Below are 128,328 nucleotides of genomic sequence, written 5' to 3'. Positions count from 1 at the left end.
CAAAACAAAGAGATTGTAAAGCAAATACTAAAAGCTAAAATTGAATAAAAGCTTATTAAAATAATAAAAAAAAATATACTATATAAAATTGACATACTATAAATGTTATGCCACAACCATGAAATGAACATAGCATATTTCAAAAGTAAATATATATGTATATACATATATATAAAATTACTTACTTACATATTTTGTTATTTATTCAGTTCTGCATAAATAAGTTCACAAACAGTTTTCAACTAAAATGCGAACAAAGCTGCGATTGTTTGCTCTGGCTGGGCTGAGGTCTTACCTGGCACACCGGTCGGTAAACAGTTATATAAAGTTATATAAAGAGAACAACGGCATTTCTTTTGTTGAGCGAAAATACCAAAACATATTTAAAGTTTAAATGGGGTAAAACAAAGTGAAGGTAAAATAGAAAATTAAAATTAAAAAAATAATTAAAAAAGAAGAAAAACACATGTGATCAAAAATTTAATTATATGAATATTGTAATAACTATTATTATTTAATAGATAAAAAAGGTTTACAGAATAAAACACACACACACACACTCATACACATGCAGCATTACTACAGAAAAGAGGAAAACTACTTATAAACACTGTTTAAAACATTTCTACTGACCAGCAGCAGAGGCTGAAGCCAGTTAGTAAGATTTGCCAAGGCGGCAAATTAAATTTATTGATTTAATTATACAACTAAAGATAAACGATAATATTAATATACCTAAATGTACTCCTATAGTAAATTCCATTGGAAACAAATTATATATATATATATATATATACATAATATGTGTATGGCTAAGCTCAACTAAAGTCAGAGTAAACAGCTTACTACTCTTGTAAATATTTGTATGATTATCTGTAAGACATGAAATAATAATAATAATTATCATAAAATGTTGTGGATAATAACCAAATTACAAATTCGTAAGTGTATTATGGATAAATGTCATAAATGGCCAGAAAAATAAAAAGAGTATACAAAATAAACTTAACTTAATTGAAAATCTTGAATTTACGATGATTGTATAAATGTATGTAAATATATTTTTAAAAATCAGATTTTAGTCTGGACAGCTCTAGGATGTGCTGGCATCGAGCTGAGTTGGGTACACTATATTTCTTATCTCTTGCAGCCTTAACCTACTCTTAAAATCTAACATTAAGTTCATATGAATTTTTCCCTCTACGTCAAAAGCTCAATTAAAATTAAGAGAGGGCTATTTCGAATACCAAGATGTCATTTCTAGCTAGTACAAATACGAGCTGCTGACGGAAATTGAATTTATAGTCGCATCGTAGCCAATACAATTTCATTAATTGACGGCGCTCCATTTTCAAAATAGCTTGACTAATTTTTGGCAGTGCAAAAATCGTTCTCTCAGACAGCTCCTGATGAACGTCAGTTTATTTGCATACTCTGACTGCCACGAATAATTTTGCTTACATGGCTTTCGCTTTTCGAAGTGCCCTTGTCGTTGTCTGCGTGCCGGAGGAAGACTTCTCAACAGCCATCAATGCTGAAACACTTCCTGGAACTTCAAATCCTTGTTGTTATTGTTGTTGGCGCCGTCGTTGTTGTTGTTGTTGCTGTTGCTGTTGGTATTGTTGTTATTGTGCTGATTGCACTCGAAACACACACTCAACAAACACTTCAGCCACACATCCACATCCACATCCTGCAGCTGGCGCTTTTACTTTCCGTCTGTCAGCTGGATTGTCCCATCCTGTTAGCTGAGATATGTGCACAGAGTTCGTCTGTCAATTTGTTAAAAACAAAGCAAAGTACCAGATTGTCACTTCCCGGCCCTGCTGTGCCAACAGATACCCCTTAGAGTAAGTTTGCTCCATCAATTTGGCTTTTCAGTTTCTTTTCAGTTCGGCTCAATGGGCATACCCGGTCGAGTGCTACCCTCCAAGGGTATCTACATTTATCGATCCAGCAACAGCGCTGTGCTTATCTGCGTGCATTTTGGTAAAAAGCAAGCATTTTATTTCATTTCATTTCATTTCATTTTATTCGCCCAGCACAGCTAAAGATAAAAGTCCGGTCGAGTTCAGTTGCAATAAAAAAGAGTCTGCTATCGCCCGTGGTCCCCTCGCCGGGTAATTTATGTGTGTGCACTGTGTGGCCAAAAGTTCAAACATTGAAAAATCATGAAATTTATCTCATTTTGGCAAAGGTCAAGCTGTGCTGCGTTCAGTTAACCCCCAGTTCCATCAGATCTCGCATGCCCCATATAATTCAAATGCTCATAAAAATGTACAAATATATTTCGCATTTTACATTTTTGTGTGCTGCCGCGAGCTATGTATATATGTATATACAAAATAATATATATAAAAAACGCTATGCATCAAATCCAATGCATGTTTTACATAAAATTTCAATTAAATGGAATAAAGTTTCAACAACGGCAATGTCCTTGGCAACAGCAGCAGAAGCAGCAGTTGGCTCTCTGGAACGTGCGACTTTCCTAAATCATTTTGCTGGCAGTCGAAATTAAACTGGCTTTGGGCTTTGGCAACAAATGTTTAACAAAAGTTGTTGCCAGCACTCGGCTAGGGCCATCAGTTAGCCCAGAAAGCAATAAAAAGCACAACAAAATCGAAGCAGAACTAACGCCAAATGCGTCGCGAAACAAGCGGCGTAAAACTAACCAGAAATAAGGAACATTATGCAGCCTTCAGCTCCAAAGGGAACTAAACGAGCCAAAAGTTTCCGAGGCAGAAACTTTAAAGTAAAAGGAGATCTATATGATGCAACATAAACTTATCAATATATATTAATGAGTTACTTACTATCAAGAGAGCTAGACGGATGAGTAGTGCTCGCTGTATTAACTGTTTTTTGTCTCTCATTTAATGGCTTTTGGTTTCATGTACAGAATTGTATTATTATTATTTTTTTTTTTTTTAATTTGCTTCACTTATTTCAATATAGTTTATTAAAAATGTAATGAATGTATATTTTATTTTAAACAAGTTAAAAATTCATTCATATTAAAAAAAAGGAAAAAAATAGTTTTCCATTTCAATTTTAAAAACGCATTTTTTATGCGAATAATTAAATTTTTTTTTTTAGTATTTTATTAGTTTTATTTGCAAATTATTTGTTCTTTTCTATCTATTTCTTTTTTATGATGAATTTAAATTTAATAATAGCTGATGTTTTAATTTATTGCTCAACGATATCAATTTTGGATAGCGCAATATGGGCTAATCTCTATGGGCTAATCTAATGCGGCACATTTATCATTTTAATATTTAATAAAAAGAGCTCCTCGTGCATTGTTTAGTTTTAATTTAATATCGTTAGAGAAATCGCTTTCCAACGCTGACAAACACATAAATAAATAGAGCGTACCAAGGGCAGCCAAAACTCGGCTATAATAAATAAATATAAAAAACAACAACAATAACACACACACAAATAATAAAAAAAATAATACAAAAGAGAAAAGAAAAAGTAAAATAAATAAATAAAAACACAAATACAACTAAACATTTTCGTTTAGTTTCCAATGACGATTTGCTGGCTAGGCTGTCACGCCCACTTGCCACAAAAAATGCGACCGCCCTATCCGGCATGTCCACTGCCCCTCCCTCCTCTCTTCGTTCTCTACGATTCTCTCAACTTTTCTTCGTTTGCGACTTTTGGTGACCAAGTGCGTCCTTTGCCCCTTTGACTGTTACAAGTCCGCCGTAAAGTGCCACCAAAAAGGATTGCTGTACGCCATAAATTGTTGTATTTTATTGTCCAATTTCTTTTTATTATATTTTTGGGTTATTTTTCGCGTTGCGTTCTGTTGCTTATGCTTCATCTACTGTTTCCCTTTTTCTTTCCTTCTGATTTCTTTTTTCTGGGCACTTTGCGGCACATGCTGAGCTCGTGTTCTAGCCATGGGTGGAGGGCAGCTCTGGACTGGACCAACTTGGCCGTCATTCGCATTGTCGTTTGTTGGAAAATTGTTTTTTAAAAATACACACACACATACATATATACCCACGCTGCTGACAAACGCTTTCTTACAAGAACAACAGCAACCAAGTTGAATTATTAAATGACGGCCCGCAAGAATGGCAACAGTAGTAAGAGCTCCAACAACAATAATAACTGACCCTGGATACGTGCGTGCGTGTGTGTGTGTGTGTGGCCTTGTTGTAACAATTAACAAATTCTTGAAATATTCACCATGTCACTAGAATACAACAGCTCAACTCTTTTACCAAGTCCCAGCGAATCTTAAAGCTGCTCTTGGCCCTGACTGCAAACTGCTCACGGCTTCTAATGTTATAGAATTACAAATGTCTAGGCGAAGCAATTAAAGTCTTCTATTAGAAATTAGATTTCTAGTGAAAATATATGAATTTCTATGGGCAACTCCAACTTCTTTTAAAGCATAGAGTCTACATAACAAATAGCTCATTATAACTGAAATAAAATTTAAACATAAAAATAAAAAAATAAAGCCATACATAAAACTACAAGATGGATTGAATGTTATGTAAAACTGGTAAAAAGATGATATGGAGGGAGCCAATGCGACTCACAGTGCCAGGTGAATATGCACTCATAGCTCTGCTTCAGTGAGAGAAAACTATTAAGGCGATTGGGCCAATAGAGATGAAGCTGATGTATATATATATATCTATTCACATGCTGAACTGAAAATAAAATAATGATTTCCCAATCTCAATGGGCTTGGAAGCATCTAAACTAAACTCTGTGTGCTGTTGTATAGAAAACGTTTAGATGCATTTCCATACATGTGAAACAAGCATCTGTGACACAACATAAGCCGATTTGAGCGTTAGCGTGATCGACTCAATTACCGAACATTTGCAACTTTGACACGGACCAAACGCGTTTTCCTTGCCGAATAGCATTCAAAAAGGGTTTTCATAAATCTGCCATGATATCGTGAACAATGTGATATGGCCAGGCCAAATGTGGGCCATTCAATGGCATCGTGCACTTGGAGACGATGAAAGAAAATTCCATAGCTGATTGCGGGGCGTGATGCGTCCAACTATGCGTATGCGTAACGTGGAAATCATTTTAATGAGCGTTTGCATAACAAACGCGGTTTTTTGCACAACACTTCGTTGCCTGCGTTACTCATCTCTCGTCCCTCATCCTACGTCCCTCGTCCATCCAACCAATCCTCGTTGCTCCAAACGCTCAAACGCCCCGTTTAACCGCACGCCACGCAAACTGGCAGCAGCTTTTAACGCACTGTGTAACTGTAACATGCAATTATATTTAATGATGATGTTTATTGTATAATGTACTCACAAACAAAAATATATATGCACACACATACACACTCATACACATTCACACTCACACATACACATACACTCATAAAGCAATCCAAGTTTATTATCATGATTTTTTATCTCTGGCATATGGAGCAGCGAGCGAGCACATTTGAATTTACAGAAATTGATTTTGTATTAACTAAATTGAATTATTTATGATGCATTCAGAAAGCATTATAAAATAAGTCAGGCCACTCGCATTTATTATGGCTGATTATACGCAGAGGCAGCTGCTCAGCGACGCTTCATATATCACCCAATCAGGAATTTACTTAAGCCCAACAAATCCTCACAGCTGTCACAGGACATTAGCGACTCACCCGCCTAAAAATGAGGCATGGCATATGTGCCGAGCACCATTGTGTGCCAGCCGCCTGGCTGTCCACGCCCATGGAACTCATAATAGAGATTGAAGTGGAGGAGTGCAAAATGTAGTGAATCCTTAGTGCTATATGCCTGTAAGTCACTTGTGATAACCCAACTAAGATTCACTTATTTGCTTTACTAAATAGCTCCGTTTTATTTGGCCGAGGAGGCCAGCTCTAGTTTATGTTAATAATTCTATATGGAACATTTTTTATTAATAATTTTATACTACAAATTTTAATTAAAAAATAATTTAAGTATGCAGAATAACTAATTTGTAATCTTAATTTATAGATTTTCTGGAATTTCTTATCAATTAAAGAAATTATTAGCAAGTCGACTTGATTTATATACGCTTAAGGAGCAGAGATTTAAGAGGACAGCAAAATCAAGTTATACTCTGGCTTTGGGTCCATGGGTGTTGTACCTTTCAATATCATAATCTGTTTGGGTCGTTCAGCTGTTGACAACCGCAAGGCAATTAACGCTAAGCACCACAAATCCTTGCGGCAGCATCTTAAAATATTCTCAAATAGCAAACTTTGCTAGCTGCGCAGAACCTCTACATGTGTTGATGTTGCTTGTAAGCGGCTCTCCGCTGGAATGAATCCAATTATGTGCTTAATCACCAGTAGCGAGAGCGATAGAGAGGACGTTAGGCTCAAGAAAGGACTCGTTGACAATGCTGCCCACACACACACACACACACACACACACACACACACACACACACACACACACTCACACACAGACATACTCAAACTGAGAGCCGCTCAACCACTTCACGTATGTCTCTGAGTCACATGTGCGTAACGCTCTCGCTCTCGCTCTCGCCAAGCAAGTGGCATGTGGCATGTGGCATGTGGCAGGGCTTAAGCCACACGGCTGGTCGCTCAGCTGAGCCTTTGAGCATTAAATACTTTAACACACAAGCGCTGTTAAAATTTATTCATGGTCGTTTTTAATGCGCGCGGGCGACGGGCATGGCCACCGTCTGTCGACTTGACATGCAAATGTCTGAGTGTGTCATGTATGTGTGTCAGTGTTTGTGTGTGTATGGGTGTTTGGGTGTGTTGCCTGCTCGAGCCTTTTTTTTCGCCGCCTTCTCTCTCCCTTTGCTGCTATTGCCCTTGCTGCTCTTGTTTTTGTTGCTGTTTGTTAAGCACGCTTTTGAAAAGCTATTGAATATGTTACCCCAGCCATCCCAGCCGAGAGGTCTCGATTTTTAATGGCGATTTTTCACACTCATTTACCAATGTATTGCCCTCACTGAACAGTGCATAACGCATTTATCAAACGGTTTGCATGCCGGGCTCGTGTCAAGTTTTAGCTGTTGGTCAGTTCATTGATCTTAGATGAGAGTCTGAAAATATATTTGATAGAAATTATATATGATATAATTTAAGCTTGTTTTGAATCAAACTTAATAGGCATTTTATATATTAGTATATTATTATTGGATATTCGTATAATTGACTCGAAGAACATATCAACATCTCAACACTTGTTCTATTATTTGTAGGTTTGTTTTCAACTGGTTATTAACTATTTTGAGTAGTAGAGCAATGGCGCTTCGCTGTGTATATTTTCAAGCTTCATTTAGATTTTTTCTGCCCTTTCGCTGCCCATCGGGTGCTCCATATTCCGGCACTGGGGGGCGCCTCGATGTTCCGAGTTCCCGCTGTTATCCAATCATCGGTTAAATGGCGAGTAAAGTGGATGAAATGCTGCTGCTCGGGCTGCTGCTGCTGCTGCTACTGCTACTGTTGTTGCTTCTGCTATTACAGCTGCTGCCGCAACCTTTGCCCTGCCCCCGGCTTTCATTAGTCGCGACCCTGGCTGGCGTTTGTAGCAATTGATGTTTTCGCTGAAAGCGGCAATTTAACACTTTGACTCCGTCGTCGATAAGGTGCTGTGACTGAAATGCGATGGCCAGATATTAAAGCTCTTGGCTATGAATTTAAAGCTTTTCAATGTCAGATCATTTCGCATGGACGTTTTCTGGAAACTGAGGCAGAGTCGTGGCAATTTATGAGTCAACAGCATGTAGGTATGTCTAAGCGTGTTTCATTCATGGCTGGCTGCTTTCAGCAACAGTTTCAAGTAAATTACGTTGTTTGTCATCTGGTTTGCACAAAGGTTAAGCTCCAGTGACACAAGGAAGGCAGAGCAAGCGAAAGATAAAGGGAGAGCACAGCTCACAGTTTCGAGTGAACAACTCTGCGTATACGTAATGTCAATTGGGCTCAAGCTGCGTGCTTTAAAGTGTTTGCCCTTTATGTATTTGGTAAATAATTAGTCAGCTCATAGTTTGCATTCCATTAAAACATTCCTTTTCTGCCTTTTTCTCGTCCTTGCCTTGTGTGTTTGCGTTTGTCAAACAGCAAAATTTGTGGCGTAATTTTTGATGGAAATTTGTGTAAATGTAAATGTTGGGCTGACTTTTGGCATTTGCAATTAGCAAATTACATTTGGCATGGGACAACTGGCAATTAGGTGACTTTCTGGAATTTCACTTGCACTCTTTATTGAATCAGCTGCAATGAAAACGGCAGCCAATTGAAGTTCTTCACGCAGCAGTTGGCATTTCCGAGTTCCGGTTTGCTTTGTTAGCCCATTTCCGTTTGCAGTTGTGCATGTCTGTGTCTGTGTCTGTGTGTGTGTGAGAGTCAGTCTGATTTTAGTTTCATTGCGCCCATTTACAGCATTCCAGCTCCAGCCATTGTCGTCTTCGCCATTCACCAACTGCACTTCAGATGCTTAGGAACTTCTTCTTCTATTTTTTGCTTACTCTATTTGTTCTCGGCCCGACTTAAATTCAATTTTTACCAGCATCTCGGTGGCTGCAATTGTTATTGTTGCTCTGCGCTCTGCTCCCTGACTTGTTACAAACTGCGTAACGGCGTTTCAGTGTTGCTGCTGCATTGGCCATTGTTGCGACGACTTATAGCGCCATTGCATTGTTTGCAGCGGCTCTTTGCGCTTTCAGCTCGTCTTTTAATTTCGTTCAAATTTGCGTTTCCGGCTTGGCGTGTAACCAAGTAACCGCTTGGTAAATATTGTGAGGGGGCGTGGCGCTGGGATTGCGAAATAAAAAAGCATGGCATCCTTTAGGGAAAATTAAATACGCCAGCTGCACAGCGAGCCTGAAAATAAAGCTGATTTTACGCTTGACGCATATTTGCTAAAAATAATGGTTTAATGCTGCGGCTTCATATCAAATATAATTTTGCATTAAAACGCTCTTCTGCACACATTATTGAAATATTTTAAAATGGCTGAATGCTAGAGTCTGTGTAAAATTATGAATGTTTATTATTGCTGAGTGATAGCACAATATATAATGTATTTTAAGCAAATATTACGACAAATAATAGTCAAGTGACAATTTAGCGCGTGATAGGCTTAAATAAAGATTGCAGATTGCAACTAATATTTGCAATTCATGAAAGATAATAGACTTAGGCAATATTCAATACATTCTTGAAGTATTATAATATTCACAAATTTCGTTAGCCTTTCCCCTGCGCTTGAATTATGAAGCATTTAGGAGACTTTGACGTCCATTGGTAATTGTGCAACTTTTGCATTATTTGGGCTTAGCTTTAGGGTTTTGGTCACATTAGAAACATGTCCTTTCTGTTCGCTTGAAATGAGCAGAGAAGAAAGTTTTAATTAATTCCATAAAAACATGCAAAAGCCGCAGGCAAACAAGGCAACAGCAAACAATCAAATGAGAGAGTTGGAGTCAGCTGAGGAGGGCCAGCAGGAGACTAAGGGGAGTGGGAGAGAGAGAGAGAGAGAGAGAGCAAACAACAAAATGTGGACTCAAAAAACATAAAAACCAACTGAATTATTGGCAGTTACGGCAGAGTCCTTTGAACTGTGCAAGCCAGCGATTGTGTGGCATCTACATGGACGAAGCTCCTCTACAACGTTGTCGTTCTCGTTGTCGTTGTCATGCTAAATACTGCGGCATATTAAAACAGCAAAAAAACAACAACAACAAGAATAACGGGCAGCCAGCAATGTAAACAAAAAGTTCCCAAAACATACTCGTATGCCAAGCATGGCAAAGGCGAAGGCAAAGGCAATGGGACAGGCGACGGCAAAGGAAGCGAGAATAAGGCAAATGAATTGGCAAAGAACAAAAGGAGTTCCGACCTGCCCTCGAGGACCCTTCAGCCTGCGGTGGGCGGCATTAAAATGTAAATGCCAGCAAATGCCAATAACAAGCAGATACTTAGTGCAACATTTTTCGGGCATCCACATTCTAAATAAGGACTTGGATGGCAAGGCGGGGGGTGGGGCGGTGCCTGGCATTGCCAACAGCCAGCAGCAAGTGCAAACTGTATCGAGTCTCGCACTAGCCCTCAAAATGAATCACTTGAAAGCAAATTGTAAAGTCCTTGTTAATTATTTCCGAGTAGATCAAGTGCTTGCTTTCAGGCACTCATTAATTAAAATGAATACATCGATTTCAATTACGGGCTACACTTTGTAAGGACCTACGTGTATATATACATCTATAAATATACATATATATTAATGTGTATTTGTATCAAGTTGAAATATATATATTCGATGTATTACTTCTCTTTTGAAACACACATATATATATATTACATATATTACACAGTGCATATACAAATTACTTCCATGTGTCTATTTTGATGATGTGCCTCATGCCAGCTGCATTATGAAAAATGCAAATTTAGCCACTATAAAATATATCATGTATACGCCGCTGCTGCCGTATCACTGTATGCCATAATGAGCACACTTCCTGCACATTTTGCTATGCTTATCATTTCCTGTTTCTATCAACGCGCTGTCCAATTTGTTGCATACCTATCTAGGCGTAGTCGTATATGTTTTACAGCAATTTCTGCCAGCTTACATCCGTTTAATGACAAATTCCGGACGAACTGGAAAGCTTTGTCGCCAGCCAACAAAATAAAAAAATTGACGGGGAAAAAAGTGAGAGAGCGTAAAGAGTACAACAGCAACTTCAACTTGAGCCAAACAACAATATGGAAAAAGTTGTTCGCTCCGCGTACTCCCCCTCCCTCCAGCACCCGACCGTTTCATGTGTCTGGGTTCGTGTTTAGGCCATCGAGCGATGCCGTCGCTGCCGTCAGTACTCTGATTTTATGCATTTTATTATCTGCCTTAGTCACGTTTCAATTTACGGCCCATTGGCGGTTACAATTTGCAATCACGTTTCGCCCTCGCGCAGACCGAACCGGGCAGCCCCCCCCCGCACAGCTTGTTGTTGCAACTTTCTCCGGCATGACACCTTTATTAGGACCGAGGAGCACCCTCCTGCCCTGGCAGCACTGGCACTTTACTCCAATTCCACAATTCCAGCTACGACTGTGTTTATCATATGCCCGTTGCCTGCGCCACTTATACGCTTGACTGGGCCTGCGAACCACTTGGCTGTGGCTCTCGACTCCGACTCCGACTCCGTCTCTGTTTCTGTCTCCCTCTCTTTCCGTCTTTTTCTCTGTATTTGTGTCCTCGCCTGCTGGTTTGAGGCTTGTTTTAGTTTTGAATTTATTGCCATTTTGTAATTTTTTCCATTCTTTTTCTACTTCTAATGCTTTGCTTTGCTTTCTTTCTCTTTGCCTTTACATTTGCCTTTGTCTCAGTTTTATAACTTATTTGGTCGGGCAGGTGCAAATGTTCATGGCGTCCTGTCTATGCCAAGCTGCCGAGCAGCCAACCAACCTGGCTCGCACGTCTGCTTTGGCTTCATTGTTATGTCTTTTATCTATGACGGTTCATTGTACGTTGCCACCCAGCAAATCCTCGCGCTGCCTTGCCTCCGTGGCTTGCACCTGTAGCTACTCTGTGGCTCTCTGTGTCTCACACTCTCCGCTCGTGCGGGTCACGTGGCTGGCCACCTACTACAGCTGCAGGAGCGATCGTAAATTGTAACTTTTTATTACATAATTTCTGTCATTACCCTGCTGGCTGCTTGGTTGGCCATAAGGACTGGCCTGGTGACTGGTGGCTGGTGGCTGGTGGCTGCCGTTGTTAACCCTCGTCCCGTGGCCATATTCGCAATGACTTCAATACATTTCGACTGTCGCCGCCTGACAGACATCCATTCGAGGCTGCCATTGCCGTTGCCGTTGCCACTGCCATTGCCTGCTGCGTGTCCTGCATACATACGACATAGCGCCGGCTCCCCCAACCGAACCCCATTTACTTTATACTACCCACCCAGCCCGGGCGCCGTGCTGCGTCTTGATGTGGCTTTTTACTACCTTTGCCGCTGTCTAACTGCCCAGGCCGGGTAATGTTAATTTAAAATGTAATTAGTTTAAGTAATGAACACAGTTTTGGGACGTCACTGCACTTAGCGCACCTTTTCCTTTACCTATTTGCAGCGTGCCCCAGCCCCTTGGCAACTGTGTTCCCGAACTCTTTATCGCCGGCAATTCAACCAGTTTTGATGGCTCTGCAAAGTTTTCACTTTCTGCGTCGGATCGTAAAGCATTGAGGCAGTTTCCTATGTATGCGACACTATATGTTTCTGAATATAGAAATACTCGACCTAACTTTTTCCACTGCAATGATTAGCTCTTAAATCTTTGATATATGCGTTTAATGATCAGTTAAGCATATTTAATTAAGGGACTTTTATCTTGTGATATTTTCATCAGTCAAGTTTTAATTATGTTTGTGTCCAATGCACCTCGACGTTGAGCAGGAAACGCTTTTCGACACTAGCTCCGGTTGATATAATCTTTTGACTGCATTTTAAATGAGTTTCTTTAGTTTCTCATGCTTTGCATAATTTTCACATTTACGTAAAAGTTTTTCTGCTCTCCTTGGCGTTCATCCTTGCCCGCTCCGCGCACCACTTGTCGGCTAATTTTTATGCTTGCCATCATAAATCAAACAGCCTTTTGATCATCGCTGTCCAGAGCCGGATAGAGCGTGGTTGAGTGGACGACGAGGGGAGTTGGGCAGCGAGGAATTGGTGCCGTCGACTGGGGTCAGTATCGATGGCGGACGTTGGCTTCAATCTGGACAAGACTCTAATTAGCTGGTGGGCATCCTTTGGCCGGGCCATCGTTTGGCTTGTTAGCTTTGTCAGCCCGGTTTATATATTTTTGCTTCATTAAACCAATTTCCGTGTCGCTGTCAAAACAACAATTGATTTCCGCGCCAATCGCCGGCATTGCCTTTTCAGCGTTGGCTTCCAGCTCCTCTTCTTCTTATTTTGCTATAGTACTTAACGCCCTCCCTCTCTCTCTCTCTCTCTTCTCTGCTTCGTTTCGCTTTCGGTTTTTCACTGCTGGACTTTTTTATATCTCTTGTTCCATCATTTTCTTTCACAACTATTTACAGGGCTGGCTTCCCTTTGCGGCTGGCCACTCGTGTTTACATTGGCAGCTGCTGACAGTAACGAGTTGTTCTACACACGTCCGCAGATCCTCATTCCCCTACCCGCTCACGTCTCGGCCCATGTCGCTGACCATGTTCGTGTCGATATCAGTGTCCGTGTCCAGAGCGAACATCCTTTGTCAGCACATCGCCTGTTTGTCTATCATTCTGAGCGACAGAAATGCTGCTCCTACATACTTGCAAATATTACAAAAATCTCACATGGCGAGCTCAGCGAGCAGCCAATGCAACATTGTTGCAGCTCCTGCCGAATTCGGGCCAAGTAATAGATGCTGTTATCGCTGATGTTTGCCAAGAACTTTCGTTTCAATCGCATCACGGGCATCACAACACTATCTGAAACTTTGCAATTAACTGCACAGAGAGTTGGCCAGCTTGAGAGGCAGACAGCCCTTTTCACAGAGAGAAAATAGCTTCTTGAGTTGTCCATCTTTTCATATTTAGTTGTTTAAATAAACATCTTGAAGTCTTCGTTAAATATTTGCGCTTTAACTCTGGCCAAATGGTAATTTCTTATTCATTCATTAAAGGATTCTTATTTGCTAGAAAAGGGTTTTTTAGGTCGACTTTCCGACATGTATCGAAGGTTATTTGCATTCTGCTTGGCTGCGATAGTCATTTTATTTTTGCTTTCCTTCGATATTATATTTGATTATATTTTGCTTTTCCTCCAGCTGCAAGTGTCTGCTTTGGTGGCACGTTGCCCGGGCAATATGATTGAGCATTCGGGCATAGACGTGCTGCCGACGTGTGCCTGCCTGGGCATGTGGAAATTGCAGGGCATTTGCTTAACGTGCCGAGTGCAGCTGTGTGTGAGAGTGAGAGTGAGAGTGCTCGGAGCTGGATGCTTGGCGCTATTTAAATAAATGCATTCCTGCAGCGTTTGTGTGTTTACGCAGATGCAAAGAAAATATCGACACACGCTGAAGGCAGCGAGACAAACAAATATCGAAGTGGCAGCCATGCCAGCAGCCAAAAGGCTACGCATAATTCACAAATGAACACGTTGATGCAAATATGGCAAACACACATGCACAGACACACACACACACACACACACACACACACACACACACACACACACACACACACACACACTACGTATATATAGATATTTGCAGTTGAGTCGTAGTCACATTCTATGCGCAAAAATTACTCTTCCGCCCTTGCAGTGCGATTTATTTTACGGATTGCAATGAGATAGTAGACGACATTGCGTATACGATCCATGGCCGCTGCCAATTCAGTGAAGCGCATGCGAGTATACGAATGTAATTCGATACATTTACAGCTGCACAAAAATGTATATCTATATACAAATATATATATCTATATATACACATATACATTTTTTTTTTTTTTTTTGTGTGCGTCTATGCGTCCAATTGGATCCGTTAGTTGCACATTTTGGTGCGTCATATTGCAGCGCTCGCCTGAATATGCCTGTACGCGATGTTAGTAGCTAGCTTTGACACCCATTGAGCTGCCTGATAGCAGTTGGCAGCCATAGCATGTGGAACTGATGCCATCGAGATGCGATCACATTCGGATTCGCACTGGCACTCGCATTCGCATTCGCACTCGCACTCGCCTGACTGCTGATGCAATGACATGACATTTTCATGTTAAACACAACTGAATTGGATTTGTCAAGCGTATCAAAATGCGCACTGAACTGCTGTAACAATGCGAAAATCGTGCATTTGCATATGTTGCAAGTCGCTTTGAATGATTCTTAAAGAAAAACAAGTGTTGTCAAACGAAAAATCTTTTGACAACTCTTTTAATAGCGAAGAAAGAAAATGCAATTACTCCAACTGAACGAGATATGCACACATGAGCCGGGATATAAATAGTGTTTATATATAAAATGATATATAATTACGGTGGCTGTCTTTAAGATGTCTTACATTCGCCTGTTTGCTAACAGAGGTGAAATATTTCGACTAGAGCCTGTGCTATAATTCCATTTCAGTGTCGAACCAGCGCATCGCATAGCTGCATTGGCTCATTCGCCAGCCAGTTGGCAGCTTAATGAGCAAAATTATGCATATTAATGATATCAAAATGCGCAAATAAACAAATGAATTATGGCCAGTCACACGGCCCAAAGCTAATTGCGTATATGCGCAGGTGTGAAGTTCATTTTATTAATTCATTAAAATTCATAGCTCACACATACACACACACACTCAAATTCGACATTCCACATGCACATGCATCAGCAAAACTAATAATAACTTAAGCTACATAATTAGATGGCAGTCCCTGGACTGCATAGACCCGTCCGAATTGGTTCGCCCCCAATTTGGAAGTGGCCAGGGCATGCCTCTCATTTGCCATACATATCTAATTTATTTTACTAATTTAACACATTCGCACCTCTTCAGGTTGATTGCGCATGACACGAGGCTATGCAAAGTGGACAGCCAGCCACCGAGGTCAAGCTATCAACTCGCTGCCCAGAGCCATCAGCACCACTCACACTCACACACACGCACACTCACACGCACACACACATATACATGCGTTCATAGAGCACACCCGAGGGAGCTGCACATTAACGGACATCCAAATAATCAAAAACTACATTTTTCGTTAGCAGCAACGGGCGAGTCCCTCGGGCGAATGCGAACCCCCTAACTGTGCTTTCACGTACATAATGTTATATAAACTGACTTGCCACGGCATGAGCTTCGTGTAAGACAATCAAAAGGGAGCTAATCAGAGATTGAATGGCCAGGGTGTCGGGTAGCTGGTCGGAATCAGCTTCGACATTCATGAATTCATTCATAAATTATTGCTCCCAGTGCAGTCATAAAGTGACCGACGCAGCCACCAAATATCACACGATTGCATATAGCCAGGAGCAACAGCAGCAGGAGGAGTAGCAGCAGGAGCAGCAGCAGCAGTCAACGACGCACAAGGATAACACTTCGATGGGTGGTTGGGTTTCACTACGGCCATTGCAGGCAGGTGATTATTTTATATATATTTATAGCTGCTTAAAATAATTGCTTTGATTTCTCATTGCTTTCATTGCAGTATAAATTGTCACAGTTCAAATCAGATAAATAGCACTAAGCTACAAAATTTACAAAATAAATCGCTTTGATACAAAAGGAACAAAAATGCTTTAATCGGCAGGAGCTCGACTAGAAGATACTTGTAAGGCGCTTCGGAAAGAAGCTAAAGTTAATTTTGAGTTGTACTTTTTTCGTACTCAGTAAATAGCTAGACTGTCATAGCAAATGCTCTATATATGAAAATCATTTGTCTTCGTCTGCAATCGAACCAACGCCCTTTTGACCACGTTAACACACTGCTAGCATGCTACCTGGCCAATCCAGTATCAGCTGACAATTCCAGCTCGATTCAACCGCAACTGCGATTCATCAAATATAATTTCAACAAAAATTATAGGTGCGTGTACGCATGGGAAAAATATGTGTTACGCAGTTAGGCCAATTGGCCAAATTATAGTTCTGGGCCACGAAACGATTCCAATGAAATGCTCACCCCATGATCTACATATTCTATTGCATATATGGCAATTTACTAAAATATGAAAACTCTTTGCGACTGAAATACAACTGCAATCATTTTGTTGGGGTTAGAAATCCAAGTTATAAATAAAATCTGATGGTTAAAATATAAGGTATATGATTTATATAGTAATTGATACAAAATTAGATATACAAAAAATTCTTGAGTATAGCCTTTCATATTTTTAGCGTCAATTCGTTAGTGTAGAGTCAATTTCGACTCAGCTCTTTATTTTGATCAAGAACATATATATGTTATGGAGTATACCTGCCTCAAATTGATGTTTTTAATCGTTTCGTGTATAAATAATTATATCATTAATTTTGTTGGTGAATATTTTTAATTTAACGACAGTCCAATATAATTCATGATTTCATACATATTTTATTGAATACATATTTTTGGGATGCAAAATTGCCATTTTTTGAAAGCAACAACTAATTTATGTTTTTCATGCATCTGCACGCTTATGTTGGTTAGTGTAAATTATGCATGGCATAACAGCAAAAACTCTTATGAGTCGCATACCATAAATGAATCGACAAACAAAATACACTAGTCTCTGGTTGGCCTTTGCAGTATTTAGGCTGAAAGCAGTAGAAGCTGCAACTTAACCACGGCGAGCGGAGATGGACAATTGTATGCATTGGTTATGTGCCTGCGTGGGCCAGAACAATGAATACTGGCATTGTGTGAGTTCTGGCCTAATATGCATCTAACCAGCATGGGGCAACAATACGAGAAACAGAAATTGGGCACTGTCACGTGTTTTGTGTGTGCTAGACCGTATGTGTGTGTGTGTGTGTGTGTGTGTGTGTGTGTGTGTGTGTGTGAGGCTGTGTATTTTTCGCTTGCAATTTTTGATCCAAATACAAAGGTGTAAGTGTACCATGGTGAATGCATTTTGATTGCATGGACAGTGGGAAGAATTATGTTTAATATGAATATAAAAATATTAGAGATGTGCTATAATTTACTTATATCAAATTTACTAATATTTTGAAAAGTATAATATATAGATAAATTATCTATAAATTTCTTGTATATTTCATTTGTTAAAAACATATTGTGTACCACTGTGCGTCGAACTTGATTGCATCGCCTCTGTTGTGTGCAGCTTTAACGCAGACGGCAACTGCTAAAAAAAGAAGAAGAAGAATCATTGCATAAATTATGAGACAAACAGTAGCAAAAACCTCGACATGCAACAAATATGCATAAGTTCAACTGCATTGTTGTTCCCCTATATACCTACCTCTTACTCTCTCTCACTCTCTCTCGCTCTATCTCCTTCTCTCTCTGTGTGCGTCTCGCATTGTATGCCATCGATTCGTCGAAGGACAGTATAGGTGCAGCACTGAAACGACGTGGAATGCAATTGCCTCATCGAAAACGTTGTTGTTATTGATGCAGTAGTAGTAGTTGTTGTTGTTGTTGTTGTTGCAGTTGTTGTTGACTGTGGAGCCATCGCTCATCTGGCTTCTTGACTGCCAATTAAAGTGACACGCTGTCCGTTTGCCCTGTCGTTGCCTGTCAACAGACCTGCTGAACCAAATCGAACCACTGTCGATGACTCACGCCCCATTGGCTTAAAGTCCCCTTAATATACCCTGAATCACACACCCCGCTGCTTCGCCTCCGCCCTCCGTCCACCGTCCCTACGACGGCATTCCCCAATGAATTTGACACTTGCTCATTTATTGTCATTTCTAATTTATTTCGCTTGACATTCATTGTCCGCTTAGGATTTATATGCAGCACAGAGCTCACATACAAATGGAGAACATAACAGAGCTCATTCCACAACATCCTGTTTATGCTGTGGATGTGAGTGTGTGTGTGTTATGCCTTGCGGTTATTTGACCAGCATCCCAATTGCCCACTCTCTCTAAGCCTCCCGCCCGTATGCCCCTCTGCCCTTGGGTCCAACCGTCTGTCTGTCTGTCTGGCTGTCCCTGTGTTGTCTGTGTTGTGGTTTATTGGCTAACTGCTGTAAAATTGATAAAGTTGACTTTCAACATAATCAAAAGTAATAAATATTGTAGCTGGTGTGCTTGAGTGCAGTCTGCCAGCATGGCGTCACATGCTGCTTCTCTAGTCTTTCCTATCCTTACCCCACTCTCTCTCTCTCTCTCTCTCTCTCTCTCTCTCTCTCTCTCTCTCTCTCTCTCTCTCTCTCTATCCATATCTCCCTTTATCTTTCTATCTGTCCTACTTACTCTTTGGCTGTCAGTAAGCGAATTTATTTATTTGATTCGATTCGATCTGATTTTGCCAACTTAAACACAGCGTTGTATTAGCTCTGACTTCGACTTCGACTTCGACTTTTACGTGCCAAACGCATCGCCAATTGAGTCAGAGTAGTAGAGTTGATCTTTCTCCAAACAAACTCTTCACCATTTCACATCACATCCGCATGCTTGCCTTTTGATTTCCTGTCCCGCTGTCTGCCTGACGCTGACCTCTTGCAATAATGTTCATTAGCTCAAACCCGACAAATTTTTGTATTGTCGCATCGTTCAATATATTGATTAATAATTAGTTGACACCGAACAATGATAGTTAATTAATGAAAATTGATATATGTATATGCATATGATTTTCAAAACTAATTACTTATGCAGCAAATTGATGGGTGCGGAATGCCATCAGATGGCAATACCAAATTTACTCATATACATATATAATATTTATTTGTGTATCTATTTTTTTTATTTTTATTTTTTTTTATAAAATTCTGAACATTTCTACTAACATTCAAACTAAATATTCAATAGTAAATATTATTTCAAGCAACTTCTTTACTCTATGTATAGATTTTATATTATTTATTTTTTATTTATTTATTTACTTTCTTTTTTTGCAGCAGTGCAACAATAATACTATGGTAATATTTCTATGTCGCCTGCTCCACAAGTTCTTGCCAGACAAAAGGCAATTGGTGAATGTGTGTCAAGCGGGTGCCCCTTTAGCCAACTACATTGTCTTTACTTACTGTCACTGCCACTGCCACCTCCTCCGCCTTCCCTCTAGTCCCATCTAGTCATTGTTGATTGTTGCAGTGTCTGTCCCGGCTCAGTTGTCTTGGCTCAGCTCATGTTTGCTTGATTTGCAGTGCTCGTATCACGGAAAATATCAAATTTCAATAAATCAAATTCAATTTGGTTACACACACACACACACACATATAGAGAGAAAGACTTGTGATAGTAATATGTCTTTGTTTCTGTCGGTGGCAAAATATTTGCACAGTCTTGTTCTGGCTCTCGGGCACACTATTTGCTATGCTTATTTGTTTGACTTGCTGGGTGTGTGTGTGTGTGCGTATGTCCACATTTGTAATTGTGTTTGTGTATTTGATTGTCATCTGTTTGATACACACACTCTCTCACACTCACACTTTCACAGAATCAAAGACACTTTGCGCCGGGCCTGTCGAAGCGGAACCGCTTCTCAAGGGCAACATTTGGGTGCCTGAATTTTATTGTTTATTTTGCTTGATATCATGAGGGGCCAAATATGTCGATGTACATACATACATACACACATACGTACGTACATATGCGTATGTGTTATGCTTTCAAAGTATACAGACAGCTTGCCAGCATTTACCACATAAGCCACATGAGGCCAGCCCTCGTATATTATGATAATTATTATAAGTATGATTTGAATGGTTTCCCCTTAAGACGCGCTTCATTTCAATAATTTACTAGTTATGGCCTCTTTTTCTCTTGCCACGCGTGTATTCTCTCTATTCGCATTTCTCGGAATCTTCAAATATGCCACAAATTGATAGGCTGCATACCCAATTAAAGGAAAGGCGCTTACCTGGCGTAGGAAAAGCTACTTTCATTTGGCTGTTGGCTGTTGGCTGTTGCAGTTGTTTATTTAATATGAGGGCGCCAGTCCAGCCGGAGGGCGTGGCATTGCCATGAGCCCATTGACAATTATGTGGGCAAGTTATTTTCGTTCAATTTTTCTTCTCTGCTGAGAGCATTTGGCATGCGTTGATGTTGATGCCAACGTCAACGCTTGATAAATTCAATTTATTTTTCGGAACATTTTTCCACATACGTGTGTGTGTGCTCATGTGTGTGTGTGTGCGGTGTATGTGTTCCGCTGTGCGGAGGCAACGTTCGTTGCCGTCGTGTATTTTCTTTTCATTTATATGGAAAAATTAGCTAACCGTTTGTGTGGGTTAAGCGCACGGTCGCGCACTCGCACATGCACATAAAGGACTGTATTCAAATTAAATGTAGCATACATTTATGGGCCACCGATAAAGAATTTCCAAATTTGCTTCTGCCCGGCATTAGTTTTGTGTGTTTTCGCCAAATTGGCTCAGAAATTCGATTGTGTCTGCATTGAGGGCTTACGGCAAAAGGGAGGAGCAAAATATAATGGGGAAAAGGATTATGATAATTGTATGCAATATGGAATGTTTTCCTCTCTGTCATTTCTTATACAAATATTGAAGTGCTGAGCGCCGAAAGAAGATTCAATAATGCAATTTTGCGGGAAGGACTTGGAAGCTCGTTGTAAATGGAGTATGCTATGTGAAATTCATATTTTATAGATGTAGTTCTATAAATACACACTTTGTGATTCACAGCTCAGGAATTAAAACTAGACACTAAAAAAAAAAAAAAAAAAAAATAAATAAAAATAAAAATAAATAAATAAATAAACTGAGGTCTCAAGGTTGTTTTTTCTATTATTTAATAAATTTATTATTTACTATTTTTATTTTACTATATATATCACTTTTCACTTTTTGGTCTCAATCTCACTCTGAATTTCATGCAGATGATTCATTCTCACACACACTAAAAGCTCAATAACTCTCAATAAAATCTCACATGGTCTTACCTTCTTATGGTTTATTTATATTTGTTCAATTTTGGAATATATATGGGGAATTTGTGTTTTGGTCTGACTGTTGGCTGAGCGAATCATAAATATGCCAGACGGCAAATCAAGTGCAGTCGGGCGTGTCTATTTCCGTTTGTGTCTCAGAGCTAAATACATTTCCGCTGCGGCATATTTACGATGCGAGAGACATTGCTGGGGTAAGCTGGGGAATTTTGTGGTATTGTCTGCGGACTGGTGTGTTGGAAGCATGCGTGGATCCCTGTTTGTACTCATGCATAAATCGAAGAACGAAAATTTTATTTAGTGCATTGTTTATCATGTGGCTTGCAATCACAAAGCAAAGCCCTTGAGCTATGCCTCTTACTCTGGCTACATTTTATGTTGAGTGTTTAGTTATTTGCATTTTATTTTTGAAATATTTTTGAATGACAATATGACAATATTTATTTATCTTCAATCGGTAAACATAAAATTTTAATGAAAATCAATTCAAATATCAACTCAATGGCCCCCATTTTCCCTTTCAAAAATATACCATTATAATTTGTATTTTTGAATCGTAAAAGAGCCAAAGCTATTCGGCTGCATCCTATTGCAATGCTCTTGCTCTTATGCAACAGCGGCAAAAGGCAGCTAAATAAAATGGTATTTGTTGGCCGCCTTGTCTTCGTCCTTGTCGCTTGATGTGTCATTTTTCAAGCTCTTTAGATGTCGCCGTGTAGTTGTTGGCCATTTATAAACGCAGCGCGGCAAGGCACAGGCTAAAATGATTGCATTTAGACGCTGTGAAACGGCAACAGCAGCAACAACAACGGCAGCAACAAGAGCAACTGAAAAATGCCAACACAAAAGCGTAGCAAAGCGGAAGGCAGCGTGAGGAGGAGGCGCCATGTGACTATTTTAGTTAAATTAATGACACTCTATTTGCCGTGTGCGAGTGGCAACCCAAGGCTCCGATAAGTGCAGTCAGTGTGAGTAATAAACGGGGCTGGGCACAGGTGTCACATGTGCAGCCATATGCCATACAGAAGAGCTATCTCTTAATAAATAGCTTTACTGATCATAAGAATAATAATAATAATAATAATATTAATAATATTTATAAGAGGAAGAGGCTGCACTTATTCAGCTTTTGGTGTGCAATTCCTTTATTTATTTATTTTTAATTAATTTATTTTTTTTTATAATTATTTAATTTTTAAATTAATTTTTTATTTATTTATTTATTTAATTTTTTATTTTTATTTTTATTTTATTTTTTATTTTTATTTTTTTAATAGCAGCTTTCATACTTCTTTGTTTATTTTATGTTCCATTGTTCTTAATATTAATTTGACTGTATGTATAGATAAATTCTATATTTTATTTTTGCTTATTTATTTTTCGAGATTTTTGTCTCACTGCTTAATATTATTTAAAGTACTTTTCGATAATATTGCGTATTTTTTATTTTATTTTTATTTTTTTAATATCAAAAGTCTTGAATTGAGATGTGGTTGTATATGACAAACTCCAGTCAACGCTGTTCAAACAACGTATTGAATCGTCAGCGTTGTACAATAATCTTTCATTATCTGCAGCACGTTAAATCGAAAAGCCATCGAAATAGTGTAATGACAGCGCTTTTCCCTGGCGACTGGCAATATTTAAGGCCGACATCAACGCGCGATTATTGGCTTTAATTATGAGCGTGCCGCGAGTATTTCGCTCAGCGATTGCGATTGCGGCGCGTATTGTTCAAATAGCCAGAATATTTATTGAATCGGCAACCGCATTCAATTGTGGTTAATGAATGCAGCAGCACGCACATGAACTAATGTGAGTTTGCAACAAATCAATAATAATACAAGTCGGTCATTAAATAATGAATCGGCCTTTAAAGCATTTATTTGAAAAAAAAAAACAAACATAATTAATAAACCAAGAGGAACTCTTTAAGCGATTTTTAAAGCTGCACATCGTTTGTATTTTCCAAATCAAATATAGAATAACCTGTTTTCTCACTCAGTCATATATGTACATATATGTAATCCATTCAATTTTTAATCATTTTACTTTCCTTAAATATTTGTTCATTTGACTAACTTCAGTTTACATATTTAAAAGTTTGCTTTAAGCCACCAATTCTCTAGAATTTCGGAGCATTGACCCACTTACGTATTCACGGCTGGCTATAAGCTCACTGTACCAGTAGAAACTTTGCTCAAACTTTACATTTTTTGGCAGGAAAACAAATCAAATTGGGCTCTGCTGCACTCCCTGGAGGCTCTACCAGAAATATAATTTAAAATTTGTAAAATGCAAAACACAATTTTGACAACAGATTTGCTGCAGTCCGTAAAATGCATATTAGCCGAAGAATTGGTCATATTTTAAATTCAAGCTCATGCATAGCACATGCATGCGAAATATGCTTTTTCGAATACTTTGCGAGCGAACTGTTTGGCATAAAAGTATAGGCAAGGCAGAGTTTGGCTGCTGCGAGCTGCTCAGCTTGGCATAAAATTGGAAAACAAATTGTATTATTGAAATTGAAAATCAGGAAAAGTTCAGCAGCAGAAGCAGCAGCTCTTAAATATGGCCGAGTAGGAGTGGGAGGGGGAGTGCGAATGGAATGTGAGGGTAGCGTTTAGTCGACTAAGATAATAGTTTTTGAGCAAGTTGAGCAAATATCCTACTCTTGAATTATTTTTATACATTCTAGTGGGCCCAACAATGATGGAGAATTCGAGAGGTAGCTCAACTTAACGTGCACAACTTGCCTGTGGCTTGGGCAGTATTTACATGCTTAGAGAGTTTCAATTATTTTATTAGCTGCATGGCACAGGGCTTCGTCTTGCACAAAAGGGATGAAGCCCAGGTGAAAGTGTGTCAGGCATGGTTTGCGGGTCTGTTTTATAACCGGTAGCGATTAGTATAAAATATGCAGCATAGCTCTAGGCCAAGTGCGGCAAGGAGATGCTGAGGTGGCCAACAGGCTGCCCTGCGTCGGGGCATAAATCTTTCATGTATGTATATGAAAGCATATTTGCTAATAACCCAATATCCCTTTCGAGCTACAAAGGAGCTTACAACAAAGGACAAGCGCAGAGCAGCCAAAAAAGGACATATTAAGATGAATCGCTCGAAGTGCACTACTGAGTACTCTGTATACCCTGCACACGTTAAAACGATGTATAAAGGGGTATATGATGCTGATTCGGGTTATATAGCTTATACGATTCAGATAGGCGTAAGAAGATATCCTTAATAATATGAGAATAATAGATAAATCTAAAATATATATGAGAGTCAAGCAACTACAAGAGTTTAAGACTCCCGCTTAGATTATTGTCAGCTGTTTCGAATTTAGCTGAGTGCTTTGGGCCAAGCTTGAGCTGAAAGGGATGCTAGAACAATGAGACTCTGTCCTTGCCTATACATATTTTTAATTAAAGCACAAAAGCTGAACAGTAAAGAATTCTCTATGGCCATAGACAGCGCGAGCTGCCACTGCTGGATATGAGCCTGTAAAATACATGAAATATTTATTAACAAGCCGTCGACATTCTTGGCAGTTTTCTGCGCGTAAGTGAATGGCCGCAAGAATGAAAAAAAAAGTGTAATTTATATATATAACACATACATATATAAAGAAGCTACAAACAAAACCATAAATGAATTCAATTACATTAAGTTTTCTTTTGTTTTTGCTTTTGCTTGTGGTGCCGAGTCTCTTCACATATTCTCCGTTTGACTCTAAGGTCAGAGGACGCGAAAAAGAGGTGGATGCGATATGGTTTATGCGACACCGACCTCCCACTCGCCCACTTGGGGCAATAAAAAGCAAAATGCCAAAAAAGAAAAGAAAATAGAGAGAAACACGCCAAAACAGTGCGAAGCAAACGGCCAAAATAAAGCGGAAAATAAATAAGAGAAGAAAATTCAACGTATGCGGACCACAGCAATTTAAACAATGTCCAATGCAGTCCAAGTGGTTTTTACGCGCCGCAGTTGACTGGACTGGCCACCAAAAAGCAATGGGTGGTGCTGCCACTGGATGTGGATGTGGCTGTGGATGTGGATGCGGTGTCTGAATAGTAAAAGAAACGCTTTTCGCCCCAGAGGCCATCATGAAATGCTGATGGATGTTGCGGCTTTGTACATAGTTAAGCAAGAGCTGCTTTAAGGTAAACGCGCAATTATTATGGCTCGCAGTGGGGCAAAAATCTTGCCCCGGCGTCTCGTTCAACTTTCATAATCCTTTGGCTGCACTTAGTCACGAATCGGTTTTATGACTTGAGTCGTTCATTTTCAGCTGAATGAAAGTTGAAAGATTGCAAAATACAAAGTAACAGGAAGGGAGGCAGACAATGTTAAGCGGCAGCCAGTGTTGGAAAGCGCTTACACATACCATTCCATCCGTCTCTTCAGGCAATTGGGCTCAAAGTATAATCAATTCGAGTATCTCAGAAAATATCGATTATTTTTTTGACTGCTAGTTCATTATACAACACTGCTGGGAACTAGTTTTATCTGCAGGCAGTTCGCTTATAGTTTATATACATTTTGAAGGTCAGCCTGAACCGCATTTAAAATGAGCCTACGCTGAACTATAAATTTTGCATACTGCGTGCTGCGGCACGGATAGGCAGAGGCTGTCAGCTGTATTAGTGGCGTTAAGGTGTGCCACCGCTTAACCACGGCTCTGTGTCAGTATGGTGTCCTTAAATGGCCGTTTCGTTGTGTGCGCTGTCTTGCGGTTGCTGGCTCCATCGCCTGATCCATCTCCCAGGGCGCGCTGGGCGTTAACCGAAAATCGATGGCTGTGCAAATGGAATGGCTGGTGTACGCGGTTAGCCAAGCCTGCCAAGTGGAAAAGTTGTGTACTGTATCGCACTTGACTTGGTCGGGCTGGGAGCGAAGGGTACGGAGGGGGAGGGCCTCGCTGCTGTAGTTGTAATTGGAAGCTGCGGTCTGGGCGCCTTCACAGATCGTGGTCAACGATTGTTTACACACTCTCGCTATCATCCACAATGATTAACTGCGCCACGCTGACCGGCGGCACCTGTACACAAGATGCACACATAGCGACAGGCAACCGGGTCGTCGTCCACTTAACTAGCTCCGGCCGTAATGCGAGTCGTCAATCAGCTCCGGTTGCGTCAGCGATGCGCCACCACTCACTAGTTGCGTGAGGATGCGGGCGGAGGCCAAATGCTAATGGCGCCCCATTAAGCACCCACTGACAAAGTGCCCCAAGACTGACTGCAGGCTGCAGGCTGGCTGACTCTCCTGGCTGTTGACGCACAGGTAAATGCTGCAATTGAGTGTGGCATGCCACCTCAGCAGGCTATGCAATGCAATCCACGATAACGAGAACTACATTGACTGCCATCCCGAGTCGAGTTGGCTTGCCTGAAAATAAAAATAAATTGTTTTGATTCCTTTTCTTTGGAATAGACGTGGAATGTGTGCGCTGGGATCACAGAAGTGACATCAATGTGTTTTACTCTTCTGTATTATTTATTTAAAATATTTTAACATGTTTTTATACAAGTCTCAGACATTCACTCCGTGCAAGCTAGCACATCTTACAGTGCATAGTTGCACCAACAAAGTCGTGAGAGTTTCACGAAACATCATTTGGCAGTATATTACATTTTACGAACTGGAACTCGGAATCTTACGTTCGTTTTACGATCTGCCTAAGTGGCGCACCCAGCAGGTGTCAACTGTGGTGTTTTATTATTTGCAATAGTTATTGAGTAACTGGTTTATACATATATTTAAACTTTAAAAAATCTTGTATTTTTATATTATATTGGCATCCTCTTTATATAAACATCTTAGTCATGTGCAACTCTCAAGCTGAAGTTCCTCTCAAAATTCAGCTACTACTTTTGTATACATTGTCATAAACACACTTAAGTTGGAGTTGCCGGAGTCGATTGAAAACTTATTCTTGTGCTTGGCATATCCAAATACCATTTTATGACACACTCACACATACGCGCACTCGCACACATGCACGTATGACACACACGCACAACTTGGACCATAAACTCACTGGGATTGGCAGACCTCAACAATTTTGCAGTTGCTGTCAAGTGCAACAAATTCCAATGACATTTTATTAGCCGCATGTGCATTGTGTCATAAAATGATTTACAATCGCGGCGTGAAGCGTTTGATGTGAACGACTCGTGGTGCTCGAGTGATGCCGTAAAGACGCTCCGCCGTGCCGGGCATCGGATATGAGTGATTGCAATCTGAATAAATATAAACTCTGCACTCTTAAAACTTTTGAATGAAGTAGGACTCAAATATACTCATGTACCCAATAAGCCAATTGAAGAAGGAAATCTCAGGAATCGCTCATCGTAGAGCATAAATTATATTAATCAGAATTTACAGCTGAGAAGATCTGGCCAAGTATTTATATATATATAATATTTTATTTAAAAATATTTAATTTATATTTAAAGGATTCTCGAGATAGAGATAAATGTTAGCTTAACCGATATTCAAGTAAACCTTAAATTGCTTTACTTGGGGCATTTCATGACAGTCAATTTGCACAATGAGCCTATTCTTTGATCTGTCAGGCGTGTTGGCTGCGCCATCGTCCTTAGACTTCATTTAACATTGCCTGGCCTAGTATGCTTGGCAGCCGTCCATAGCCATAGCCGAGCCACGCCCACTTGCCACTAATATCGTTGGGCCCGGCTGGCGAGCAAACAGTCTCATCGACATAGAATAAACATGCATAATGGAGCATCTTAAATGCAACTTATTTTGCATAGTTAAGCATTTGAGTGGCAACGGCATCGTCGGGGCTGCTACTTCACTAACTTTGATACTTCCACTCGACTCGGCGCGACTCGACTCGAGTCGACTTGACTGGCTTCGAGTCGGGCTCGAAGGTACACAGGAAACTCAATGAAAATATCTATGGTAAAGTTGGCAGCACGCAGCAATAGCAGCAGCAACAGCAGCAAGAACAGCAGCCACAGTGCCTATAAAAAGTATACTTCGACGAGCCGTTGTCTGGACCGGGCTCTTAACGGTGCTCAGGCACAGCACCCAGCCTCTATTTTTGCCAGCCACTTGCCATATTTACACCAATTCCCTTGTCTGGGTGCCAGCCTTTTTGCCTTTGCTTTGGCCAACTCTTCCTTCGCTCTGCTGCCTCTTCTTTTTTCCTTTTTTTTTTTTGTTGTGGTCTGGCACACGCCCACAATAGCAACAAGCCGCCTCTATGCCGCCCGACGAGCTGGCAGCTGACTAAAAGCTTTGCAAAGTTCGTCAAGCTTCTCATCCTCAGCCTTGAAGTGGGTATTTATAACTTTTAAGTAAGTTGGCAATGATGAGAAGGATCAAGAACAATTGCTGGCGATTAGTTTAAAGTTTGCAATAATTTATAAAAAAAATTTTTTTTTAAATATATATATATATATATATATATATATTTATATATAGTAAAAAAAGTAACTCTGCTTTTATGACTTTCGAGAAATTAAATTATATCAGTAATTCATAAATCTTTAAAAGATCTACTATCTGCCTCTCCAGGGTATCATCGGCTGGTGTCATCTTTAACTCTGCCATTGTCTGTTTGCATTAAGCTGAAATCTTAATCGTAAGCCAGCAAGTGATGGAGTCTAGTGTCTACATATTCGTAAAGTTCATATAGCGCACGGTGCGTATGCTTAATGTGTCTTGTCTTAATGACTTTGGCGGTTTGCGCATTCAGCTAATTATTATGGCGTCAAATAGATAAAAAGCGACACCTGCTTGCCTAATTATTTTGTTCAGTGAATATGCGAGGCCGCCAAAAGTGAGCATATGTACATAAAAACACCTGTTCTGCCATATTTTTTTTGCACCGTGCCGCTTCCACAATTATTTCCAAGTGCTTCAGATCCACTTCGACTGCCAAGCTCATTATTTTGGGCAGTATTTCTCAGCAGGCCGCTGTCCGTGTCCACGTTCCACGTTAAACTGTGTTTGCTAAGCCCTGCTAAGCATTTGATGTAAACTTAATCAAGCCCAAAATGGATTTTAAGCTGGCCATCATGAAAGTGACCCTCACCTCAGCCGCCGCTGATGAAGATGCTTTTAACGGCATTACAAATGGCAGATATGCTCCAGCGCAAAAAGTTTAATCCCCATTCACTTCCCAGGTTTTTGCAGCTAATAATTTGATTGTAAAAGGAAAACAGAAATATTATGTTGATAGATGCAGCGTGTGTACTATTCATCCTATACTTTATTGGAAAAAGACCGAAGAGTTGATTTTTAGTTTTCACTAGAATTTATATTTTTCTAATAATTAAATATTTATATATATTATGAAAAAGACTGAAATTTTTAAGAAATTTATAAGCTTCTTAAGCGTAAAAATTGGTTATGCAATGAGTAAAGCTTAAATTTAATATATATATATATATTTTTTTTATAATAAATTTATATATTTATGTTTTGTATAATCAGTAAGTAATATAATACAAGTATTGCCATTATTAGCATTTTAATTTTTAAAGAGACTGATTAGTGCTTGACTGTATAATATTTGTACTATCTAGCAATTTAGCACTTTTATGTTAAGTACTCAGCATTTAATTTTTTGCGTCTAAATTCTTCTTCTAAATACCTAATGAATTTTTTCTGCATAGCAAACTTGTTGAGATACCAAGAAGCATCGAATATTAATTAAAAATCCGTAAAGTTTTTCTACGCACCTTTCACATTATTTGCATCGTTCGCTACTGAAATCGAAGGTAAACAGAATAATAAACAGTTTTTCCATTAATGATTTTTTCCCGCTTTAGCTATGCAGACATCATTATGCCTCCTATCGTTGGCTCATCCAATATTTATAGAATATGCTCCACCTGTTTAACTGTGTACTCTTTCGCCTTTAATGACCAAGGTAAGAGCTCAGTTTAATTAGAGACGAATATAGCAATACATAGATAGACCCACACCATCCACCGAGCTGGGACTTGGAATGACAACTGGACTTCCGCTTCAACTGCGCTCAGGGTCGCTTCTATGCGATGTCAAGCCCAAAGCTAAACTTGTTCTTGTTGTTGTTGTTGTTGCTATTGCATTAGTTGGCCAACCCATGATAGTTAAAGTTTATATGGACCGAAAACAGAGAAGAGAAATATATACCATTTTTTCTTTCATTTTATTTTTCTCTGTCTGCCCATTTCGTGTCGTTTGTTTTTCACTTCTTTAGTTATTGTTGTTGTGATGGCATTTTAGTGGTTTTGACCACACATGCAACAAAAACAAGAAGCTAAAATACAGGCGAATGGGCTATGCGCTATGTGAATCGTTTTTACCCTGTAGTAAATGCAATTTATAAATTATGCAAATGATATTCGATTAACTTTTGAAGATTAGGCAAAATACAATATTAAATACAATATTTCACAGAAAAAATATTAAATATTTAATATTTATTTGTCTTATATTCCCTAGTTTACTTAATACCTAATAGGTATTTTATATATATAACAAAATAAAATAAAAAGAACTGGCACAAGGACTGGCAAAGGATGCTGGCTGCACCCATTTTGTGTGCTATTGCGAGTATTTCTCCAACCATTTTATTTAAGCGGATTATTTTGGCACATTTGCGCTCGGCTCTTTTTTCTTGCGACTATCTCGCTATGTGTGTGAGTGTGAGTGTGGGTCTGTCTGTGCATTCGTATGCTGGCAGAGGAATGTCTAGCGAAAGCATTTGCTAGCTGGAGCAAAGCCTGCTGTACGTAAATTCGAGCAAATGACGTGCAGACACACACCCATCGGCTGGGCTTGTTTGGCATTGTGACAGAAGTTATTTAATTATGATTATGCTGATGCTATTTGCTGTTAACTGCAAGCATTACAGCTCATCTGTGTGCCGAGCGGGAGAGCTACGGACATGCTGCTCATTTGTGCCAAAATTTACTTTGTTTCGCACTAAAGCGCCACAGGCTCTAGCTTAGGCCCAGACCCAGACCCAGGCTCCGATGTAGGCATTCAACTTAAGGACACACACACACACGCAAACCGAGACATCAGATTCTGACCGAAGCAGTGACCGAGGGTTGTGCCTGGAGTAGAGGCACTTGTCAGCCCACACGCAGCGAGGACTGTCTGAACTTGGCTTTGCATTTCAGATTTGGCCAGATGCATGTTAACTTTGGCGCTAATGTCAAAGCCCAGGCAGGATATGTCGTACGCACAGCAAGAAGCTGTTACTGCCCCGCCCGCACAGCCCGACAGCTGGACAGCCAACGGCAGTTGCAAAGTTGAGCAACAAGCAATTTAGGCCGAATCCTTAAAGTTGTGCAGAAAAGCTGCTAAGTAGTTTTCGTTTCACATACACGCATATATTTAATTAAAGATTGATTCAATAATGAACTGATACTGAGCTCTTATGGAGAAATGGAAGGAAAATGTTTGGAAAATTAATTTTCAATTACTAACAGCATTTGCACCAACGGACACTAAGACTCGGCGATGCAACTCCATAATTATAATTAGGAAATCATACATATTCCATGCCATTTGGCAGTGAGCGAACTGACTGAGGCAAACGTTTGATCAACTCATATTTGAATATGAATATGAATAAATATAATTGCAGTCATTCATATTTCGTTTGTCTGTGTATTATACTGCAGGCCGAGAATCCTACTTTCAATAACACAAATATTTCGGAACCGATAAGGTCTACGTGCTGTGTGTGTGTATGTGTGTGGGTGCATTTGCTTCGATGTCTCCTGCATATTTCATTAATATCAGTGCTAATGAAAATTAATGTTTGATTTTAAAGCCTCTTCCTCTCTATCATTAAATGATGTGCACTGACATGAGCCTTGTCTAGCTCTCAAATGACACCAAGTATTTTGCATATACATGCAGTTTGGATATATACATATAATTATAAATATATATATATGGAGCAGTTAATTAAACTGCTGCAAATATGTATTTATACACGCATATATAAATATTTAGTTGTGAGCTGTACGGGAGATGCTCTGAATGGGATGTGAGTGCTAAGCTGCTCAAAGTACTCAATTAATACATATTACTTAAGGAGCTTGTCTGGCACGGCACGGTACGGTACGGTACGGTACGGTAGGTGGTAGGTGGTACGGTAGGTGGCAAATAATAATATTTAAATATGAGTAGGGCAAACTTAATTGAAGTCAAGTTGATGATGTTGTTACAGGAATTCAATCTGCATTCATAAAATTGAAGCCATTTGACACTTACTTCGGCACAGCTCTATGAAACAATTATGTATTTATAGACTGAATTGATTGTCTATATTATGCATTAAGATAAGTGCTCCTGGAAGTGCATGGAAGGTGGAGCAACAATAGAGATCATTACACGTCATTTCACTTCTGTCATTTGTAAGGCAGCGATTCACAAGCAAAACTGACAGCCTGAAGTGCTGATAAATTTTAAATGGTATATCATAGCAACTGCTTGTCATTCAATTCGGACTACTTAGTTTGCATCTGCAGCAGAGAGCAAAGGGCAGAGGGTAAAATTGAGAGTGCACAAGACTGAAGACTGAAGGCCGAGAGCAGAGAGCAGAGAGCAGAGAGCAGAAAGCAAATGGTGGATGGCAAACAACAAACGGCAAAACGAGTAAACAAATTAAACTCGGGCAATACAGCCGGGCAGAAACATAGCTGAACAAATTGCACTTTGACTGCATGGCAACTTTAGTGGCTCGACCTCGACTTTCGGGATCCATCTCAGCAGTTGCACAGAAGTCTATGTCTCTCTCTGCCCCGACTTCCTTCTCCCATTGTATTCGGCGGTTGTCCCTGGTGACCAGAGAGAAACAGAAAAAGCGGAATGCGAACAGTGGAGACTAAGAATACATACAGAGCAGCATAAGGATGCGTCAAGTTGGGCTGAGATGGATGAGTGGCAGCCGCATTGGTGGTGGTCAGGATAGCTCTCTATCTCGTCTCTGTCTCTGCTTGTCTCTCTCTTTCTTGTTCAGCCTTGGTCTGTGTAGCGGCAGCTAAGAAAGTGCATGCAAGGGGCGCGCCTTGTGAGCAGAGAAGCTACATAAAGCAGCAAAACAGTTGAAATGAATTTCAAGTAAACGAAATGAAATGAAACAAGGGAAATTACAAAGTTTTAATTCAAACATTCGCATTCGTTGGCAAATACTTAAGCTGCAGCCTTACTAGCACCGACTGGCGGAGCACTAGCTAAACGGGGTGTAAGGGGGAGCGGGAGATGAGGAATGGATGGAGTGTGGCGTACGCTGCACAGAGACTCTACGAAATGTTTTTCTTTTAGCTGCTTGGCTTCAGCCTGCTGCAGCTGTAGCTATTGCTCTTTAGCGGGCGCCATACACCTGACTTGCTCTTGCCAAGGAAAACACACATACACACATACACACACACACACACATACACACTTGAGCTTAGAGCTGCCCCATTTCTGGTTCAGCTACACGCTCGTGTATTGCCGGGAGCGCAGCTCTTGCGCCCCGTCTCGCATTTTGATGCAAAGCCGGTGCTGCTTGTGGGTTGCATTTAATTGCAAATTAAAATTCTGCGCTCAAGACTTTGTATGCAAAGAGCTGACAGACAGACAGACATACATACATGCATACAGACTGACTGACAGACTGACAAACGGACGGACCGACAGAGAGACTCACAGATACAGCCAGGCGGCAGGCAGGTCCCCAAGCCCTTTAGGATGGCTGTAGCAAAATAAATAAATGTTGCCTCTTTTGAGTCGCAGGACGCGCTGCCACAGCCCCTGTTGGAAATGTCTATATCTGTGTATGTGTGTGTTAGTGTGCACTTTCTGCTTTTGTTTTTCTTTTGCAGCGCGCGCTTTCGCGAAAACTTAACACAACTTTACTCTTAACTCGTTTGCCCGAATTAAATGTTGGCCAAAAATTTGACGAAAAAACATGTCAGCTGCGCCAACAGCAGCTCCAGAGCCTTGCCACAGGATATGGAATGCACAGGGCCCCTGGCCTCCGCCCGGTGCCTCCACCTCCCCTGTCGCCCCAGTCTCCCCTGGATCGTGGCGCAGTTGCACATGAGCAAATTAAATGGTTTCCGACTTCCGGCAGACAACAAAAACGGCTGTTTCCACATTACGTACACACTATATGCAAGTTTCATGCTCTTCTGGCTCGCTCACTGCCTTTCCCCCCCCTCCGATTGTCCCACAGCCCTATTACATTTTTTGTTCTGCTTTCGGCGGAAATTTCAGCGAATATGGATTTATAGCTGGGCGCTGGCATGTGAGGCCCCCGCCCCCAAATAGAAGCTGTCGGCAAGTTATAAATTAGCATAGGCTCTGCCAGCAGAGCTGCGGTCTGAATAAGACAAACGGCAACAAATTTTTGACAAGTTAATGTTAGCCGAAAGCAAATTAGTTTTAAAGCCAGCAAAAGCTTAAACAAAGCACTTAAAGGCTTCATTTTCAGTTGTGGCTGTGATAATCCTTCAGTTGTTTTCCGATAACGAACGAATTGGTATTATATCAGCTATAAATCTATTCCGCAGCTGCCCTGAATAACAAATATAGTTTTTTAATACACATCCCTTTTTAAGAGTTCGCATATTTATGTTTTCTATATCTCTTTAATGATTGTGTTAAAAAAAAAATACTTCTAATGCGTTTACCATGCCCGCAGTGTGAATGCGAGGCCAGGCTGAAAACTTCGGCTGACCACAAATATTGAAACGAAAGACTAATAAAAATACTTGCGGAATAGTCTCGAACGTAATCGAACTTTAAATACCCTACTCGATAAATGAATAAATTGAAATTCAGCTTCAATTCTCGATCAGACAGATGTTTCAGAGCGAAAGCACAAATATAAATATATAAAGTTATTCACCTGATTAATCAACTAACGAAAGGACCATAACCAAAATAATTCATACAAATATGTAATCAAAACGAATATTTGTAAAATTTGAATTTCAATTGCCACACAGAGAGGAAATCTTTTTACGAAAAATCAACATAAGAGACATTTCATGTAAAGCGTATAGCAGGGCGTGAGAACCACGTTTTGATGAACAAAAATTGAATTAAATACTTTTGCTCTATTGTATATTTTCCATTAAAATGCAGCTGCAAATTGTTGATGCACGGATGAAAAAAAGGTGAAAAATCTTGGTAAAACAAACTGCTGCAAGTGCAAAAAAAAAAAAAAAATGTGCTGGTTCCAACGGTTCGTGCAAAGCGGTTGCTGCCTCTTTTTGCATATTCTAAAATAACAAAAACAAGAGAAAAAATTAAATTCAGCTTAGAGCTGCAGTTATGTGATGACAGTGACCAAAAGTGCAATTGCAACAGCAACTGCAACAGCAACAGCAGCAACAAATGCAACAGCAACAGCAACGGCAACGGCATGATGGAAAAATTGCTGTCACAACATAAAATGGACGCACCACATGTTGCCAAAATCACCTGAACATGTGGTGCGATGGATGGATGGGCGGGGTATCCCTGTATGTATGTGTGTGTGGGTGTGTGGGTGTGTGCGTCGTATGGCTGCTTCAACCACAATGCATAAAACCGCTTAAGTTTTTATGCAACGAACTGTAAAACTGCATTTGAAAGTGGCGCGCGTTTTGAAAAGGAGCAAAAAGAGTGCCGAAGCCCTGAACTTGTGCAGCAGTGGGTGTGACTGACAGTAAGCGTGTCTGTGTGTGTGCAGGTGTGTAGCGGTGTAAGTGTGTATTGCTGTCAATGTTTATAATAAGCGTGCGCGACTTGTCACACGTTTAGCAAGCGAATGTGGTGCGCGGTTTTTTGCTCGTTTAGATTTTCAAATTATGTTTTGATGAAAAAAAGTATGACGAGGCTGCTGCTGTTGCTGCCGTTGGCTGATGATGATTTTCCTGCCTGCCAGCTGCTACTGCCGTGCGAAAAAAGAGAGAAGAAGTTAAGCGAAAAACACTCTGATTCAGCGGGCCAAATCGTCAACCTGAAACTGCTGACTGCTGGAAACGAAAGAAGTGCCTCGGCATAAAAACCGCAAGAGCCAAATAAAAGTGCTGCAACTGACGTGATGGACGGCGCGGAATAAGCCAGAGTCTGAGTTTCCGGCTAACAGCACATTGGCTGGAATAGGCAGTCGAATTTGATGGGTTAGTTTGAAGGCTCCAGCAGCAGCAGCAGCAGCAGCAACACGACACAACCGCGACCAAAAAGTGGAGGAAAAATAAAAATAAAAGTAGGTAGCGCACTTTATGATGCGAGCAACTAAAAACCTGAAATCCTGACTACTGGCTGGTGCCGCAGTTGGTTAGTCGACGAAATGTAAATCAGAATTTCAACCAGGCAGCTGCCAGAGTTCGGGTCTAAAGCCGGAGCTGGGTCGGTCTGCGTCTGGATGCAGGCTCCGGTTACGGATCTACCCCGGCGTTGGCAGTCCGTTAACGTGGCCATGGATAAACCGCGCGCGGGTATAAATAAATATTTACAACTCGTTTGCCGCAACCAAAAGCAAGCTAAGCTGCCAAGGCTACTGCTTCTGTTTCTGCTGTTGTTGTTGTTGCTGCTGTTGCTGCAGCTGAAACTGTGGCAGAAGCTGTGGGCAGCAGCGGTGGGCCAGCCGGTATTCAAGCATTCAAGGATCTGCCCGACAGCTACCTGACTGCCAGCTGCCAGCTGCGAGCTGAGGTGTGAGTCGCGACGACGCTTCAACACCTTGGCGACTTTCGCGTTAACAATGCAAATTCATTGTCACCTTCGCAGGCAGCTGCTGGGCTACGGGTCGAAGAGGCAAGCTCAGCTGAGGTGTCATTATTTAAGAGCGGTTATCAGACTTAATTTCTAAGGAAATTGACTGCTTTATCAAAAATAAAACAACATTTAATCGGCAGCTGCTTACTAAAGAAACTTAAGCTAAGGCGATTGCCACAAAGATAAAAGAAGAAACAAGGATAAAATGGAATTTTCAGAGAATTTAACGTTCAAGTTTCCATTATTAGATATAAAAAATATGCGAATATGAGTACAATTTAAAGTATTGTGGCTTTACTCTAAATAAATATGAGAAATTAAATGGTTTTTGCTTGCCGCAATTCATTTAGTTCTTGCAGCTTTCTGGGGCTGTAAAAAAGAAAATTAATTCAGACTTTTAGTCTGTGCTCCATGAATTAAAGATGAATACGTGGCACCAGCGGTTGCCCTGGCAATGGGCGTGGCCGAGTCCGCAACAATAAGAGGCGCACGCCCCTACGAACCAAAAAAAAAAAAAAAAAAAAATAGTATTGGGAAAACATTTCACAGCGATTCAGGTGGCAAGTTGGCCTAAGAGCTGAGGCGCCAGCTGCTCAATGGAGGGAAAATCGTTATCACAATGCGACACTTTTTCAAGCATTTGAGTTTGTGCATTCGTTCGTTTGCTCTTTAAACTGCATTGCATAAATATTTATTTTTTGTCTGCATAAAATAATCCCCGAGTAAACTAATTATGGCGCTGCCGCCACGCATCCTGGCTAAATGAAAGTCTCAAGTAGAAAAAGAGAAAAAGAAGCAAACTCTAGCTGAATAGAATGCTATAAATAAACAAACTTAATGAAAAACAAAGCAAATCTCATTACAAATGTAAGCTGGATTTGCGTGATATTTATTTTGATAAGATCTTTGTCCAGCTGATGGATGCGTCATTAAAATTGAAAAGTTAAAGCTTTTCAGTCTTGGCGATAGAAAGTAAATTAAGTAATTTTTAGATGAAAAGCTGCTTAAGTACTTAGTTAATGCGCCTTATTTCCGTTCTTATATTAGGTGACTTGCATGAATTTAATTTCCCATTGCATACTTTGCAGGGCTCCAGCCATACGAAACAGGAAGAAAACATAAGTCGCGGCACACATGTAAATGCGACAGCCCGCATGCAGGTCATAAATATGTGTGAATGGACGTTGGAGTGTGAGAGTATGTGTGTGTGTGTGAGTATGAGTGTGAGTGTGTATGTGTGTGTGTGAGTGAGTGTGAAATCGGTGCGTGTCGAGGGCGGCTTTGAATCGAGAACGACAGTGAGTTAGAGGCCAAAGTAGGCGTGCTATTTTACGAGCGCATAAATAAAATAGAGCCGGGAGGGCTACAACTTGCTGTTATGATACCACTAAAGTGCTTCTGCAAAGCAGTTCCAGTAAATGAAATCTCACTGAAAAATACGAAGGAAATGTTGTAGACAAAATTGATACACAGATGTTTATATTTCTTAATTAATGATATGTATATACTGAAGTACCCACTATTATAATAATTATTCTTTCAGAATATTAAAAATTTCAAAATAATAAATTAAAATAATTTTCATATTAATTTTATATAACTACTAGCAGTCCCAGCAAGCGTTGCATTGCCCTACCCTTATTTCTAGGTAAAAAATGATTAAAAGGTATGTTGTTCAGGTTGGGATACACTCTAATTAATTTATTAATCAGATTTTCATTCAAGCACCTTGTGGTAAACGACATTCTTCGTTTTTTGGTCAGGTGCAAGAACAAATAATGCGGATGGTTTGCCAACACGTGAGCATGCCACGTACAATTGACCATGAGAAAAACACGCATTTTCTAGATTGAGGCCACAAATAGTCAAAGATTGGCCCTGTGATTTGTTGATCGTCATGGCGAAGGCAAGACGAATCGGGAATTGAATTCGCAACAAATAATTGTCAGAATTTTCACGAATCATCAAACGATATGCGTAATAATTCATAGAACTAACCTTCTTGCCAGTTTCCTCACCTGAAACAAATGCAGTAAAAATTGTATTTTAGAGCCCCTAATAGGTTTACGACTCTTACAGCTACTCTCTACTAAATTAAGAGTGATAACTTTTTTTGTGTACCAAAAGCAAACAGAATAAAATGTATATATAAAGTTAAAATGAAAACAATGATTGATCTTACCATTCAATGGATTTATCATTTTGATATTAAAGTGATATCCATCGTCTCCTTGCCAAAACATCAGCGGGTATTGTAAAGCGTCATATGAACGGTGCGTTTCAGATATTCTTTGTAGTTGCGCAGCACTGCGTCGTGTAAGCACAATATCGCGTGCTTCCAAGCTTTCACCAACAATCAGGATTGCCACTTCATCGATTGTTGGAGCATTAAATGTGCGTTCATGTGTTCCAGCTGGTCTTTTATCTGCTCTGATTACTATTTTATAGTCATCTCTTGGCATGCGCTCTAAAGCGGTCTTGAACAACTTGACCAATGCATGATGTTCATGAAGCATTTGCTGCAAATCTTGGAGAATTGCTCTTTTCATCGCAGTGTTGATTTCTTGGCGCCGATCAAGTTGCTCTTCCATATTGCCCATGAAGTATATTTGCAAGAATTTGTGCTGTTCATCTTCAATAGGTTGCAATGATCCAATGCGATGGCAAATCTGGCCTTGAATCTTTACATTCAAAGCCATAGTTATAGTTAGATTTACAAACACTTTTTACAGAAATCTAACCAACTACATTATCCCAAATAAGAAAATAAAATTTTTAACGTAAATTACCTTAAATGTCGGATTATATCCGTGTTCTTCAATAATTTCCGCCCCAAATGAAGTCATTTGGAAACAGGCATTGTATTTTTGAGTGCTCGCTAGAAAATGTCGTGATTCTAGTGTTTCGCCATAAAGCAGGGAACGCAATGGCTCTGGTGGCGAGACCACTAATGGCAATGTCACTTTACCACTAAGGCAGCACAAACCGGGCGTTTCACCAGCAAACTTCAATGCGCCACAATGCTGGCAAACAACGTCCATTGGACCAATGCAAACTAAACGATTCAAGCTGTAGTCAATGGTACAATCATATCGAAACGCTGCTCGATTCAAATCAATCCTTGAACCATTTCTTATTGCCGTTTCACGGGCTGCCTCTCTTTGAGAAGCACGAATTAAGGCCCTTCTTTGCTGGGTACTAACGCGGCGCCTTTCTCGTTCTTCGTCAGATAATTGACTCGCGGTATTCCGTAGCCTAATTGCATTATGGGTCCGCTGGGAAAGATTAGATCTTCTAGGACGCGGCATTTTCATTAATAGTAATACTGAATATGCACAATCGCACAAAACCACATAAAATATCGAGAAATCGAGAAATATAAATAAAAATTATTTACAAAAATAATGTCGAGAAATACAAATATAAATTATTTACAAAAATAATGTCTGAGAAAACAAATTCAACAATACCTACCTGAACTTTCGAGATATTTTGCTTTTGTCCGTATGCGTATTGTTTTTCAAAATTTTTTTTTTTAACAAATGTGCTTTTTTATGAATAGTCAGGTTCGCCTGAGGCTGTGCCGTAGACTGACTGACTACATTTGTTTATTTACTTCTACACTATTGTCAAAACTGTCACTGTTACCAAGCCTACTGGGTATAAAAAAAATTTGAACATTTGGGGAAAAAACCGCGTTTTTCAAGTATTCGGCAAATTTTTTCAGTATTTTTAAGACCCTATACTAAACTCGTTGCGGAGACAAATCCAACAAATCAAAAACCATGAAAATTGGTTCAGCCCAAATCAAGTTATAACCAGTCTTCACTTTTACACAACTTTCTTTTATATATATAGATAAAAGACTCAAACATGGGCTAAAACTTGCTTCAACAATCTTTAGAAGCTATATAAAAAGAATAAGCTAATATATATGTGTAAATCATAAAAACTGATTATATAAGATTAATAATAATAATAATGTAATATTATAAAAGGTAAAGTAAAAGAATGCAGCAAAGAATATTATACTAGTTATATTAATATTTATATCAATAAAGTATAATACATTGCAATACTAACACTGACCACTGGTCAGTGATACTAATCTACATTTCACAATCCAAAATGTGAGTTAGACCAGCATTCGCTTGTTACGGTTTCTGTAGCTTGGAACTGCTGAGATGGTCGCCCCTGACACTATGTTAAGTTTATTAAAGTCAGCGCGAATGAAAGTCAAAGCTGAAATGCATACATAAGTCAGAGGCTGCACTAATCAAAAACATAAATTCACATAAAAATATCTAGGCAGAGGGAGACGACGCCGACATGGACGTAGACGTTGACGTCGACGTCGGAGTTGGCATAAACGTAGCCATAGACACCTGCATATGTCCTTGCTGTTCTCTTGCTAAAGTTGAAGGTTTATGAGCTGCACACAAAAATGGAAATTGTCCCAGCTGGCGTTGATGTTGTGTTGTGCTCTGTATCTCTCCCTGCCTGTGTGTGTGTGTGTGTGTGTGTGTGTATGTGCGTGTTTATTTCTATGTATGTGTTGGCGTAGACAACCTGGCACTTAAGTAGACTGTTCAAAATGGGCCTAACGATAGCAACGGCAGTTGACAGTCGCCGTCTGGGCCGTTATTCGTTCTCGGCTGTGTGTTTGTATATAATAAGTATAACAACACTAAATGGCTGCTTATGCATGCAGAGACAACACACACTCATGCACACCCGCACATACACACTCACACACACCCGCACTCAATGCAATTGAGTGCATACTCGGGTTAAAGTGCAGTTGGCTGAGCCAATTTCGAGCAGCGAGACTGCAAACGGCCCAGCTCCACTTTATAGCTCATTTCCTAAATGGTATGCAGCTGACATCAACGATTCAAGTTGCGAAAGCCTAGCACAGCCCATAAAAAGCAACGTTCATTGCCTTGCACTGATAACAATAATAAAATAGGCGAATTGCTACTGCATAATGGCAGAGGGTGTAGAGGCAAAACATTTGTGCAATCCTATGAATGGAAGGTGAGACTTTAATTAGGAGATTGGTTTGATAAAAGGAAAACTAAATAGAATAAAATTCAACTTGAATTTCGAGTTCTTAAAAATATATCAGCCAACACTGAAAAAAATATATGTATATGTATAAAATGAATAATAATAGTGCAGAAATAATAAAAAAAAATGTAATAAATAATAATAAACAAAAAATATTTAACTCTGATTTCCCATTTCCAATTTCTGCAGGGTATGCAAAAATATTGGTTCACACTCATTGCCAGAAGAAACTGCTATAAATCGCCTTTAGAAAACGTTCTTTCACAAATGTGTCAAAGCTATTGCAGCTGTTGAGCCAAGAGCTAAGGATCGGCCCTAGAGTTTGGTAATGTCCTGTCCAGCGCAGTCCGTTTAGCTCGCTCATTGCGTGTAATTTTGGCCATTTTGATGCGGTTTTCTTTCTCCTCAGTCGCTCTACCTCTCTCTATCTCTATCTCTATCGCTGTCTCGCTTTTGCTGTCTCTTGTCTAGCCACAGCATGGCGCGTGTCATTTGAAATCATTGCGCAATTGACAGTCGGACATTGGAACGGTTAATAGTACGGCGGGCAATGCCAATTGCAGCCGCAACATGATATCCACATTCCATCGGGCTGCTGGCCGAAAAGAGCGCCCAGTGGGAGCACGACAATTGCTTTTAGCTCCAAACATTTACTCTCCAATTGGGATTCTTGTTTTCAATTTGATTTGCTCTGGAGCTGATTGATTGTTTTTGTCAAAGCAGCTGCACTGCTGCTGTTCAATCGATTGAATTGCCTCTGAGAAAGATATTACAACGGGGCTAAGTAATTTAATTTGTATAATTAAGCTGCTAATTAATATATAATCGATCCAAGTGGAGAGTGTGGGTGGATAGCAGCCATTTACTGAAGAATGAATACATATTCAATATTGTTTTTGTCGGCTTGCTTACAATATAATTTGGCTGTTCATTAAAAGTTTTGTTATTAAAAGGATTTTTGGTATTCCGTACGCTGCAGCCATAGTACTCAAACAATATGGCATTAATTTTCCAAGCAATTTGTGTAATTCTTTTGTATTATTCGCATTTGGCTAATTTTCTTTGTTGGTTTTTTGTTAGAGAGTGAAAGACCAAACAACGAACAACAAAGGCAGCAACAAATGCATTAGCCATGGCAAAGCAGTCAAGTTAACGACTTAATAAATGATAATCATATTTTTCATTACGCTACACTCATACACTCTTATATATATATATGTATATATACACACCATCTGTATAGGAGGCAAGAATCACAACAATAGATGGCCTGATCCAGGACTTATATGCGTTAAGCACGCAAATCGGTTATTATATTGCCTTGCCATACACATACACACACACACACACACACACACACACACACACACACACACTCATATATCGCCTATTGTACGAAGTGCATTAGCTGGCTGTCTGTTGGGTCTATGATAAAGTCAATTTCAGGCCGTAACCACGGCTGTCCTTGGCAGAGATAAGAGTCAAAACCATTTGTACTAAATAACTTTACAGCAACAACAACAACAACAACAACAACAACATCAGCAACAATCAACAACAGCAACAGCAATGGCAAAGAACAATAAATGCCCCACAAAATTACAAACAAACATCTATTAGTTATTTTTGTTTGATTTGCAAAGTGTTTGTCATTTGTTAAATAAATTGATGGCCATTGCGGTTATTGGCAAATAAAGAGGCCCAAAAATTATAACTGTAAATGCCATTTGAATAAAATTCTAAAATACCCAACGAAATTTTAATACACTAACTAATTCCTGCATAAGTGATATAGATTTATTGACAATTGAATTAGTACAAACAACCAAATATTTTTGAATACATTTTATTTACATTAGTATATTCTTAATACATCAGTCGGTGCAGATATCACTAATAAATTATATTTCAAACAATATATATATTTTTTTATGAGCCAAACGTGTGAGTTGAAATTGTATTTATTTATTAATTTTTATTGTTCTTATTTATTTATTTATTTATTTATTTTTTTTTTAACAGAAGACTGTTTTTATTTTGAGTATTGTTTTAGTCTGTGTTTAATATAAGTTTAAATAATAATACTCATATTAATTAATAACATACTAAGTATCATTAACAACTCTAAAACGGAAATGTTAATCAAACAAACTGATTCTCATGTCATTTATTATCTTCAAGAAATCAACGTGCTCAAATCAACTCTCAAAGCTAGAGTACCTGCTGGAGTAGCAGCAATACTCATAAAAGCCAAGATGCTTTGTTTATTTATGTTATTTGTTTGTGCGAGGTGTCTTTAATATTTGACATGTACATATTTAAAATTTGAGCTTAAGTTTGCAGCATAAATGCGACGACAGTTTGTCAATGTGAGTAAGTGGGGTGCCCAAATCTGTCAGAAAATCCTAGAGAGACTGGGGGCGTGAGACTGCGAGATGGTTCAACTAGGCGGGCGAACAACAATCAGCAGCTGTCAGAGCTGGGAGTTGAGATCTCAGCGACAAAAACGAGACCCCAAAAAAGAAAACCGAAACGAAATGACATTGACATTTTGAATAATGACGCAGCGGCAACTGAAATTTCATACCAATAGCAAAGAGAAATACCAGTATAGCAGGGCCAGATATCCAGCCGAGCACAGCGGGATGCATAGACGAAAGCCCACGCCAAGGGCCGAGCTCTTATCAAGCTTGATGACAGAGATTAGGCAGCAGCAGCAGGAGATGGAGCAACAGCAGCTCTCGAGCGACTGGTCAGGGGAGGATGGAGGTACAATAGTTGGCAATAGTTCCGTCCAAGTGCGTGTCGCTGGCCATCAATTGAAATCCTAATGAATAATGTCAAGGTGTTGTCAAGTGCATCTCAGGCTAACATCATTAGAGCAATGCCAAGCCCAGCCATCAGAGCCAACGAGCGTTCCCAGAGCGCTGCTGCACATTAAATGGTTGCAAGGACAACGACAACGACAACGACTACGACAACGACAACGGCAACGACAAGGATCACGCTGCCAAGTGGCCATAATCACAGAGGTGCAATTTGAACAAAGAGCAAAACACTTACACAGACAGCAGACGGGAGCGACGAAGCGGAGCCGCAGAGAGACTAAAGCAGCTTGAGTAAGATGAAGAGGCTGCAAAAAGAGTGGAGCGCGTCCAGGGTAGTTGCAAATGCAGCTGCAGTGCCATCAACAATAATAAATTTGCGCACAAAGTGCCAACTGCAAAATGAAGACAAAAAACAACAACAACAACAACAACAGCAACAAGCATGCTATGCGGCTGAGAAAATAGTTGGGAAACTAAAATTAAACTTGCTCGCAGACTGCGCTGCTGCGCTCTCTTTTTTTTTTTTAATATAATTTTGCCACGCCCACTGCGCGCACTTTGAGTTCAAGGTAGTAGAGCTGGCGCAGGGGGCTGTCTGCCAGCTTTGAGTGTTGAAAAAACAACTTGAGATTGTAATTAGTTTTTGTTGCTAGCGGGTTTTCACTGCAGCGCGCGGTGGCTAAAAAAGGAAACTTTTTAAATTGAACCGGCGAAACGTAGAGCCCGACCGAACGAAATCACTTCCCGGGCCTCGCCCACGCTAGAGGATTGCTTGTCTTGCCCCTGAGCCTGTTCCTGCGCCTGCTCCTGCTCGTGGGCAATGCGTAACGTGACTGCCCAAGCAATACAAAATATCTTGCGGTTTCAACTTTTATGCGCCGCCTGCCACCGAATGGCAAATATGTCTGCAAGAAATCTCATTAAGTATACGCGATGTGGTCCGGTGACAGAAGCAGAGCAAGGAAACGCGGGAGATTAAGTAGAGCAAGCGAAAAGCCACCGCAAAAACGAGAATAAATAAAAATTATGAATGTGATTTGGAAACAAAAAGCGAAAAACAACGCCTGCAACTGTGTGCCACGCCCCAGAGCAACTGCTCGGCTGCTTTTGGTACTCGCAACAGGTAAAGCCTAGACCAGGTAACAGTTGCTGGAGTAGGTCAAGTTTGAGTGGTGTACCTCGCTCTGTCTCACTGTTGCCTCTGCAGCGCCACGCCCCTGCAAAGTTCATCGAGGTCAGCCCATGCGGGTCAAATGTGTGCCCAACGAGTCGTTTGGCCCACTTGCCAGACTGCGGCCACGAAAATGAGGCTTATATTCAGCGTAATTTGGCCGCGACGCGACTCAGGCTCGCATCTACAGTGAACACGGCTTTAATGCCACATTTGCCGCCCTTCTTATTAACACTGCTGATGGCTCCCTAGAAAAATGCCAATAAAATGTAATCACCAAGTTTACAGCCCAAATGGCTGGCCATCTACGACTCTCAATTATTCTGGTATATTTATTTTCATATTTCTGGCCGAGTTTATAATCGCAGTATTATTACGGTGCTATACATGTAAAAATGTTTATGTACTCTTATTCTTAATGTAAGCTCTGCTGACTTCTTGCATGCCGCAGTGCTTCAAGACCTTTTCACTGTTTAACTCTTTACTGTCTACTTCATTTCGCAAAAGCTTGATCGACCATTACATTCAATTCACAAAGGCCTTTAAAATCATTTTAGTTAACTTGACTTAAAATGCACCTTCACCGTTAATTACCTCATTAAATTCACTTCAATGATATGAAGGCAATAGTTTATACAATGGTGTGCAGGCAGTTCTTTCAACTCATTATACCCTGATTTTCAATTTTCAGTATTCCCTCTGAAAAGTTTCCTGTAAGTAAAGTAATTCTTCTTAGTATTTCTTTCCAGACTTAATATTATAAATACTTAATATTTCTTTTCAGTATTTACTTAGAATATTTGCTCCAAATATTTCCTCTTAATATTTATTTTATGTATTTCTTCTTAGAGTTTCTTCTAAGTATTTACTCAGAATACTGTCTCGAAGTTATTCCTCTTAGTATTTCTGCTTAGTATTTCTTCCAAGTATTTCCTCTGCTTATAATGTTCAGCAGAACGATCACACACTGCACTTCACTTCACTGTACTGCACTGCATGACTGACGCCCTCCAGAGTTGGGCGACTGAAGAAGTGCTTCAGCTGCTGCTCTTTATATAGGCCGACTTTCACTCAATTTTAAGTCGCTCTCAAATGTAGGGAACGTTGCAGTCGATCTTTGAGTGACCAATGGGAGCACTCTCTGCTGCTGCAAGCATTCCAGCTGCGCTCTACTTAAATATAAAGACCAAATGAGGACTGCTGCATACATATAGAACACTTACATGATCTTCTGTAGTTCATCTTTGTCCTTTGCTTTTGTTAGGCAGATTGGCAGAGTGACAGACAGAACGACATATATACCTACATACATAAATATAATATATAATATATATATTATATACACTAATATTTGTAATTATTAAATGACGTAGACATCAGTTTTTGTTTTTTTTTTTTTTTTTTTTTTTTTTTGTTCAATAGTTTTCTTACGCGTTCACAATGTGACGCTTGGGATGCTTTGTCTTTGAGCCATTTGACTCAAGTATTGCAATGAATGGCGTCTTCACACAGCTTTTCATTGCGGTCTGGCTTTCACAGACACACACACACACATTTGCCGACTGACCCGCGTAACTGACAATTGGAATCTGGCGTATCTGCGCCACATATTCATGCCATATCTGAGACATATCTGTGGTGGTAGACCAGCGCAGTAACTAGATTCCTTCATGAGTTGCACACACACAAAGAACTCATATCTTAGCGTGTACATTTTCAATTGTCTATCTGGCTGTCTCTCTGTCTGTCTGTTAAATGTCGGTCTGTGCGACTGTCTGCCAGCCTGACTGTTTGCCTGTCTGTGCAGCTTCTCTCGGTTCGTGTAACCTCAATGTGTTGCCAACACATCAGCATCAGCAGCAGCAGTGGAAGCAGCATCAGATTCAGGACTCGCAGCTGCCACAGTAGCGCGTGTCCTTGGCAGCACGCGAGCCCCGACCAGAAGCTGTGGAGCAGCGCCTGCCCTCAGTCAGCACACACCACTTCAGCGCATTCAGTGTGCGAAGCTTTAGTCGCATTACAGTTGCGCTTAAAAGGTTAAAACATTTTGACTTTGAGAGCCAGCGACTGCGACAGCCACCAGTAAATCGCCCAATGAAAGCAACTTTTCCAAATTAAGTAATTCGCTCATCATTATGTTTGAATTCATTTCACTTGCAGCTTAAATTTGGTTTGTATTATACACATATCGCAGTATGAGCCCTAATTGAAACAGTTTAGTTAATTAATTACTTAAATATACAAATTAGAAACACAAACAATTTCAATAATTGCGACGCGACTCGAGACAGCCATCAAAATGTCACTCGACTAAAAATACTTATATTAAAATGAATTAATTAGAATAAATTATAAATACAAAATTTAATACAACATTAAGTGAATTATGGTTTGTCTGTGTGTGAATTTCATGGTCTATTTTTACATTAAGCATTGTTCTATAATAAGAGATATTAAATTTGATATGGATAGAATATTTTGTATAGAATTATTTACGTTCGATATATTCTTTACATGTATTAACGTCAATCGTCCTTTGGAAACATTCATTTACATTAGTGTCAATGTGTGCCCTTCATACCTCGTTTCGTTTCTTTTCCTTTTCATGCTTAAGCCTGGGTCCTATTTCAAGCATATCCTCGTGGAAGTGCCATATATCGCGTATACGCAGTCGTGGCTCGCATATAGAAATGCCGTCTATTGGCCCGGGTCGAGTGTTGGCCTATTTCTAGGCCTGATTAGCCCGCCTTTTGTTATCCCGGTCCCGAGCTGGCCGCGTGCTCTGCCTGTGCTATTGCCGTTCCCTTGCCTGCCAGTCAAGCTGAGCATGGCGCGTCTACGTGATGCTATGATAATCATGCTTATTTACAATAAATCTCAACTGAGAACTTCGAGTGTTGTGAAGTGTTAGCCGAGCACATCTCGTGAAGCGCCTCTGATGATTTATTTAATGTGTAATCTCTGCCAACGCCTGTCTGACAACAATATCATTATAATAATCATAATCATTATGTTGCCAGCACCTCAGCTGATCATTATTATTCTACTTATTCTTAATATTATTATTATTAATAATATTATTATTCACAGTCAAGTGCTTTGTTTGCCATGTGCTGCAAAAACAAAAATAATCAATTAATTGCGGATCCAGGCAGCGAGCTGTAAACTTTTTCAAGTCCTTGTCCAAAGTTGGCCGCTTTTTGAGTCACGTAATTAACTTAGCCAAGACATCAATCAACAGCGACTGACTGAGACATGACTACAAATACAGTCGCATCCACAGCGACAGCGACTATGAAGCGGCTATGAAGCGTGTGCACTTGAGCGGATAAACATAAATCTGTAAAGTTCGCACTACCTCCACGGGGTAGTACCTCGCGCTGGGCGTGAGTTGGTGGTGGGGCGCTTGCCACTTGGGAGGCGGCTAGAGCCACTAGTCGGTGGTTGGAGGTCGGGGGCTGGCTGTGAGTATTATTGCGCTTGTCATTATCATTAGGGCACTGTCAAAGCTCTCTGGCAACAATAACAAGAACAAAGCACAGCTGCGACAAGACACACACACATATGCACACACGATTTACATAAGTAGGGAGACACCCACGAAAACATAAGCATAGAGAGAAAGAGAGAGAGAGAGTGAATGAGAGGGAGAATGAATAAGAGGGACAACCACACACGTGCAGCCACACACCCACACACACAAGTAAGACGGCTAGCTGCTAAACGCCTGAGGACATAAATATTGATTGATTGTTGTCAGACAAAGTTGTTGTCGTTGTCGTTGTCACTGTGTTATGTACTTGTGGGGCTTGAGCAGGTAGTTGTCTGAGGTGTCAACTTTGTGGCAGCTGCCCAACCAATGAGCACAATAACAAGCCGACGTCACGAATGAAGCACGAATACTCTGCCGAGTAAATGAATGAAAATTGTAGGCAAATTCAAATAATACATTATATCAGCTCTGAGCGGAGTCTATAGTCAATATACCTTGATTTGCCCTACAAAATTATCATGCGACAAAGCTGTTTCCATGCTGCCTTGTTATTATTCATATGCATGTACAGATACAGTCATACATAATATATATAGTATTATATATATATATATATATGTATACATATTGATAAGCGCACAAATTGTGTTTGTGGCACTCCGTTGATGTTGCCACAAAGGCGCTGCACTCATAAATCATCGTCATAAATTGTCTATAGAAATCGACCGAAAATAGACGAGAGTCCGGACAGGCATAATAAATTCTTTACTCGACACGCGCAGCTTATGCCGGGGCTCGACTTAAATGCAATCGAATTGAAAATCAAAGCAATGAAGACATTTCGGCCACAATTGCAGCCAAAGCGAGGCGAACTGCGGTCAGGCCAAGCACATGCCGCAACCACAGCCACGCCTTTGTAGCATTAGCAGCAAAATGGAGAGAAAAGAAACAGAAAAAGCGAAGTAAGAAAAAGCGTGAAATAAAAGCGAGCGAACTCAATGGGATTTACATTTTCCAGCTATTGAGCATAGCGCTCGATTTTAATGCGAGAAATAGCAAAAAGAAACGAATCAGTTAAGTCAGCATATCCTGCCAGCTCCTGCCAGCTCCTGCGCGCTCGCCTTCCTCCAGTCACGGTTCTCGTTCTGGACAAAGACCAAAGAGCGCTGCAAAAAATGTAAAAACTATTAAGCGGCATTAGCCGCGCATTGCGCTTGGTATTTGTGTGTCGTGGTCCTGCTGTTAAAACCGCTTCTCATCCTGTTTCCTACTCGAGCGCTGCCAAATGCGCTACAAATCATTGCAGCCGGCGGGCATTGGCGACAAACCGAACTCTGGACTCAAGTTTAATGCTTTGTATAACACATGCTGCATTTCTGATGAAATTACGATGAATGGCAAGGAGATAAAAGATAAAATTAAATTATTGATTAATAATAATTTTTAAAATAGAACTGTATACAAATAATTATTGTAAGCAAGCAGCCTTTATCTATTTATATATACAAACCAACATCTCTCCTCATAAACCTCGTTGATATTCGATCTCTCATCTCGCCTTGTGTTCTCATAAATTTGTACTACATCTCACCAAGTGCGTGAGTACATTTCGAGAAGTTTGTAATGTATTAAAAGAATGTATTTATTCATATGCATCCATGCACTCATTCATACATTTACGAATATGTCTACTCAGACACTTCCTTGGAATTCGTTCTCTCATCTACATTGTTCTCCTATAACCATCCTACTCTCGTCTTACTTCTCGCGAAGCGCTTAAAATTAATTCTAATGATATGAATTATTATTTATCTTTTTTTTTTTTTAACATTTTCCATGTGTTTTACAGTACTGCATTATTTTAAGACAATACTAATTAATGCATTACTGACATGCTTGGCCCACTCATTAGTTAAGGTTTAGAGCTAACTGTGTAAGTCTCTAGTCTTTGATAAAAATCTGCAACAATCAAGCTGAAAAAAAAAATATATATATATTGCATATCCATTTGAGATCCGCAAAAGCGTATATTCTCGCCCTTCTGGCCTAAGCAGCTGGCTTAACCTGCTTTTAGCTGCTGTTTCCGTCCAACTTTTGATCGAATGTCAAGCCATTTGAGTCAACGTTGGTCGCTTCGCTGCCTCGCTGGCATGACCTTTTGACTCCGCTCACTCTCTGACGATTGGTTTTCTATTTCCCTTTTTGCTGTGTTTCATCTCGATTCAGTTCTTTCTTTTTTTGTTAATCCTGCAACAAGCTATATGTATGCACATCCTTTTTACCACTGGCTCGTTGTCCTGCTGCTGCACTTGCAAATCTAATTTCATATTTTATGAAGTGGCGCAGTGTTTGGTCCGCGACGCCTTCCCAGCCAGCCAACCAGTCAGGCAGTCAGGCAGTCAGGCAGCCAAGCAGTCAGGCGGTGAGGCATTCACCCAGGCAGTCGTTCGACGTCTCTTCATTTTTCCGGGCATTATTTTTACAGTTTGCACCTTGCGGTTCGTTTGCGTTCGGTCCGGAGCTGTATTCGTTGCAGCAGTCGAAATTGAACTGGAAAATCAATTGTTGAGCACATAAATTTGTTAGCACGAAAATTGCACCGTTGGGTAAAATTTATTTCTGAAAATTGCACTCAAAAGTGGACACAAGATAAATGCACCAAAAATATATCTAAGCGTCGGCTCTTAAAGACCAGCAGCAGCTGCAGCGGAGTAAAGCTCAGAGAACAATACCCAATTGCCAATAGGCGATGCAAAGGGTTTGAGGCTTGTTGTCATATCATTTGATCAAGGCATTCTCAATGCATGCCTCGTACTTCATTAGCGGCAACTCGGGAATCTCGGCCTGCGAACAATGCCAGCTATGAGAGCGAGCGAGTGGGAGGCGGAAGGCTTCTGGCCTGGATTATGTTGCTTGCGCTTATCTAGATTAAAGCGATGCACAAATATTTTGTAGACACTTAAGCAGCTCAAGTTCTGCGTGTTTGTGTGTGTGTGTGTGTGAAATTTATCTGCAACATTGCGATTGCCGAGGAGACATGCAACAAAAGCATTGCCGAGAGCTGCAAGCCCAATGTTTTGCATGGTCTATCCAAAGGACGTCAAACGGAAACGGAAACTGAAATGGCGACATTGTTGAAAACATGCACGTGTAACTTGTTACACAAGCGCTCGCTCTGCCAAGGTGCTAGCTGCAACATGGGGCAGCAGCAGCAATGCAGCAATCCAGCCAGAAGAAGCAGCTGCAAGAAATCTTTACAAAAGCGGCAATTCATTTTAGCATTTCTCGCATCCAAAGCGAAAGACGTGCACATGTCAGACGATTGTGACCCGGCCAGGCCAGCTTGCCAGCGGGGGCGGGGGAGACGAGCCAGGCATGTGAGCTGTAGATACATGGGGCAAGTAGGTGCCAAGATAGCGTAGCCAAGCTATTACTGAATACCTGGGAACCTGAAAAGGCTGCCAACTCTTGACAATGACAAAAGCGACATTGAGTGTGGAGCAGGGGAGTGCGGGGAGTGCGTGGGCAGCGATGCTCGCAGTGCTGGCAGTGAAAGGTTGCCTGGCTGTGACACGGTGCCGTCTCGCCAAGGACTCGAAACAGAGCTGACCAAAGCTGCCTTACAAATGGCGCAGAGTGTTGTCGGTGCTACTTACTGCTGCTACAATAGATAAGTTAAGCTGATGCCCCGGTTGTCTAATGCCTCAACTATACTGAATACATAAAGTAGAGTGCAAGCAACAATATCTTCTTTGTATGGGATAAGCTGCTTTGTATAACGCACAAAGACGCTCCGTAAAGGGCAGAAGGAAAATACCTTGAGAAATTATTGAATATCCTTGAAGATATAAAACAGTGGTGCAATTAAGTAAGCTAAGCTTAAGAATTTTGCCAATTAAGAGAGGAATCTATTATTGAAATGACAATGAGATGCCGCCTGAGAGGATAATAGTAATAATGAAAAATGGATAATTATAAAATGAGCTCAAATTACAATTTACTACTGATAATTAATTTCAGCTTAGATTACGTTACACAATTATTACTTAATGAAAAATAAAAACCAATTTACAAATTTATTTATACGTTATTCTTCACATGTAATTATTTAGCGAAGACAACAACCACACTCAACGCTAAGATGAGCTGTAAGCTTGCTTAAGTGATCAAAGCTACACGAGCTTTGCTCTCACTATCTTTCTCGTTCTTTCTCTCTCCCTCTAACTCACCGAAAGCACTCCAACAGCTGGTTTAGTCACGACGCACACCCGGACAATCAAGTGTTTGGCAAGAGCAAGTGAGCAAGTGCTCAGTTGCTGCAGAAGGCAGACCACTTACAATTTGATCTTTTGAACGGAGCGCTTAGACAGCTTTGTTAACTCAACGACGCTGACGCTGACGCTGACGCCGACGCCGACGCCGACGGCAACGTCGCTCTGCTGCTCTAGCCAGACTGTCGGATCTGTCAGCGCAAATCAGCGTTCGCTTTGATATTCAGTTTTAACTCGTCGCTGGCTCTGGCAACATCACGCGGAAACGTTTCTGGCATCGGGCTACACAGAACTCGCAGTGAATAGGCGGCTTATGCAAAATCAAATCAATTCGAATCGGATCGACGATCGACATCGATTAGCGGCAGGTGCAAATTCAAAGTAATAAGAACGCGTTAACTGGTCAGTAAATGAATGAGTCAGCTAAGTAAACTAAGTGCTCGCCTATATTAGTTGTTGCTTTGTTCCATTGTGGCTCAATCTTTGGCTTGAGTTGTTGGCTAATTACGCGAGTAAAAGATAAAAAAATCAGCAACAGCAGCAGCAACAACAACAACAACAATAACAATAACATAAGCAACGCTCACATTTCGCATGCGCAAAGTTTGTCTAGTTTGTGTGCGTGTATTAGTGTCGCTCCACCGCGCTGTGTGTGCCAGTGTCTATGTGTGTGCGTGTGCCTGTCTCAATCTTTTGCTCAATCGCAATCTTTGGCCATTGCCAAAACTGGTTAACTAAAAGCAAACGTGTTCTTTGCGTTTGTTGACTTTGCAAACACAAAACGCGCCAAAGTTACTCAGCAACAGCAACAGCAACAAAAGTATTTTGTTTACATATTGTGTGCAACATTTCAGCGTGCAGCAACAAAAGCTATAAGACCTGCAACAATAACTGGCGCCAGGCAGCTGCATATTTAAGAACAGGTAAGAGAGCGTAGAGCCCAAACCACAATATAATTCAGTGGTTGTAAAAGGGCGGCAGGCCTTGCGAAATCTCATCGCCAACTCAAGGATGATATCAACCGCAAAAATGTAAATGCACAGCATTACAACAACAACAATAAAGACAACAACAAAGACAACAACAAGAACCTGCGCTTCGTCAACGACCTGCTCCAATTCGATTTATGCAGCTCAAGGTCAACAGCAACCGCTTTAAAATGCAAACTCAGCTGAAGCTGAAGCTAATTTCGAAGCCGCAGTCGCCGTCGCCGTCGCAGTCGCCGTCGCCGTTGAAGTCGAAGTCGAAGTCAAACTCGAATTCGAAGACAATGCATAGTTGGCCGCTTCTTAAGTTAACTGGCATTTGCTGTTCATGTTTTCTATACCCTCTAATCTATAAGTAGTTCGCCAAGGCTATATTTTTGCTTTAGTTGCTCATCTTAAAAGATAGATAAAAGAATATTATTTGCAAATGTCTAACTTATTTCCAGATACTAACTTCTAAGTAATTTCTTATTCTGCTTACTGTGCTTAGGGTATGTTATAGCACATGCACTGCAAGCCCAATAACTTGTTTCTCTTTGCTTCTTGTCTGTTGATGCCACGTTTTGTTGTTGTTTATAATAAGCCTGTTACTGCTATATAGATAAATAGATATATAGATACTATGTATGTATGTAGTAGCTCTGTGTGTGCACGACGATTAGTTGTTCTGCGAAGGGTATTGTGAGTGGGTCACAATATCTTAATCGAACGCTGTAGAGGGACTTCCCAGTTATAATTGAAACAATGCGTACTTTTGTCTTATTGAAATATATACATATATATACATATATATTTTTTTTTTTGCATGTATATTAAACGCTCTTCGTAGGTCGTTGTCAGTCCTTGAACTCCACGCAAAGGCCGAGGCCTGGTCATGCGTTTGTATCTGTGTCTTCGCTTGTCTCCGAGTGATTTATAATGATTTAATTCGTTGCTTTAAGCACGCCACTTAACCTTTTCGGCTTATACACAAACCGCAACAATGAGAGCAACTACTATGCCAACAGCGACAACAACAGCAACAACAACAAGCATAGCATTAATAATAACAACAACAGCAATGCAAACAACAGTTGCGGCAACCACATTACTTGGCGCAATTGAAACCGCAAACCGCAAGTTGGCCCAATGCTGGCAGCTCTTTTGGCCCGTTTGCATTATGCTCGCTTATGGCATTTCGAAAAGGCAAAAACGTGAAACATTTTTACGCACCCAAAAAATAAAACCAAAAAGGGTCAAATTAAAGAACGAGCACAAATTTCAGCACCGTTAGAGTCGCGTTACTTCATACTAATTTAATTAATAGATTACGTAACGATTATGCGGCATTTGTGCAGTTCAATGTGCGCTAAGCACATTCCGCACATATTGAGGCGTGAAGAAGCCAAACAGCATTATAATATTTCATTGAGGGAGCTCACTCAATAATATTCAAGTAATAGAATTTTGCAAATCAAGAACTGAAATTAAGTGCTATTGCTATACTCTACAAAACTTGTTTTCTCACACATAAATATAAATATGATTTTTTTATTGAGTCTCAGCTCATAAACAGCAATTGTTGTGTTAAAAAAATAAATAAATAAAAAATAAAATTATTATAGCAGCTACAGTTTATTGCAATTATCAAAATCATTTATTATGTCTAATATATTCCACCTCAGCTACGTTCAATTCAATAGAACATTCGTTTGTCGCCTAATGCTCTGGTTCTTTTCTCATTTGTTTGGCTTTTTGCCTTCTTTTTGGCCAAGGCCTGGGACCAGTGTGCCGTGGTTCGCCTCATTTAATTATTTCACATGAATTGCAAAAAAATGTTCACAGCTTTGACTGAGTCACTTAATAAAACGTTAAGCATTATTGGCCGATAAGAATGTTAAAAAAAAAATGTGTATATAATAATAATAACAATAATAATAATGAAAGCAAAACTTTTGCCCATTGTTGGCTATGAATTTCGATTTTAATTTATCGCCACAATATTTTGTCATTGCGGGACTCAAGTATAACGAACCGACTTTGCATCTTACAAGTCACTCTGATGTGAAATTTCTGTTGATTATACGATGTATCGATACTTTTTAATTTGCATTATTTACATAGTAATTCGTACATCCGTTGCTAGAAAAAAAAAATCAACTCAAAAGCAACATTACGTCAATGCACTTTTTTTTTTAAATGTTAACTGTTGGAGTTTTGTGTGACCTATATATATGCAGGGCATATCAAATTAGAAGTGGAAAAATAAAGTCCAATATAATATATATGAATTGTTACAAAATAAAGTCCACTTTCCACTTTTCCAGTCATGGACCTCTCGATTAGCTGAAATTATATATAATCTTTAGCATGAGTATAAACATCACCGTTTAAATGCAGTTTGGTTGCCATGCATTTCACATTTGGGCTTAAATTATATTGCACAGAAGCACTAAGAGGACATTAAATGCCGAAATTATATTCAAGCCGTGTAATGAATATTAAAAAATTTGCGCACAATTTATTTTCAATTATTAAACTAAATTTGAGTGTCAAATTGAAATAATTTGGATAATTGTCAGCAGCTAATTGAAGCACCAAAATTTTTAATTAGCTCGTGACTATTCGCGCGTGCACTCATTCGTTCTAACTGTTTGAGTGTATTCACAGTATTCCGAGTGAGCCAATGGAAATAAAATTCATTTGACATTTGGTACTTATTCAGGCTTTTGAGCTGAAATTAATGCAATGCAACTAAAATGTATTTAAATGTTCTTTATATTATATGTCTATATACATATGTATCTATATATATTGCTATCAATTTATTTATTTACTTTCTTTTGTAATTGCATTGCATTCCGAAATTCGAAATTTTATTTTTGTATCCACGCTGACAGCAATTGGCATGGACTACTGTCAACACATTTGCCGGTAAATGATTTTTATTGAGTTTTGTGAAGGCGATTCAGCATTTGGATCATTCGTTTTATTTATTGCCATACGGATGTCCCTGCAAAGGCAATTGATTTACAAGCTATGCAAGCAGAGTTAACCCACAAAAGGAAATAAAACACACATATGTATATGTGTTTAAAAAAACAGAGCACGGAATGATTTTAACGAATTCATGCGTATCTCTGCATGTATATATATATATTTGTAATTATTCAATTAAAAAGACCACACATAAAATGTATAAAAATGACAGCGTCCAAAGGTAACCGCCAATAAAAATAGTCAACCAAATATAAAATAAAACAAAATTAATTGGTAAAAAAAAAAGAACAAGTAAAAGCCCTTTTTTTTAACCTGGCCCACACGACCAAATTGCACTTTACGCAATTTCTGCAATGATATATATTAAATTTATTTATTTGATTTAACTCTTAAATGTTTTAATGCCATGCAATGTAGCCTGGTAAATTATATTACCATAGTAATTGCATTGTAATTATGATATAATTTTTAATTATTTATATTCAAAGTATGAATAACGAATTCTCAATTCCAACTTTTCATGCATTCAGTAACTTAAATCCAATTTAAGATACTCTAAAAAGTATATTTGTTAAAATTGTTGAGTACAATTTATTGTGCCTCGATTTCATATCTAATAAGCATTAATAAAAATCATTTTCATTCATATTAAAGTTTTATAATTCTAAATAATGCAGAATATATACAAAACGCCAGCTTCCGAAATTATGCAAATGTTTATTACAGTCTAAGGACTGTGGGTGAATGTGTGAAGTGGGAAGAAAGGACGATTCACCCTCAAATCAATGCGGAATCAATAGCTTGAGCGATAAACAATCAGTAAATGCGAAAATAGATTTTCCAAGTCATATTTTTTTATGCCTAAAAAAAAGAGACGAAGCGAATTCGTTTGCATGAAAATATGCAAAGTTTTTGCATTTATTCGACAACGACAACCGCTAAGAGTAATAAGCCACTTGTAAGGCAGCAAAATGCCACGCCCACCACCTCAGTTCGCGTGAGACTGTGCGTGTGCGTGAGCGTGGGGAGACTGTGTGTGGGTGTAAGTCTAACGTTTGACACATTTGCATAATCTGAAGCAAATCTTTGGTAACAAGTAATCGAAAATAAATTTGCATGACAAATAGTGGTCGATGCGAGATGTGGGGGAGGACGGAGGGCAGAGTCTAGATGGGATTTGACACACACTTCACAGAAGTCTGCACTTGATGCGCGATATCCGTAGATACACACACACACACTGACGTATATATAGACATTTTTTTTCTGTAAATATGCAGCGTGATAGACACGACTTTTGCATTGGGGCGTGCAAAATTTAATCACAATTTAAATTGAAAATTTTCAAAAAAATTCAAGTGAGCTTGTATTTTTTTTTTTTCATTTTGGCCCTCTTCACAGCGAATTTGTAGCTGCAAATAGACAAACAACTGAGGCGAGCCTGCCGCAGGCCAGCAGCCAGCAACCACAGCGGCAACAACAACAATGACATCGTCGAGTAATTGCCAAATGTTTGCGTACATATGTAAAAATAATATTTGCATATAAACAGCCATATGTAGCCGATTTTCATTCGGCTGTGCAACGCACTTTTTCCACAGGGCTTCCCGTCTTATTTGCATACTATTTCAAAAGGTTGTCTGAAACATTTTTTTATTGCCACGCAGAGCTCCATATGACATGCATGCAAATACGTGTGCATGTGGGAGTGTGACACCAAGCGCCGTGATTTCATTTAAATAATCAAGAAGCATTTTATATCGAAATTAAACCGTAACCCAGCGGAGCCACATATAGATGACTTTTTAAGCCACTAAGTCATACCGAATACTGCCTCGCAATTGTGTGCGCACTTTATATGTTTCCAGATGATATCTTTTTCAAGTGCTGAAGTTGGCCCGGCCGAGCGGCCAAAAGCGGCTTATGGCTGAAGTCAGCTCGGGCAGACGCGAAATTCTAGCAATGTCAGCTTCGGGGCTTTTCCTTATACATGCTACACAAAGTTCCCCGAAATCGAATTTATTTTTAGTGCCTTAACGAGAGATACTCTGTTTGAGACTTATGAAATTCTAGCAAATATTAATTCAGATATATTTAATGAATGGGAAGTGAAGGGAAATATTCAGAAGTGAAGTGAATTGCATAAAGAAGAGGTGCTTCAGTAAATTGTTGTGTAATATCTTCACTGTGACCTTCACTCCTCGAATTGAGTATACCTGTTGCTGAACCATTTTTTTTTATAGCCACAGGGTATACGAAATTAAGTAAAAACTAAAATCAGTTTACGATTACTCACGACACTCGCAAGCGAGCAAACAAAACCTGACTAAGCGCTGAGACAGCATGACTAGACCTAGGTAAAAACTTGAGCAAAAAAATAAAATTCAAGAAGCAGCAGCAGAAAAACTCCAAAGTAGAAGAAGAAGAAGCAGAAGCTAAAGAGGTGCCGACTGAAATGTGAAACTACCAAGCGTAACCGCTGCACCACACTCAGCGGTGGGTCTCACTGCAATTCGCTCAACTGGAAAACCGAGTTAAATGCAATCACAGCGCGTTTCACTGTTATTTGTTGTTGTTTTGCTTTTTGGGTTTTAATTGTTAATTGTTACTGAATGCGAAATTTAGTTGGATGCCTGCTCAAAAACCTTGAAAGCTCTTTTGTTGGCCATCTCAGATTATGTATTTAACAACAGACTAAATATTGCTGTGTTGTTTCTGCCATGCTGCTGTTAATTACTAGATTTCATTGTTTATATACAAAACGATAAATAAACAAAACTAAACCATGAATTCCTGCAAGCCAAATAGGTGAGTTGTGCGCTGGCATAACATATATTTAAATGACCCTTTTTTATTGGCTCCGCCAGCCGTTTGTCACCCCGTGCGGGTCTATGTAAATCAGAGTTTCTGCAATTGCAGGCGACACTCGAATGGCCGCAGCAAAATAAATGCGACAAATATTTTTGTTCGTTGCACAAATATTGTTTGTTATGGTTCAGGCAGCTCCATCTGTGCGAAATGCAAGTGGACAAAAGCCAAATGAATTTCATATATTTTATTTTATTGCCTTTGATTGCGATATTGTCATGCGTTTGACTTGCGCCCCTTTATTGTCTTCCATTGGACAATTAAATGTGCCAAATATATTTATTGTTTATTTATGATTAAGATTTTCCAATTCGAGAAGTTAAACAAACTTCAACTTTATTGCTTCAATTCATTTATAAATTTCTTGGCAATTTATGATATTTCATATGTACTCATAGAATTTACACAAACAATTAAATTAAATGCGCCCTTTTAAATTTCTGCACAGCTCTGAAATATTTAAAAGCAATTTGCTTTAAATTCGCCGTAGCATTTCTGTCTGTCTCCTCCCTTGATGCGCACTGCGAAAAGAAAGCAATAAAGGCCTTTAAATATTTACACACTCACACAAAAGCGCAAACAAACAAATACCCGCTCCTCCCTCACATCCGCCCCTTCTGCCCGCGGCACAGAGGCATCCTTCATGCTCATATGCAAATAAATGCTAAGCACAAGACGTGGCTGGGCGTAAGAAGATGCGGCTCCCATCTCGACTTTTGCTTGAGTGCGTCGGTTATGCCTTGATTTTCGATCGCATGCGTGGCTTTTCAGCCGCACAGCAGCGCGACGCGACGCGGCGTATACTTGATAGATTTCAAACAAATTCTCAAATGTATGCATTTCGTAGGCTTTGTTTGTGTTGAGTTCTGTTCTGTTCTGTTCTGTTGTGTTGAGCTGGATGCTGGTGCCGTCTGTTGACTTCTGTAAGTGACTGATGGTGTCGGAGCGATTGGCGACGCAGCTATTCCCAGACCTATGCCTGCATGTATGCTCCAGGCCGCAGCTTAGCCGCGCTCTGCCGCCAACAGCTGCAGCGTTCGCCTAGCGCTTGTCACACAAATTTCAGCAACACTTTCGCTGCGCTGTCTGTGGATGTGTCTGCCTCTGTCTGTGTGTTGCCATGTACATGTCAGTGCTTGTCTAGCCCCCCCAAGTGCCCTCAAACCTCGGGGCCACAAACCCAATTCCGATTGCAAACCAAATCCCAAAACGTAACCTGAAACATGCCCGAGCCAGACGCAATGCACTTTATGTTTTAATGCTGCTGCTGATGACGGCGCCAGCGTCTCGAGGCTGTTTCTCCTGCTTGTCCTTTTCACAGTCTCCTGCCCACTGTGCCCGCCTCTGGTCTCGCTGCTGCTGCTGCAACGGCTGCTGCAACGATTGTCAACGTCATCATCATCAACGTCTGCCCTTGTTGCCGCTAATCCATGTCAGGGTCCTGCTGCAGTGATTCTCGCACTTGTTGTTGTTGTTGTTGTTATTGTCAAGTGCAAATGTCTCTGTAAAATATGCAAAGACATAAATATTTCAATGTGGTTGCCTGTGTGTGCGTCTGATAAAAACTAAAGCTTGTTGAATATTAGAGATGAGCACCAACAGCAGAATACAAATAATTTTTTGCATAGAACTGAATTTTATTTCATTTCCAACTGCTTCAATTCTTAGAAATTAGACAGTTGTTAAAGCAACTTTCCATCGAATTACTGCGAGCACTGGACATGTTCTTGGAAAATGTGATTACTTTTCATAGAACTACAATTTATCAGTTGGGAAGCTTAAGCAGAAATCATTTCAGACCAGATGAATTGCCATCCTGCTGTTGTTATGCATAGAAAATACTGAATAGAAGAGAGATTGGGATTTCACACACAGAAAGTATATTGAGAGAATAGTCATAAGTACATCGGTCTAAGTTCAAGGCACTTAAAGTCTCTAAAGCTTAGTTAAATGCGGAACTTCAGGGTCATACAAGGTAAAGTCTCGTAACTTGAGTATTTGCGTAAATAAATGTAATAAAAATGTAATTTATTCATATAACAGTGTAATTAAAGTTCACTTATCTGGAAGTAATCAATTCCAATTCATTTTACTGTCCAATCAAGAGCAAGACCTTTAAGTTTAATGAAACAAGTTACTGCAACTAACGATCACTAATTATCGGGTAGTTAAGGCAAACTACACTTGATCAAGCTTATATATATATATATATATATACATATTCTTTGCCAAGGATATCAACTATAAACAGGGAACTGTGATCAAGTCAGAGTCACTGTGATCGAGTCGCAGTTTCGCGCATTGCTGTCGTCTTCGACGCCCATAGATTATGTTTTGTGAGTGGGCGTGGCAAGGTTAATGCCACAGTTGCTGTTACATAAGGGCTGCTGCAGCCGCTTGTCCTGACCCCAGGCAATTACACATGGATAGAGCACTCGAAATTGAATTTCTGGCTAGATAAACTTCAACAGTGGAGATGGCGAGCTATTGCATTGCATGTCGCATGCACTTGAGTTCTGTTTTCAAATGTGCGTGCAAGCAACATGCAATTTTGTAATAGACGAAGCTGCAATCATTTGCATACTAGTTACGGCATTGCAGCAGCTTCATACATACATACATACATATATTGCTGCTGACGTCGTTGTTGCCATTGCTTGCCTTAGTCGGTTGTTTGTTGGCCGAGCAAGCAGCAAAATAATATTCACTGTCAAGTTTAAGCGGCATTAGTCGACTCATATAACTATCTGTGGATATATGGATATATGTATATATAGCTATGATACTTGAATGCTAGATAGTTTTTCCACTGAGACTGAGCACGACCTTTGCGGCCGTTTGTTGTATTATGGCAGTTCTCTTATAGGCACGTTAATTAGTAGCTAGATTTACCAAACCTGTTTTCCGAGTCTCACCAGCACACACACACACAAACACATCCACAGTCAATGAGTGACTAGTGATATGCAATCGTCAGTTTTTTCCCTCAATACAATTACTGTTTGCTCAGAGTCCACATGGGAGAGGATGCACATTCCTTGTCTTGCCCCTGAGCTCATCAAGCTGTCTTGACTCTCGAGTGGAGCGCTCAAAGTCGATGCGCTGCATGTTGCATAAGCTGCTTAATCCTCAGTTGAATCAATACCAATAATTGACATAAAGCTGCTAATTTCAGCTGCTCAAAGTGCATGCATCACTCAATTGACTCGACTTGGCTCTGAAAACCTGCATTTAGTTCGATTGACTCGGATAAGTTCGAAGGCTGCAACTGACAAGTGTCTGACACTCTAAGTGTGCATATATATATATGTGTGTGTGTGTGTGTGTGTGTCAGCGTGTGGCTTGTTCCTTGACCACAGCTTGACTTTAGTAATTTAGTTTGATTATCTTGATACTGTTGCCAATGCTGTGAGACATTGAGTTGTTTGTTCACGGATAGATTTCAAAGTCTAGACTGACCGAAACAGCAATAGCTGCTAGCCACGTGGGGGCAGTTTTCTGAATAACAAGCCTAGCACGATAATTGGTTATTTACAAGCCTAAAGATACTATTTAGTGGCTGTTTGGGTATCATTATCACAAATGAGGGCTATAAAAATATATAGTTTTAACGAAAATGTTAAGCTTTCTGAGAGATAAAATTGCCATTCCATTAGTGCTCAGTCACAGATGATTTAGAGCCAAGTAAAAATCAGCTAAGTGGCGTAAAAAATAAAATTAATTGGCAGCCATAAACTATATGAAATTAATCTGAAACCTTGAAGTGTTTGCTCAACTAATAACAGAAATATAAATAATTTTTGTCTATAGCTCGCTCTTAGATATGGTTCTCGAAATACCTTTTTCCGGGCATCTCATGCGCAACGGTCTCGCCAGGCTTGCCCCGGGTGACTGTGTGTCAAATCAATTGCATCGATGTCCAATTTAGCAGTTGACCAATTGGGTTTGCTTATGCAGCTGCAAACTAGAATTTTGAATTCACAATTTTCAATTAACAGCGCCAACAAATGCGCTGAGTCAGCGCGAATCAGTCGGTGCCCGAATCGGCGGGGAGGTTTGACAGTCAGAAATGAGCAACGAACTGCAAATAGAACATTGAGAGAAAAAATCGAGCTGATTTCGTCGTTGGGGCATGAATTTGATTAATTATAGTGCGGCACTTCCGTTTGCACTTTATAAGACAAATGTGAAAACTATGCAAATGAATTGTTAATTCTCCTACAATTAATCAACAAGCAACGGCTATATAAATTCGTTCAGTGTAGCTAATGCGAAAGCAGAAAATAACACGAAGTTAACAATGTTGCGCCACAGTACAAAACGCATAAAAGTATGCTACGTGAATGGAAAACGATATGTTCCAGTTGCTGAATGTGTGTGTGTGTGTGTGTGGGTAGTGAGCAACGGCGTGTGTGTGTGTGTGAGAATGTACTACCCAACCATATGCTAGTGTACGGCTCCCTTTGGAAATGGCTTAATCAACATTACAGCGCCAAATGCAGCCAGCAATGGCAAATATTACAAAATGCTTTGGTCTGATACAGTTTCACCCTGTATCTCAGATGCAGTTAGCTTATGGATAGGTGTAGTTTTAAGCAAAGTAAATTCTGTCTAGTTGCCGTTATTCAAGGGCTTAGCATGTTCAACAACATTCGTCCATTGCCAATTGTTTTTCGCCATTTTACAAATTGTTTATCAATCAGGAAAATTGTTTACTTTTGTCTTTGCTCCCAAAATGTTAGTATTGCCTTAGTATACGTAATTCTGTTAAACTAATTAGCTTAGCGACTACATAAACATTCTCACTGTTGCATTTATGCGGAAACTTGCCAATTATAAAATTGGAATGAAAGGTTTTCGAGCACTCGTAAGTATTCCATATAGCTATAGTATGCAGCTGGTGTTCACCTCAAAAGCGATTGCGCAAATTATTTGCTCGTAAATCTCTCAGAAACGAGCCGCGTGGCAAAGCTTCGATGATTATTTACTAACAAATGGCTCGTAATAATTGCGGCTCATGTTGCCAGCACAGCAAAGGCAAAAACAAAACCAAAAAATAGGCTTCATTAAATACAAATGTGCTTGGCAAATGACCAACCCACAGAAACCCCAAAACCCAAAACGAGCCTAGCAAATGATCTATACATGTGCCTGTCTGTATGTGTGTGTTTCCATATGTGTGTGTGTGTGTTTATTTGGGCGAGTGATGAGCTACATTCGTAGAATGCTTTCAGGTCTGAAAATTGTGTTACCTATTCATGAGTTTATGTTGTTTTGGTTTTGTGTTTTTTGAAAAAGAAAAAAGAAAAATATTAAAGCATATATGAAATCGAGAGACTGACACTGTTGTTCTATGTAATGTTTAAGGAAAAGCCAGGGATGACCTTTGCAACAGATAAACATATTTTGCTGGATGCCGGTCCTAAACTAACTGTTATGTAAATTCTTTTGTGTGTGTAAATGAGTGTATTTGTCCATGTTTGTAAGAGCTTCTCGAACTAGCCTATTACCAACACATGAACGATTTTCTCTTTTTGGGCGTCAAATCTTTGCTGTTAAATTTATTGTGCGTAAAATTTTGTGCAAATTTTTTGGTCACGAGTGCAACCAAGGAGAGGGGATGGACTGTGTGTGAGTGAGAGAGAGAGGGGCCGACAACTTACGATAGTTTTGTGTGTGTGCAAAAATAAATATAAATATTTATTACTTGCCGAAAAGTGACTTTGTGCGGCAGTATCTGCTGCCCTGCCTCAGTTCTCGGCTTTCGAAATGCTTTTTTATGTAAATGAACCGAGTCGAGAAGTGCGCGCCACATAGAGGCATTGGCCCATTTGATAGTTGCCGTAAACAGTGCACAGTTATGGTCAAGATTGTCGAGCATTTACGGCGACTTAGCCCAGTTGCCATAGCAATCAAATGCTGCATTCCAGCCAGCACCCAATGGCGCCTGCTTACAGGTAGACAATTGCAAATTAACCCAGCGGTCAGACAAGCTATAAGCCCTGTAAAGCAATAGCGATGCAAAGCCGGAGCTTTGCCCGAAGGTCAACTAGGGAGAGGCTTCATTTTCTTAAAGCCTAGATAACGTCAGTTGAGGAGTATTAATATTAAATAATATACATTTAAGTAAAAAAGTAACTATGATTGACTTGATGATTGGCTAACAGCTGATAAGCTTAGTTATAAATCATCATTTCATTTGAGCCTTGAATCGTAACCTCGATCTGTACTCTGCCACGATTGTTCGTGATTAACATCTCGATGTGCCCCAAAGTTTATGCGCACGATAAACATTTGCCATTGACACCATAAACGCACAGATCATGGCGCATACATATTACATAATATTTCCTATAAATATATGGCACATCATATAAATGCAGTAAACCAAATGCTGTACAAATATGTGACTCGCATTTGCAATAAACAATGCCGCAGACGAGTTTCGGCTTTTATAGTCTTATTTACCTGGAACACACACAGACACACACTCACACACAAAAAGAAAAGAAACAAAAACCAAAGAAGAACTTTTGTCATAGACATTCCTGAAGAGATGGATGCGTAGGTGTATGCGTAGGCGCCTGGATTCGTGTATTCGTACGGCTAGACAGGCGGCAGGCACCAGATAATCATTTCATTTTACAACTTTTTTTATTTGTCCCCCTCGCCTTAGAAAAACTTGTGAACTCTCTTTGTCGCGTCAGGTTTGCTGTGGTTATTGCTGTTGTTGTTGTTGCTGTTGCTGCTGTATTTCGTTTTATTGCGGCGTTTATATTTGTTGTCAGGAAATACCTTTGTATGCTCACATTCGATAGATACAATCGCAGCACGCAACAATTTGCACTTCTTTATGTAGCCTGAACTTCAAACTTTCTGTGTGAGAGCGAGAGCAAGAGTGAGAGTGTGTGTGTGTGTGTGTGAGTGTGTGACTGTATTTGTATGTTATTTATAAGCATATTTTACCTTTCATGCATGTGCACAGCTGCCACGCCCCACACTCCATTGCCCTGTTCTGCTCCACCCAGGCTCTCGAGCCGTGTGTGTGATTTTATTTATTTCCGTTTCGCTTGCCTGCCAAGTTGGCACCTGTTCCTGCAGCTAAAGGTACGGCAATCCAGCCACAAAGATTATAGAGAGCAGACACAAATCTGTGCAGCCGATATAGATACTGTTAGGTAGAGGCACGTGAAAACTTTAAAAGATTTTCCGTGACCCAAACAAAGGCAGCTGCCCATCATCCCCCGGCCGGCCGATCCGCCTGTCTGCCTGCTTTCAGTTTGTTCACGTGCCGTTCCCTGCTTTATTACAATAAAAGATACTTTCCTCTCTTTGAATACATTCCTAGTTTGCCAGCACATACCCAAACTCTTGTTTCTGGTTGTGGGCAATTTACTTTTTGGAAAAAATATTGCATACCAGGATTTTTGTTGTTTTCGCAATTTGCAGCCACTCAAAGATTTGCTACGTGTCTTGTTTGCTTTGTATTTGTGTTTGGTCAAGGTAGTTACTCCAGCCAGGACTTAGTTGTAGAGTTGTTTGATTAAATTTGTGGTTTCTGTGGTGCCCAGCTAGGACCAATCAGCCTCTGAGCTCCTGCGACCGTCTAGAACAAGATGAAGATAAATAAAGTTTTAATTGGTGGCCCTTAAATCAACGGGGGCGGCAAGGGTCAGTGGCTGTTATGGAAAGTACGAATTCAATCAAACACTCTGCGAGTAACCAGAATGTGGTGTGAATTTCAGAGAAAATTAATATATCATAGCTTCAGCATCTGATTATCAACTGCTTTGTCTGCACCGCACCAATGAAAGGGCGGAAACGGAAGCTGTTGAAATTTAAAGCGTCAATACAAAATTTTATTCATGTATTTTGCATGAAAATACACCGGAAGTGCGTAGCCCAACTCTCTATTCCTATGTGAATGATAATTCATGAAAAAAAAGAGGTTACGACTCTGCTCGCTGAGCAGCAAATGGAGCAATTATAGCGCCAACTATTATTACTATGAAGCACGGGGCGTATGCATAATATCATTTTGGTGCGCCAAAGCACAGCTAAGCAAAGAGGTTGAATAATTATTTGTTTATCTCTTGATCACCGCTATCACAACATCGCACACATTCAACTCTTAATATTCAATTGTCTTACGACAATACGGAAATCAACTTATGCACCCGTTTAGCTCTAGACTTTTAATAGCTCACTTAGCTCAAGCCGAACAAGTTGGCCTTTAATCGTAATAATGTAATTATTTCGAAACAATACTTTGAATACAATGCTCGGGGTGCCTCTTCAGCTTATCGTGTGTGGCGCTAGCAACTACTTACATGTTTAAACAATATTTCTTAATTGAAATGCTGCGGGGCAGCTTCTGACTTGTATTACCACAGACAGGCATTATGGCCAGACAGGGGGGAGAGGCGGCAGGAGGATTTCTAGTTAAACATTTGCAGTGACAGCATTTGGTCAGGCCATTGCTCATGAGCTTGCCCCGCAGCAGCACATGCCCAGGCAAGTCGTACCAAGCCGCACCGCCCACTCCCCGCCGCACCACCAGCAACCCACCCAACACTTCTGCTTACAATTTTGCCAGCACTGCAAGCGAGCTGAGCAGAAATTAATTACATTGAAGTCATTTATCAAGAAAGTTTATTTCTTGCTGCCGGCCCGGGGTACGGCTGCGGGTCGGGGCCCACGGCGGAGTGCTAGACCGGGCACGGGCACAGGCACGGGGGTCCCGAAAAAAGCCAAGCTAACCAAAAGCAAAACCGAGCCCAACCTCGAAGCACAAGGCGTCAGTTGTTGTTTACTTTTGGTTAGTTATTTGCTGTTGTTATGCTTATTTTTATTTATTTGGCCAGCCCATTGTTAGTGCGAAGTAAATCAATAAATGAGACGGGGCTTAGGATATTTTTTGTTTTTTTGTTTGGTTTTTTTCCGTTTGCTGTGTGGGCTATTCAGTTGTTTTTGTATTTCTGCCTGAGGTTTGGCAAAAATAATTGCGAAACTTTAGCGGCAATTCGCAAATTGTTTGCTGCATTTTCGATTAGCAAAATGTCAACTTGAAACGAGAATGAGAATGAGAATGGGAATGAAAATTAAAATGAAAGCGAATACAAATACGAATAGGAAAAGGCAAATGCTCGAGCACTTGCGCCAAATAGCTGTTGGCCCGCCAGGAGGTCAGCGAGCGGGTTGAAGCCATTTTGAAAATTTCATTTCGCTGGCTGTTAGAAAATTGGCAATGGCCAAAACAACTTTGAGCTGCCACTACATGGCAGCAATATCCATCACGGGCTAACTGCACGGCACTGCCCAAGCTTGGCCATATACAAAAATTGGTTTAATCAACTGTGAAACAACTGCAGTAGCATCAGCAACAGCAGCAACAGCAACAGCAACAGCAACAACAGCAGCAGCAGCAGCAGCAGCAGTGGCAGTAGCACTGACAAAAATAGCCACTAAAAAGAGAACAACAAATACTAAAACAGTGACAAGAGCGGCAAATGGTTAGAGCTTGTCCCGGTTAGACGTGTATTGACAGCGGCCAAGGGTTCGGGAGTTGGCTTCATTTACGCGAGCTGCTGCGTGGGTCATGTCAGGCCATAGCTCTAGCTACATACACAAAGATAAAAAATAAAAATAAAAACAAAAAATATATGTGTATATATATGTACGCGGTGCTTATCGATTCACTTTCCTTGTCAATGCACAGCGTTGCTGCACATAAGGCTGGCCAATTTAGTTTTCGGGTGTGTTTTTATTTCAATTTTCAACTGTGCATCAATATTCACATAGATTTGTTTCTGTATCGACATTTGCAGCCAACGACAACAGCAGCGCATAAAATATGGACGCCGAAGCCGATGGAGTGCCTCCGACGGCGCCAGCTGCAGCTGCAACGACGGCGAACAGCGATCTCGATTTGGCCGCCCGCCGTCGCCTCTTCATCTCACAGCCCTCGACGCTGGCGACACGCCGCCAGCAGGCCGTCTGCGTGAGGCGCGCCCATAAGATGTATGGCGGTGGCAAGAATCCAAATATTGTGCTGGATGGCCTGAATATGACAGTGCCCAAGGGCTCCATGTAAGTAGTGCTAGCTGTTTCAAGAACTCTCTTTAAGTGCGCTCTCTTCTTAAATTTACATAATGCACATGAGTGCAAATGTGTGAAAAGTAGTCAACGCTCATATATGCTTGTCTCAAGATGTATGAATATTTCATATGTTCCAAGCATTGGACACCAGATATATGTGCATGTGGGTCAGACTTTTAGTTACTCGACAGAGTTTTAAAACGCATTTGATTGGAATTAGCCTAATTAGCACAGAAACACAGAGTATTGAAATAAAAACTGAGCATATTCAAATATATATTTACGAAATGTATAGCAACACAAATGGACTTCATCAGTTTTAGTTTTTTGATACGTATCTAAACGCACTCGTATAAATTTTACTTTCAATAAAACTAAAACCTGTTTAGAATTATGAAATTGTGTCAACAGGTAAAAAAAAAAAAAACAATTTGCTTGAAGGCGTTTCAATCAGCGGAATAATCTGTTTAAAGCTCGCGCTCTATTTGGCGATTAATATTTAAATAGTTGCCTCAATCAACAGTCAAATAAGGAAGACTCTTGAGTCTTAGGGCTGAAATTAGCTGAGAGCTTTCCCACTCAAATTTAAAAATGCACTGGGAGAGTATATAAAGTGTATGTGTGTGTGTGAGTTTGCCGTAAAATGCTTTTGACCGCATTTAACACTCGATTCGCTATGGATTCGGAGTTGCCAAGCGGTAGATGAGTTGAAGATGAAGACGACGAAGCGACGTCGACAAACGGTAAGTGGGTCAATGTCAGCACTTGAAAAACTGCCAAATTAACACACAAAGCGTGTGTGTATGTGCGTGTGTGTGCATATGTATGACTTAACCAGACGTTGGCCCAGAGCAACGTCACAGCCACTGAAGCGGCAGCAGCAGCATCTGGAAACTGAAACCAGTTTTGTAGACAAGACACAAACCACAAGCGATGCGCGCTGAGCGCGTGCACTGGCGTTGCCAGACTTCCGAAATGGGCAACAAAAACATGAATGAAACAGCTTACACAGAAGTTTGACCATGAAATCATCGAAGCGGTTGCCTTGAGGCGGGTGTTTGCTTTGACCATTTGGCGAGATATTTCACACCACTCACAAAACTGACTGATTGACGGACGCACTGACAGACAGAGACGCAAATCTGTGAGAAGACACACGCACATACAGACGAATACTGTACATATATGAAAGCCGACACGTTGTCGCGAGTTTTACCCCGAAAACTTCAGGCCTCAAGCAGACAGACAAAAAAAAAAAAAAAAAAAAAAAAAAAAAGAAGACAAAGTAGAAGAAAATATAAAATGGGAACCAGCAACTGTCAGCGACGCGTTAGTGTGAACAAGAAGATTTAGCACAAAATATGTCGCCCCGACTCACCCGGCTCGAGTTCTCTCCGACAGTCAGCCCAGCCCTCGGCAAAGATTTCTGCTGTTGCCACATAAAGAAAAAAAAAAAAAAAAAAAAATAAAGAGGAAAGGCGACGGGGAGAAAGAGAGTGACAGAGAGGGACTGTGAAATCCCTAAGCTCAAAAGTTTTTAGGCGCTCTCATAGGCTCAGCTCAGCTGCGCTCCCTCCGTTTGTCTCTTTGTCTGCTCGTGTCTGAGTGAGTTGGCTGACTGACATTTGTTTTGGTGTACTTATTTGGTTTTGGTAAGGGATTCGCCTCTGGCCAGAACCGGATACATCAGCAACGCCATCTCTGTCGGCCACCGGAATGATAAATAATTTTATGTTGCTTGCTATATTTGCAATGAGTTATATTGTTTTCGTGTTTATATTTGGCTGATGGTCAGAAGCACAAATAAATACCCACACACGGATCAGAAATCACAAGACAGGCATATAGATAGAAGCAACAACAATTATAGACAATAAGCACTTGAAAGCTGTCGACTGAAGGTTTGTTCTGTGGTCTACAAACACTCGCACATAAATCACGCCCCATCACGCATCAATAAAGTACATAGAAATTGCGCGGTTTCTGCCCAACAGCCATGAATAGAGGCAAATTTATGGGTATTGTGCTCAGTGTACTTGATTTGGTCGATTGAAAAGTCCGGCTGTGGTTTTAATTGAATAACGACAATCAGTTAGCGATGACCCAATAAAAAACCCGCCGTCCTCCTGCAAACGAAGGACATAAATTCCATTGGCTAATAAGTGGCAGGCGAGGCAAATACAAACAAAAATATAATAAAATAAAAATTGAAATGCTGCAACCGACAATGCTTGACGGAAGAATGTTCTCGAAAGTGGATTGAAGTGTTCTGAAAGTGCTCAATTAATAATAAAAAATGCTGAAAGAGGCGTAGATTTGGTATTTTTTGATCGATTCAAGAGACTTTAAATAAACCGATATTTTATTATCAATTATTGAATCATAATAGAAAATATCTGTATCTGTATCTGAATCTGTATCTGTATCTGTATCTGTATCTGTATCTGTATCTGTATCTGTATCTGTATCTGTATCTGTATCTGTATCTGTATCTGTATCTGTATCTGTATCTGTATCTGTATCTGTATCTGTATCTGAATCTGTATCTGTATCTGTATCTGTATCTGTATCTGTATCTGTATCTGTATCTGTATCTGTATCTGTATCTGTATCTGTATCTGTATCTGTATCTGTATCTGTATCTGTATCTGTATCTGTATCTGTATCTGTATCTGTATCTGTATCTGTATCTGTATCTGTATCTGTATCTGTATCTGTATCTGTATCTGTATCTGTATCTGTATCTGTATCTGTATCTGTATCTGTATCTGTATCTGTATCTGTATCTGTATCTGTATCTGTATCTGTATCTGTATCTGTATCTGTATCTGTATCTGTATCTGTATCTGTATCTGTATCTGTATCTGTATCTGTATCTGTATCTGTATCTGTATCTGTATCTGTATCTGTATCTGTATCTGTATCTGTATCTGTATCTGTATCTGTATCTGTATCTGTATCTGTATCTGTATCTGTATCTGTATCTGTATCTGTATCTGTATCTGTATCTGTATCTGTATCTGTATCTGTATCTGTATCTGTATCTGTATCTGTATCTGTATCTGTATCTGTATCTGTATCTGTATCTGTATCTGTATCTGTATCTGTATCTGTATCTGTATCTGTATCTGTATCTGTATCTGTATCTGTATCTGTATCTGTATCTGTATCTGTATCTGTATCTGTATCTGTATCTGTATCTGTATCTGTATCTGTATCTGTATCTGTATCTGTATCTGTATCTGTATCTGTATCTGTATCTGTATCTGTATCTGTATCTGTATCTGTATCTGTATCTGTATCTGTATCTGTATCTGTATCTGTATCTGTATCTGTATCTGTATCTGTATCTGTATCTGTATCTGTATCTGTATCTGTATCTGTATCTGTATCTGTATCTGTATCTGTATCTGTATCTGTATCTGTATCTGTATCTGTATGTGTCTGTGTATCTGTATCTGTATCTGTATCTGTAACTAAGAATCTATTCATTTGTATGTACTTTAATTGAATCTGATTTTGGTTTGCAATGTACAAATTTTCCAAGAAACTCACCCTTTTAGGAGATAAACAATTTGCATCAGCTATAAAAAATAATTCCTGCTTAGGATGTCCAAATATTGTGTAATGCGATTGCCACAAATTGAATATAAACGAAATTAAAGAAATAATTCTATTCGGCAAAATGAAATTTGATCTCAAATAAAATGAAATTCCATTTCAGTTAGCTCATTTATTCGACTGTGTAATTTACTTTTGATTACGCTAACCGGCTGTCGTCAATCAGAGGCAATTAAATACACGTAATTAAAGAGCCAGAGCAAACTGATTGCGCTTTATTGATTTATGCACGGAAAACAGTTTGAGCTGTAACAAATATATAAAGCGATTTGCACGAAATGAACAAGGAATTGCAGTATTAGAAAGGAGACTTTCAATTTACTAATTATCCGCAGGGCACATTAATTGTGAGGAATGCAATTATTAGCTCTATGTTGCCATTGCAGCAAAATGCTGCCCAAAGTCTGAAACTGACCACAAGGCAAAATCATTTCAATGAGTTCTAAGTTTAAGGATTTTCTCAAGTATTTCGACAAATGAAACCGTAAATGATTTTATAGAAATGATAAATATTCTATTATTAAACTATGTGGGAGGTGTGGCTTGGCTGTGTGTGTTCTTAAGCTATATTTAGTATCCACTGCTAATATATACTGAATTCCTCTCAAATACTTTAAAGACTATTCAAGCCGTGGAATGTAAATTTTTCCCATTGGCATTTCAAGGGTTGTGCTTTCAACTTGCTGCCCGACTGTCAATCGACCACAAATTGTAGGCCCATTGATTGCTGTGTAATTTGTGTGATAATGACTTTTCCGACATGATTTATACATTCAGCTCGGTGAAATTGATATTGAGCACTGAAAATTGTGTTGAACATCAAACAAAAGAGCTGCATTCAATCTGAGCAATTGAGTTGAAATTTAATTCTCTGATTTTCAGAAAATATCAGACATGAGGTAACTGGCTAAAATGTCACAAAGCAGAATTGTTAAAGGACCTGCAAAAGAATAGGCAAGGGAGTCTCTGTAAAATAGCTAATCGTTGATAAATGATCCATAAAAGAAATGAAAAAGAAAACAAACAAATGGAGAATATGTTTGGCAAGCCCATAAACCAACTGCTCAGCTTATGCTTCGATGCATCGCTTGCTTTGACTTGTGAGCCAGAGCTTCAATATTGACTAAAGTTAATTTGAGTCCAGTTTGTCCGTTTAGCTGGCTACTTTATGAACTCGATGTTGAGTACTCTGGGTCTTCCAATGAGCACCAAGAATATAAATAACTGCACATGAAGTGCGGTTAAAACTGCAGCATCCATTAACTTGATAAAGAACTGAAATTTGTGCATATCACAAGCACAACTAAAACTTTGCTATTATTTAGCATTGCACTTGCGCTTGAGCAAACTGAACTGGCTCTGCAAAATATGGCTGGAAAACATGCTGGCCAGGTAAAACCACTGCATGGCCATGGCCAACATCAGCAGCAACATCGGCAACAATGGCCTGACGGAGCCGCCATTATTTTGACATACGATGGAGCTGAGAGTCGGCCGGAACAATGGAGAACACGAGCGCTGAACCATTTTACACGCAGGCGAAAGACCCAGGCCTGTTGATGTTGGGGCGGTCCAGGGTCCAGGGTATTACAATGCTCAAAACACAAATACACAGCCACACACACAGAAGCACACAGAGCGAACATGAAGAAACATAATGGCTGCTTACAATTTGTGAACGAGCATAATGCGAACATTACATCCGCGCCATTGTTTCTTGCCCCCTGCCCCACGCTCCTCGCTTCTACTTCATCCTTCCTCGAGGCCCAGCGAGCACCCATGGGGTGTCGTTGACTCGGGCCAACGGTTGGCAGGGTGTCTAAATTAAATTAAAGCTGTTTAGGTGTAATTGGTCGTTGAGAGGGGTCACAGCCATGGCAAAGGCAGCGTGCCTCGAGTGGCGCCTTTGTCCGAAAAGGAGAAGTGACCCTTTTTTGGCCAGCCCGTGTTGGGGTCCATACATATTGCAGAAACCATGAAAATGGCCAATTAATGGTGCATGAGTCAGGCCAAATTGAGCGCGCACACACAATAAACAGCCCATACAAGAGATTATAAAGCGCCCAACACGAAGGCCTCCGATTTTCGACACTAACAAAATGCATTCGCGCATGTATAAATATTTATATACATATACATACATATATAAACATGTATATCTATATAATCCACCTTTTAATTGACACAAAATTGTTTAAGCCTGAGCAGTGTTGAGTTCGCTTTTAATTATTGCGCTTTTTGAGCACTCTTAACATTGACATGAGTATTACGTGCGTCCATTAATTATGACTCTCCCGCTCATGTTAGTCTCTTCAGACTGCAGCGAACCTCCGATTAAAACAAGCGCCCATATTATTTACAAGTCAGTAATGATCTCTTAACATACAAGCTGTTCTAAACTGTTATTATTGGTAATTTGTATGCCTAGTACAAGTTACAGTCAAGCTAAAGCTAATTATACTAAAGTTAGACCCAACAAATGATGGAATATTAGCCACACACACACAGGCTGCACTTCAGGCAGGGCTGGGAATAGTATTCTATATTACTGTGGCGACTTACAGTGGTGCAAGGCCTCGTATTGGCTACATTTAGTATAAGTAATAATAGTAGGGAATTTGATGAAAATGCGAAAGCAAGAAATAGGCAGGGAAAAGGGATTATGGGATTCTGTAAAAACGTCTGAAACCCCAAAACAAAGCTGAGTTGGCAATAATTAAAAAATACTATAGTACTGTCGTAATTCACTAATTTTAATTAACAAAATTTCTAATTTAAAAATTCTCGAGCTGTTAAAATTTCCATTTAAAGAGGCTTAAATATAAAATTCTATGGAAAGGTCTTCATCTGGTTCTTAGGAATACCAATCTGTTCTAAAGCTCACTAAAAGAGTTTGAATCTACACTTTTGTTTTTTTTTTGGAAGAGTATATCCTAAGTCAAAAGACTCAGTTGGAATAAATTATGCCGATTTGACTAGTAAATTCAAAGAAATTAATTTATTTCTTATAGATATTCTATTTAATAAGAACTCACAGGGCACAGCCCACTGTCCGCGCTCATTAGTGAAGTTCTGTGTCTGTCTGAGAGAGTGCTCCTTAGTATGCTTATTAGTTACAGTCAGTCGAGTGCCTAGCGTCAACAATTAAATGCATAACCTTCTTGAGCGCATGCCATTTGATCAAGTGCCCACTTATTACCCTGATGGGGCAAACTCAGCCAACGCCATATACCATAATACGATTCAGCGAAAAAGGCCTATCACATATATATATTCTATATATACTTTTGTGTATGCCTGGAAAATATATTTGTGAGCTGCTAATGTTTGGCTCGGCATTGATGCGGGGTAGCTGAGCACATGGCTTACTTAAAGCTCGAAACACTTGAATGTAACTTTCACATGCGACTCATTTGCGTGAATAAATGAGAAGCTAAACACCATTAGAGCTAAACTGATTTCTACTAAAAGAATAACTATCAAGGTATATACATCTACTGCTCAAATTATAGGGTATTTTAGCGTCGAAGCACTTTGCTTCCCTCACTCTCCCTCGCTCTCCCTCGCTCTCTCTCTCTCTCTCCATCATTTTGCCATCATCTGGACAATATTAACTATTAAATTATTGAGTGGTTGAGTGGGCTTATCAATCGATGACTAGCTGGGTGGGTGTCTGACAGACTGTATGATTAGGTAGGCCTGTACGGCTGCTAATAAGCCACACTGGCTTTTGTGATTGCAGTTTGCAATACAATTGTGACTGACACTCAAATTGGTCAACTGACAAATGGGCCGACCTGTTGGCACTCATAACTCTGAGGGGCTGGGCATGAGATAGTCAATTTGTCACGTCGAACTGTTTCCAGGTCTGATTAAATTTGTAAGGCCTTCGCATCGATTAGGCGCGGTAGGCGCATGAGGTTCATGAAGCTCTCAAGATTTAAGGCAAGCCAAAGAGGCTTTCGTAAAATATTCAAAAGGAAAACAAGAATTAAACAAACGGCGCGCGTCCTTAACCCGAATTCTTGCCTATTAAAAAACGGAAATTAAAATCTTTATGGCTAATGATTAACCAATGAGGGCAACATGAAACGGAACTGCCACAGATTGAAAGGCTACAGCAAAGAAAGCCAAATGAGGCAGAGTGGCTAGCGCAGAGGATAAGGCAGAAGCAAGAGCAGCGCCGGTACTTGAGGCCGCTGGCTGACGCAGACGCTTCAACGCCCAACTGTTGTGGCATATAATTATCAAAGTGGCCCTTCGGTTTAGCCGGCTTGGCTATCGGCAGCCGGAAGTTCAACAGCCGCTGCAATGGCCAGCTTATTAGTCAAATTAGGCAGCAGCCGGTCGGCCGGTTGGCCGGTTGGCCGGTCGGATGGTCGGATGGTTGGCTGTTGGTTAGGACGTGGCAAATAGGCGCGTCGAGTAAGTGACGAACGGGACTTGGCCGCAGCGAGTCTGTAATGAAAATCGTTTAAAAACGGCGCTGAGCCCGCGCGCAGAGCCCACTCCGTCCGGCACATAATGGCAAATTAATTGTAAAGTGTGCGGCCATTTTGCTTTTCTCGCTGCCTTCGCGCAGAGCGCGCAGCATTTGAAGGATTGAGAGCAGCGTAAAACAATAATTAATTGATTGAATGTTGTTTGGAAATGGCGCAGCGCCTGCAGCCAGCAGCCGTAGCTGGCGAACAGTGACCAAATCAAGCCCAACCGCACGCCCCCATTCAGCTAAGTGGCATAGAAAATTAGTTTGCCCAAGAAATGAATTTAATATGCTCTACCCTCGAGGCAATGTCGATTTCCTAGAGCAGTTCGAACTGTTTAATACCGCTAACAGCTTTCACTGGTGGCACTTTCATGAGAGCTTACTTTTGATCAGAACTCAATGCATTAATAATCAATAAATATTAATCTGATTTGATTACTTAAATTACTTAGTCTGTCTAGTTTATCGGAAGTAAGCTTGTATATTATAATGTTTTTAATTGGCTTTCTATTTAGAAGGCATTTGTAATTCTGTAGGACTGGGCAAAAATAGAATTTAATTTGATTTGACTGCTAAACACTGTGAAATTCCTTGAGTACTTGAAGACTTGGCCGCGTTCATGTCCTTGGGGTCGGGTTAAGTCGTCGCTGCTCTGCAATTACAAATCGGAATGCGAATTGAAATTCAAGCAGCAATTACCCGGATCGAAATGTAAGAAACGAAAGCTGAGCTGCTGCTGTCCCTTGCTGCCCCCGCTGGCCCTGCAGCTCCCCAGCTGTCGCTGTGCTCTCAAGGACATTACGTGCCAGGGACGTTGACAGGCGGCTTTTGAGTGTTGGCCGCAATTAGGCGTCTAGGAATTCAATTTATTTAAGCGCAGCCCGAGCTACCGCTGACTTACTTCGCTGCCATTTGTTGTTCCACTTCAATATTTAAATGATTGCATAATGTGCTGTTAGCTCAGCTCTCGGCAGCTGCCTCAATCTCAGGCTCGCTCAAATGGCTCGCCGCTCTCTGCGCGCTGTCATTGCTCAGATTGTGCGCTTAATTTGCTTAAGCTGCACTTCAGTCTTAGACCAAGCCACTCAGCTTCTCAATATTTATACACTCTGGGTAGTTTTTCATTTTGCGTGCACTTAAAATGCTGTTAATTTGCAGCGCGCCATGCAACATGCGGCATGCGGTAAGGCACTGCCTCGCCCTGCAGTCTGTATGTCAATCAGACAGTTTGGACGTGCATCATTCAAAGTGCGGCAGCACTGTTCAAATTAACAATTACAAGCCGCAAAATGCAGCAGCAGCAGCAGCAACAACAGTAACTACAGCAATGGCTGCTGCCTCCTGCAGCTGGGGCCAAGGTGGTGGGCGGGCGGGCCTTATAAAAATAACCATAGTGCAGGGCATTACTGCGGAAACGGAAGTGCGCATAAACTGTGCACGCTTGCATGTCTGTCGAGGTGTGTGTGCGTGTGTTGGTGAATGTGGCCGCAATTAGCAGCGCGCATGTGTGTGTGTGCATTTAAGTATTTTCCTACAGCTGTGTGAGTAATTAAAACTGAGTGTGCGCGTTTAATAAGTTAAGCGCCAAGGCACACACACACACACACACAGACACACACATCAAATGCATGCATCAACGTGGAAAGGTGAGGCACACACACACACACCGGCAGCTGCAAAGCTTCCGCTGCTGCTGCGACATTGTTTGCCTGTTTTTCCTGCACAACTCGCATTAAATATTCGGGCGCATATGCAATATTAAATACGCTACAATCGCGACTGGTTTAATATTTATAAGTAAGAGCGCATGCCGTCTTTTACTATTTTTGTCAACTGAAAAATGCATATATTATAAGCTTGATTATGCTCTGCAATTGACTGTGAAATTATGATTCAATATTTATGGAAACAGCGCACAGCCGAGTAAATAGTGCAGAAAAAGAGACTTTGATAAAGCAAGCAACTCATGAATATGAGTATTCAGCTTGGTTAATACCAAAATAAAAATAAAGTGCAAGTTCAGTCTTTATTAGGGCTCTCATATTACGTATGCCACATAGGGCTTTGCTCTTCTCCATTTGAAAGAGATTTTCCCTTTCACAGAGCATTTAGTGGAAAGTAGCTCATCCAGCAAGTCCTTGTAGACCCTTGCCTTCTCTGCTTTACTCAATTAACTTGGTCGTCTTATGCCCCTGCGTCATTTACACGTGAATGCCTGCAGACCCTACAAAATGCACAATGCAGCCAATTGGCCCATTCATTTGGGCCCAGCATAATGTGGCCACAATAAACACGCCCACATGCACACATACGCACACACATACCAGCGCACGTGCTTAGTTACGTTGACTGTTACCGTCAAGTGCCTGGCGGCATTTGGGTTGACCTTACTTTCAACACGGCGTATGCGCAACATCCTCTAAAAATAATATATGCTGCACTTCTATTCCGCTGATTGTTGCAATTGGGGCTGGGGGTGGGCGTGGCAGCCACCTAGCCACCACAGGAGCGAATTAAATTAGCCATTAAAATAAAGTTGGCAGCATATTTATTTATTGCTGCATGGCCCGAGGCATTCGGCCCTGATGATGCCGAGCTAACAGCGCGAGCTAAATGCAATTTCTAATTAAAATGAAATTATGCGCATAAAATAAATGCGCATTAATTTGAAATTTGTCTTGCTTATTCAAACAAAAGCTAAAAGTTAGCTCCACTCTGGGTTAATAACAAAATGGCAGCCATTGCGCCAAATTGTTAATTGCATGGCACATACGCACACACACAGAGACACACACATGTGAAAGCGTATGCAATAAATTTGTACACATTTGTAAAACAACAGCTGGAACATCAGAATAGTTTGCTCTGTGTTTGGCTTTGTAATCAGGCAGCGGCTCGCGTGTAACGGACAACAGTTTAGCATGTCAATAGAGCAGCAGCAGCATCTGCAACAGCAGCGACAACAACAACAACAACAACAACAATTTAAATATCAAAAAACTGTAATTGACATATGACTGCAGCAGAGTCATGAATCTGCATCTGTATCGATGCATGCGACATGCAATTTGCATGCGAGCTGATTGTCATGATTTTGTTTAACCTGTAAACAAGCCAAAACAAAGGGCCATACGCCGTGATTTCATTTCGCATTGTCTATACGCCTATGACATTCCGCCGTACACCTATTGACAATGAGCGAAAACATATTTGCTTTGCATTGAATCGCATTTGTGAATCTACAATAAAAACTTGTAATTAAGTGGGCTGAGCCAATCAATAGGCGTTGCCAAATAATCTGATGGCATTTCTATTTGTAATATTGCTTAAAATGATGGGACTGCGATAGTTATTATATATTTGCATTAAATTACACATGCAACCTAGCTGGCCGTCTACTTATTTGCGCTGTCAATAATAGTTGAGTATAAATAAATAACATATATTTCGGTTAATCAGCATTTGCTAGTATCCGCTTTTATAGTCGCAAATGAAAATCAAATAACTCGTAATAATTATTGCTCAACATTGAGCAATTGTCTATAATTTGTTATGGCCATACTGAAATTCACACTTGATGATTCACTTGGTCTTTGGCCGGAAGAGTCAGTCAAAAGCGAAAAGAAATAAATAAGACAAATAGCCAGCTAGTTAAGACATTCCGACGGTTTGGCCATAAACTGCGCTAAGCCAAATTCTTGCCGCTTCAGCATTTTTGATTTGTTTGCACATTTTTATGGCTGACTTTTCAGTATGTACTTAACGACTGCCGGCCTGATGGTGTACATAAATAGAGATATATGTGTATGTATATATATCTATGTGCTTTCATCCAGATATTTTCAGTTGGCGTGTCCAAAATTTCAAGTGAGGCGAGCGCGAAATTAATGTTGTCCTTGAATTTGCCATAAACTGCCAATTCAACGAAAAGTTTGTAGCAACAAACACAAACAACAGCAAACACACACACGCGCGCGCACACACACACACACTTACATTCACAGTCAGCAAATAGCTTAGAGAAACTTGTGCCAAAGTTCATTTGCCGGCAAGTTCTTTTAAAAAGCATCTTAATCAGCAGTAAATTCACAGCTAATCAGTGGGTCCATTGTCTCGCTCGGCGTTTGCCTCGTTGCTGCCCCTCGCGCATCGATCAATTGAAGTGTCTGTTCACATATTTGTTAGTCGCGGCTCAACGCATTGCAGATAGTGAGCTTTGCGCAACATGATTCCACGTTCGACACGCTGCAGTGCATAATAAATTTGTTCACCGGGGCGTATGGGCGATGCACGCATTAGAGATGCGACTCAAAGCGATGCGAATGATTCCCGAGCAAAGTAACAATTGTAATTAGTGCAAATTTATACATGTTGAGGATGAAGATAAAGAGAATGCCAATTGCATATTAAAGACATTCGCTTAAGCCTAAGCAGATGGCATTCGGCAAAAAATCAATACTAAATAAATTTACAAATATAAATGAAATATGAATTTCAGAGCTATTCAGAGCCAACGTACAAACATTATGAATATTGCCTGCGGCACATGTAATAAATCAAATTTCGCATGCAATTTCAAAAAAAAAAAAAAAAAAAAAAAAAAAAAAAAAAAAAAAAAAAAAAAAAAAAAAAAATACCAGCAGCCAGCTGAATGAGTAAAGTAAAAAGAGAAATACATGCATACATATATCAAATATAAAATAGCAAATATAAATGCCATGAAAAAGAGTTGATTTGAATTCCATTTGAGTCAGTACTTGCTTGTGATTCCTTCCACATTTAAATACAACTAATTGAATTGTAAGCTGTAAGCCAGCGAGCAGACATTGAATTGCATTTATGTCGAAGTAAATTTGATTGCCAGCTTAATTATTTTTAAGGTTTCTCGACTTGAAGCGTGCTGGAGTCGGGCCACATTTTCAGTCCTTGTTCGTCTTGGTCCCAAGTGTGCTCACCCTCTGCATTGGCGCATTGAACTTTGTTTAATTATGGTGGCAGACAGCGAATGCTGAGCACATTGGACATGTACATTGTCTGTGCGCTGCTCTGCTTGGCTTGGCCTGGCTTGGCCTGGCTTGAGTTGGCCTGAGTTGGATTGAGTTGGTTTGAGTTGGCTTGGCTTGGCCCTTGGCTTAATAAATTGCAATTGTTTGCCAGCTAACTTTGCACCCACGCCCACTTGTTCGGACTCACTTTTGTTAGCTCCCCTCGCTATGGATTTTGTAATTGGTTTCGGCGTTGCCCACTGCACTTGACAAAAATAAAATAAAAAGGAGAGCACACATAAAATTGCAAGAAAGTTTAGCATAATGCGCAGCGAACAGGAGCAAACAAAGTTTCTGCTAACATTCAGTCGCAGAATAGATTTTTCTATGAGCGGTTAACGAAGCAAATAGACTAAAATTTATTCGGAGAAAATAACAAGTTTTTTTTTTATTTTTTTGTTTTGTTTGCGGTTTTTGTTGGAGCAGTCAACCCAACTCGAATATGGGCCGAAAGTTTCATAAACGTAATTGTTTTGGACGCGGCCAGATCTAAGCAAGTTGCACCCTTGAAGTTCCCAGCTAACTCGATCTGAGTTTTTAATTTCAACTGGCCAACGAGCCAACGGGCCATCGGGCTGCACGCAAACTTAATTAAAAGCCAAAAAGCAAGACAACCATTTGAAAATAACAATCCGCTGTCAAAACAATGCAAGCAACCGGATCCGGTGCGCCGCTCGAACGGACAGAGACCCACACAAAAGCCCGGCCAAAGCGAAAACCAAATTGTTAAACTTATAGCGCTATACATGCACTTTGTATATGCAACAGACTGACAGACAGTACATGAGAGGGGCGCAGGGGAGGTGGTGCTAGACCAACATCTTCTTCAACTCTCTTCTAGAGCTTTTTAATTGACTGCATTATGAAATATAATACATAAACATACAAAAGTAAAACTTATTAAATAGAGATATTTGAAATTGCAGGTATTTACGTCATTCACCTCATTGCATTGTTAATTATTGTCATAAATCTCACTCTTAATCATACTGTTTGCATGACATCTATCCACTCATACTCCTACCTCTTAATCACTGTCACGCTAATCATCATTCAACTTATTAGCATTACTCATCAGCGCCATATATCTTATTCATCACTCTACTCCAAATACTTGTTTCTACTCCTACTCACATTCACCGTAATACCTGCAGTGCTTTACGTTCTACATAATTTATCGAATATTGAATATATATTTCAAGTTTGCATAATTCCTGGGATCAGCAGCAAATGGATTCGATATAACAAATCGATGTTGATAGCAATAAAAGCGTTAATTCTGCCGCAAAATTCTCTCCGTCCAGGGTAACTGTTAGTAGTGTTAACTCTATATATTGTTCCTTTCGCTCAGCAGATGGCAAGTGGAAAAACGCTGACTTTGGTTTTCCAGCTTAAACAAAAGCGCACAATAAATATGGCAAATAATTGGAAAGAGTTTTACATGCTCTGCACATGAAACTGTTTAAATTATACATAAAGGCTGCATAATGAAATCGGACAGCTGCTGCCTGCGCTGCTGGGCTGTTGGGCTGTTGGGCTGTGGCAATCCTGGCAGGCGAAAAAACCCTTTCAAAGCACAAAATACAAGTCATTGTTTTGACCCAAGTCTGGGGTCAAGTGTTGTGGGTATTATGGTCAGCACGTACAACAAGCGAATGAATAACTGCAAATGTAACTGCAAGTAGAACTCTAACTGTACTCTGCCAGTCATACTTCATAACTGTGTGTATACATATCTCTTTGGCCCACTCTCTGTGCCTCCCTCTCTCGCCACTATCTCTCTTTATCTCTCTCTCTCTCTCTCTGTTTCGGCCTTTGTGCCAGCATATTTTAATTATTAGCATACGTACAGGCGCAGTGGCAGTAGACGCCAACGGAATTTTATGAGGTAGCGCGTTTTGTTTCACATTGCGTATGCGTAACGCGTGCGCTTGTGTCTTTAATTGAAAAAATATCAAGCATACGCCACGCTGTACCATTGTTTTGACGAGCCATTGGACACTTGCAGGAAGCACATAAATGACAGCTGTTGCTAGATAGGTTGAGTTATTAAAGTGGTAGAGTAGAGAGTTGGCATTGCACCCTCACAGAAAGCTAGCTGCAGATATTAAAGTATTGTAAATCATTTAGAGCTATGCAACTGAATGCGTAGCTTGGCCTTCCTAATGCTCTCCATTGCAAAGTTGTAGTCAAGCACTTTGACTTTTCAAGCATGCGGTGTGTGGGGCGAGCTTGTCTATAAGAAAAGTTTACCGTTCAACTAGAGAGCCAAGTAAGTCATTGAGACTTACCAACAATGCTCTTAATTTTGCATGGGAAACTACAAAGTAAGCTTGTTAATTAAATACGCATTACCGCGTCTCTAATTGCCTGCGATGTGCTGCTTAGCAGCAACAAAAACTAATTGCTATACTAGACTGGCAAAGTTTTTTGTTGGGGCTCGTGCTCCTGCTTTTGCTGCTGCTGCTGTTGTTGTTATTGTTGCTGTTGTTGTCAATAAAATATGGCTGAAAGTAAGCAAGCATTAAATTTAATTATCAGCTGACACTATGACCTCCAGCGACGTGACTAACTGACAGACAAACTGACAGCCAGATTGACAGAGCGCACAGCAAATCGCGCCAGATAATTTGAAATGCAATGGATCTATATTTAATGCAAATGTCTCCGCGTTGAATCACATTTAATTAGTGCGCAGCGCGTTTATCAGCCACCGTGGCTGCCGCGAGCATGTGTGGAGTGGGTGCTGCAGCGGCGTAGCATGCCACAAGCTAATTCAGCGGCACCAATCATCAATCACATTGCGGCAGCAATGCCTTGGCCAGGCAGGAATGCATCAGGCTGCGCACAAAAAAGTTTAATGGCTTCAAAAATCAACTTGGTCGTCGCTCGGCGCCATTTCACGTTGCATTGTTTGTTGTGGGTTGTTTGTTGTTTTCGCCTCGCTTTGCGGGGCTGAGCAAGGACGAGAGCGTCTGGCTAAAATATGCGCATGCCGCAGGTAAATGTTGGTAATTTGTGACTTCCAATGGCTGCGCTCTTTCTTTTTTGCTTGACTGCAAAAATCTAGCTTCACCTTTCCCTTTCCCACTTTCTTTTTTTTTTTTGCTTGATGTCGACCATTTAACGCGCGGCGACATTTCAGCTGCTCTGTAGCGGCAAATTTATGTGGAAATCGTGTGGCAATATGCAATTGCATGGCTAATATCGCAAGCAGCCGCACAATTTAGCACGGGAAAATGGAAATAGAGATAAGTTGGCTGGTGTGATTAAAAGTGGACATTTGTTTGTTTTTCAAGGGGTTAGCCGTTGAAATGCGACAGATAAGCTTTGTGATTTTCTAATGCTCGGGAATGGGAATACATTTGTCTAATATGTACTCATTTGTGTGTTAACGAATCTGTTGAGTGCCTTTACAGACCCTTGTTTATATTTATTTTTAATAATTTGTAATTAGTATTTTGTGATATATTGTCTTTCGCTCTATCTTCTTCTCGCTTAAACACTTGGGTAAAAATCAACTCAGGGAATCTAACTAGATAAGAGCTTTATTTATAAGCATATATTTGATGTAGTATAACGCCAGCTGCTATTGACAGACAAATATGATTGATATTATTTTTGCCTTGTTTCTTATTTATTAAAAATTTAAACCAATTCTTCTTGAAGAAAATGATTAGTTATCATAAAAATGCAAAATATATTTAAATGCTCTCAATACATTTATTGCTGTATATTTCAACAGTCATTAATTGACTATGTTTTTTTACAGTATTAAAAAATTATACTTAATAATTCTAATTAATAATTAAGTATTATATCATTTAATTTAATCACCAATAATCATAAATTTCGATTATCATTCCATTTATTTCTATAAATTCAATTCGATCCGAATAGTTACCCCAATTAACTAATAGCTCAGACACCTATCGTAATGTATCCTTAGTAAACACAGCAATTTAAGATATTACAGAGACTGACTTTAGTTGCCTGGGGAATATTTAAAGTACACCAGCTAGTCTTGACGTTATTTATATTCTTCGCAGCTCTTAAACTTTTACACTTAAATCATATCTGCGCTTATTGTTTTACCTGCAACTGTTGTTGCTGTTGTTGTTGTTGTTGTTGCACGTTGTTTGGCTTGAAGCTGGGCAGCGCAGAGCTGCGCTCTTATTTACCCCTTTGGCGCTCGGCTTGGCTTATTCAAGTGTGGCTTTTCCATGTGCACACTACGGAGTCACTTTGACCTGCATGTTATTCATGGCTAAGCACACATATCCGCGCGCATACAGCGACGCAGCAGCTAGCCCTGTCCTAGAATATAATACCGACAGTCAAGCCAACAATTCGGTATACTGTGCACATAGCAAAGAAAAGGCGTTGGCCTGGACGCGGGCATGGGCGTGGTCGTGGGCTTGGGCTTGGGATTGGGATTGGGCTTGGCTCGGGCGTGTGGGACTTTTACGCTCTAAGCTGTGCTAAACATTCCCTAAATATATTTTGCAACAGCTCCACCTCCACTCCACACACGAGATAAGCGCCATACATGCCATGACCAGGAGGACAAGGACGCGCCGCGAGGGGCGGGCGGCTGCGCGCTGCAATGAAACTTTTTGCACCTGCATATTTTTCCGAAACTATTCACAGTTGATTTTTCACCTGATGCTTTTCACGGTGTAGCGCTCTTGCCTGTGTGTATGTGTGCCTATGTGCGTGTGTATGTGTGTGTAGGTAAGTGCTTAAAATATTTGTCTGCCCGGCTGTTTGTGAAGCTGTGGCATGCCTGGCATCCCGTCCAAATGTCTGACTGCCCAACGAATGGGTCGCTTTATAGGACTCAAGTTAAATGCAGTGCCGCTGCCTCAACCGAGCCATGTGTATTGGTCCAGTGCCCCATTAGAAACAGGCCAGTGCATTGGGCGCCAATTATTTAATGGCTTTCACGACACATAGATTGCAAATGCACAAGACTTTCGAAGTCATTTAGAAAGCCATTTGCGTTCATTTTGCATTTCATTGCAATATTTATATATTGACTTGGCTCAAAGAACTAGAAAATAATAATAGATTATGTGATATACAAAGTTCCCATAGCACACTTTTTATATGCTTAAGAAACTAGGCAAATACACAATTAATAAAAATCACCTATATATACCTTTTAGCCCTTTTGCTTTTGGGCCCGATATGCCGCCTGGTCCGCTCCTGTCGGCCATGCATATGTGCACAGATACCAGCTTGTGTTCAGACTTATCTATATGCATTTTATTATATAAGCTTCAGTATTAAATTGCCCAACTCACACGTTTACCTTTCCCCCCTCTGTTCCTCTTCGTTCACTCTTGTAGCTATGGTCTCCTGGGCGCCTCTGGCTGCGGCAAGACGACTCTGCTCAGCTGCATCGTTGGACGACGGCGTCTCAATTCGGGCGAAATTTGGGTGCTGGGCGGACGGCCGGGCTCGCCTGGATCCGGTGTGCCCGGTCCGCGAATTGGCTACATGCCACAGGTGAGTCGAACTCCATGTGCTGCCTGAATATTTCATGCGCTTTTTATTGCCCTGCCGCAGTTGGCTTCGTGGCTCGTAACTAAATTAAATAAATGCAATAAAACGTTAAAAGCCAGAATACAAAGAAAAAAAAAAAAAAAAAAAACAGCCACACACACACACACACATAAATAAAACAGAAAACAGAACAAAGGCCGAAAATAAAAAATAAAAAATTAAACTTTTAAATGCTGCAAAGCATAGAAGTTTTAATTTCGACAAAGCGCAGTAATATTTTCAGTCCCCGAGGCCCATAAAGCTGCATCGGCGAGCAGTAGGCAATGGAATTTGCATTCGCTCGTGTTTCGCGCTCGCTCTATAATTCGCTCTGAATTCCCATTTTGCAGGATTTGGCTCTTTATGGGGAGTTCACAATGCGCGAGACTTTAATCTACTTTGGACTTATTTCGGCCATGCCCCGCAGCGACATCGAGGATCGCACCGAATTTCTGCTCAAATTGCTCAATTTGCCGAATGCCTCGAAATTTGTCAAGAATTTGAGCGGTGGACAGCAGCGTCGCGTGAGTCTGGCCGTCGCTCTGCTCCACGAGCCGGAGCTGCTCATATTGGATGAGCCAACAGTGGGCGTGGATCCGGTGCTGCGACAGAGGTGAGTATGAATGAGGAAGGAAATGATGCCCGCATGCTTTAATGCAATAATAAATAAGAATACATAGATTTATTTTACTACTAAAAATTTATTAAAATAGGAAAAGAGACTGTTAACTGTTAACTAAATATACAAAATTCCATGGAATTAAACTGGAAATCATTTCAGTTCATTACAGTTTTAATGAGAAAATCGAAATATGCTGTTGTGATTTTTCGCGAAAATATTATCCACGTAGGAAAATGAAAATTGGGAAAAGGGAAAATGTAAATTGGAAATCAGATAACTCAGAGACCAATGCCACAAAAAGCTACGTTTCATATAATTATTTTCCTTACACACGAGCACAAAGCGACTGCGTGGAAATGCTGCCGAAATGTCACACCAAATTTCATTTCATGCAAGAGCTTTAAGCCAGATTCAGACTAATTGATTGATAATTTGAAATTAATTTTTAGTAATTGAAGAAAGTTTAGCCCCATAGGCAAAAATCATATTCAATTTAGGTAATCTCATATATAATTTTTTTTTATTTTTAATTTTGTGGCAGACCAAGCCTGGGGAAAATAAATAAATAATATATTAGCAAATCTGAATTTGTAATTTAATAATATGGTATATATCTAACTAATACCATTTGATTATAGGTTTAGCAACAACATTTTCAGTTCGATTAAATATTGTTTTAATTTATGGTGTTTGCAATTTGCATTTATATGAAAATTGAAAATTTTCCATTAGAAATTAAATCTTGTTTTTGTATTTAATCCATCTTTAGTTAACATTTAATTTGTGTGACATATTTATCGATGACTTCTAATAAGCTCTTTTTATCGTTACCAGCATTTGGGATCATTTGGTGGACATCACGAAAAATGGACACACTACTGTGATAATCACGACGCATTACATCGACGAATGTGCCCAGGCTCACGTGGTAAGCTCACATGCGATATTTAGTTGGGGCTGGTCTGGGAAAGGGGTGGAAGTGGGGGTGGGTGCTGAGAGGATAGTGTCAATGGCTTTTTGGCGCCCACGCATTGTTTGCTCGCTTGATTTATAGTCGGTGCTTGCACGTCTATTTGTAATATGCGGCGTATGAGCAACATTATGCGCTTCAGTTGGCATCGGGCTGGCAAAGGTGAAAGCTCAGCTGTCGAGGGAGTTGGCCATAAGTCTCTGCGCAGCGGCTGCGCTTATCAGCTCAAGCTCAAGTGTGCGCTGTCAACACGCGGCGCTAAGTGCTTCCTTCAGTTGGCCCATGAATGCGGCAGCGGGGCTTGCCCCAGCATGTGGGACTGGGGCTGCTTGGCAAATTTGTATCCTGCGCAGGCTGCAGCAAATCTGAGTCCTCTCTCGCTTGAAAAAATCACAATATCACTGGCCGTGCCGTTGTTGACCCATGGCCATGGCACGATTTACCAGGCATTTCCGAGCGAGACACATTGCAAAATTTACTTCAGATTTATTGGTGTTGCCAATGCGAGGCTCCATAATCAGCCAAAGACCTCGAGACTGAGAGATGGCGAGCTAGTGTGAATCCCTCTTTCTGTGCACATCCCCAGCTAATGCGTGTGGCAGACAATGAACTGTGCGTGCGACCGACAGTCGCAGCAAAATATGAAAAAGAAAAACAAGTAAAAGAGATGGAATACTCGGAAAATACTGAAATAAAGCGTGACAAAGCGCACAAAGCAAACGCCCGTCACAATGGACACTTAGATAGACAGATATATAGACAGACCGACAGATACCCAAGCGACACGCACAGGATATGAACACACTCACACGCTCGCACATAGAAAACAAACAAATCCTCGCACACAGACACGCACTTATGCTGGTCAGGTCCGTGCGGAAGCTGAGCTAAAGCCGAGACAAGATTGATGCAAAAGCAAGGACCTTAAAGAGTTGCACAGAGTTGAGGAGGAGCAGGAGATAAGCCCGACGACACGTGTATACACTATGCCAAGCATATGAAATCAACGAGAATGATTGATAGCCCAGCGATTAATAATATTGCAAAACACTGATTTATTTGGGTCCTTATCAACACTTAAATGGCACCGAGAGCCCTGCAGCCACAGCCGCAGGCCTTGATTTGATTTCTGTTTACATTTCATGCTGTGTGGGTGACTTTTGAAGACAGAATGAAAATAAAAAACAAAACAAGTTTCCTCTTAAACATTAATAAGAGCAGCAAAACTAAAAGTCTTTCCCCTCCCTCTTGACATTTCGCTGGATTCAATAACAAACAAAAAACTCTCATGAGCTAAGCTGTAAATCCCTACCGTCTGCACAACATTTTAGTAAACGGCTTAAAAATTCTTGTTGTTATCGATTTTTGTTTTGTCTCAGATAAAATCGAATTATATACATGATATATATGAGGAAAGTGAATTTAAATCCATTTGCATGAAATCATATTAAATTATGTAAAGCTGCTTATAAATCTGAGCATTCGCCATCAGAGTCAGCCCATCAGCTCGTTAGCCAGTGGCTTCACTGTACCTGCCAAGCACGCGACAATTGAGCCCTCGCCGCCTCCTGCCTCCTGTCTGCCTGTTGGCAACAGCTGTTAGATACTTGTCGAGCCACAAGCAGGAAGATACGCCCTCGCACGCACTCTGTGGCGTGGTGCTAAAGAGTTATGGGCAATAAACGAAATCATTGTGCGATTTTGTTTGCCACAGAACGTGCCGGCAACCTGGAGGCTAGTCCATAAAACAAGGCCTCGGGCTGCGGGCTCAGTCAATCCAACCGCAATGCGTAACCCATTGAAATGTATCTTTAATGGCAATTGTTGTACAGTATTTGAGTTCTTAAAAAGTGAAACAGCTAAAGAACGCTCGCACACACACACACACACACACACTCACACACACCCACCCACAACTGCCCATGTGCGCAACACAGTTTCGCTCGACTTCTATCTGTGTGGCAATTTTGGTGACAGTGTTTAATTGCTCATATTGAACACGTGTTGTCTCCGGCTCTGACATCAGGAAGAGGGCTAGCAGGAGGCAGGCAGGCAGCAGGCGGCAGCAACAACAGGAATAACACGAAGTCCGCTTAGATTGCGCACGCTTGAGTCGACCACTCGTATTATGGCCGGCAGCAAATTGCTTTTTCAGCATTGTCACTTTTTCGTGCCACGTTTTTGCTTTGCCGCAGGTTGCGCAATGCTCAGCGCAGGGAATCCTGCTCGAAGCAGCCGTCGCAGTCCTGCACTCGCCCATATTTTTCGCCAATTCTGCACGTCACTTGGACTTCAGTTGTCGTGCGACTAACTTGTCTAACTGGCCGGTGGAACTTCGTCAGTTTCTTTTTCTTTTTTTTTTATTGTTTTTATTTCGGGTTTGTTCTCCTTCTGCTTCCACTTCTTCTCTTCCTTTTTTTTTCGTGTGTGTTCTTTTATTGTTGACTCAACAGAATTGCGTGCTGGCATCCAAAGAGCGTATGCATGCACACAAAAACACTTCCTGTAATATGTGGACATCTAACACACACGCACACACACACATATATTTACTTCTTGACTGGGTTTCCTTTCGCGCTGATTGAGTGAGACATATTCATCGACACTTACCTGGCCAGCCCTTTGCCTGCTTTGGGCCATTTCGTTTGAATTGCACTCGTCGTCTAGCTGACGTTTAAAATTTATTATTATTGCAAGCCATGCAATTTATTAGCTGTAAATGCATTGCCCTGGCAAATATATGGCGCCTGTCGCTCACAGAATATAGGATAAGTTATTTGAACTTCGATTCGCTGTTAAGCATTGAGCTCAATCATAAACTTGATTGCTGTATTAAACTTAAAGTGTTGCTATTAAATTCGATATTATTTATGAATTATAAAAACTCCTTTGCGAAATATTAATGAGTCTTGCGAATCGACTGACAAATAGATTCTATATGAGTTGCCTGGAGACATGGCAAATCGTTTCAAGCTGAGCTATTATCGAGAACAAAGCGTATATATATATAAATATATATATATATTTTTTTTAACTTTTAGTATACAAGCAAACGTGACACAGATTCAGTACTGTCCGCATTTATTACTGCGACCCAAATGAGCTTTACAAAATGATTAAACTAGCTGATTGCTTGCTGTATGAATTATTTTTCGCACATTTTTGTGCACGTCTGCATTTGAATGGCAAACGAAAAGTAACTGGCCTGCGCTGCGTATACGTAATCAATTTTGATATCGTTAGCTCCGTAGGCAGCTTACTGCGCTGTAATGCGATGACTGCAGCGCCATATTAAAATGTCAATCAATTCGACCGCAATTCGCTCTCTCAGACATTCCAGCCGCTTTGCTGGTCTCATTTTATTTGATATTCCTCAGCTTCAGCAATTATTTAACTGTCCATTTGCATTTTTGGTCTTGGCATTAAAAAACAATTCTCCTCGTTCTTCTCTCCTCTGAATGTATTTATTCATTTTATGCTATGAAAAGGCAACATGCGGAAAATTACGCGACAAAAAGGAAGTGCAACACACAGAAGAGACAGAATGTACTATTAAAGGAGACTAGATTGAAGGAAACAAAAAAAAGTAAAGGAAAGCAAGCGGCAACCAGCAAAAATGCAGAAACAGAAGCAGCTCGGAGTGTCTGTTGGTGTCACTTGCGGTGCGAGGGGGGATCGTAAAGTAGTCTCAACAATATATCCATCAAATGTCGTTACGCTCCCTGATTTCATTTATTAGAGCAGAAAGTGCTTCACATACAACTGGGTAATGCCAACGGGACACCGACACCCCTGTCCGCCCATCAGATGCGCGTGCTATTCGGCGTATACGCGATTTCATACGACTGCCGCTTTTTGTGCTGGCCGACGATTTCCCATGAGCCAAGCCAACGTTGACATTAAATTTAGGAGCAATGTCTGTCAAAAGAGAAAAAAAAAAAAAACAAAGAGAAATAGAAATAGAGAAAACAAATTGGAAAGGACCAAACAAGGACAAAGCGCAACACTGTGACAGTCAGACCGACCTTTCGACCGACAGACTGACTGACCGACAGATTGACAGAGCTGCCACTAGCTTTAATTTCTGCTGCAGGCAGCCTGGCCTCAGCTGACTTCAGAGGGGGTCGAGCTGGGTGGCCAATGAAGCAAATTGCAGGCGTTGATGCTGTGTCATAATGTGGCGGCAGCCTTTGATGTGGGTCATTCCCCTTATAGGCATTTACGAACATGTCTAAGCCCGGCGTCTCTGTCAGCAGGAAGTGCTTAAAAGCGTGAAAAGTAATTAAGGCGAGGAATATACGAAGCGAGGGAGAGTGTTTTCGTGGGAAGAGACTTTGATCATGTTTGCAGTGGAAATCGCAATATGGTTAAAAAATTAAATTATATAAATTCCTTAAATTGCAAGCAAGTATAAAAGGAAACATATTTTATGCAAGACAAGAATAATGCAAGAATAAAAAGAAATAGTTAAGCAAATGCATTTTAAATAGCCGCCTCAAACAATTTTGTTTGAGTCAACTGCTTAAGCTTCTATTCTCTCCATGTGTATGCAAATAGGTCCAACCCATTCATGCAATATATGGAAAATGCAAAAAATGCCTTGGGTAACGCCCATGCGCCTTCCTCGTATATCATTTTTCAATTTCCGCTTTCATGCGAGTAAAAAAGTCGAGAGGCAAATGGTCCAAGCTTTGGGCAGAAAATTTAATACACTTTCGAGACCTTAATGCTTTATATATAGTAGATAATTAATAAAAATAAAATTAGCTAAATTAGCTTTAAATTCCGTAGTAAAATGTGTGTTAATTAAATATAAATATACATAAGAAATCAAAATTTTTGTCCATCGAAATTTCCTATGTTTCCCATTAGTCCTTCTCTCTCTCTCTCTCACTCTCTCACTCTCAACAACAGATAGGATCTTATTAGCTACATATGTTAATATAAACCGTATATACTTAATGTTCATCCAACAAGCTCACTATGAGTGTATAACAAATTTCGAGGCAAGATAATATTAGCTGCTGCTAGGGCAAAGAATATGAAAGGAATTATTTATGGCATGTGGAATTCAGACCTATATTAAATGCTGATCACATCGAGGGCCATAAAAGTGCAATTGCCGGGGCGGGTAGAGTTGGTGCCTCGCCTCTGCATCGGCATTCAATTAGGAAGTTAATTGGTCGCTCCATAGACGAATTACCAAATACAACAGCCGATGGGCATGCCGGAGGAAACAACCGATTTCCGAAAGACTGAAGACTGAATCAAATCAAGCAGCAAAACTTTTCTAACTAGCCACAGTTTGTTCGTGTGCTCAAGAGTGTGTGTGAAATAGCTTTTGTGTGTGTGCGTGTGTGTGCGTGTGTGTAGCATATTTCGCATGAAATCTCCATGTGCAGAAGCAGGAACTAGCGCTGTATCCACTCATGTGCATGCCTAATGAAGCCATCCAGAGCCCAAGAATTGATGAGCCAGCAGTTGGCTATGAAGATGTTGGCCAAGTTTTATAAAGGCGGCAAACTTTGACGGCCAAACTGAGGGCGCTCAGCCAGTCCACTGCGTTAGACTGTGTGCTGGAACAACATCCTGAGCTGGCCTAATATGTTGCTCTGTATGCCTGGTCATGTACGACACAGAAATCAATTAACTTAATTTCCGCACGTTGTGACAAAGTGGCTGGGAGATTAGCTGCCAGTAGCACGAGGGGGGCGGCGCCGAAGGACAGTCAATAAAACTTTTCAACAACAACAACAACAGGATGTGCATAATTCTGCCATTGTGCGCACACAAAAAAACTTTTTGCCCAAACAAGCCAGGAATTGACAATGCACAGCTCAACCTGAATCGGACCGAGAGCAGGGCGAGCGGGGCGTGGGTGGAATCTACGATTCGCTGTCAAAGTCAAAAGTTGAATTTACTTGGCGACACTTTTCCCTCAAATTTGAATCAATTTAACTCGAGAATTGTTGTCCTTGCAGATTGGTTTGCTGCGCGGTGGCAAAATGCTTGCCGAGGAGTCGCCCGACTATCTGCGCCAACAGTACAACGCCGACTCGCTGGAGGATGTGTTCCTCAAGCTCTCCGTCATGCAGAACATGGGCAAGCGTCGGCGCTCGTCCATTGCCCAGGAGATTGTGGAGCAGGTGACGGTGCCGGCCATTTCGAATCCGGCGCTGGACATGTCCGATGAGCAGCATGCCGCGGAGATCTCAGGCGAGTTCGGCGATAATATATCCATGTCATCAGCGGCACGAGATCCCATTAGTAGCACAGCGCCCGCTGCACCGCCGCTGCCGCCAGTGGAGGAGATGAAAACGTCGTTCTGGTACAATTTGCATGTGATGCAGTCGCATCATCTGCATGCGCTCATCTGGAAAAACTTTCTGTGGATGATACGCAACGTAGGGTAAGTAATTGGCCAGCAAATCAACATGACTATCTACTGACTAACTAACTGATTCGCCTCCAGAATAATGCTGTTCATAGTGGGTCTGCCGGTGGTGCAGATATTGCTATTCTGCTATGCGATTGGCCATGATCCCACTGGCCTCAAAGTGGCCGTGGCGAATCACGAGATGACCGAGGAAATGATTATGCAACAATTCTGTCCAGTGCACACCGGATGCAATCGGACCATGCTCAGCTGCCGTTATCTCGATATGCTGGTCAAGAACAAGAGCATGGTTGTGGTGAGTACATGCCATGCAAATTACCTTGGGGCCCACCCAGAGGGGCGGGGCAGATGCTGTCGTTGCTGGCTCCTGCTTAAATTGTGCAATGCGAGCCGGACCACAAGTACAATAACCACTCATGTTACAATTTTCTGCTGCTGCTGCTGTTGTTGCTATTGCTTATTGAAGGACGTCGAGACGATGGTTCGACCCTGCCGGCCATTCGTGTAATTTATTTCAATTTGTGTGGACAGCAAAGCTGGTCGGCCACCGTGTGCATGCTTCTCAATCTACTGCACACTGCGTCTGCCCGCCCCTGGCTCGTGTTGCCGGACTCCTAAATCAAGTGCCTGACTCCCAGAGCCATATCCAGATTCCCCCCTTGGAGTTGGCACCGTCTTGGCTGCTGTTGCTGTTGTTGTTGCTCCTGCCTTTGGTGTTGGCGCACACAAATTACAGCTGCTTATCTTTGGCAACAGCAACAACAGGCTGACTGTCTGACTGTCTCTCTGTATGGCAGTATGGCAGTTGGCCACTCGGCCAGTTGGGCAGTCGGCTGGCTGGTCGAGATCATCAATAAATTTACTGGCTGTAGGGCAAAAGTAGTAGTTGAAAGCCAGCCCCAGTGCAAAAGACCCCTCCTCCTGCCCCTCATGACAATTTATTGCAAATTACGCTTCAAAAACAATGCCTTCTTCTTGCGCAAATTTGGAACCAGAAAAGACATCGAAGCTTTGAACTAGGCTTATTAGACTTGTGAAGTGTGTGTGCCCTTAATACACTATATATATTTCTAAAAATTCATATTCATTCCTTTTGAATGACTTTTCATTTTCATGCCTTCCTGCGCCAGTCTTTAATAATTGCTAATTAGTAATTAATCACCTGGCAGCAAAGGAAATCAATCAAGATTAACGAATAAACTTTGCTGCAACATCAATAGTAAAGTTTGACCGCCAAGAAGTAAATTGAGAGCCCGAGGCACGACCTGTTTCGACAGTTGCTGCGAAATTAGTGTTTTTCTTAAAAGAAACAAGAACGAAATTATTATAATAACAATAAAAATAAGGCAACCGAGCTGCAACAACAACAAACCGCACGCTGCCAACTGCCAATTTGCGAAGTCAGGCTGGGGGCGAAAACTTTTATGTAGGCTGGAATATTGAAAAGCCCGGTCAACCGCCAACGTTCCCTTATCACTCTTAATTTGTTCAAATTTCAGCTAAGATAAAAAATAGAATAAAAGACGAATACACGACTGGCGTATCTCCATAGCGCATCTGCTGTTGGTCCCAAAAACTGGCTGCGCCTTTTCATTTTTTTTTTTATTTTAATTTTTTTTTTTTTTTGTCTGCGTCCTGCTCATTGTGTCTCCCTCACCTTGTTGTTGGCGAACCCAAAAGTTAATTTTGCGCAATGAACAGCATATCAAGCAGCCATCAGCACGTGGCCAGCAGCACAACAACAACAACATGCAGCCGAACAATACCCACGCAATTCCGTTTACCCCTCGGCGCCCCCAGCCTTGTGGCTGCCTTTGGCATTTGAAATTTGAATTTCTTGCTGCTTCGACCGTTGCCCGCGTATTGACAGCCTTTCAATAGTTGGCTACGCTCACTTTTTTTTTTTTTTTTTTTTTTTAAGCAGACACAAAGTCACTACAATAAATAGCAGCAGACAGTAGCGGCTTCTGGTGGCTCCCTCAACTGAAAAAAAAATAATATTTATATTTTTCTCTTTAATATTTTACTAAGTCTCCGCTTGCTTTGTGGTTTGTCTAGATCAAAGGCAGCAGCCCGTCCCTATCTTATCTGAGAGGCGACCCTTTCACCACAACCCGGGGCGCCGAGCCCGAGTCAAAGGCAGCCCCTTAACAGCCCCGTTGGCACTTTTGGCTTTTAATTTATGTCGAAAATTGCACAACGTATTGTGGGCGGGGCTCCAATTGTTGTTGTCGCTGTGGCTTTTAATTAAAAGTTCATTAGGCGTGACAACGCTGCTCATTAGACGGCTTTTGCCGCGGGTCTAGAGCCGCAGCTGGAGCTGGGGCAAAGTGCAGCGAGTTTATTGTGTGCACTTGATTAGCGACAAGCTTTAGCTTAAAGTGAAGCACCTTCTCTATGTCGCTTTATTTTATGGGCAGAAAATAAGCAAACAAAAAATGAAGTGTAAGCAAAAATGCCATAGCTTTGCCACAAAGTTTTTACCTGTTTGTGTCTCCAGCTCATTTGCGTAGGGCTGCAACTTGGTCTATTCTGAAAGCAGAAGCTGTTCGCCTTCCTTGCCTTGCCCCCATCTCATTCGCCGTCCAAGTTGAGTTCATTTGCGCATAGTTTGTGGCTCAAGTTTGTCATAAACAATGTTGATCTTAGGGTTCAGCCAAAGCATAAAAGTTGTCAACTCTGCTAAATTGATTGCCTCTTGTTGCGACAACTCTCGGCTCCCTGATTGAGTTTGTTGCGCATAAATTAAATGTCTTTAGTTTGATTGTTATATATCTTTATTCGGCTAGCCCTTGTACTATGTATTAACTGAGGATAGTCACTAGCTTAGAACTGCTCACATCTATTGATTGAACTGTGAAGTGTTTTGTTGCTGCAATACATTTAGGCATGCCCCCCAATTAGATGCCGAAATTATTTAATTGACATCTTGATTCAAGCTGGCAGTAAATTCTATAAATTTACTAAAATTATGTAGGCCAAGTTTTGGGCAAGTTGGTTCGATTAAGCATTAAATTTCATGGAGTTTATCGACGTGTTCAGCTGTACAACCACAGGCATGCCCTCAAGATGTGCTCATAACTACATACGTATGTGTGTGTGTGTGTGTGTGAGTATATTCGTGTAAATGACTTCATTTGTCCAAACATTAGTGTAGTAATTCCGTAAATTTCACGCCCATTGTTCCAGTCTCCCTCTCGGTTTAAATAGAAGCCCCAAAACTGCTAAGGCTTAGCCCAAATACAAATGCCAATACATGTGCCAGTATTTATTGGTGTTGTCCTGGCCGTTGTTGTTGCTGATGCTGCTGTCTGTGGGTTATTCCATGTACATAAGTGGCTGCCAAAACTTTGGGCAAAGTTGCGGCCCTGAAAGTTGCCCGAACCAACATAATCAATGTAGGAGCGCTTACAAGCACTGGCACTGGCACTGGCTTAGGCCCAAGGATATGCGGGGCGTAAATTTCTGAAACAGCTTTACTCTCTGCATACAGTTCATTATTTATTTTTTGTTGTACAGCACCGAGGCTGAATACAACAAAGAAAAAAATGATCAACGGAATGAAATTGTAAAAGATAACATAAACATATTGTTGACAACGGCAACAATAACGTTCGCTGGCAAAAGGCAAAAGGAAAAGGCGCAACGCACAAAAGTAGGCAACGCATTTTGTGCCGCGGCGCTGCCTTAAGGATCTGCGCTCCTTTGTTGCTGCTGTTTACAGAATTTATCGCTTGTCGCAAAGTACGCACATTAATTACGTGGAGTTACTTTTATTGTGCGCGCAACAACGTGCAACACACAGGGCGACAGGAAATGAAGCGGGATACTGTTACACTCGCCCAGCTACAGCATACAGTTACAGTTACAGCTACAGTTACAGTTACTAACAGTTAGACTGTAACTGTCAGCCATAACAAAGCGGGAGCCGCACCGGGAAAGTGCCCATAGTTATATAGGCGAGTCTGACATGCGCTGCTCAAGAATTACTGACACGACACGGGCTTTTAATTGCAATACAACAACAACAACAGCAATACTGATATACCCGCTCCCCTCTGACAGTTGCATTGACTTTTCCGGCTAATTGAATGAGTCATTACTGACTGTTGACTGACTGCTGGCATATTATTTATATATTCGTTCAATTGTTTGGTCTCTCACAGAAATACGTCAGCGACGATGAGGCGGCATATGAGGAGGTGCGTCGCGGCTATGCCTGGGCCGCCCTCGTCATGCAGCCCAACTACACGGATTCTCTGGTCCAGCGCGTCGAGGATGGACGCTATGCTGACGATGCCACGGTGGATGCCTCCGACTTGGGCGTGCGCATGGATTGGTCCAGTAAGTTTATTAATTTGCGAACATTTCTCTCAAGATATTCAAAAGTATTTGAAAATTAATTAACAAAGTTTTTGCCAATTCAATAGCGCTGAATGATTTATGTTTATATATTTATATATATTTGCTTATTAGTGTCAAAATTAAACTTGAAAACATTTCTTCATGTTAACTTAAAGTTTTGATAGTTTATATTTCTCTTGCTGTTAATTAATATATTATACAATATATCTGTATTTACTTTGGATATTCGGTTACCGTATAAAAATAGAAAATATTATATATATAAATTGATTTCTCCCTCTCTCCCTTTCAATCGCAGATCAACAGATATCAACGCTTCTCTATCGCGACCTGCAGTACACGTTTTTCAACTTTTTGGAGGACATGCTGAGTGAGTGCGATTTGAATCCAAGGCTGGGAACTGTGCCCGTGCACTGGGCGCAGCCCATTTACGGCGATCGGAATCCGAATTTCACGGACTTTGCGGCCCCGGGCGTCATACTGACCATCATATTCTTTCTGTCGGTGGCCATCACATCGGGCGCGATGCTAATTGAACGCAACGAGGGCATGCTGGAGCGCTGCCTGGTGGCTGGCATAACGGGACCAGAGATTTTGCTGTCGCAGGTTGTCACGCAGTTCACGGTGATGCTCAGTCAGACGGTGTTCGTGCTCATTGTCAGCTTCTACTTCTTTGAGCTGACGCTGGTGGGCGATATCTGGCTGGTGGTGGCACTGTGCATACTCAACGGACTCTGCGGCATGAGCTTTGGCTTTGTCATCGCCTGTGCCGTCGACACGGAGCGCACGGCCACCTACGTGGCGATGGGCTCGTTCCTGCCCATTGTGATGCTGTGCGGCATTATTTGGCCCATCGAGGGCATGTATCCGCTGCTTCAGTTTGTGACCGCCTTCCTGCCGCTGACAAAGCCCACGGAGTCGATGCGCTCGATACTGCAGCGCGGCTGGGGCATGGACAATCCCGCTGTCTACAATGGCTTCATTTCCATCTCGTCGTGGGTGCTCGTCTTCCTGGTGCTCACCATTTTGCTGCTCAAGTTCAAGAAGGGCTAGAGTCGGCAGCGCCCCGTGCGATTGCCCATGATTTTACTAGGTCGTAAGGGTAGCTCTTAGTCGTCCATTAGCCTAGCGAGTGTATGTCTCTTGTACAATGTGTTAGTCACACTAATTATTTGATATAAACGTAGACCTAAGGTTCCGGACGTCACATATTCATGGAAAGTTGTGCCTTTTACTCTTAAGGTTCCATACCAGCTTCACTCATCCTCTTACACCCAATCCAGCAATTACTTATGCCCATGCTCATACATATTACACACACTGGTCTATAAAAAACACGTACATGTATTGTGATTGTGAAAATGAAAATTAGTTTTAGTAGCTTAGAGTATTAAGCATTTCACACTTTAAAATGCAAAATTGGAAAGCAAATATACATATATACATAATTAATATTAATAAAATGTAAACTCCATATTTCACAACTATATAAATCAAATGCATTTTAAATTACATATTGCACAAATATTATACACATATGTGCAATATTAATATCTAAAAAATATATTTTTGCTCTTAAAAATGGTCATTTCACAATTCAAAATTCTATCAATTTCACAGACTTCCTCAACTTCTAAAGGGGAAACTAAAAGTACGTTGCAGTTCAAGCTTCATTGAACGAGCTTTTATCTCTTTAGATCAATTAGCTCTTTTGCTTTTCGAAATTTGTTGTGGCAGTTGCAGAGCTTGGAACATTTGCAGTCCCTGCACGCTGTTAGCCAAGGACATTCATTATAAGCCAAGATAGGTGGCTCATCTGACCCTTTCAATCAGCCTTTGATTTGGCCAATATTTATTTACAGAGAGCAGCTCCAATCACAGGTTGGCCCAAACAGCAATCCGTCAGCCCGGACGTTGGTCACATTCCCTCACCCGGTGCTCCAGCTGCTTCTTAAACATGCGCATTATTTGTAAGTGCAAGACCCCTGGCAGGAGCCGGGATTGAGAGTGGGTGGCTCAGCTGAGCTTCTGTGTCAGGCAGCTCGTTTTCGACACATTTCACATTTTGCGGCAAAATCAATTAAACCGGAAATGCTTGTCACAAGTGCTGGGAGAGAGCAACGTGGCCCGTGCCACACGTGCAGCATCCGCCCGGCACAAAAAATCAACTTAACAAGCGGACATAGTGGACGAGAGGAATGTGATGGGAGTTCAGCTTTTGTTTCTGCTCTTATGGTGATCGAGTGCAGGGGACATGAATTAGAAAAAGCAACGGACACACACACACACACGCACACACACCCTGGAGGTGGGGTGTTTTATATGCATATGTAGGTCAGCCTCTGACTGTGGACTTGGCAGACCATAGCAGGAACTTGTAACGTGCTCCACATGTCGTCCGTTTCCGTGACTCGAACGAGAACTTGTTATAGGACTACGACTTGGATTGAATGTACCACTGCCAGTGCGATGCCCATGCTGCCACTGCTGCCCTCCATCCATCTCCATTTCTGCTTTTAAGCCGCCTACAGCAGCCATCTTCCATCAGCTCAATGAGCTGCCGTTGCAAATGATTCAATCAGGCTATGCGCAGACGACGCCCCGACCTTCCTGACCAAAACGTGTGTATTTCGAGCTGGTATCAGTCGGCACTCGGCAGCATTTGCTATTAATTTTTTTCACATTCGTTTTGATGTGTTTTTGTTGTTGTAATTGACGTTTGACTGCCCTCAGTGATTCCTCGAGTGTAGCTAACGGTTCAGCGCTGCTGGAGAAACTCATTTTCATTCATGTTCATGTCCATGTTGCCAGCGCTGCTTTCCACATAATTGAAAGCTCAAACTTTTCGACTTGCCGCTGAATTAATTTCTCAACTTCATAATTTCACGTGCTCCGTGAAGCCGTCATAACAGCCATACAGACAGCGGGACAGCCAACACTTACTCAGTCAGTCAGTCAGTCAGCCAGCCAGCCAGCCAGCCAGATGTCTACAATGGCTCTTTGTTTGTGGCTGCTCCTTTTGCTGCACTCGCGCTGGGCTGAGCTGGGCTGGGCTCCTTCAGATACTTTGGCTCGTCTGCGCCGTGAAGTGTTGCTGCTCCGCCAACTCGATGGCGTCTTAATTAATTGCTCAATTAATTTAATGTTCAGCCACCAACCGCCCCACACGCGCCCCGCCTCCATTAATCCACCCACCTCACCCACCTCACCCACCACCCCAGACACTTGTTCAGCATGCCAGCCATTTGCTTCGCTGCTCAAAATGTCAATTGTCTGTTCATTTCAATGGGCTTCACTTTTGCAAATGTCAACGCGCAAATGCTTTGTGCTGCTTGCCATAAATCGGTCTGTAAGCTCTCCCCTGCCCACCATTCCGCCCGCCCCCAGGAATATCCATTTTTGGGCCTGGGCGTGGGCCTGGGTGCGGGTCAAAGTGAAAGCCTTTAAATAAATAGCTCGCCATTTGCCATATTTGCGGTAGCATTCTGATAAATTGTAATCTGTTCAGGAATTTCAGTTAAAGTGTCCTTTTGGCAGCTTACAAAGTTTCAGGTGCTTGTTAAGGGCTTCTGTAAGATGAAACTTTTCCTGAATGTACTAAGGTATCCCAGAGCTGAAAGTGGTAGGCTCTCAGCCCTTTCCCTTTCCCTAAGCAGAACTTTTACATCTATTGAAAATATACAGTAATTAAAAATCGATAAGTAAACAACTTAGAAGCTGTTCCAACAGAGACTCATCTTGCAATATAAAATTGAGAAGTTTTCGAACTGCTAAAAGAAAGTTACGAAAAAGGAAAATAGGAATTACATAGCTATACACAAAGCTCAAAATTGTGTTTAAGTTATTTGGTTTGATAGAGAAATAGTTGGGAAGTTTTTGCTGTCCTAAAGCTTAAAATTAATTTGTTTCAAAATGATCATATTTATTAAAAACTGTAATTTAAAAGCAAAACATTATCATATTTATTATAAGCTGTAATTTAAAAGCCATATTGATAGAGAAATAGTTGGGAAGTTTTTGCTGTCTTAAAGCTTAAATATTTAATTTGTTGCAAAATAAACATAATTATTTAGTTTATTTCAATATTCAGCCATAACTGCAGAATAAACTGTAATTTAAAAGCAATATTGATTTTCAGCTCAAAAACACTTTCATCGTCCTTGCAGCATATTAATTAGTTCACTGTAGGTCACGTCAATCAGGGTTAAGTGCTTGCACCAACTCTCGACTGCCCTAGTTTTATCGCGTTTTCCGAAATATTGTGGTATATTGCCTTCCTTAATTTTCTGACATTGTCTTTGAACATTAATTGTTTCGGCTTGACCAGATTGCGAGTGTCAGCTGCACACGGCACGCAGCAGCCCGTTGACGGAGCAATCAATTTGCGATTGCCTCGATGGCAGTTGCATTGTGCCTGTTGTTGCATTATTTATGTGAATTAATTGCCACTTAATCAGCAGCGCTGTTTGTGTAGCTGTTTGTTTTTTAATAATTTTTCCATTTGTATCCCGATCTCTGTTTATTTGCCATCATCAATTAGCCCGCTCGCTACTGACAACTGCCAAATTCGGGGAGGGCTTTAATCATTTAAGCAATTACCAGGAATTGCGAGAAGCGGCGACAACAGGCCGTCTCACATATGCGGGCACTTTATTATTTTAATGACTGACATTAATTATTTGCGGTACATTATGAGCAATTTGTATAATTTACCAACGACACTACGACTAGCAACAACAGCAACAACAACAGCAATCAGTTCAGCATTTGCCGCTTCCTGTCTGCTGTTTGCTTGTGTTTTGCTTTTGCTGCTGCCTCCCGCCTGGCAAATTGTATAATGAAAATGTCAATCAATTTTCCCACGATTTGCCACCGAAGTACATGCTGTGCTGAGGTCCTGTTGCCCAGAAGCCACACACACACACACACACACACACACACACAGTCATATACTCACATCCAGCTGCCTGTCACACTCAATGCCAATTGCAAATTGAGTTCATCTGCTGGCGGCAAATATTGACATGACAGACACATTTTTATTTTATATTATTTGCATTTTTATTTCACTCTTTGCTTATGCTATGTACTCTCGTCATCTCTTCTGTATATCTTTCCCTATTTCCTCCTATATATATATATATATATTTTTTTTTTTTTTTGAATTTTTATTTTACTTCATCTTTGCTTTGGCTTGGCGCAGCAGCCAAGCCCCTAAGCGTGATGATGTTTTTATTATATCCTCAGCTGCTTCTTTTTCTTTTTTGCCTGTTCCTGACGTGTCTTTTGCTGACTGTCTACTCCTGTTTGCGCCGCGCCGGTAGCTGGGTGTGCGGCTCAAATGACATATTAATTTCCAATGGGGAAATGAAATAATATATAAATGAAGTCGTCGCCCCAGGCTGAGGCCCGAGGCTGAGACCCGAGGCTGATGTCGGCTGCTGGCAAGGCACTTAGACACACAATCGCATGCAAATAGCTGACGAAATCGAAATAAATATGATCAGACAAATCAACGCCTTTGTATATGGGCCGTGGGAGGGCGTGGCTGCTTGGTGCGGGCACACACATGCCATTACTCATACTCCGCGTGTGGCAGCTGCTTATGCAGCTTTGAAATTTGTTTGGCACACAAATTAATATGCCCACAAACACACACACACACTCACACACTTATATGCCCAAAAATTTTTGGGAAATTTCGCGTATTTGATGAAGTTGTTGCCAAGCGGAGATCTTAGCAAAAGATAATGCTGTCAGCACACCCACAGATAGAGGGAGGGAAAGTGAGAGGAAGAGGCAGATGGGAAGAGGACAGGTCCCAAGCGCCTTCATCAATCATTCTTCGACACGCTTCGCGCGCCTCTACGCGATGCCGCCAAGAAGTCAAGAACTGCTGATGGACGGACGCAGGGGATGCCAAATGGCTTTGGCGGAATGGCCCTCAGTCAGCGGAATCTACGCTCTGTCCGGACCTCAATTGAAAAGCACTTTCAAAAGCATAATAACGATAAATATTTTATTGTAATGTGTTTTGCAATGTTTACATGCCATCTACGTCTACCACACATGCGAGGGCAGCTTGACAACTTTAATAGAGTTGTCAAGTAAATTCGATCATTCACTTTACTTATTTTAGCTGCTAGCCAAGTTCTGTTTGTACGTAAAAACTTTTCAAATTAAAACTTGATTCAGTATTTTGTTTCCGTTGAGCGCTTTTCGGCTTTATAGTAAGTCTCAGGCGACCCTCGTTGCTCCCGTAAAGCTTGAACAGCATGTATTGCCAGTATTTTCCAAGGCATTGGCGGCTCCTGTAAGTGCTGCTCCTGCTGCCATTGCTGCGGCCTCTGGCTTTCAATGCAGAGCGCTCAATTTGCAGCCACTGCCAACAGTGACGCCGGCAGCGACGCCGGCAACGGCAGTAGCGTCGCTTTCACGCTGTTGCGCCCGCTTACGGGTAACACTTAATCGGCTTCCGGGGATATTTGGGATTTGGGGCGGAAACCCATTTTGTGTCAAGTCGCAGCGAGCGTTGCTGCTTTTCCTTCATCTACCTCGGTCTCTGCCTCTGCCTCTGCCCCAGCCTCTGTCGCGTTTTTGTTGGCCGCTTTTCATTTTGGGCATTTTGCTTGTCCTTTGTTTTGCGACAATTTGCAGCTTGCTTTTTTCTTATCCATACTTAAAATTAACAACAAAAGCAGGCATCTCAAAATGAACTACTTAGTTTTACTTGTTTTTCGCTTTCAGCTACAATTTTTTTCCTCGCTTTGCCGGCTGCAGCTGCTTGAGGCAAACATTACAACAATGAAGCCAATTCGCAGAGCCCACTGGCTGGCGGCCAGGGCAGGCCAGGCCAGGCGCACACATAAATATGTATATATTTTCCTTTCATTCCTTTGGCTGGCAGGAAGTACGTGCTAATGGCTCAAAAGCAAATGACACAAAACACGAGCATGAAATACGCCAAAAGTCAGCCAAAAGAGAACTCGCTAGCATTCTCATAAATACATAAAAATATATATATATATATGTGTGTTTGTGTGTTTGTTAGAGCCACGCCCCATACTAATAAACGCCGCAGGCTGTTGCTTACACACACACACAGAGAAACACATATGTATGTATGTGTGTGTGGGCCATTGAAAAATGTCGAGTATCTGGCACAGTTCACAAAAGGAGCAGCAGGCTCCATACTTGCGTCCCTTTATCTGGTAATTCGCTGCTAATGGCTCATTTGTGTGCACTCCCACAATTGCCGTTAGCTTAGTGAAAATACCAACAACAGGCAACCAGACCCCAGACCCCAGAGCCCAGGCCCCACGGCCATTTCCTCATTTTCCGTAATTTTTTCCTAATATTTATGATTTTTGAAATGCCAGCGCACTTGGCACTCGACATATTTATTACCCTCAATGAGTATTTGGATACTTTGGAAATATTGACAAAGTTGGCAACATCTTGAGAGCATTGAAACCCTCTCTTGTCAATACATTGCTTTCTTATGTGCTAATAATAAATCTTGAAACTTTTAATAAATACTTTAAGTTAATATAAATTTTCATAGAATATGTTTTGCAAGTTTTTTATAATATATAAATATAAATATAAATATAAATATAAATATAAATATAAATATAAATATAAATATAAATATAAATATAAATATAAATATAAATATAAATATAAATATAAATATAAATATAAATATAAATATAAATATAAATATAAATATAAATATAAATATAAATATAAATATAAATATAAATATAAATATAAATATAAATATAAATATAAATATAAATATAAATATAAATATAAATATAAATATAAATATAAATATAAATATAAATATAAATATAAATATAAATATAAATATAAATATAAATATAAATATAAATATAAATATAAATATAAATATAAATATAAATATAAATATAAATATAAATATAAATATAAATATAAATATAAATATAAATATAAATATAAATATAAATATAAATATAAATATAAATATAAATATAAATATAAATATAAATATAAATATAAATATAAATATAAATATAAATATAAATATAAATATAAATATAAATATAAATAAATATAAATATAAATATAAATATAAATATAAATATAAATATAAATATAAATATAAATATAAATATAAATATAAATATAAATATAAATATAAATATAAATATAAATATAAATATAAATATAAATATAAATATAAATATAAAAAAAAAAATATAAATATTTGTATATTAATTTTGTTTGCTTTGAAAAGACCAAATATGTTATTGATATATCCATAAAATATATCAAATTTCATTGCATTGTTTTTTGGATGAGCTATATATATAAATATATCGATAGGCTCATATATATCGATATATTGTTTTATATGCATATGCCTTAACATATTTATATTTAGACATTTAGAGTACAACATCTTCGGTTTGTTGCATCATCTAAAGTTCCTTTCTGTTGTCTATGTCATTTATATATTTTTTATATTATTTTGCTGTAGTTCTCTAGACGTTTGTTGACCACAAATATTTTCTTTAAGCAGTAAAATATCTATTATATTTAGTACGTTAACTTAGCTCTTCGGACTTCAATCGATAAATGTCACGTTCCTCTTCAACATCACACATACGCCACGTGGCACTTGACGTTGCAGTGTATCATTGGCATTGATGCAATCGTTTCAGGGCCTATGTAACTGTTAATAATTTTATAAATGAATTGAAAGCACGCTCTTAATAGGGAATACTCAACATATTGGCATAATCAAACATCCATGTGGTAAAGTTTTTTTTTTTTTTTTTTTTTTTTTTAATTGGCGCAGCGAAATAAAATAATTCATGACATAACACAGATAAATAGCTTCCGGGCTTCTGATTGTTGGTTGCATTGTGAGTTGAATTAAAACAGAATGGCTTCAGAGTACAAGCATAAAGATAAACAAAATAGTTTAGGGAGCAAACGTTTTAATACTCTTTAGTAATTACAAATGTGTGTATTAAGTGGTTAAAATCTTTTAGTGGGAAATACTAATGAAATACGTTGAAAACGGAGAAACGTGAAGACCCAATGCCAGCTGGTATTAAATAGTAGAAAGTATCTTTGGTTGATGCTAGTCGCTTGATCTATGTGTTATTGCATGTACTCTAGCATTGCGCTACACAGCGCTGGGCTGGCAAACTGCTGGGCCAAAAGGACATGCGTTTTAATTTTTCATGCAATTTATAAATACAATTTAATTGCCGCTTCTCGGGTGTCCGATGAACGGCGGGGCAGAACAACAGGTGGCTGGACTCGCATGCAAAACAGTGAAACGACAGGGCTTATCGACGTACATGAATCGATTGCAAAGCACTTTTAAATTATCAGCAGGAATTAATAAAAGGACAGCACAAGCGTTTGCAATCAGGCGCGTGAGTGAGTGCGTGCGCCGAAGGACGTGCCAATGAGGTAAGCACTTGAAAAAATAAAAAAATAAAAATACATTGGTTATTAAAGTGTTATCAGAAGTGAACTTAATTAACGACATGAACAAATATATTGCGTTGAAAACGTAATTGAAAACCGTGTTGTCTTGTGCGCGGCAACAGAACCGTAAAATGATAATAAAAATCAAATATAACGTATACGCAGTGGGTAAGCGGTACAGAAGATGACAACGAGAAGTGCCGACCCCATCTGCGCGGGTGTGCTGGAGTTGAGGTGTGTGCGTGTGTGTGTGCGTGAGTGTGTTATCTGTGTGCGTCTCATGCATAAAAATTACATATTACAAGATATTAGTGTGAAAATTGATATAAAAATCAATGAAGCAACGGAAACGAGAACGAGAATGACAACGATGCCATCGACTTTAAAGGGTCACAGACGCACAGCCAGTGTTGTAAAACGAGCTGGCCGTGTGTATTGTAGGTGTTGACATAAGCATTAAATTTGATGGCCAGCCGTGTATTGTTGTTCTTACTGTTGTTTGGTTTCCTGTTGTATGTCGTGCCACATACTTTCTACTTTAGTTTTCATGTTGCGAATTAACGAGCAGGTTTGCCACGCCCACGCCCATTTACTCAATATAAATTAGTTGGCATTCACAGACACACACACACCCACACACACACTGGCAGACAAACGGCTGTGAGGACATGTCTTGAGGCAGATCCTCGGAGGCAATAAAACGTATTTTTATGAAGCTGCCATTCGAGTGGCGCACTTTGCATGCAACACAGCCAAAGATGGCGGCCCATAAAGGGAGTCAGCTCTACGACAAATAGCGTCACTAAATGGGCACGGATTATAATGACGCACACCAACAGACGCACGCACATGCACAGAGGGACGTCGACAGGCCGTTAAAAGTAAGCAAAACTAGCCGTGAAGTAGGCCGCACCATAGGCAACCAAAGTCAACATCCGCCGCACCCATAAATGTTAGTTTTTATGATTCGGGCGTCGGTGTCAAGCAGGAATTGCAGAGATACAAACGGCAGGACCTTCGGCCACACTCCACGTGCGTCCGTCCGTCAGTCAGACAGACAGTTGGCTGCTCGCCGCTCCGTCCGCTGGGGCATTGAAATAGTTTTTGGTCTGGCACACATCAATGTCAATTGATTGCAACCCTTTCAGCAGCCGGCCAACGACGGCAGGACCCGCCCCACTCGACTCGCAACTAAGTGTTTTGTGCTTGAGCAACATCGTTGGAAACCAAACCAAGCTTACTGTACAAGCTTTGATTTTTTATTTCATTTTTTTTCTTTTTTTTTTTTTTCATATACACGTAAAAGAAAGAGTATAACAGCTGTGTTATGCCTAGCGCTGAACAACTCTGTTGAGCTACTTCTTTTTTTGTATTTATATTTATATATATTACATATGTAAGTAAACACATTACTTTCGTTAAAAATCTTACTCACTTTCCAAACGAAAGTTTTCTTTTTTAATAAACATTTATTTTACTTAAACTGCTTCACTTGTTAGGGTATCCAATCTTCGAGAAAGTCTGCCAGTCCTATTTTCCATTTTTTGCTTGTTTCACTGCGCCACGGGATGCTTAAATAATTGAGCAGTTAATCGCACCAAATTGCTTGAATAGAATTTTGTGCCCTTCATCTCTTTTATTTTTATTTCCGGAGTTATTTTTTTTTTTTTTTTTGCTGTCCAGTTCACGAGCGGAATTTGAAACCACGGCATTGATTTGTGTGCTTATTGAATTATGCAAATGTGGAAATTGTCAATGCAGATGTGTTCTGCATAAGCCACAAAATGAAGAGCAAGTGAGGAACTCAGCCATGGCCTCAAGTGTGGCCAAATTATCTAAAGTGAAAGTCAATTGATTGGCTTCCAGTCAGCAATTTTGCCTTGCCATAGTTTTGTGAATTTGCGGAGGCTGCTTTATCGTCTAAAGCCGATTAGTCAACGACAGTCATTGGGCTGAATTCCGATGAGATTCCAGTTGTCAAACATGGATTCGTGGATTTGACAACAACATGCAAGCATGTATGCTTCATTGGGAAGCCTTTGCATGTGCTCGCCAATCGAGATAAATATAGCAACGAGAATTGATTGGCTTTAAATATGATTCAATTTGCTTGGTAAATACCGGAAGTAGCTACCTATTTCTTCGACCTGCTAAGGAAATGGAGTCGGCGAGACTTGCCAAGCAAATGGGTCTATGAATTAATATTTACAAAAAGAAATCAGAATTCTTTATGAAAATATACAATATAAAACATATAATATAAAGTCTAAAATATTAAATTTATTATTTCATTATACCAACTATACCAACTATTATTACCAACTATTACTACCACCTCGAGTCCAGGGTATATTCGGTATTATCGGCAATGTGTTGACTTCTTCACGGAGTCCGCTTGCAATTCGATAAGCTGCTAGCTACGCTGCATTACACGCACATTCGGCGTGTGCCGGCTAAAGCTGAGCCCGATCCAGTGGCTCCTCACCTGTGCAGTTTACGCACTCAGCGAAGCCAATCACGTTCTGTGTGCTAAATCCGAAATATAGCTTGATGCTCTTCTATGCAGCCAGCAGCTGCGGCAATTCAATTGAAGTTCCAAATCCGGCGCGTATTTGTTTTTCAATGATGGCTGATTATTGAAAATCTAAATTCTGCTGGCTGCCGGCTATAATGATGATGATGATGACGATAATGACGATGGCAATGACGTTGGCGATGATGCTGCCTGAAGGTGATGATGCCATTGCCTCACGCTGGCCGATGCAACTGTGTGCAGATCCTGAGCAGTGACGCTGCTCGGTCATAAAGTTAAGCTTGGCCCAAATGCGTAGCGGGGATTTTGTTGGCTCACAGTTATTGTTGTTATTCTTGCTGTTGTTGTAGTCAACTCAATCGCTTGATTGGAAAATGCCTGCAGGTGATTGCTTCAGATTCTCATTTATGAACCATGTTTACGTATAGCCATCAATTGTGAGAGTTCCAATGAGCAAATAGCACAAGCGCGCACACACACATACACACACACATATATGCACTCGCGCACATATCCGCACTCAATGCACTTTGCTTATACCATTTTAATTAAAACGCAGCGCGCAGCAAAGTAAGCAACAGTTTTTCCTTGGCTTTTCCTTTCGCTGCTCTTGCGAACGCTGCGACAGGCTGATTGGATATCTCCGCGAAATGCCTTCAGAATCAACTGTTCGCGTCGCCTATAAAGCTCTGTTATTATTTCATTCAGCGTTGAGCTTGAATAAAACTTGAGCTCTGGCACATAATTTGAAATTCGTGTCATTTATGAGGCAGGCAACGAGCGTGCCTTGAGCTCTCAGCGCCTAAGTTGAGTTGTAAAGCGCTCGAGATGTTGCATTTTAACATTTGCACACATATAGCCCAATAAGATTAAGGCAGCAGCAAACTACACTGGAAATAAAAAATGTAAAAGTTGAATGTTAAGAGGAAAATATAAAAATAAGTAAATATTTAAAAAGAGTGCTTTATTTAATAAAATTAAAATAGGCATATAAATTGTTTATTACAAAATAAAATTTATTTTATTTATTAAATATAATATATATATATTTATATATATTTAATTAAATATAATAAATAAATAAATACAGTAATAGAGTAGGCAAATAAAATAAATAAATTATAACATGACATAACAAATAACATAATTTCATGTTTCTTCATTATTTGCTGTACTTTTAGCTCTCTCTCTCTCTCAGCAGCATCTCAATCCTAACACATTTTTACTCTCTCGAATATTTCTGCCAGTGCATAAATGTTGTCGGTGCGCACTTGGGTCGCAGACTCCCGCTAGTCATATGTGGCTATGATGAACTGCAGAAGACAATGTTGGAATTTTTATTAACCATCAAAAATCCGCGTGCTGTCGCTTCTCTCTGTCTTTCGCGTGCTTTATGGCTTGCTCTCTGTGATTGCACCGCACCTACAACCGCACCAGCAGCCGCAGCAGCATCAAGCGAGTTAAGTTGAGTTCCGGCCGTGGCCAGGAGGGTAACTCAGGCTGGCGTGCAGCACGCACAATGCAAGAGATTATCTCATGCAACGCGCATTTCAAGCGCACATACACACACACAGAGAGATAGAGAAACCTAGGGAGCAGCAGCTTCGGGTGTAGCTCAGAGGCGCCACGGCAATCAACGTGCCTTGGCAGTCATCATAATGGCAACAAAGCGGCGGCCCGGACATTACTGGAAACGGGGCGCCAGGTCGCGGTGGGGGGCGCTGGAAGGGATGCAGGCACTTGTGGTCTTAATATAAAAATCACTTTGTGTGTTGTGTTTGCCGCGTTGTGCGCTGTGCGCTGCTTTGCATTTCTAAGCAGCGCCGCTCGCCAGGCAGGGGAACAGAGCTCGGCAGGCGGCCCGCCAGGCTGTGAACAACATTGTTGGCGTTGGGGCAAATGTGTAAGGGGTGCGGATAGAAAAGACGGGGCCAAAGGAAAAGTGCAATGCAGTTGCTTTTGTTTTGTGCCGCAACGGAAACGGAAGTGGCGTACAGCTACAACTAACAGCAACAACAACAGCAACAACAGCAACTACTACAACTACGACAGCAACTTGTTCATCAGTCGAGTGAGCCTGCCAGCATATGTTCGAGTGTATTCCACTTGCGCTCCATGCAAAGGCCTTACCAAATTAAGAGAGAGAGAGAGAGAGAGAGGCGCCCACCCCCCGCCTACCGACAATGGCAAAGGTCAGCGATGCGTATGCGTAATGTCATAAACAGCTGCCGCAATCAGAATCACAGCGGCAGTCCGAAACGAAAGTCGACCGAGACATTCTAAGCCCTGTGCAGTCAAGCAAAAATGTCGCCAGGCCACAGACAATACACAAGGATAGCGCCCACACTCCGCGGAGCCCCATCCATCCCAATTCCACTCGACTCTCTTTTTCACTTTATCTATCACTCTGTCTATGCACTGGCAGCCTTTTCTTTTACTTGGCCATTTGTTCTACGGCAGTCCGTCTGCTGGCTGAGCTCGCCTGCCTGCTTGCTGCTTCCTGCAAGCTGCTCGCTGCCTGCCTGCGCTGATGGCTTAAATGGATAAAAGTTAAGTAGCTTTGAAGTTGGCCAGATTAGCGCGCATATCTCGTTGACTTACATCCACGAAAACAGCTTGAGAAACAAGCTAAAAAAATGGCGCTTTTGGCAAGAGGAATGCGAGATACACTGAAGCTTTGATGGCTTATTAAAGCTTAAAAAGAACAAACACATTTAGACTAAATGAAATGTAAATATGTGTAGGCCTATGGTAGATGACTCTTTTTTTTAATATTAAATTTTACTAAAGTATATGTACAAGTACAAAAATATTTTAAATGGAAAAGCGCAACTATTAAAAAAATAATAAAAATATAAATAGACCACGTTTTAAAAAATTCAAATGCTGCTTTGCTGTAGATCAATATTAAGAGAGTAAACAGCTAAAACTCTGCCAGCGACATGCATAAAAAAACGCGATATAAATAAATAAAAATCCGCTTTTCGTACGTCAACAATAAAATGCAGCTAAAGTTTTAAGCAACTATGCGAAACGGGCGACATTCAACTTTAGCCACTCAACCACTCAGCCGCTCATCCACTCAGCCACTCCGCCACTCAGCTCGTCCAGTGGCTTTGTCTTTTTCAGCCATGTTGTTGATTTGGCGGCAACGCGACAGTTTTTGATGCCATGTTTTCATCAGTTGCGAAAGTTTTCCATAAGCTGTTGGCCAAACAATAAACAATGCCGCTGTCCATTGTGCACATCACTAAGACCTAACTGAATTTTTAATTATTCGTTACTTTCAAGCAAGTAAAGAACAATAGAGACTTCCAAAGAGTTTTTCGACTCCTGCTCGTCAGCCAGTGACCAAGAATAGTAGTTGACTGGCACTCGATTGGGTTTTCCTTTCATATTGATACACAATTATAAATTCGAAATCCTGCTGTATGAATCTTACTTTTGTTTGCAATTTTAAAATTGCCCCACAATTTCCGTTTATAAAAAATCATAAGCCGTATGCTTTTATCAGCGCTGCCGGGATAAAAGTATGAAAGCTAAAACAAAACAAGTATAAACCGTTATTTGCCGAAATCCTTTTGAATTTTTTAACAGCTTTGACTACGTGTTGCCTGGCTCTGCACCTGCAGCCCTTCGCACACATTATTTCAACATGTGAATGGCATAGCCTTTAATGTCACGCTAAGCCGCAACCCATTTTCATTTGTTGCCCTCATAGCCCACTCTCTCTCTCTCTCTCTCTCTCTCTCGCTCTTCGAAGCCCCGCTGTGCGAAAGGATTTGTTTATTATTCGCTGCTCTCGGCAATGATTTGGCACAAATTAGTTGCAATTTATTTATGTGTGCAATTAGGCGAGCGAGCATTGAAAGTGTCGAGCGTTGCCGTTGACAGGGCAACTGAACACGCATATTTAAAGCCCAGTGAATGCGAATGATTGAGTCACACGATGAGAGCAGCACTTAATTTGTAGGCGTCAATCTAATTGAAATACACTCTGGTCTCTAGTGAATATAATTGCCTGATCGTGATTAAATAGAATAGAACAAAGAAGCAGTCATGAAACCCAAACTCCTGCTTTTAGAGAAAGGAATATATACAAATAGTTTTCCACTACATTTCTAATATGTACTGGAAAAAAAAAAAATTTTCACTAATTAATTTGAAATATTTTCTCACGAGCTCCACGAAATTTAATACAGTGTTTGTAGCTGATACATGGCTAAACATACTTTTCTATAGTCAATGTGTATGCCAAATGATTTGGCTCAAGTTTCAGTTTGTACAAATAATATTAATTAATACTATTGCCCTAACCTACTCATGGTACTCATGTTACAAAGCAAATTTCAAGCAAAATGTAATCTAATTTAATAAATTTAATAGAATATCAAATCATACAATATCTATCATTTGTTTACTTTTGTGAAAATAATTTGGGTAATTGTTGATTTAATGGCGCTTGATATGTCTGCTTGCGTGCATAGAAATTATTTAATTGTTTTGCTAATTGTAATAAATAAACAGTGCGGCGTATAGAGGATATGAATTGCTTTAATCGTGTTTTATGGTTCTATTTCTTATCTGGCTAGCACAATCTGAATCGACATTTTTTGCTCTGCCCCGCAATCAGTTGACCCAGCAGGGGGCAACAACAAAAATTATGCTTTATATGTATAGACAAGTGGTGGGCCACCTAGGCGAACAGCTGTTAAATGCTCTAATTCATTAGGCCACACTCCTTTTGACACACACACCCAAATATACTATGGTGCTGTTCCTAATGAAGTTGGCCTAAAAACACAGCAGGAATTAGCCAACATTTTGTATATTTCGTTGACACTTTTCTGCAGCAGAGCTGTTGGCCCTTTGCTTTTTGGCAGCTTTCATAATTGCACTAAAAACTAGAACACCTGCTGTGTGTGTGTGTGTGTGTGTGTGCACCATTAAATATGTGAATATCACACGAGAGCGGAAGTAAATATTTTATATTTGCATATTCGACACTAGTTTTTCATAGCAGCAACAAATTTGCATATTTTTCCATTTTTTTCTGTCGCATTTGTTTCCTTTCGCTTTTATTTTGCGCGCTTAATGAAGTCGACAAAGCAAAAACACAAAATGTAAATAAGAGCCACCAAATAAAAATAAAGAGAACAGAAAAAAATATATATACATATAAATTGTAGAACGGAACTGTTTAAGCCTTGCGGCAGTCGCAATGACCCCCGAGCAGCTGCCTGCTGGAAAAGCGTCCCAATTGGCCGGCAGCTAAATATTTGTTATAAATTATGCTCTTAATTAAGTGGCTCTGCAGGCATGAGCGTTGCACAGGCATACGTGAGCTGCCCTGAGCCGGCCGCCTGACGCAGCACCAGTTCGGCTCGGCCAGGCATCTCATTTGCGACAGCAGGAAGCGTCAAGCGAGGGGGAGTCAAGGCAACGGACCAGCTAGTTGTGTACAGCACGTGAAGGCACGCAAACGCATGACAATCGCACAAAGCGTCGTGAGCGAAAATAAAAAATGCGACCTGACAGCTGTTCCACTTGTTTCCCTTCGTGTTGTCGTCAATGCTCTAGAGCGTGAAAGTAGGCAGCATTTTATTTTTTGTGTGTGATGTGACCACAAACGTTTTCACTGCTGTGTAAAATATTTAGACACTCTTTACTGAGGGCGCTGAGAAATGTGGTAGGAAGAGACAAGTGATTCTGGCGCCTCAAGAGAACTTAAAGCTTAGATTTTAATGATGATCACCATGAATGTTTAATTAAATTATGTTAATAATCCAAATGTTTTCTAATTTTATCTTTATACAAAAATCCGCACATAAAAACTATTAAAAAACTATTATTTCAAAGAATATTTGTTTCCTTATTTCAGTTATTCCTTAGGTTTCATTTATTCTCCTTAAGCTCGGCCGAGCAACAGCTCTCCAAGATCGCACCGTTTCGCAGTGGCAGTTGCTGCCGCCAAGCTCTTTTTTGTGTTCACTGCACAGGTAACCTGCAATTAAGCTCATCAGTTTAATGTGTTCTCTGTCATTGTGGCTCAGCCGGTGCGCCCGGCGGATGCTGGGTATTAATTTGATTCACCCCAGGCAGCGAGCAGAGACTCTGCCAAGCAGTCAGCCATCCAGTCAGGTAACAAGCATGTCGACGGGTCCTGTACGTGCTTGTGAAATTTAGCAGGATACAGAACAAAGACAGACACACACACACTCACAATATATATGTATACCTACACTTATGCTTTGTCGTATGGGTTGCTGAAGTGGCTTAAATTTCAGTGCTAGACTCCGACTTGCAGTTGGCTACTATTGACACATTTCGATGTAAACTTGGCAGCGCTCATAAGCCAACACATGGAACAAGCATAATCCTAGCACATCCTTGCGCACACATTTGCTTATGACTCCCACGCACACACACACACACATGCATATAATGCCAGCAGCACTTGCCGAGGCCATCGAAAGCTCAACTGCTGTATGGCTTACGTAGCGTATGTGCAATGTCCATAGCTGATGCAGCTCCTGCTGTTGCTGCTGCTCTTGCTGCTCCTGCAACTCCTGCTCCTGCTGCTCATGCTGCTGCTGCTCCTGCTTTTCCTGGCTGCTAGCCTGACTGTTTATTTGCTGTCATTTTAGTTGCTTTAAATTTGCAGCTTAATGGCAATTCTACGCTTGACCACACACGCCTCCTCCCCCTCATCCACTTGAGCTGTTTGTCGCACTCCCCGTTTGCTGTGCATGCCCGTTCCGCCTGTTGCCTCTGACTGTTGTCCAGGCTAATATTGCTGGCCGATGTTGAGCGTGCATGAAAAATTGTTGTTTTAAGTGCACCCCAACTAAATCAGCTTTGGGTTGCAAGCAGCTCACATCGATAGGCAACTAACGGAACCCGAAGCCGACAGCCCATTGCCAATATTCAAGTATCACTTGACAATGCAGATAGGCGGGGTGAAAGCGAGTGTAAGTATATAGAGAATACTGTTATATATTGTATTGTTCGAGGAATAGTGGACTTTTTCAAAGTCTCAATCTTAACATTGTCTAGGCAAAAATAAATTCTAAATCATCTTACTCCGCTTTGCTTCAAGTTTGCTATTTTGTTGCTATTAGCTAACACACATTCTAAACAGAAGAATGCTTAAATAACTGGAAAACTATTTACTCGCTTAAAGTAAGTCCCATTTGATAGATTACTTGTAGCTGGCTCCCAGACAAAAGCCGTTAGCACGTGGGATTGTGGCAACCGCAGCAGGCTTAGCCGGCTGCAAGCCGAACCGCAACTGAAAAATGTTTTGAGAGCATGCCACAAAGCATTTGCTAGCCGAGCCGCTGGCCTTGTTGTGCGATGTGCGGATAGCAAGGGTTGAAGGCTGCGCTGCACGGGGCTGAGGGATAAGCAACTGTCGCACATTATCGCTTTGACTTTATTTGTGTTTGGGCCAAAAATAAATATGCCATTGCCCCGCCAAAGGCGACGACGCACTCAGCGCACAAACGCTTACGGATGGTCCCCAGTGACAATTGTCTGTCGGTGCCAGGACAGACTACTGGGACAAAGCACGTTTAGCTTTAAAGCCGCGTAATTTGTTTGCACACTCAGCGTGCCCTTTGTGGCCAAACTCACGCTCTGACTGAGTGCCTCCCTCTCTCTCTCTATATATATATACAAACACATATATGTTTGTGGGTATGTGTGTGTGTGTGTGTGTGGGTGCGTCTCTTCGGATAACAAACTGCGCCAGCCACTGGCAATTAAAGCCATGGCCATTGACTTTAGTTGCGACTCACTGTGCAGCGGCTCTTTAGCCTAATTAAACCGGCAACGGGCGCTCGAAGCGCCGAAAGCGCTGAGAGGCGGACGAAGCCTTCTAATTTACTAAAAATTGGTTTATAATTTTCTAAAATATTTTCTCTTGCGCTGCATAAATTGCGACAACGCTGAAAATTTAAATTCGAGCGAGAATTAGAATTTATGCCTCATCTTTTTGCGTGCTTCAGAATTCCGCGCGTCGCTTCAGCCATAACATTTTGTGGCATTTTCTTTTGCAGCTCATTGTTGTTTTTCACGGAGTCTCCTACATTTTGTTTTTGTTTTGCTCGCTTTTGTTTTTGCCTGACTGCGACCCCTAATTGTTATCTATGTTGGCATCTTTGTAGCCTGGCGATAGAAATTTCTGCGTGCAGAGAAAACATTTGCTTCGACTTCTCTTTTATTAGAATTGTAAATATGCCTTCCGTTGAAAATGCGAATGAAATTTTAATGAATTTAATGCTTGCCGCAGTCGGGCGCGTGTCAGAGATACAAGAAATATGAAGTATGCTTAAATACATGCATATCTATGTACATACAAATGTATAAAAATATATCGAAAAGGGCTGCTGCCTTGCAGGTCCTCGAACGCATTTCGTTGGAAACGGTACTTAAGCAATTTGCTAATTGGCTGATGCTCCGAAGGGTTCGCATTGAAAAACTCTTTTAAAAATTGTTAAAAATTCATCTACAAAAATTAGACATATTATGAAGGGAGCTCTCCTTAAGTCCACAGAACGAATTGTTTTAATAAGTCGAAAGCAGAGCCTACAAAAATAAATTTTTGATTGAAGTAATGAAAGCACAATTTGTAGGCTAAGGCTAAACATGAATTTACTTTTTGCTTGAATTTTAGCAATGCTAAGTAAACTACTCAAATATTGATGAAATTCAGAGTGAAAGGCTCACTATGGAATATATCAAAATTATAATCAAACATGTCAAGCATTAAACAAATAATAGAGTATAAAAATGAGCAAAATATAAATTTGAAAGTGAAAGTGCTCAAACAATTCAGTTTTCATATTATATTTTTTGTAATGAAATGAAATCCGCATTTAAATTTGCTCAATATTCATGGAATTGCATTTAAATGCATTTCAGCTTATGCTAAATAAACATTGAACACTCGACTAGGTGATAGGCAACAATTATTTCAACTATATGCACTTCCGATTCATTGAGCACAATTAAGCACTTATGCACTTAATTTTGAGCCACGCCAGAGGCAGGCAGAGTGCGAGCAAAGCGCCTTCAACCCACATGCCACATGCAACACACGCACGCAGCCCGTCCGCCTGCGGTAAGCATTTATGGCATCGCAACAATTTAAAGAAGTTGCCAGCGAGGCGGCGCCCAGTTCGGCTGAGGCTGGTAAACACATTCCGGACAGGAAGAAGACAACAAAGCTGAGCAAACAAAAAACAACAACAAAACAACATGAAGAAAGGGACAGCTGGAATAAATGAAGCAGAAGGCTACGAGCTAAGCGACTATCAGTTGCCCTCCATTAAAGTGTAGAAGTAGAGTAGTATTAAAAATTATATTTTATTTTTAAATACAACTATCAGTTGCCCTTTATTATTATAAATTATAAATAAATATTTTATTTTAAAATATAACTGATTTACATTATTTAAATAGTAAATATTATATATTAAATCTATTTCATTTTGGGTATTTAACAGCTTGCAGTCACGCATACGCCACCCGCTCCTCTTTCACTTTCTCTTCCTCTAGGTTTGCTTCGTGGATATATGCAAAGGAATTGCTCTTTGACAATGCCTGTGGCCACACACGCATTCAAGCGGCTCTCAGGCCACTGAGAGCCCAGCTCAGCGACCACGCCCAGCTGCCACGCTGTGAATACTTTGCTCTGATCCACGCGCCCATCCTCGCCCAGCGCCGGCCCTTTGATAATGCTGTGGCGCATCTGTGTTTTATAATCGAGCCAAAGCGGAACCAGCGAACGGAACAGAGCGTAAGGCAGGCCAGGAACTCGCTCGTTCTCTCACCTACAAAGATAATGGGTGGGAGAGAGGGAGAGAGAGAGAGAGAGAGAGAGAGAGAGAGAGAGAGAGAGGCATTGCAAGTGCGAAAAAAGTAAATTAGTGTTTTGGCACTTTCGGCAAACAAAGCGTTGCCAGACCCCCCGCCTGGCCGCGGCCCGCCCGCTGACCCAACCAGGTGGCAGTTCATGCTGCCGGGCTCGAGCTGAGCAGCAAGCTGAGTTATCGTCCTGCCGTTGGTTCAGTTAGTTAGTTTTGTGTCCTTCACTTTTTCTGTTGTTGTTTTTGTTTTTGCTTTGTTTTTGTTTTTGTTTGGCTTTTTTCTGCTGGCCTTTGCCGTGTCCAGTGTTTGTTTGCTTTGTGTGCTGTACATTTTGTTGTTCGCTTTTTGCGCCTTCTGCTTTTTGCTGTTGTTTTGTATTTGCCTTTTGGCGCCCTTATTATTTTGTTGCACTTTCCCCGGCCAACAACAAGAGCAGCAACAAACACCTGAACTCTACGATTCGTTCTTTTATTCTCTTTTTTTATGCATTTGTCAAAGGTAAACTGGGCCCTTCGCCCACACGCATAATGGCAAGTTATGAGTTTATATCTAATACGCATTAGTCTGTCGTCTCTCAAGACCTGCTCCCCTGGCGCTCTGCATAAATTAATTAGCCAGATAAAGAACACTCAGTTCACGGGCAGACAAAGGCTGAAATTAATTTCGAATTAGGCTGGCGCCGAAAAGCGAAACCAAAACCAAAAAACCAAATCCTGGAAACCGAATAATGAAAGCTGAGCCTGAGCCTGGGACTGGGAGTGAGACTGGGACTCGGCTAGACTCGGAGTCAGAATCAGAGGCGGCTGAGACGAGTGCATAATTCGGAAGGACCGCAAGTCGGGCAATTAACATGAAAGGTCCTTAGGCCCCTTTGCATTGTGGCGTATGGCACAATTAGCGATAAGCCATGACCCCAAAAATAGGGCTACTGTTGCGATGCCCCAAGGGAAACAGCTGCTCCAACTCAACGCCATGAACCCAGGACTCGCCTCTCGTCCTGTCTGCGTGGCAGCGCGAGCCTAACGTTTCGTTCGTGCAGTGTGGCCCCTTAGGGTCAAAGGCTTTTAAGTGGCATACAAGACTTAATTGTCATAAATCGAAGTGAGTGTAGTGGGGCGAGCGTAGTTCAGGTGGGCGTGGTAGATGTTTCTAAAGAAGAATAAAATACTGGGAAACGAAATCTAATTTCACAAATTGTCTGCTTTTCCCCTCAAGATTTATCCCGCAGAGCAGCAGAAGTGAGTTTAATTATAAATTGAATTTCATTTTACTTTTGGATTATCAATTATGCCTCCATATAAATTGAGTTTTTCTTTAAATCTATTTACTTATTGTATATTTAGAATGATAAAGGACTATAGATATGAATATGAATTATAAATGAAATATATAAATATGAAATATATATCTAGACATGTATGTTTGCTCTTTATTTATAGGTCGGAATATATAGAAAAGTTTTCAATCAAACTGTGAAATGATTGTACAACTGTATTTGAGCTGTGACGATTGCAATTGTGTAAATTGTGTTTTAATCAAATATGCGACACAATGAGGTCGTTGGGCCTCGCTGACAGCGCCCGCACACATACATACCTATGTATATATAGAAAGAGGGTGGAGCAGTGTGAGCGAGAGAGGGAGAGAGAGGGACAATGGCAACCGCTTAACAAATGCTTTTTTAATCCATTTGCCCAACAATTATGTGTAGCTGTCAGCTGTTTGGTGGCAGCAGGGATTGAGGCTGTGGTCGAGTCGAGTGGGCGTGGCTAGTGTCAGCCAAAACTATGCACAAACATAAACATAAATCCATGCATGACAAATCTGTGCGCCACTGCCAGGCGGCATTTGCCTCCATGTCTGACGCGCTCTGTATGTATGAGTGTGTGTGTGTGTGTGAGTGTGTGATAAGCAAATGGCACACATTTAAGTTGCCGGCGCCATTTTCGTTTTTTTTTTTTCTGCCTATATAGAAATGCCACAGCTGCAGCCTCCCAGTATATGTCTATGTATTTATGTTTTTATGTATTTATACACAGATTATGTATATACATATGTATATATGTACATATATAAATGGCGTGGTTTTGGCGACTGCATGACAGACTGTTAAAATGTCAAAATGACACATTTGCCTAGCGTGTCATTAATATGCGACAGTTCCTGCCCCAACAACAACAAGAACAACAACAGCAGCAGCAGTAGGCATCAACAACAACAGCAACTCATGAGCAACAGCCGACAGTCGATAGCCGACAGCTGATTGTAGGATAGCCGATTGCCGAACGTCGTCCGTCGCTCACGTTGCCTGCTAACCGACTGACACAGAAACCAAACGTATAAAACGACGCTGCCCAATTGCGGCGAATTGAGAGCGAATTGCGCCAGCAGCAGTTTCTCTCTCTCGTGGTCTCTCATTTACGCTCTCTTCGTGCAATTTCCCAGTATTTTAGCACTCAAAGTGCCATTATTGGAATGAGTGCAGTTCACATAATGCGAATGAGTGCAATTGTGTGGGGCATTTTATTTAAGCGCCCGCTTAAAAGTATGCAGTGCTTGTATTAATTGTCTTAATATAAACACTTTTCATTGCACACTTTTAGGTGTCGCTTGTTAATCGGATAATCGTGTAGGGTCTGTGTGTGTGTGTGCCTGAGCCATTTGTTAAAATTTAGTTAATGACGCCATCATAAAATAACTATTTATCACACATATTCACAAGATTTCTTATTTCTTATTCTATAATATGCCTTTCATATGTTGCTCCATACGTTGTAGCCAAGAGAAAGCAATTTTCTTGCCTTCCAGTCGTATTTCTTGACAAAGCGCAGAAAAAGATTCGCTGCTTTGTTTTCATTTTTTATGTTTTGTATTTGTTTTGTGTTTGTTTGTTGCCGCAATTTGGGCAAACGGGCCGCTTGCAGCATTTTTCATTTCGTATTTCGTATTTTGAGCGCTAATAATTCATTTTTAGCGCAATTTGCTTAGTACATTCCGCCCCGCGCCACGCCCCGGTTTTGACGTGCAACCTTTGATCTTAATGCGCCGCAAAACAGGATTAAGTCGGCTGGCGGAAAGAAATGCCGTTCACTCAGGTGAACTCTTCTCGGAGTTCATGAAATTTTCAAACAGCCAGAGCCAAACAAAAACCATTTCGAGTTAAGTTCTTGAGTGTGTATGTGTGGCATAAAGCTTAAGCCTAATGTATGCCATAATATTCAGGGTCAAGCAGCGAGAGAGAGAGAGAGAGAGGGTGTGTGTGTGTGTTAATATATACTTTTGCCTTGGCTTAGCTTTCGCTTTGCTTCGCTTCACTCTGCTGTGTTGTTTTACAATTCTCATAATAGCACCTGTCATTACGATGATTATTTTTCAAAATCACACACACAAGCACGCACACAGGCGCACGCACATGCACACGCACACTAATACAGGCGCTGTCTGCTGTTGTCTTCTTCGCTGAAGGCACTAATCAACAATTTAAATCCATTTTCCGGGGCCAGGTAGTCGCCACCTGGCCTGCCCCTTGTCGGCGTTGGAAATTTGCTTGGCTGCTCATCTTTCACACACACACACACACACACACTCAGACTGGGGCGCATATATGAACTCTTTGTGCAACCGGATATACCGCTTTAATGGCTCCAAAAGGAAGTCACGCGTATTTTGTTTATAACCTGAGCTGGCTCTCGCTGCCAGCGCCGTCTAATGTTTAAACTTAATGTCCTTAGCCATCTCATTGTCGCTCCTGCTGCTGCTGCTGCTGCTGCTGCTGCTGCTGCTGAGCACCTTGTGTCATCCCTTGTGGCGGAAGTGTAGGCTAACAGCAGCGACTCCATGGCGCGTAAATCACGAACGGATGCGCCTACGTGCCAGCCGCGCTGCGAAGCGAGAGTGCTCCACACTCGCTCTATTGGGCATAATTAGTTTCAAATATTTGCGCTGAGGAAAATTTCATTTATTCCACGCCTCAGAAGCAACCGAAAGAAACATGCATAATGAGAGCATCAGTGTAATGTGCTGGTTACCTAAGCGTGTGTGAGTGTGTGTGTGTGTGTGTGTGCTCTTGGGGAATTTTCAATTAAGCTCGCTTGCCTTCCAGATTGGATAGTCTGTCTGCAAATATTGAGCGCCTTCTATATGAATGCAATTAAAGAGTCGATCGATTCCACGAATTCCTTACATATGATTAGGCTAAATCTCTTCTCGAATCTCATGTTTCGAGAAATTTATCGAAGTACTCTTACATTCATTAAAAACTTCATTTTGACGCTCTTTTGTGGGTCGAAATATCCTCTAAAGCAAAACAGCTTTGAGAGCCTCT

The 128,328-nt window shown here is 40.7% G+C and overlaps 1 protein-coding gene and 1 long non-coding RNA gene across 3 annotated transcripts; one reads left to right on the top strand and one right to left on the bottom strand.

Moving 5' to 3' along the window:
* Positions 1-39,245: 39,245 nt before the first annotated feature.
* LOC122757057 lies at positions 39,246-39,512 on the bottom strand. Its single transcript, XR_006356956.1, has 2 exons — positions 39,472-39,512; positions 39,246-39,307 (listed from the first exon to the last, which is right to left on the bottom strand). It is a non-coding gene; the product is annotated as an uncharacterized LOC122757057 (long non-coding RNA).
* A 14,835-nt stretch (positions 39,513-54,347) lies between these two features.
* Positions 54,348-103,576, top strand: LOC6574206 (ABC transporter G family member 20). 2 transcript variants are annotated; one of them, XM_032728970.2, is made up of 10 exons: positions 54,348-54,524; positions 54,977-55,045; positions 70,783-71,044; positions 89,557-89,716; positions 90,103-90,365; positions 91,209-91,302; positions 97,326-97,753; positions 97,817-98,036; positions 101,908-102,085; positions 102,405-103,575. In XM_032728970.2, the coding sequence occupies exons 3-10, from the start codon at positions 70,809-70,811 to the stop codon at positions 103,157-103,159; spliced, it is 2,334 nt and encodes a 777-aa protein (XP_032584861.1). In that variant the 5' UTR covers positions 54,348-54,524; positions 54,977-55,045; positions 70,783-70,808; the 3' UTR covers positions 103,160-103,575. The 2 variants fall into 2 exon arrangements, with proteins under 2 accessions (XP_032584861.1, XP_032584862.1); XM_032728971.2 differs by lacking the exon at positions 54,977-55,045 and having other exon boundaries at positions 102,405-103,576.
* The last annotated feature ends 24,752 nt before the right edge of the window (positions 103,577-128,328 follow it).

This window comes from Drosophila mojavensis, unplaced genomic scaffold (genome assembly GCF_018153725.1).
Source record: "Drosophila mojavensis isolate 15081-1352.22 unplaced genomic scaffold, ASM1815372v1 contig_277, whole genome shotgun sequence".
In the NCBI taxonomy this organism is placed as follows: Eukaryota; Metazoa; Arthropoda; class Insecta; order Diptera; family Drosophilidae; genus Drosophila; species Drosophila mojavensis.
The sequence above is the reverse complement of the archived record's forward strand: the minus strand, read 5'-3'. Positions and strand labels throughout refer to the sequence as shown.

Bases quoted from the DNA above. Each gene is read 5' to 3' on its own strand.
- LOC6574206 (XM_032728971.2), top strand. From the start codon at position 70,809: ATGGACGCCGAAGCCGATGGAGTGCCTCCGACGGCGCCAGCTGCAGCT. The intron at 98,037-101,907 runs GTGAGTACATGC...GGTCTCTCACAG, and splicing joins AGAACAAGAGCATGGTTGTG to AAATACGTCAGCGACGATGA. The intron at 102,086-102,404 runs GTAAGTTTATTA...TTTCAATCGCAG, and splicing joins CGTGCGCATGGATTGGTCCA to ATCAACAGATATCAACGCTT.